Genomic DNA, 144,179 nt, shown 5'->3' on the forward strand with positions numbered 1-144,179 from the left:
ACTTGACAGGCGGTCTACCGGTAGTAAACCAAGGCCGCATGGCAAGTCTCGGTCCAATCCGGAAATGTTTAATCCCCACACACGAAAGAAAGCTAGAAATGACCACCGGAGGAGAACGAAGCGCCGGAATGCAAAACGGACAACGGGGAAAATGCTCGAATGCATAAGATGAGCACGTATGCAAATGCAATGCACATGATGACATGATATGAGATGCATGAGAACGAAAACAACACACGGAGACAAAACCCGAACCCGAGGAAATAAATATAACTTAACGCCGTAAACGGCAAGAGTTGAAGTACAAATAGGGAAAGTTACATCCGGGGTGTTACAGACACGCTCAACAAAATGCTGCTCAACAGATCCCGCATTCGAGCACAGTCATACCACACTCTGAGGAATTATACCAGGAAGGGAGGTGCGCTATTTCGGACGCATAACCTTGGAAGTAGTGTTCGGTACTCCCCACAACTACAGTTCTGAACCCTTGTTATTCCATATTGTGCCCTTCCACAGCGGATAGTAAGATTCCAAGCCTTATCGCATTATGGATACATGAAGCTCCAAATGCTAGGGCCTAATGGCGTGATCTCGCTCGCCAGCGATCCGAACACAACCCTCCTAGCTGAAAATAAGACCACATCGCTTGCCCTTGCGGCACTATCTAAGGCCCTCACAGCCGAAGAATTAACAACGCTCCACACTACAGTCAACAAGGATGACGTGTTCCTCAGTAAAAGGCCAAAATCAACATCATTTAAACCAGCAGACAAGATAGTAAAATTCCAAGTACACCCGACAGACCCGAATAAAACGACGTCCATCGGGGCACAAATGGACCCCACAGTTGATGAAGCCCTGCACGTTTTTACGCAAAAACTGGAACATATTCTCCTGGCACCTTTCGGATATGCCAGGCATCCCACGAAGGCTGGCGAAGCACAACTTGAACATCAGAAAAGGCTTCAAGCTAGTCAAACAAACACTGATATAACCCAATGTGTTGTCACTAACAAAATGTTACGAATACTAGCCGGGAAACAAAGAAGAAGTATTTTGTGCCTGCATTATGACAGCAAGTCAATACGGCAAGGGAGTCGGACTGTCCAACACTGGGTCAACAACAAGAAAAATATGTTCATAAAATAAGCTACAAAGCTCCCGCGTTACGTAGCAAAATTGCAGCGGATGAAGGGCGTGGAGCTTATACATGGCTCGACTACGTCGTCAGGAAACGTAAAGACCATGTGTGTACCTTTGACGTGGCAAAGGACATGTGCATTGATTTTAATCAGAAGCAGTCTAGCGTACTTGGTAAAAATACCTACACGTACAAGTCATTTGTTAGGAAAGCTAATGGCCTGCGTGCCTAATTGTCGTGCTAATTAGCTGGTTGTTAATTAGATTAAAATAAAGATTCGGTTAGAATATTTGGAGGAGTACTAGTCCGGTACGGTTAGTTTGTAACCGGCCAACATATTACATATGCTCTAGGGGTCATAGAATTAGGGGATCAGTTTTAGATTGTTCCGTTCTCGAACGGAGGAATAGCAAGTCAGCGTATTTCCCCGTAGAGTTTTTCTTCAAAGAGTTTAAATTATTACTTTGTGTTTTTGGCGAGAGATTGGAGACGCCGTCTCTAATTTGCTGCTGATTCTTCATGCATTATTTTATCAAGGTGTGTGTTGTTTCTGTGGTGATTGCATCTACAAGATCGCAAGCCCCACATCGTTTCAGGTGAGACAGTACCGTGAAAGATTATGGAAATTATTCACGTCATCAATTGTCTGTCGAAGGTCGCATCAAGTGGTATTCAAAGCAAGGTTGATCAAGGTACAATTTTTTTCCTGCTATTTGATTCAATTGTTTGAAAGATGGTGAACTCGTAGCATGAGAGAGCTGATCATGAGGAGGATGATGAACTTCCAGTGGATCTGGAGATAAGTGATGGTTTGCGTATCCATCTAATGTCGATCAAGGGAGCCAACAGGAAGCTTGGGACAAGGGTTGAGGAATTTTCTGCACATATTCTAGGTGTAGAGGATAGGTTGAACGAACGTTTGAATGCTAGCGATCGATAGCGCACAGATAGTCTACAGGTGGTGACCGAGAGTCTTAATCGGCTCACCGCAGCAGTTCAGCACCTTCAGGCAAGAGATGTGGCACCCCGACAGTCCCGCTCACCATGATGACATCATGACCATGGCAACGACGATGATGGTGATTTTTCTGAAGATTATGATGCCCGTGGAGGCTTACCTCATCGACCACGGTATGATGCTGGGGCTCACCGCCATGCCGGGCGGCGCCATGACTATGGCGGCAATGGTGCCCACGAGGATGATGGTTTGGGTCGAATCAAGATAATCATATCTGAGTTCTCGGGACGTTGTGCTGACCCGGAGAAATATTTGGAGTGGGAGATGCGCATAAATTAGATTTTTTTATGGACACGACTACTCCGAAGAGAAGAAGGTTCATGTAGCATCCATGGAATTTGAAGAGTATGCTCTTGTATGGTGGGATAATAGAAACCGTACTCACGAGCATCCAACGACATGGGCTGACATGAAGCGAATCACGAGGGAACATTTTGGGCCTGCTTATTACACTCACCAGCTTCACAGTAGACTTCGTCGTCTAGTGCAAGGTACAAAATCGGTTGATGAGTAGTATAAAGAGATGCAAGTTTTGATGATCCATACAACTGTGCGTGAGTCTACGGAGGCCACCATGGCATGTTTCTTTGAGGGGTTAGAAGAAAAGATTCATGATCGTGATTTAATAAAATATAATGATATTAATGAGTTACTTCATCAAGCGGATCGTGCTAAACGTTGGGTACTGGAGAAGCAAGGTTCAGAGACTCGTCCAACTTACAACAGTGGGCGACGTGGTTCTTCTCCTATTGATGGTGGGTTTAGTGCTAAACCGACTCCTTCTTATAAGTCGGGAAGCATTGACCAGAGCAAAGTGGTGGTTGCGCCAAAGGAGGTTTCTCAAGTTTCATCTAATGCGACTTCATCTCATCATCGTCATATTATTTGCCACAAGTGTGGAGGACATGGACACATGAAGCATGAATGTTCCAATCAACGAAGGGCTCTACTTGTTGATGCAGGATACATTTCAGAATCTGAAGATGAGATGCCTAAGTTAGAGGATGGAATCAAAAGATGTCATGGTTATACCATACTATGTTATCCTCAAGATGATCCTGATATGGAGAGTTTGCTAGCATATAAGGTACAGCGAGATGACAAGGTCATTTTTGAACCAGGACATCGACGGAGTATTTTTAAAACTACATGTACCATCAAGGGAGAAGTGTGCAAACTGATAATTGATGGCGGCAGTGCTAGCAACATGATTAGTAAGGATGTGGTTGAGTCTCTTTCTTTGCCAACATGGGAGCACCCGAAACCATACTATATGAAGTGTATAAATGATGTGGGCAAAGTGAAGGCAACCCATAGGGTGAAGGTGCCTTTATCTGTTGATCTGTATGTTGATAAAGTGAAATGCGATGTTATGCCACTACATGTTTGTCACCTTATTTTGGGACGTCCGTGGCAGCACAATGTAAACATGCTTCATCATGGACGAACTATAGGTACACCTTTATGCATAAGGGTGAGTTCTATGGTATACTTCCCAAGGATGCAATCAATATAAAGTGTACAGTCAAAATGTTTAAGAAGAAATCTGCAATGTATAGGTCGAAACCGAGCAAACATAGAAGTAGCTCCCAAAGGTTTCATAATAATACAGGTAATAGGTACTACCTCATCTACTACCCATCCCACAATTTAATTAGATCCTAATCATGCAATGTGAGAGGATTGATCTAATGCAATAAAACATGGGTTGTAGAAAAGGTATGATCAAAGTGTTACTTGCCTTGCTGATGATCTGCGAGACCTAGGGATTCGAAGTAACAGGCGGCGCAATCCGGGTAATCTATCGCAGACAAACAACAAGCACACAAATAAGTACTCATCTAATGCACAGGTAAAACTCGAACAAGAGAACGAACCAGAAAGTTCAACTTAAGAACTCCGGTTGCAAAGAAAGAACGAACGGAACAAAGCAACGGAAAACAAACGGCGAAAGAAAACAACTCGGTTCTAGCAAATTGAAACTAGGTCAAATTTTACCGTAGCAAAAACTTGTTTAAGTTGATTAGACGGAACGGCGGTTTCGAAATGAAACTCCAGGCGCCTGAATCACCTGATTCCGATAAACGAGCGAGAAGAAAAACTACAACGAAAATCGGATCTGAGATCGCGATCGTGGAATAAATCCAACGAAAAGAAAAGACGAACGGTTAAACGAATGGACGTTCGTTAACCGGGAATAACCGGTGATCACGTTCGTTAAGACGAATGGTCCGGCGAACGCTCGCTAAACAACTAAATCGGAAACAAAACGAAAACCGATCTAGGGTTTCGGAAAAAAAACCGAAACAAAACCGGAAAGAAAAACCGGAACGGTTTTTAAAAAAAACCGAACAAGGGGAGGGGTGGCGCGGCTACCTTCGGCGAGGGGCTCCGGCGGCGGCGGGGTGCAAGGGCGGCGGCGGCGCTAGGCGGCAGCGGCGCTAGGGCGGCGGCGGCAGGGAGGCGGCGGGGCTGGCGCGCGGCTCGGGGCGGGAGGCGGCGGTGGCTGCAGCTTGGGAGGAGAGGGGGGGGGGCTTGGGGTATATATAGGAGGGGGGGTGTTGCTTGGGGGAGGGGGCAAGAAAGAGGGGAGGCGGCGGCGGCCTGGAGTCCTGCTAGGACTCGGCCTAGGGCGGCGGCTGGGCTGCTAGCGCGCAGCGCTGGGAGGGGCGGCGGCGGCTGGGCCTGCGGACCTCTTTTTTTTAAGTAGTTCCACGCGCAGAAAAAAAACAAAGAAAAAGAAACTAAACGAACTCCAAAATTTCTAAAGTAAATTTTCTCCGACTCCTAAAAATGAGTCGAACAAAATGAACTTTCTCCGGCCTAGATGCAATTTTTGAAAACACGCATTTTTCCCTATCCAAATAAAATGCAAATAAACTCTGGAAAATCCAAAATTTGTTTTATTTATTAAATCTTCATTTTTCCTAAATTTGGGAAAGTCGTATTATTCCCTCTCTCATATTTTTGATATTGGAAAAATAATTGAAGATGAAATAAATAAAATCAAATGATCCTCTTTTCAAAATTTGAGAAAACTCAAATATGAAAATAACGAAATCTCCAACTCTCGCTGAGGGTCCTTGAGTTGCATGAAATTTCTAGGATCGACCAAAATGCAAGAAAATATGATATGCATGATGATCTAATGTATAACATTCCAAATTGAAATTTGGGATGTTACAAACCTACCCCCCTTAAGATGAATCTCGCCCTCGAGATTCGGGTTGGCTAGAAAATAGGTGAGGCTGATCCTTCAGCAAATCTTCTTCTCTCTCCCAGGTGGCTTCATCTCTGAGTGGTGGTTCCATTGAACTTTGCAAAACTTGATAACCTTGCTGCGAGTAACTCTGCTGGCATAATCGAGAATCTTGACTGGTTTCTCGTCATATGTTAAGTCGTCCTTCAACTGAATCGCTTCAAGCGGCACGGTATCTCTTAGCGGTACGTCCGCCATATCGGCGTGACATTTCTTCAGCTGAGAAACATGGAATACATCATGAACTCCTGACAGTCTTTCTGGTAATTCCAACTTATACGCGACTTCTCCCATACGTTGCAAGATCTTATATGGTCCTACGAAACGCGGTGCTAATTTTCCCTTAACTCCAAAGCGCTTAACTCCTCGAAGTGGGGATACTCGAAGATAAACTCTGTCTCCGGTTTCGTAAACTGTCTCCTTGCGTTTAGAATCTGCGTAGCTCTTCTGCCTGGACTAGGCTACCTTGAGCCTATCGCGAATCAACTTAACTTTCCGTTCAGACTCCTTAATCAAATCTGGTCCAAAGAATCGACGGTCTCCAACTTCGTCCCATGACAACGGTGTCCTGCACCTCCTTCCGTATAAAGCTTCGAAAGGTGCCATCTTCAAACTGGTTTGGTAACTGTTGTTATAAGAAAATTCCGCATACGGCAAGTTATCGTCCCAACTAGATCCATAATCTAGTGCACAAGCTCCCAGCATATCTTCCAAAATCTGATTGACTCTCTCAGTCTGTCCATCCGTCTGTGGGTGAAAAGCTGTGCTGAACTCTAGTCTGGTTCCCAGAGTTTCATGCAACTGATTCCAAAACTTTGAGGTAAATTGGGTTCCTCTATCTGATATGATACTCCTCGGAACTCCATGCAAACAAATGATCCTAGTCATGTATATCTTCGCCAACTTAGCACTGGTGTAAGTAGTCTTAACTGGAATGAAATGTGCTACCTTCGTCAAACGATCAACTACTACCCATATCGAGTCATAGCCTGCCTTTGTCCTGGGTAGTCCTGTGATAAAATCCATGCCTATCTTATCCCACTTCCATTCGGGTATCGGCAATGGTTGTAACAATCCGGCTGGCTTCTGATGTTCTGCCTTTACTCTATGACACACATCACAAACTGCTACATATGCTGCAATATCCTTCTTCATTCCGGTCCACCAGAATGTTTCCTTCAAATCCAAATACATCTTGGTATTTCCTGGGTGAATCAAATACGGTGAATCATGTGCCTCTTGCAGAATTAACTTCCTGATCTCTGGGTCATTCGGCACATAAACATGGTCCTCAAACCATTGGGTATCATGCTCATCCTCACAAAATCCCTTTGCTTTTCCTTTGCTCATTTTCTCTTTTATAGAGGCAATTTCCTTGTCAGATTTCTGAGCCTCTCTGATCTTATCCATCAATGTTGACTGAATCTCCAATGCTGCTACATAGCCTCTCGGAACTATCTCCAAACATAGCTCACGAAGGTTTTCTGCTAACTCCTGTGGTACTCCGCCCGTCATTAATGTGTTGACATGGCTCTTGCGGCTCAATGCGTCAGCTACTACATTAGCTTTTCTGGGATGGTAATGCAATCTCATATCATAATCCTTGATGAGCTCCAACCATCTCCTTTGTCTGAGGTTCAACTCCTTCTGCGTGAAAATGTACTTCAAACTCTTGTGATCCGTGTACACCTCACAATGATTTCCAATGAGGAAATGTCTCCACGTCATCAATGCATGCACTACGGCTGCTAACTCCAAATCATGCGTGGCATAATTCAACTCATGAGGCTTCAGTTGTCGTGAAGCATACAAGACAACTCTCCCTTCCTGCATAAGCACCGCTCCAAGTCCTCGACGTGAAGCGTCACAGTACACCTCATAATCCTTGGTCTGATCTGGCAATATCAACACTGGTGAGGTAACCAAGCGTTTCTTCAACTCCTGGAAACTAGCCTCACACTCCTCAGTCCATTTGAACTTAGTGTCCTTCTTTAACAATTCAGTCATAGGCTTCGCAATCTTTGAAAAGTTCTCAATAAATCTCCGGTAGTATACTGCGAGTCCAAGAAAACTCCGGATCTCTCCAACGGTCGTTGGTGCTTCCCATTCGGTTACGGTCTCAACCTTTGTGGGGTCAACTGCTATCCCTTCTCCGGATATAACATTTCCAAGGAATCCAACTTCCTTTAACCAAAACTCACATTTGCTGAATTTGGCATATAACTGATGTTCTCTTAGTTTCTCCAAACCAAACGCAAATGTTCCTTATGCTCCTCTTCATTCCTTGAGAAAATCAGAATGTCATTAATGAACACTACGACGAACTTATCCAAAAACTCCATAAATACTTTGTTCATCAGGTTCATAAAATAGGCAGGTGCGCTAGTTAATCCAAATGACATAACGGTATACTCATACAGTCCATATCTCGTGGTGAATGTTGTCTTAGGTATGTCCTGCTCTCGAATCTTCAACTGATGGTACCCTGATCGCAAATCGATCTTGGAAAACACTTTAGCTCCTTGCAAACGATCAAAAAGATCATTAATCATTGGCAGTGGGTACTTGTTCTTGATGGTTACTTCATTCAATCCACGGTAATCGACAACCATCCTTAACGATCCATCCTTCTTCTCCACTAGAAGTACGGGTGATCCCCAAGGCGAAGAACTTGGGCGAATGTAACCTTTCTCCAGTAACTCCTTAATCTGATTCTTAATTGACACCAAATCCTTTGCTGGCATTCGGTATGGTCGCTTGGATATTGGGCCTGTACCTGGCAATAACTCAATCAAAAACTCAATGTCTCTATCCGGTGGCATGCCTGGCAACTCTTCTGGAAATACATCAGGAAAATCCTGTACCACTGGTACTTCCTCCTGCACGACTCCTGTTAGGCAATTTACTTGCGTCCTTTTTGGCACATGCCGGGATACATACTTGATCCTTCTTCCTTCTGGTGTGGTAAGCAAAATTGACTTACTAGCACATTCAATGTTCCCTTCATACTTTGATAACCAATCCATGCCTAATATCACATCCAATCCTTGAGATTCCAATACTATTAGGTCTGAGGGAAACATATAGTTACCAATCCTTAATGGTAACCGATCACACCATCGTCTAGCCATATACTCCGCTCCTGGTGAGCTTACTAACATGGGTGACCTAAGGCTTGGGTTGGCAGGTTATATTTATCCACAAATCCCCTTGATATGTATGAATGCGATGCACCAGTATCAAAAAGAACAAGTGCAGTAAATGACTTAACCAGAAACTTACCAATTACTGCATCAGGCTGATCTTCAACCTCCTCCACATTAACGTGGTTCACCTGTCCCCTGTTGAAAGGGTTCGGCTTCTTCCCAGAGCTTCCATTGCCATTTCCATTCTGGCCTTCAGGACATTCATTGGCATAATGTCCGGTCTTGGAACACTTGAAACAGGTGACTTGACTCAGATCTCTCTTGGTTGGGGTTGATGGGGTGGTGCGGTTCTAGCCGTTACTTCCTCCATTCCCATTACCATTCTTGTGGCCATTATGGTTGTGCGAACTACCTCCTCCATGGGTATGCTGAAACTGAAATCCCAGTTTAGGGGTAAAACGGGGCTTCTGCTGGGCTCCAGAGTTATACTTCCCCTGTCCATACTTCCTCTTGCGGTTCTCAATCTGCTGGTGCTTCCCTTCAATCATGATGGCACGATCTACCAACTCCTGGTAGTTGTTGAAACTTGCTACCATCAACTGCATGCTTAGCTCATCATTCAGTCCTTCCATAAGCTTCTCTTGCTTAGCTGCATCCGTAGCAACGTCATCTGGGGCATAACGTGCTAACTTGCTAAAGTCGTCAACGTACTGGCCAACTGTCCTTCCTCCTTGGCGTAAGTTGCGAAACTCACACTTCTTCATGGCCATAGCTCCTGTTGAAACATGGGCAGTGCGAAAAGCTTGCTGAAACTGATCCCATGTGACAGTGTCAACTGGGTAAGTGGCTGTGAAATTCTCCCACCATGCTGCCGCGGGTCCGTCAAGCTGATGTGCGGCAAACTTCACTTTCTCACCATCTGTGCATCCTGCAGTGGTCAACTCCCTTCCTATCTTGCGGAGCCAATCATCTGCTACTATCGGCTCGGTGCTACTGGAAAACACCGGCGGATTCAGCCTAAGGAAACGGTCTAGGTGGTCAACAGGTGGTGGTGGTGGTGGTGGGTTGTTGTTGTTGTTGTTCTGCTAGTTCTGGACTAACATCTGCATCAATTGATTCTGTTGCTGGATCAACTGGGTGAGCTCTGGTGGAAATCCATTGTCACGTCTCGGAGGCATCTGAGGGTTTAGAAAAGATGAGATTTAAGAATAGATTGAGGTCTAAAAGGGAAAACACTACCCCAATGCTCATGAGCAAATGCACACAAAATCACTTCATTCAATCAAACAAGGGCATACAATCGATCTAACTATCGCAAAAGTGCTCGAACTATAATGTTTACATGGGGGAAATACTACTAATATTTGGTGGTCATCTAGAAATTTGAACCGGTGGAAGACTCCATGATATCTGCTCCAGCCTCGTCTTCAAAGTCGGGTTCACTTGGATCTGAATCGGTGTCGTCGATTATGATGTAGTTGTCCGGACATGCGACGTACATGTCTTCCTTCCCGGATGCTAACTCCCTCTTGAGTTCTTCAATCTCCTGCTTAAGATCGCCATTGTGTCTTGCTAGAACTACGATCTCCTCCATGTAGTCCTTGCGTGTAGCCTTCAGTTCTCCTTCTAACTCGATGATCCTTGCCTTCGCATTCTTCAACTCTATCATATCATTGCACATCTGATTCTCGTGGCGTCGAATGTGCTGGTTCAACTCCTGGATGAAAGCTGCAATGGATCCATCCTTCTTGGTGTTGACTAACTCCCATTGTTCATCTCGGTGTCCGCAAATCTGGTAGATAGTGTCCTTAAGGTCTTCTTGATAAACTTCTCCAATCCGTCCCATGGTGATATGAGCTGCCATGCTCTTTCCTAGACTCCAGGTTGGTGCACTGAAAGCACTATCTATGGGCTTCGTGATTGGCGCAAATGTCCTTCCCGGAACATGAGCTTGAATTTTCCAGCGCTCCTCTTCAGGCAGAGTGGCTTTGAAGGTTCCCGTGAAGCTTGGTAGTCCAATGTTCAGGTACTTGGTGACTTCCTTCAAGTGAAATCCAAAAGGTGTGCCTTCATCCGGTTGGGCGTACTTGATCTTCGCGTTCGTCATCCTAAAAGAGTGGAAAAGATGAGGAGTTAGAAAATGAGAAGAGAATAGTGGTCTATGGCTTTAACTTAGTAGTCGTGTCCTACAGTCAGCGTGTGCTCTGATACCATCTCTGTGGCGACCCGACCCGAATGGATCAAGTCTCTGTGCTCCGGGGTCATCCCTGGATCAGTAATGCTGACACCACACAGTACTTCGAAGGATTTATAGCAGAGTGGCAATCACACACTTATTACATCGATGTCTCAAAGAGAACTTATTACAATAAATATGGCTTAAGGCCATCTAATAACGATAACAGCGGAAGGCTTGGAAGATAAATGGGTCCATCAACTCCAACGGCATCACTGAGTATAGAACCACGACCTAAAAGCACCTTACTCGTCCTCTGAAAAGTCTGCAACATGAAAGTTGCAGCCCGAAAACGGGTCAGCACATGGAATATGCTGGCAAGGTAACACATAGAGAGTAATGAACAACAATGAGCTATACTATATGCATGTATGGCTGGTGGAAAGCTCTATGGTTACAGTTTTGCGTAAAGCCAGTTTTTCCCTACTGCAAAGGAATAAATTTATTTAACTATCATGGTAGTTGAACATCAAGAATGGTTGACAGCATTCCGATCCCAATTAAGTGAACAATTAAAACCCAACAATATTAATTAGAGTAACATGATGAGATTCACATGATATTCAAGTACTAGATACTCAAGTTGTCCATGACCGGGGACACGGCTAATCATGATTAGTTTGTTACACTCTGTAGAGGTTTGCGCACTTTTCCCCACAAGACTCGATCACCTCCGTTTGTTTTCTCGCACTACATGGTGTTTGAGAAGACGGATGACCGAGACACAGTCTTTCAGAAGCGCTAGCACCTTACGATCGGGTAGACCGTACCACCTATCCCCTACATCTGCTAGTCTACCACTGTAAGAGTTCGCACGACTTAGTCAACTATGCCAGAGCCCATAATGGCTTGTGGCTACACACGGAAGTTACTAGCATGATTGATCTTATGATCCCTTTGAGCCTGGGTGGCAGTCCAAAATAAAATAGGCAAGTCCTGATAGAAACCAGGTGCCTCAATCCACCCAGATGTGTGTTTAAGTTGCCACCTTAGATAAACCATTAATTAACAATACTCACATCTGTCATGGATATCACTCACCCAATCCACGTCTACTAGCATAGCATGGCATAATAAGCAAACGTAGAAGTAGCTCCCAAAGGTTTCATAATAATACAGGTAATAGGTACTACCTCATCTACTACCCATCCCACAATTTAATTAGATCCTAATAATGCAATGTGAGAGGATTGATCTAATGCAATAAAACATGGGTTGTAGAAAAGGTATGATCAAAGTGTTACTTGCCTTGCTGATGATCCGCGAGACCTAGGGATTCGAAGTAACAGGCGGCGCAATCCGGGTAATCTATCGCAGACAAACAACAAGCACACAAATAAGTACTCATCTAATGCACAGGTAAAACTCGAACAAGAGAACGAACCAGAAAGTTCAACTTAAGAACTCCGGTTGCAAAGAAAGAACGAACCGAACAAAGCAACGTAAAACAAACGGTGAAAGAAAACAACTCGGTTCTACAAAATTGAAACTAGGTCAAATTTTACCATAGCAAAAACTTGTTTAAGTTGATTAGACGGAACGGCGGTTTCGAAACGAAACTCCAGGTGCTTGAATCACCTGATTATGATAAACGAGCGAGAAGAAAAACTAGAACGAAAATCGGATCTGAGATCGCGATCGCGGAATAAATCCGACGAAAAGAAAAGACGAACGGTTAAACGAACGGTCGTTCGTTAACTGGGAATAACTGGTGATCACGTTCGTTAAGACGAACGGTCCGGCGAACGCTCGCTAAACAACTAAACCGGAAACAAAACGAAAACCGATCTAGGGTTTCGAAAAAAAACCGAAACAAAACCGGAAAGAAAAACTGGAACGGTTTTTGAAAAAAAACCGAACGAGGGGAGGGGTGGCGCGGCTACCTCCGGCGAGGGGCTCCGGCGGCGGCGGGGTGCAAGGGCGGCGGCGGCGCTAGGGCGGCGGCGGTAGGGAGGCGGCGGGGCTGGCGCGCGGCTCGGGGCGGGAGGCGGCGGTGGCTGCGGCTTGGGAGGAGAGGGGGGGGGCTTGGGGTATATATAGGAGGGGGGTGTTGCTTGGGGGAGGGGGCAAGAAAGAGGGGAGGCGGCGGCGGCCTGGAGTCCTGCTAGGACTCGGCCTAGGGCGGCGGCTGGGCTACTGGCGCGCAGCGCTGGGAGGGGCGGCGGCGGCTGGGCCTTGGCCCAGGCGGCTGGGCCTGTGGACCTTTTTTTTAAATAGTTCCGCGCGCAGAAAAAAAACAAAGAAAAAGAAACTAAACGAACTCCAAAATTTCTAAAGTAAATTTTCTCCGACTCCTAAAAATGAGTCGAACAAAATGAACTTTCTCCGGCCTAGATGCAATTTTTGAAAACACGCATTTTTCCCTATCCAAATAAAATGCAAATAAACTCCGGAAAATCCAAAATTTGTTTTATTTATTAAATCTTCATTTTTCCTAAATTTGGGAAAGTCATATTATTCCCTCTCTCATATTTTTGATATTGGAAAAATAATTGAATATGAAATAAATAAAATCAAATGATCCTCTTTTCAAAATTTGAGAAAACTTAAATATGAAAATAACGAAATCTCCAACTCTCTCTGAGGGTCCTTGAGTTGCGTGAAATTTCTAGGATCGACCAAAATGCAAGAAAATATGATATGCATGGTGATCTAATGTATAACATTCCAAATTGAAAATTTGGGATGTTACAAACTATAGGTACACCTTTATGCATAAGGGTGAGTTCTATGGTATACTTCCCAAGGATGCAATCAATATAAAGTGTACAGTCAAAATGTTTAAGAAGAAATCTGCAATGTATAGGTAGAAACTGAGGACGGTTTCTTTTGAAAGGAGAGAATATGATATAACCCCATGTGTTGTCACTAACAGAATTTTTTCTAAGGGTAGCTAGGAAACAAAGAAGAAGTATGTTGTGCCTGCATTACGATAGCAAGACAATACGGCGAGGGAGTCGAACTGTAAAACACTAGGTCAACGACAAGAAAAATATGTTCAAAAAATAAGCTACAAACTCCCGTGTTACGTAGCAAGATTACAACGGATGAAGGGCGCGGAGGTTATAAATGGCTCAGCTACGTCGTTAGGAAACGTAAAGAGCATGTGTGTACCTTTGACATGGCAAAGGACACGTGGTTTGATTTTAATTAGAAGCAGTCCATCGTACTTGGTAAAAACAACTACACATAGAAGTCATTTGTTAGGAAAGCTAATGGCCAGCGTGCCTAATTGTCGTGCTAATTTGCTGGTTGTTAATTATATTAAATTAAAGATTTGTTTAGAATATTTGGAGGAGTACTTGTCCAGTACAATTAGCTTGTAACCGGCTAACATATTATATATGCTCTAGGGGTCGTAGCATTAGGGGATCAGTTTTAGATTGTTTGGTTCTCGAATAGAGGAATGGCAAGTCAGGGTATCTCCCCGTAGCGTGTTTTTGTCAGGGAGTTTCAATTATTACTCCGTGTTTTTGGCTAGAGATTGAAGACACCATCTCTAATTTGCTGCTGATTGTTAGAGGATCGTCCACATACTTCTTTATCAAGGTGTGCGTGTTGTTTCTATGGTGATTGCATCTACAAGATTGCAAGCGCCACGTCATTTCAGGTGACAGGGTACCGTGAAAGATTGTGGAAATTATTTGCATCGTCGATTGTCTGTCGAAGGTCGCCTCAGACATTACGTCGATTGTCCGAACCCAAACGACAGGCTATGGGTGAAGAATTGGCAAAGTTATTGGAGAACAAATTCATCCATGAAATTAAGCATCCTGGGTGGCTAGCGAATCTGGTCATGGTACCCAAGAAGGACAAGTCCTGGCGGCACTACGTTGACTTCAAGGACCTAAACAAGGCCTGCCCCAAGGATCCCTTCTCCTTACCTCACATAGATCATATCATCGGCGCCACTTCCAGACACGACTCAGTATGCTTTCTCGATGCATACTCCGGATATCACCAAATAATAATGAAGGAGTCCGACCAAGCTGCAACCGCGTTCATCACCCCTACGGGCCATTCTGCTTCAACACGATGCCTTTCGGGTTAAAGAACGCGGGAGCTACATACCAACGCATGATTCAAACATGCCTACAAAACCAAATTGGCAAAACGGTTGAGGCATACGTAGATGATGTGGACATTAAAACTAAAAAAGTCGATCAACTCGTGGACGATCTTTGCTTGACCTTTGAAAATCTATGGGCTTACGATATACGTCTCTACCCAGAAAATGCGTCTTCGGAGTCCCCGCTGGCAAACTACTCGGCTTTATTATCTACCATAGAGGAATTGAGGCCAATCCGGCTAAAATCAAGGGCATGTCCCAGCTAGCAATACAAACGGAGCTCAAACACGTGTAGAAGCTAGTAGGTCGGCTTTAAGCCGTTTCATCTCCCGCCTTGGCAAAAAGGCACTGCCTCTCTATAGGCTCCTAAAGAAGACAAAAAACTTTGAGTGGACCAATGAAGCAACTGCGGCACTGGAGGAAATTAAAACACTCCTAGCAAGCAACCCTACCCTGGCCACACCAGGCATCGATGAACCTATGTTGTTGTATATATCAGCCACCAATCAAGTGGTGAGCGCGGTGCTCCTCGTTGAACGGGAATCAGAGGGCCACACGTTCCAGGTTCAAAAACTAGTCTATTATGTGTCAGAGGTCCTCACACAATGCAAATCTCAATACCCACACTACCAGAAGATAGCATATACGGTCTTTGTGGCATCTCGAAAACGACGACACTGTTTTCAAGAGTGTTAGTTGACTATTGTATCTGAGGTACACCTCAATGATATAATTAATAACATGGATGCCAGGGGCTGCATTGCCGAATGGGCCATAGAGCTCCTTCCCTTTGAGATCGTATACAAACCACGCCGAGCTATTAAATCTCAGGTGTTGGCTGATTTCTATCCGAATGGATCGAAGCCGAACTCCCCAGGGAATATAATACATATGCACACTAGATGATGTACTTCGACGACTCTAAAATGCTAGCCGGACTAGGGGGCTGTGATGATCCTAATATCCCCCACAGGAGATAATACCCAGTATGCTCTACAGATCATGTACACGGATTCCAATAACGCAGCCGAATACGAGGCATTGTTGCACGGTCTTAGGATGGCAACGTTGATGGGTGTTTGGCGTCTAGAGGTGCGAGGAGATTCGTACCTCGCCATCTCCCAGGTCAACGGCGAATTTGATGCCAAAGACCCGAAAATGGTGGCATATAGAAATGTCGTCCTCAGGATGTCAGCCCGATTCGAGGGTCTAGAATTTCATCATGTATCTAGAGACAGTAACCAAGCCGTGGATGTCCTTGCCTGCGTGGGCGCCAAGCGTGACCCAGTCCCTAAAAACAGCTTTCTAGAAAGGCTCCTCAAGCCATCCGTGGTATGACAGGGCGGGGACAGCGGCACCTCAACCAACGAGCCAACCCAGATCATCCCCCCCCCAAAATCGAGCCCGATGACTACATCATGGAGGGCTCCACACTTGAATAAACACCTTCGGCCCACGAGATCATGGCCATAATTGCCCCATGGACCGAGCCCTTGCTTGCCTACCTCCTTCGTCAAGAACTCCCCGATAATCAAATGGAGGTGCGACGCATAGTCCGGTGCTCTAAAGCATACAGGGTCCACGAGGGCGAGCTCTATAAAAAGAGCACTACCTGGGTCCTTGAGAGGTGCATCTCCGAAGAGGAGGGGTAGTAGCTTCTCACTAAGATACATGCCGGCATGGGCGGACACCATGCAGCAGCTCGGGCCCTGGTCAGTAAGGCCTTCCGAGCAGGGTTCTTCTGGCTCGCAGCTCGCAGACGCACATACGATAGTCCAACATTGCGTTGGGTGCCAGCTATTTGCAAATCAAAGCCATATGCCTCCCATAGCTCTTCGGACTATACCAATAACCTGGCCATTTGCAGTCTGGTGCTTGACATGGTCGGACCACTTAAAGGGGGGGGGGACCAAGAAAAAGAAGTACCTACTGGTTATGGTCGATAAATTCACTAAATGAATCAAAGCAAAACCGGTAACCTCTGCAGAATCTGGACCACTTGTTGACTTCATATCTAGTGTCGTACACCATTATGGTGTTCCCCACAACATAATCATCAATAATGGGTCTACCTTTACCGCACAAGTGGTTAAAGATTGGTGTGTAAGATGGGCATAAAGCTCGACCACGCTTTGGTGTACCACCCGCAAACTAATGGGTAGGTAGAGCGAGCAAATAGACTAATTATGAGCGGCATAAAACGTTGTTTAATCCACTCACTCAAAGAATCAGATTGCCACTGGGTAGAGGAGCTGGACTCCATGCTATGGGGGCTGCGCAGCACTCCTAATTGTTCAACAGGATACATCCTGTTCTTTATGGTGTACAACGCCGTAGCAGTCCTCCCATGTGATTTGATCCATGATGTACCTAGAATACGCATGTACGAAGAGAAGGAGGCCGAGCTGGATTGGCAGGACGACCTGGATGCCCTGGAAGGAGAGCGTGACATCGTGCGGGAAAGCTCCACAGTTTATCAACAACAAGTACAACGCTACTAGAATCGGGAGGTTTGGGTGAAGGCATACAACATGGGAGAGCTCGTCCTCCGCCTCCCGGAGAAGAGGAAGCACAAGATTTCACCCAAATGGGAGGGCCTCTTCATTATAGATGAAGTGCCCGCGGGAGGGGCATACCACCTTCACATCCCATCAGATAATCACCTCGAACCCAGCCCGTGGAACGCCGCTCGGCTTCGGCGTTTCTACGCCTAGTCTGGCATCGTCATCAACACTCCTCATTTTTTCTTTGTTTTTATATCTTTCTTTGTTTCACTCTTGGAGATTTAGCCTCCCGACCTACAATTCAGATAAACCGTAACACGACAGGTCACCATTGTACACATCTTCGGATGTACTACCTAGCTTTACCCCGGGGCTTCTTTTAAAGCGGCCAATTACAATATTCGTCTCAGAACCTCGTTTATGTTCTTTGAACTAATGTCCTTCCCATACCTTTCAAGCCATTATATGCACCTATTTTACTTAAGTCCTTTGCCAAGCTGGGTTGCCTGGCTCCTGTGTTTACCCCTACGTTTCCGATGTTCGTCTAGGAAGTAAAGGGAGCACATCTGCGATTGTTACGCCCGGGTAATTCAGATACGTACCTCAGCTAGTTATGTTATATTACTGTGTAACATAAGAAACATCTTCCGAATGGCTGGATTTTCTTCGAAAGATGTTTCTTACGTTACACAGTAATACAACATAACTAGCTACATGTTTTGTCTGTTCGCACCAAATGACCGGATTGCCTGGTTACCGGAAATATTCCTTGTTCATCAGGGAACATAGTACGGAACACTCCCCGATTACTAGTCAGGGAGGTAGAAGTCGATGGCCGATTACGACAACACTTTTACTGCAGATCGAGATGGCACGATGTAAAGTACATGGATACATATAATCACACACTGTCGGTGTACTAAAGTAGGGGTACCCTTAGTACCCCGAACTTGTGCACGGGCAGTCGCAGCGTCCCGGGGCAAGGCCTGCCAGGTCACCGCCAAGATTCCCCGCGGTCCCTCTGAAGACCATTCAAGAACAAAGTACTCAAGACAAGACCCCGGCAAGAGGAGCTTGCCGGGAAGAAGGCAAGACCCCGGCAAGAGGAGCTTGCCGGGAAGGCCATCAGAAGCGTTCCAAGGCCCCGGCAAGAGGCGCTTGCCGGGAAGGCCGTCCGAGGCATTCCAAGGAACTTGCAGCGGCGCGCTACGCGCCCCGACAAGGCCCGGTGAGAGACAAGCTCCCGGAAGCGACAAGTCGACGGCCGCGGCAAGGCGCTTGCCGTGGCAAGCCCCCACTCCACGCCCGCGCTCTAGCACATCCACCCACGTGTCGCTCCGGGGCCCCTCCCGAGCGCTCGTGGCAGGAGGCTGTGCAGCTAGGGGCGTGCGGTGGCACGCAGGCGCTGACAAGACAACCATCGTGGCAAGACGGTGGCGTCCCTAGCGGTCCCTTTCGGTGCTGTCTAGGCGACACAGACGGGCATTTAATGCCCTTGTCCCCTGTCGTCAGGGTTAGGTATGATAACACTGTAGCAGCTAGCTGTGCCTACTACAGCACCTAGCTGTGCCTACCCACGGCACCCTTTCCATTTTTGCCCTTGGCCCCCGTTGCTCTATGTCGGTAACCCCTTGAGTATAAAAGGAGGCCCGTGTGCAACGTAGGGGGGGTCGGCCATCTGGAGAGCTCTCGCGAGGTTCAGCAATTCCACACACTCACGCTCGCTCCCGAGCAAGAAATCAATACCAATCCACAAAGCAGGAGTAGGGTTTTACGCATCCGTGCGGCCCGAACCTGGGTAAATCGTTCGCGTGCTTCGCCTCGGTTTACTCCTCGCACGACCAACCGCCCGCTTGCTTTGCCTCGATCTGCTCTTTGCGCAACCTCCGCCCCCCGCCGAACCAAAAAGGGACCCAGTCCGCCGGTCCCATAGGTGCCCGTGGATCAGAAACCCCGGCATCTCTGGCGCGCCAGGTAGGGGGCGTCGAAGTTGTGTGAATCAGATCCGGCGTTCTTGCGGGCTAGATCTTCATCTTCTTCATCGATTTTCACCATCTTCATCAACATGCCGCCGAAGAAGAAATTTCGGAGGCGGCCGCTCCATCCGCGCCGAGCCACCCACCGCCGGAGCAAACGGATGGTGGTGCAGGCGCCGGCGGAAGGGCACGCATCGACAAGGGAACTCACGGTGCTGCCAGGTCCCAGGGCAAGGCTGCGCTGCCCATCGGCGGCATGGCCGGCTCCCACAACGACCGGGCGCCCTCCAAGACCTCGGCATCCGTGCATGCTCCGCGCCCATCTCAGGAGGCGCGGGACCGGCAGCATCATGGTACTCACGGTACCATGCACTCGCTGGATCAAGATCGAGCTGGTGGATCTCAGAGCGCCCAAGACCACCATGCACATCAACACACCCAGAACAGATAAGTTGCCAAAGCCTGAGCAACCAGATCTCTAATTTTTGAGTTATCTCCCCTGGACCGGCTCACTTTGTATGAGAAGCCTGTGCGGGGAGGAGCCAACTCGTAGCTGGCTGCGCACTTGCGTTGTTTCGAGCTCGCTCAACAACATTAGGTGAGCCGCGGCCAGTTGCTACACTGGCCGTGCCCTTGCATTGTTTCGAGCCTGCTCAACAACGTAAGTTAGCTGCGGCTAGTTGCTACACTAGCCGCGCCCTTACTTTGCTTCGAGCCCCGCTCAGCAACTTAAGTGAGCTGCAGTTAGCTGCGACGAGGTTTCTTGCTGGTAGCGGCACCGCCAGCAGCCTGCTGATGTTCCGCACTCAGCGCTCGCGGCCCTGGTGCCTGCGCCGGCAAGTTCCCTAAAAGCGTGGGGTAAAAACATACAAAGTTGACGCCGAAATGGGAAGGCCCTTACCGGGTGAAACGAGTCACTGGGCCCGGCGCCGGCCGCCCTGAGACCGAAGATAGCATCCCAGTGAGTAATTCCTGGAGCATCGAGCATCTTCGTAAGTTTTACCCGTAAGGTGCGGTTGTCGGAACCCGTTCCAGCAACCACCTCTTGTACAAAGTCTTGCCGCTGTTGCCTGTAATCCTTTGTACGAGGCCGGGCGCAGATCCCGTGCGCAGTAAAGCTCGCGTGCTCCGCGCATTTGGTCGATTTTATGCTTTCTATTCTCTGGCATATATGATCTGACATTTGTGCAGCACCAACCCCACGGCAAGCGATAACGAGCTGCTAGGCTCTATATCTTTATTTTCTCTTCTTTCTTTTCTTCCTTCTTCCAAGGAAAGAAAGGATCCCTCGCCCACAAGTTTGCCGGGGGGGAAGGGAGAAGAAAAGGGTATGGACCAGGCGTCGTTCAAGAATTTCGTCTTGCCAGGAAGCAAACGACAGAAAAGCTAAGTTGCCAAAGTTTGAGCAGCCAAATTTTTTAAATTTCAAGTTATCTCCCTTGAACGATCGCACTTTGTATGGGAAACCTGTGCGCGGAGGAGCCAACTCGTAGCCGGCTGCGCCCTTGCGTTGTTTCGAGCTCGCTCAACAACATTAGGTGAGCTGCGGCTAGTTGCTACACTAGCCGCCCCCTTGCATTGTTTTGAGCCTGCTCAACAACGTAAGTTAGCTGCGGCTAGTTGCTACACTAGTCGCGCCCTTACTTTGCTTCGAGCCCCCTCAGCAACTTAAGTGAGCTGCAGCTGGCTGCGACGAGGTTTCTTGCCGGTAGCGGCACCACCAGTTCCGCGCTCAGTGCTTGCGGACCGGATGCCTGCACCGGCAAGTTCCCTAAAAGCGTAGGGCAAAAACATACAAAGGGAGGAGTCAAGTAAAGGGAATAACATTGCAATGGCTGTCCAGAAGAAAGTTATATTACAAAATAGCTTGTCGCGGCTCTAATAAATGTTTCCTATGACATAGCTAGCAGCGACAAGGAAAGAAGGAAGCCGGCGGCCTAGTCGACGCAGTCGCCCTCGACCCTCTTGATCCCGCTCACCTTGTCCACAATGGGTGTGACAAGGGCCTTGAGCTCTTCCTGATCGATATCAGACGGCAAGGATCTGAGGACGTTGTGGAGGCGGAGGCCTGGATTGCGGAAGGCCACCTTCATCAACACCTTCTGAAGGGCTCTCGCACAGATCTCGCGTGACTCGTCGGCCAGCCGCTTCGGGATCTCATCCCGGAGCCGCTGGAGCGCCGTCGCCACGCCTTGGAAGAACATAGTGAGCTTGGCGCTAGGTTGGAGGTTCTCGTCGGAGGAGTACCCGAAGTCCTCCACCCCCAGCTGCGCCAGCTCCTTGTCGATGTCCCCGGCGGCGTTCACGAGGCTCTCTGTCCAGTGCTCCACCGTATCCCTAAAGGCGTTTTGGGTGGTGGCAGCACTCTCCAGCAACGCCTTGTCGGCATCGATCTCCTTCTTCAAGGCCGCCTCCCGCTCCTTGGCGCCGTCCAGCACCTTGGTCAAATCGACCAGCCTCGACTCGAGGGCGGCGTTGGAGTCCTTGGCGGCGCCGAGCTCTTCGCCATATGCTTTGCGGTCAGCCTCCAGCTGCACCACCTTCATCTCCAGTACCTTTTTGGCGGCCTCGGCAGCGGCGGCAGCGTCCTCCGCTTGCTTGAGGGCTCCGCCCAGCTTCTGCTCGCGCGCGGCAAGCTCCTCCTCGTGAGCGTCGAGGTTGACCTTCCGCTGCGCCTGCTCTCCCTCTTCCGCGGCTAGCTTCACGGCGGCAAGTCGCTGCAGCTCTTCGGCTTCGGCCTTCTCGAGGAGAAAGGCCTTCTTCGCCTCAGCGAGCTGCTCCCGCTCCTCTGCCAAGGATCGGACGGCTTCCCGGTGGAAACCCGCGAGCTCGTCTGCGCGCTTCTCAATGTCTGCTCCCGCCTTCGCGACAAGCGCCTCGCGGGACTCTAGCTTGGCTTGTCGCGCGCGGTAGAGCGACATCAACCTGCGCAGCAGCCGCTCCTCTTCAGGCTCGTTGCTACTGCTGCTCGGCGCGTCGACCAGCTTCAGACCCGCGGAGGCAAGCACTTCCTCGTCAAAGATCTCCCCCTCGACCGGCGCCCTGGAGCCTGATGCCCAGGGGAGGTTGATGAAGACGCCTTCGCCGGCTTTCAAGTAAACGCCCGGCTGGGGCTCCTCGGTGCTTGGCGCTGCGGCCTCGGCGGACGGGTCGGCGGTCGGTGCAGCGCCTGGCGCTCCTGCAGCTTCTGGCCCGTCAGTACGATCGCCAGATCCCTCGCCAGCCGCCGCGGCGCCAACCTTGGTGGCCTCGGCGCTGGCGGCGTCGCCACCACCGGCTGCGTCCTCAGCTGCGACCTCGATCTCCATCCGCTCCGCAGCGGATGGGTCTGATGGCCGGCAAAGGGGGGAAGAGTCAAACATGATCCAACCAAAAACTCAAAGAGACCAGAAGAAGAAGAACCCAAGGGAAGATTTGAGGCAAGGAGATTACCTGCGCTGGGCTCGGTGGCCATGGTCTCTGCCGCTGGGGGGATGCTGGTGCCGTCCCTTGGCGGAGAGCTTCCCCTTGCCGGAGAGCCACCGGGGAATTTTCCCTGGGCGGCGTAGTTGAAGCAGATGGCATGCCGGGGGCTGTCTCCGGACGCTCTTGGTGAGGCTGCTCTGCTCCTACACAAGGCGATAAGCGGATATCAGCAAAGACAAGTACCCATGCGCGCCTCACCGCGGCAAAAAGTTCACACACTTACGCTGGGGGCTGGCATGGAGGAAAGTCGCCAGGTCCAGCAAGGTTGTCTCGGGCGCGCCACCTGTTGTCGCAGTGGGCACGTCCTCGATGATGACCACCGGGGCCTTAGCTCTCTTTGCCGCTCTCTGGGCCAGAGTCCTAAAAAGGAGCAGGCTCAGGGAAAAGCAATTGAGAAGCAAGAACAACAACAAAAACCGAAGAAATGCGAGTGCAGCAAGAGAAGCTTACTCTTCTTTATCCTCCTCGTCGGAGCTCAGTGCGGAGAAGTCGAAGCCCGGCGCGCTCCTAGAGCGAGGAGGCGGAGGAGAAGCTTCCCTTGGCTGCTTAGCGGGAGCAGTGGTGGCGGTCTGAGAAGACCCCGCTCCGGCTGTCGGCACGGCACGGGAGGCGGCAGGGTCCGAAGCGGTGGTCCGGCTGGACCCCGCTCCAGTTGCCGTCGTAGCATGAGGCGCTCCCGCGGCAACGGTGTTTGCCGTGGTCGAGCGCGTCACGCGGCGTGGCGACTGTTGACCCGCTTGCCGCTCCGCCTCATCGCCAGCCTTGCGGAGACGCCTCTTGGGCGGCGTTGGGGCCTCTGATTCTGGTGGGCTGTCCGGAGGTAAGGAGGAAGAGGAGTCGACTTGCCGCGAGCTGCCCGTATCTTTGGTAGGCTCGCTCGGCTCAGCATCTTGCCCGGCAAGCCCCTCCTTGCCGGCGGACTCCCCTTGCTCGCCACAGCTCGCCACTTCTGCCACGTCTGGTGACAGCGATCCCCAGCCTATCGTCCTCCGGGGCCAGGACGCTCCAGTCGTCGCCGCGCACCACCGGGGTTTGGCGCCGGGCGGTGAAAGGCTGCGGACTCTCCTCGACAATCCAGCACCAATCAGCCCTCCACTCCTCCCACTTGCCACGGAACTCTCCCTCCAGATAGGTCTCCTTCTTGCCGGTCCTCGAGATCCAGGCGATTCCGCCGGATAGAGGCTCTCCCCTCTCTACTCGAGGAGTGAAGAAATGGCGGAAGAGGGCTACATTGGGAAGAACTCCGACAAAGTTTTCGCATAGATGCACGAAAACTGCCATTGTCAGAACGGCATTGGGGGTGAAGTCGAGGAGGTGGAATCCATAGGTGTTCATGACATCGCAGAAGAAATCAGAGAAAGGCGGGCAGAGCCCGCAGTGGAAGAACAATGCGAAGAAGGCGTATCCAGTCGGAGCCTCCTTGCAAGTGGCGGCGGGGAGTACCTTTGTGCGCGGATGCGCGCGCGTCTCCACCGACAAGAACAGAGAGTAGTCCTCCCACAGCTCTATCGCGCCGAGCCTGGGGGGGAAAACAGCCCGCGTCCTCCGCAGCGCCGCGAGCCGATGCGCCTCGGTCATCTTCACGGTCTTCCCCCTGTCGGCTTTCGGAGCCATGGCGGAAGCAGTGGAGGGGATCGACGGCGTTGGTGGTGCTGGCGACGGGGGAGGGCGGAGCGCTCCTCTCTCTCTCTGCTTTGGGGAGGCGAGAGGGCGGCGGAGATTTCCGAGATTTGGAACGGCAACGGGCGAATGGGCCAACTGCCCCCGCTTCCCCTGCTCTTAAAGGGGTAAGGGGGCGGACGTTCCGCATTTCGAGAGAAGGAATCCCCACGACCTCCCCCATGATGCCGCATTCAACGCATGCCGTCGGGGGGAGGGCGCGGTGGAGGCGGAGGAAGATTCGGCGTAACCTAGGCCGCGCGTGCCCGTGCACTGTTTTGGGCCTGGCCCAACAGCGCTCGGCACCGTGTCTGGCCCAGGCCCGGGGGCTCCTGTCGGTGTACTAAAGTAGGGGTACCCTTAGTACCCCGAACTTGTGCACGGGCAGTCGCAGCGTCCCGCGGCAAGGCCTGCCAGGTCACCGCCAAGATTCCCCGCGGTCCCTCTGAAGACCATTCAAGAACAAAGTACTCAAGACAAGACCCCGGCAAGAGGAGCTTGCCGGGAAGAAGGCAAGACCCCGGCAAGAGGAGCTTGCCGGGAAGGCCATCAGAAGCGTTCCAAGGCCCCGGCAAGAGGCGCTTGCCGGGAAGGCCGTCCGAGGCATTCCAAGGAACTTGCCGCGGCGCGCTACGCGCCTCGACAAGGCCCGGTGAGCGACAAGCTCCCGGAAGCGACAAGTCGACGGCCGCGGCAAGGCGCTTGCCGCGGCAAGCCCCCACTCCACGCCCGCGCTCCAGCACATCCACCCACGTGTCGCTCCGGGGCCCCTCCCGAGCGCTCGTGGCAGGAGGCTGTGCAGCTAGGGGCGTGCGGTGGTGCGCAGGCGCTGACAAGACAACCATCGTGGCAAGACGGTGGCGTCCCTAGTGGTCCCTTTCGGTTATGTCGAGGCGACACAGACGGGCATTTAATGCCCTTGTCCCCTGCCGTTAGGGTTAGGTATGATAACACTGTAGCAGCTAGCTGTGCCTACTACAGCACCTAGCTGTGCCTACCCACGGCACCCTTTCCATTTTTTCCCTTGGCCCCCGTTGCTCTATGTCGGTAACCCCTTGAGTATAAAAGGAGGCCCGTGTGCAACGTAGGGGGGGGGTCGGCCATCTGGAGAGCTCTCGCGAGGTTCAGCAATTCCACACACTCACGCTCACTCCCGAGCAAGAAATCAATACCAATCCACAAAGCAGGAGTAGGGTTTTACGCATCCGTGCGGCCCGAACCTGGGTAAATCGTTCGCGTGCTTCGCCTCGGTTTACTCCTCGCACGACCAACCGCCCGCTTGCTTCGCCTCGATCTGCTCTTTGCGCAACCTCCGCCCCCCGCCGAACCAAAAAGGGACCCGGTCCGCCGGTCCCATAGGTGCCCGTGGATCAGAAACCCCGGCACACACTCTACTATTTGACAATGCCATCTATCAAACTGTCCAAGGCAAAGTCTTCTTGATAAGTATTGCACAGCGGGCATTACTTGGTTATATACTAAGCTAAGAGCTATTTCCTTCCCATCTGGCCCCACGGGTGTAACTCGAGCCATATGTTTAGGATCAAGTTTGGTAAACCGGGGTTTCAGCATTACCCAGGCCTTGCATGCTCCTTACCAACAGGACGATTCCTTCCATAATTCAAAGTGCCGCCTCGCCCCCTTAAACCGGATGGCCAGCTCTGCCTCTCCGGTGGTACTTCCAGTGGCCATAATGCCTTAACCATGGTTTTCATGGCCTACAGGCTCTCTCGTGCATTTTGGTCAGATCCTTCAAAAGGTTCCCACTAAAGGAACCAGCCTCCTCTTCCAGCCATCCTGTCAAGAGACTAGCAAACAGTGGTAGCATGTTTATTCAAAATATCGTGATCATTCAGATACACGTAATTTTGAATTTGTGACTTACCGAATGTGCCACCTTTCAGCCTTTGGTTCTCCTCCAAGGCTTGTGCCAACTAAGATTTTAAACTCTTAATTTCTTCGACTTTCCATTGGTTTCCTGCCTTGAGCTCGTTCTTCTCCTCATGACTCCGTGTCAGCACTCGATTTCCAGCCTTCAGTTCCTTCCGCAATTAGCACATGGATTCGGTGGCTACAGGGGGAGCATGGTGTTAATACGCATAACACGCCATACATCTTTTTAAGCATTCTCAAGATTTTCTGCTTACCAGGAATTTCGCTGGTAGCTTTCTTGGCTGCTTCTAGTTCGGCTTAAGTGTTTGCCAACTTTGTCCGGCTCAGCTCAAGGTCTTCGAATAACTTGTTATTATGTTCCCTCGGGGCTTGCAAAATCAAGATAATACAAATCCTTAACTCGGCCGCCCCGCACAAATTAAGGCTTGGGGCCTACTACATTAGGGATGATGATCTGCTCTTAAGCTATTTGAATCTCGTACCTACACTTTGGTGGAAAAAAGACTGGTGATCCCTTCAAGCCCTATTCAGGCCACTCCAAGGTACGCGTCTGATATGTCTCCAACGTATTTATAATTTTTATTGTTTCATGCTATTATATTGTCGGTGTACAAAAAGAGGGGTATGTTTTTTTGTACCCCTATAACTGTGCACGGGCAGTCTGAGCCACGGGCACCACCACACTGAGCAAGGTAAGGGAGGTGAGCCAAGGTAAGGCCGAAGCTCAGGAGAAGAAGAACGACGCCAAGATCAAGACCACAAAGAGCAAAGGGGATGAAGCGAACCTCCCCCCCGGCAAGATCCTTGCCGGGAGGCGGTTTTAGCAAACCCGGCAAGACCCTTGCCGTGGCAGCTCGCCCCATACCTACGGAGTGAGTCACGCTTGAGTCCACTGCCCCCATGGGGCAAGGATTCGGGAGACATCCCCGTGGTGGCTTGTAGATCTTTGTGAAGACATTCAAGATCAGATACACCCTTTAGAAGATGATGATCCCTGGCGGGATCCCAGCCAAGGAGGACCACAAGGCCCCTGGCAAGAGCCTTGCCGGGGATGATAGTAGGCGCCACGGCAAGACCATTGTCGGGGCCCCGGCAAGGCCCTTACCAAGAACACCCATAGGGACACCATCAGGCCCACGCCAGTCAAACCTCCACCACCGTTCGCATGCAGCTGCCGACCCAACCAGCTGGGCAGGCACCTGCGTGGCAGCATGCAGATCTTCATGGAGACCCAGCACTGCGCCACCTCAGCTACGTGCCTGCCTACATGGCACCGCGGGCGCCGCTAGCCAGGGCGCGTGTCGACGCGAGAGGGAGCGGCGACGAACGAGACAGGGCTCTCCCCCGTCCCCGATAAAGCGAGGACACCTAGGCAAGACGCATTAAATGCGCATTGTCTTGTAATGCGAGGGATAACCTCGCATCACTGTTCCCTTTCCACCTCCTGGTGCTACTGTGGCAACCCCTTTCCTATAAAAGGAGGCCCGAGGTGACCAGGAGGAGGATTCGGCTTTTTGGAGCTCCTCACGCCCCATAGCTAGCTCAAGAACATACATATACAATCCACCAAAGCAGGAGTAGGGTTTTACGCATCCCTGCGGCCCGAACCTGGATAAACGAACCGTGTGCTATCTGTTTGATCCGCTCTTCTCATGACCCGACGCCCTGCAACCGTAGTAGGGATTCTTGTGATCCCATAGGTGTCGTTCCCACCAACATCTTTGGCACGCCAGGTAGGGGGCGCAGTTGTGAGAATCGGCTCTAGCAGTTAGCCCGGCACTCCTTCATCTTCGTGACCCTTGAAGAAGAAAGGAGGCCAGAAGATCGACGCTCGAGCGATCGCAAACAGAAGCTAAGTTGCACTGAACCCTTATTTGTGCTCCCCTTCTTATTTGAGTTTATTCCCCCCGGAGATATTTGCTTTGTATGAGAAACCTGCACGCCGGGGGGCTCTACCACGATCGGCAACGCCCTTGCCCTGTTTCTAGTCCGCTCAACAGCTCAAGCGGCTGCGTCGAGAATGGCAGAGTAGCCTTCCGCAATCTGCAACGCCCCCGATTCTGACTCGATTCAAGCTCGACAGTTCGAGCGGCCGGGTTCAGAACGGAAAGGTGGCTCGTCCGGCAGCACGCGTACCCGGCTAGCCATGGGGATCCGTCCCCAAAACGCCGCTAGGGGCTTCCGCGTCGGCAAGCCTTCCCGATCGGCATAGGGCGCGCATACGAAGATGAATTGAACGGGGAAATAACATGCATGAAAATTAAGAGTACTTCAAAGTTATATTACATCACATCATAGCTGCATTTCTAACTAAAGATAAAATTTGTCTTGGTCGGGAACCCGCAGCGGCGAAGAAGAACGGGATGCCTAATCCCGGCGCTGGCCTTCCACCCTCTTGATTTCGTCGATGCAGTCGGTGATGGGCTTGATGCGCTCCTTGAGCACCGTGAGGTCAGCACCATCCGGCAAGCTCTTCATCGCGGCTGCGAAGTCAAGATCGGGATTCCATTACGCCATCTTGGTGAGGACCTTGGTCACGACCCTCGGGCAGAGTCGCCGGGCCTCCTCGGCCAGCGTGGCCGCCCTTTTGGAGTGAAGATACGCCAAGGCTCCGAGGACGCCCTCGAAGAACAGGGTCAACTTGGTGTTGACGGTCCTGCTGCGCTCAGGGGCGTACCTCACGTGTGGCATCCCCATGGTGGCTAGTTGCGAGGTGCCCTACCGACGACCTCCTCCAGGCGGCTGATCCATCTGTTCCCGCCCGCCACATAATCCTGGTGGGAGGCGGCCTCGTTCGCCCGCAACTGCTTCTCCTCCTCCAGGCTCCTGGTCAAGGTCTCCTCCCGAGCCCTACTCTCCGACAGCATCTTCTCGAGATCCTCCAGCTTCAGCTTGAGGTCTCTGACGGAGTTTTGCACTTCGGAGAGATCCCCAGCCCTGCTCATGACCGCTCCTTGCGCCTCCACCAAGGCGCTGTTGAGCATGCTCTTCTCGTTGGACAGCTTGAGGGCCTGCTCCTTCAGCTCGTCCTGCGCCAACTCCAACTCCCTTACCTTGCCGGCATGGGCCAGAGCCTAGGCATCGAGTGCCTCCTTGTGCCTCTGCTCCAGCTCGCGAGTCCGCCGTGCGACAAGGGCCTCAAGCTCCTCATACTTGCCACGGAGCGCTGCGGCAAGGTTCGCCTCACGCGCGGCGAGGTCCTCTTCCTGGGAATTCAAGGTGACTTGACGCTGGTTCCGAGCGGCCTCGACCGCGGCAGCCAAGTTTGCCGCCTTTTCCTGGGCCTTCTCGATGTCGGCCATCTTCATGGTGAGCTCCACATCGTGCTCGGCCAATTTCTCCTGAAAGGCCCTCTGCTCCTTGCAAGCCTGGTGGAACCAGGTCTGCGTCTCGGCAACGCGTGCCTTGAAGTCCACCTCCGCGTTGTCCATCGTTGCCATCCTGGACTTGACCTTGTCCAGGCGAGCACGGTAGAGCACTTGGAGCTTCCGGAAATTGGCCCCCATGGCACGGAAAAGCTGCTCTTCTGGAGAACCGTCACCACCAATGCCCGGCTCATCAACCACCTCGAGCCCGGTGGCGGCAAGCACCTCGCCGTTGAAAACTTCCCCTTCGGCGGGCGCCCGGCTTGACGCCCCTGGGAGGTGGACGAAGAGATCGTCGCCCACCTTCAGATACGTACCAGGGCCCGAGGTTGAGAAGGAGGGAGGCTGGTCACCCACCACCTCTTCCTCGGCGGAGGCCTTGCTGGCACCACCGGCAGGTCCACCGCTGGTGCCCTCGGCAGAAGCCTCGCCGGTTGCCTTGGTGGCCCCCGCCGCGGTGTCCTCGGCAGCATCCTTGGCGGCCTCCTCAGCAATGTCCCCGGCAACGGTATCCACGTCCTCCATACCTATTGAAGGAGGGCCTGGGGAAGCAACAGGAGCAATGAAGCCAAGAAAGGAATAAGGGAAAAACAGAGACGAAGGACAAGCGGCTCACTAGTGCCAGGCTGAGAAGCAGAAGTCCCCTCTCCGCCAGCATTTGGCGCCGTGGCAGAGCCACCAGCGCCCAAGTTCCCCTCTTGCTCCATGGGTGTGGGCTCCGTGCCTGATGCCCTTGCCAGGGACGCCCCCCGTGGAGGCGTAGTCGATGGGGGTGGTGTGTTAGGAGTAGCCCTCTGTGGCTCCTCCTGCTGCCGCTCCCCTCCCGCAAACCCGGCAAGGTCAGCATCATAGCATCGAGCACTTACCACATGTCGAGTAAGAAGAGGGTGACGAACTTACGCTGGGGGCTGCGCTAGGGGCTGCTGTCCGGGCTGCTCAGCACCACCAGTGGTGTCTTTGAAGCCCGAGCCGGGGGCTGGCTGCTCGCCGAGGTCCTCGCCCTCTTCGCCCTCTGGGCCAACGTCTTTGTCTCCCTACGGAAGCAAAAATGGATCAAGACAAGCGACCCAATTCAAGGAAATGGAAATGACAGTAAGGAACGGAGAACTTACTCGTCATCCGTCTACTCCTCTTCCACCAGTTTCCTTTTCCTCTCCGGGCTGAGAGGCCCGAGATCAAAAGGGAGCTCCGCATCATCGTCCGAGTCGACGCCTGCCGGAGGAGGCGGCGGGGTTTGTGCGCGCCCGGATGAGGAAGGAGCTGTTGTCTTCTTCTTCTCAACGGCCTTCGTCAGCCTCTTGGCTGTCGTGGCCCTCGTGTGGCGCCCAGACCCCTCCAGGGTCAATTGAGGCCGCGCAGCCCTGCCGGGCCGGACCGGCTCACCTGAGCCAGCCCGCCGTGGGACTCGCCCTCTTCCCCTGGTTGGCGTCGAGCCCACCGCCGCGTCCTCCTCCTCCCCCGACGACTCGTCGGCCGCGTCTTCGACGGGCGGAGATCCAGTGTTGGCGCTGCTGACCTCCCCGGAGGCCGCCGCCCACCGGGAGAGCTCCTGTTCCTCCACCGCCGTTGCGGCCACGTCCTCCACGCCCCCGGCGCTACCGGCCTCCATGGTAAGCTGTGCCTCCCTCGCCCTAGTGGCGATGTAGTCTAGCTCTGCCTGGGTGGTGTCCATGATAAGCCACCGCTCGACGTCGGCATTGACGTACACCTCGATCAGGGTGTCGAAGAATTGCTGCACATCCTTGACCTTCGGCTCCTTCCATCTCAGGATAGGGCCATGCGCATTACAGTCCGTCATCATGGCGATGATCTCGGACCGACACGAATTGTTGCACAACGGGACCACCCCCGCTGGCAGCTTGAGAAATGGCCCTTGAGGGCCTTGCCGACCTTTGCGGCAGCCCTCGCGGCCTTTCCAGTCCGCTCGACCTCGCCATCGCGACACACATCAAGCTGGAAAGGCCGCTGGCAGAAGTGGGCATGCGCCAGCACCGTGAAGTTGTGATCGAGGCCGGGGCGGAGTCGCATAATATCAGCCGGGTTCGTGAAGAGCCAAGCTGGCCTCCCCTTGCTGTGCAACGGGGCGATCCGGCGGCGAATGAAGTCCGCCCCGATCATCTCAAGGGTGAGTCCGGCCTTGGTGAGCCAGAGAATCCTGGTGGTGGCGACGGTGAGCCTCCCATCGGCGGCATCGACATCGCTCCAATCACTGCTGCGGACCGGCGGCACTCGGCGGACCTTGCAGAATTCCAGGGGGTTTTCATCTTCAATCCAGCACCATCGGCCACGCCATTCCTCCCACCTCTCCTTCACGGCACCGTCCGGGTATGCCCCCTTGGATCTTGGGATCCAGGTGATGCAACCGGAGACGGCTCCTCCCGGCTGGATTCGAGGGAAGAAGTAATGGCGGAAGAGCGCCGTGTTGGGCTGCACCCCGGCAAAGCCTTCGCAAAGATGCGCAAAGAAAGCCATGCACGCCACCGCATTCGGAGTAAAATCCAAGAGGCGAAAGCCGAAGGTGTGCATAACGTCGTAGAAGAAATCGGAGAAAGGAGGGCATAACCCGCAAGAAAAGTAATCGACAAAGAAGGGGTACCGATTTGAGGTGGGATCAGCGCAAGCAGCAGGAATGATGCGCGTCACCGGGTGTCCCGAATCCTCTCCCCCCGTCTTCACTCCCCATAGGGGCTTGAAGGAGGCCCGGAGCTCTTGAACATCAACCGTCGAGGGGAAGAAGAAGGCGGACTTCGTCCGGTCCCCCGACAGCGCGCTCTCCGGCGGCTCCACCGTCCCGGTGCCCTTAGCCACCCCCTTGCCCTTTGTGAATTTGGGAGCCATGGCGAGCAAGAAGTTCAGAGGGCTGAGGAAGGGGGATGGCAAAGCAACGGCGGCGGGCGACAGCGAAAGCTTAGGAAGGAAGGAAGAAAGGGAGCGGTGGCTCTGAGATCGGAAAGGGCACGAGGGAAGAGGAGAAAGTGAGCAGCGCGCCCGCGGTAATTCCTTCTTATGGGGGAAAAATGCGGGCCGCCTCCTTTCACATTAACTGTGATGTGACGCATGCCCGCGGGAAGCAATCCCATGCATGCCGCCCACGTCACACACACCTCCCCACACCGCGCCACGCGCGGGAAGCATGGGAAGCGCAGCGCGTGAAGAGACTTACCGCGGTAAAAACCGCCCCGCCTGCCCGCGCACCATTTTTGGGCCTAGCCCAACGACGCGATTGCGCTTATGTGTGGCCCAGGCCCGGGGGCTCCTGTCGGTGTACAAAAAGAGGGGTACGTTTTTTTGTACCCCTATAACTGTGCACGGGCAGTCTGAGCAACGGGCACCACCACATTGAGCAAGGCAAGGGAGGTGAGCCAAGGAAAGGCCGAAGCTCAGGAGAAGCAGAACGACACCAAGATCAAGAACACAAAGAGCAAAGGGGACGAAGCGAACCTCCCCCCGGGTAAGATCCTTGTCGGGAGGCGGTTTTAGCAAACCCGGCAAGACCCTTGCCGTGGCAGCTCGCCCCATACCTACGGAGTGAGTCACCCTTGAGTCCACTGCCCCCATGGGGCAAGGATTCGGGAGACATCCCCGTGGTGGCTTGCAGATATTTGTGAAGACATTCAAGATCAGATACACCCTTTAGAAGATGATGATCCCTGGCGGGATCCCAGCCAACGAGGACCACAAGGCCCCCGGCAAGAGCTTTGCCGGGGATGAAAGCAGGCGCCACGGCAAGACCCTTGCCGGGGCCCCGGCAAGGCCCTTACCAAGAACACCCGTAGGGCCACCATCAGGCCCACGCCAGTCAAACCTCCACCGCCATTCGCATGCAGCTGCTGACCCAACCAGCTGGGCAGGCACCTGCGTGGCGGCATGCAGATCTTCGTGGAGACCCAGCACTGTGCCACCTCAGCTGCCTGCCTGCCTACATGGCACCGCGGGCACCGCTGGCCAGGGCGCGTGTGGACGCGAGAGGGAGCAGCGACGGACGAGACAGGGCTCTCCCCCGTCCCCGATAAAGCGAGGACACCTGGGCAAGACGCATTAAATGCGCCTTGTCATGTAATGTGAGGGATAACCTCACATCACTATTCCCTTTCCACCTCCTGGTGCTACTATGGCAACCCCTTTCCTATAAAAGGAGGCCCAAGGCGACCAGGAGGAGGATTCGGCTTTTTGGAGCTCCTCACGCCCCATAGCTAGCTCAAGAACATACATATACAATCCACCAAAGCAGGAGTAGGGTTTTACGCATCCCCGCGGCCCGAACCTGGATAAACGAACCGTGTGCTATCTGTTTGATCCGCTCTTCTCATGACCCCGCGCACTACAACCGTAGTAGGGATTCTTGTGATCCCATAGGTGTCGTTCCCACCGACATATATTATCTGTTTTGCATGTTTTATATGCATTAATATGCTTTTTTATATTATTTTTGGGACTAACCTAGTAACCTAGAGCCAAGTGCCTATTTCTGGTTTTTCCTTGTTTTTGAGCTTTGCAGAAAAGAAATACTAAACAGAGTCCAAACGGAATAAAATTTCACGATGATTTTTCTTGGACCAAAAGACACACACGGGACTTGGATTTCAAGTCAGAAGAGTCATGAGGTAGCGGCAAGGGTGGAGGGTGCGCCCTAGGGGGGCAACCTTGTGGGCGCCTCGGTGACCCCCTGACCTAGCTTTTCCCCCATATATTCACATATATTCCAGAACCACCAGATGCATCCACGAAAACACTTTTCCACCGCCGCAACCTTCTGTTCTCGTGAGATCCCATCTTGGGGCCTTTTTCGGCATCCTGCCGGAGGGGGATTCGGTCACGGAGGGCATCTGCATCAACCCTATTGCCCTTCCGATGAAGCGTGAGTAGTTTACCATAGATCTACGGGTCCATAGCTAGTAGCTAGATGGCTTCTTCTCTCTCTTTGATTCTCAATACCATGTTCTCCTTGATGTTCTTGGAGATCTGTCCAATGTAATCTTCTTTTGCGGTGTGTTTGTCGAGATCCGATGAATTGTGGATTTATGATCAACTTATCTATGAATATTATTTGAATCTTCTATGAATTCTTATATGCATGATTTTATATCTTTGTATTTCTCTTTGAATTATCGGTTTGGTCAATCTTGGGTGATTTCACCCAGTGACAAAGTAGGGGTAGCGAGACACGTATTGAATTGTTGCCATCGAGGATAAAAAGATTGGGTTTTCATCATATTGCTTTAGTTTATTCCTCTACATCATGTCATCTTACTTAAGGCGTTACTCCATTCTTTATGAACTTAATACTCTAGATGCATGCTGGATAGCGGTCGATGTGTGGAGTAATAGTAGTAGATGCAGGCAGGAGTCGGTCTACTTGACACAAACGTGATGCCTACAGTAGATAATCATTACCTTGGATATCGTCATAACTTTGCGCTTTTCTATCAATTGCTCGACAATATTTTGTTCACCCACCGTATTATTTGCCTTCATGAGAGAAGCCTCTAGTGAAACCTATGGTCCCCGGGTCTATTTTCCATCATATTAGTTTCCTATCTACTATTTTGCAATCATTTATTTTCAGATTTCTAAACCAAAAAAAACCAAAAAAATTTGTATCTTTTGTTTAGTTTTATCTATCTCTATAAGATCTCACCTTTGCAAGTAACTGTGAAGGGATTGACAACCCCTTTATCGCATTGGGTGCAAGTGTTTGATTGTTTGTGCAGGTGCATCTATTGGGGACTTGCGCATTTCTGCTACTAGATTGATACCTTGGTTCTTAACTGAGGGAAATACTTATCTCTACTGTGCGGCATGACCCTTTCCTCTTCAAGGGAAAAACCAATGCAAGCTCAAGAAGTAGCAGGAAGAATTTCTGGCGCTGTTGCCGGGGAGATTCGCACCAAGTAAAGATTAGTCTCCCGTCAACTTGCCAATTTATGGTGCCGTTGCCGGGGAGATCTACGTCAAGCCTACCAAGGACCCATCATAAACTCTCATCTCTTGCATTACATTATTCGCCATTCGCCTTTCATTTTCCATCCCCCACTTCTAAAATGATGTTTGAAAAGATTTTCCTTTTTATTCGCCCTTCTTTCGTTCATCTCTTCGTTTGCCTTTATGTCTTACTTGGCTTGTTTGCTTGTTTTGTGGGAATAATTGTGTATTTATTGAAAATCAGAAATCAAAAAGTTTATGGATCCTGATCCACTTGCTAATCTTTTTAAGAGACCCAATTATGATGAACCAATTTCTAGTGAGTTGTGTGCACTAGATTATCTTTATGAAGTTTTGCTTGAAATTCATGAATCTAAAAATTGTGACGAAGAAATTTATGAAGAGATTCACGATAGCTCCTTGAATAAAAAGAATGATTGCAATGATGTTTTTATAAATTCTGTTAATGTCAATTGTGCTAATATTATGCAAAACCCTAATCTTCGGGATGCTATCTTTTCTATGTCCATTACTTACTGTAATGATCATGATTGGGGTGATTCTTCTTATGATCCTAAAAGTTTATTTAAGCCTAATGATAAACATGTTTGCGATAATATTGAAAGTGGGTTTGGAAGAGTGTCAACTTTAGGAAATAATTATTCCACTACTTTGGAGTATGATCAATCTTATGATTTTTTTTGGTAAAAGTCGGTTTGGAGAAGTTATGACTTTATTTGATGATAATCCCACTATTTTGGAAGAGTGTAAACTTTGCATGCATGTGGATCATGTAGAGAAAATTTTATGTGATAGCTATATTGTTGAATTTGATTATGATCCTACTTGTAATTATTATGAGAGACGAAAATATGATTGTGGAAATCTTCATGTTACTAAATTACCACTCGTTATGTTGAGGTTGCTATTGTCTCTTTCTTCTTCTTTGCATATGCTAGGATTTCCTTGCTTTTGATAATTTTTTTTGCTTATAAGATGCCTATTCATAGTAAATATGTTAGACTTTGATGTGTTTTTCACATGCTACATGATGCTCTCTTCGTGTTTCAATTGCTATCTTTCATGTGAGCATCATCGAAATTATCGATGCCAAGCTAAAAGGCTTTAAAGAAAAGCGCTTGTTGGGGGACAACCCAATATTTTTCCTTTCTATTTTCCAATAAATAATTCATCTAACTAGCCTCTGGTTAGATGTGTTTTTGTGTTTTAATTACTGTTTTTACCAAGTAAGACCTTTGGGATAGCTTACGGTGATAGTTCATTTGATCTTGTTGGAAAAAAAAACTTTTGCGCCTAGAAAAATAATTTTCTTTTATTTACGGGAGCGTGCCTTTGATCTGATTCTTTCTGTAAAAGATTGGTATACAAATTGCATGGGTTGTCCTAATTTTTCGTAATTTTTGGAGTTACAAAAGTACTCAAAGTCTATAGATTACTACAGACTGTTCTGTTTTTTACAGATTCTATTTTCTATGTGTTGTTTGCTATTTTAAGGATTCTATGGGTAGTATCGGGGGTATGAACCATGGAAAAGTTGAAATACAGTAGATATTACATAAATATAAACAAATAATGAGTTCACAACAGTACCAAAAGTGGTAATTTTTTTCTTATACTAACAGATCTCATGAGATTTTCTGTTGAGTTTTGTGTTGTGAAGTTTTCAAGTTTTGGGTAAAGATTTGATGGACTATGGAATAAGGAATGGCAAGAGCCAAATCTTGGGGATTCCCAAGGCACACCAAGGTAATATTCAAGGACAACCAAGAGCCTAAGCTTGGGGATGCGCCGGATGGCATCCCCTCTTTGGTCATCGTCTATCAGTAAATTTACTTGAGGCTATATTTTTATTCACCACATGATATGTGTTTTTATTGGAGCGTATTGTATGATATGAGTCTTTGATTTTTAGTTTGCCACAATCATCATTGCTGTACACACCTTTTGAGAGGGACACGCATGAATCGTGATTTATTAGAATACTCTATGAGCTTCAGTTATATCTTTTGAGCTAGGAAATTTTGCTCTAGTGCTTCACTTATATCTTTTTCGAGCACGACGGTGGCTTTATTTTGTAGAAATTATTGTACTCTCATGCTTCGCTTATATTATTTTGAGAGTCTCTCTAAACAGCGTGGTAATTTGCTTTGGTTATGAATTTAGTCCTAATATGATAGGCATCCAAGAGGGATATAATAAAAACTTTCATATAAAGTGCATTGAATACTACGAGAAGTTTGATTCCTTATGATTGTTTTGAGATATAAAGATGGTGATATTAGAGTCATGCTAGTGAGTAATTGTGGATTGTAGAAATACTTCTGTTAAAGTTTGTGATTCCTGTAGCATGCACGTATGGTGAACCGTTATGTGATGAAGTCGGAGCATGATTTATTTATTGATTGTCTTCCTTATGAGTGGCGGTCGGGGATGAGCGATGGTCTTTTCCTACCAATCTATCCCCCTAGGAGCATGCACGTAGTACTTTGTTTCAATGACTAATAGATTTTTGCAATAAGTATGTGAATTCTTTATGACTATTGTTGAGTCCATGGATTATACACATCTCACCCTTCCACCGTTGCTAGCCTCTCTAGTACCACGCAACTTTCGCTGGTACCATACACCCACCTTTTACCTTCCTCAAAACAGCCACCATACCTGCCTATTATGACACGTTCCATCATTGTCATATTGCTTTGCATGATGATGTAGTTGACATAGTATTTGTGTCAAAGCCTCTATTCATAATTTTCATACATGTCACTCTTGAGTCATTGCACATCCCGGTATACCGCAGTTGGCATTCATATAGAGTCATATTTTGTTCTAAGTATCGAGTTGTAATTCTTGAGTTGTAAGTAAATAAAAGTGTGATGATCGTCATTATTAGAGCATTGTCCCATGTGAGGAAAGGATGATGGAAGCTATGACTCCCTCACAAGTTGGGATGAGTCTCCGGACATTACAAAAAATAAAAGAGGCCAAGAATCCCACCAATAAATAAAAATGAGAGAAACGAGAGAAGGGGCAATGCTACTATCCTTTTTCCACACTTGTTCTTCAAAGTAGCACCATGATCTTCATGATAGAGAGTCTCCTATGTTGTCACTTCCATATACTAGTGGGAATTTTTCATTATAGAACTTGGCTTGTATATTCCTATGATGGGCTTCCTCAAATTGCCCTAGGTCTTCGTGAGCAAGCAAGTTGGTTGCACACCCACTTAGTTTTCTTTTGAACTTTCATAAACTTATAGCTCTAGTGCATCCGTTGCATGGCAATCCCTACTCACTCACATTGATATCTATTGATGGGCATCTCCATAGCTCTAGTGCTATGTCCATGGCTCACGCTCATGTATTGCGTGAAAGTTGAAAAGGTTTGAGAACATCAAATGTATGAAACCATTGCTTGACTTGTCATAGGGGTTGTGCATGATTTAAGTACTATGTGTGATGAAGATGTAGCCAGACTATATGATTTCGTAGGGATAGCTTTCTTTGGCCATGTTATTTTGAGAAGACATGAATACTTTATTAGTATGCTTGAAATATTACTTTTTTTATGTCAATATTAATCTTTTGTTTTGAATCTTACGGATCTGAACATTCATGCCACAATAAAGAAAATTACATGGATAAATATGTTAGGTAGCATTCCACATCAAAAATTCTGTTTTTATCATTTGCCTAGTCGAGGATGAGCAGGAATTAATCTTGGGGATACTTGATACGTCTCCAACGTATCCATAATTTTTCATTGTTCCATGCTATTATATCATCTGTTTTGGATGTTTTATATGCATTAGCATGCTATTTTATATTATTTTGGGACTAACCTATTAACCTAGAGCCAGTGCCAGGTTCTATTTTTTCCTTGTTTTTGAGCTTTGCAGAAAGGAATACTAAACGGAGTCGAAACGGAATAAAACTTCACGATCACTTTTCTTGGACCAGAAGACATCCAAGGGACTTGGAGTTCAAGTCATAAGATCCACGAGGTGGCAGCAAGGGTGGAGGGTGCGCCCCTACCTTGTGGGCCCCTTAGTGACCCCCTGACCTAGATCTTCCTCCTATATATTCACATATATTCTAGAACCACCAGAAGCATCCAAAAAACACGTTTCCACTGCCACAACATTCAATTCCTGTGAGATCCCATCTTGGGGCCTTTTCCGGCATCCTGACGTAGGGGGAATCGGTCACCACTGGCAAAGCGCGGTGCTATACAAAAAAATTTTAACCCCTTTCTGCGATGGCGTTCGGAACCGTCACCTAGTGAGTGACTGCGATAGGAGGGTCCTTCCCACACGACCCAGAAACCATCGGGGATATGCCCTCCTGGCACACACGCTCGGCCAAATGAGGTCGTGTGCGGTCGACGACCGACCAAATACGGTTATAAGTATAGTAGTGCTAAAAAATATAATTTTCAAGAGAATATCGTGCGTGATTCTTCATTGATCAAACACGGTTTGTTCCTAGAAACTATGTGCACTGCCTGAGGACATCGCCCATGGTGTTTTCTCAATAACTGTTTGCAATAGGAAAACCCAATTAGTAGGCTAGTTGGCCAATTAGCAGGCTACTTTCCCTATTATTAATAATCCATTTATTAATCTAATTGACATTCATATTAAGAACATAATATATTTCATTTCCATATTAAGGAAGCAAGATTTCATAATTGAAATACATCCGAGTACAACATGATATAGCTTCAGCACTCAGCTACCCCATTACACAACCGCAGTAGCACCAAGTTTCACATGCAACATCTAGAACCTTTCGAAATTAGCATCATAGACGATACATAGATAGATGCATCTCATCTAGAAAACTGCTGAAGCGGAAGGCGAACATTGAGCCTTCATTCATGTTGAAGGTCTTTGCATCTTTAGGCCAGTGCCCGTGGATGATTGACCGTCCATCCTTCATCCTCTTCAGGAAGACTTCAATATTGAACCATGGGTGAAAACTTTCCTCGCCTCCTGACCATAGAGGTGGTTTGAGAGGTAATCATCAGTGAACTACTTTGGAAAGGCCTGAAAACAAGGATGTGCATAAATAGCTTCTCTATAGTGGAATTGGGGCAAAGGAATAAAAAAAGGCAAGGTATAATAGTTAGTACCATCTTGTAAACCTCAGTGCTTCCCATTGTTTCCCTGCAACACATATAAGGTTGTTAGTCATCAAGTTAAGTAAGGGTTCGCATGCTATCAGTAAAATATGTTGATGAAAAATAAGCACATTGCAGATTTATCAGATTAATTCAAGCCAATGGGAAACCCATTTATCCAAACCAAGCATGATTAAGAACTAGGAAACATAGCACTTGTATATGTTTCTCATGTATTAAGTGCAGCCAAATTATATTTATTCCTCACATGGTATACAATAATAGAATTCAGCCACAACAGTTGAACATCGCATTGCAGAATTGAATCAAGCAGTTAACTAAACACCACAACAAATGAACCAAACGTTAACTGAGCACCACATTCCACAATATAACATACTCCTAATAGAAGATAAGACAGTTAACCAAACCAAGCATGCTTAACAACATGGAAATATAACAATTGTATTTTTTCCCATGTATTTAGTACAACCAAATTCGATTTATTTCTCACATGGTATATAATAACAGAATGCAGCCACAACAGTTGAACATCGCATTGCATAATTGAACCAAGAAGTTAACTAAACACCACAACAAATGAACCAAACGTTAACCGAGCACCATATTGCACAATATAACATACTCCTAATAGAAGATCAGATAGTTAACCAAACCAAGCATGCTTAACAACCTGGAAATATAGCAATTGTATTTGTTTCTCATGTATTTAGTACAGCCAAATTTGATTTATTTCTCACATGGTAGACAATAAAATAATGCAGCCATAACAATTGAACATCGCATTGCAGAACTAAAACAAACAATTAACTAAACATCACAACAAGTGAACCAAACGTTAACTGAGCACCACATTGCACAATATAACATACTCCTAATAGAAGATCAGACAGTTAACAAAACCTAGCATGCTTGACAACTTTGAAAATTGCACCCTGAAGAATTGAACATCACATTGGCAGAATTGAACCAAACAGATAACTGAACACCGCATTGCACGACATATAGAACATATACACTGGAGCAGAAGATTGAATGGTAAAAGTAGATAGCACAATTCACTAGAATTTGTTAAGGAAAGGCAGTAGCTAGCAAACTAAACATGGGTCCCTATAGTGAGCTAATAAGACAAGCTACTCCCCATTGTCAGAGATATCGATGATGATTGGCTCCCTAGACACGCAAGACGGCGAGGCCTCCGCATCGTGGGTGCTCTAGTCGTAGTGGTGAGTTGCCTAAGCCGCTCCGAGCATCAACCTGCTGGCTCTTGAGATGAGGTAAGCACGTGCACGCTGAGAAAACACCTCATAGTCTTTGTCGAAGGCACCGATGGTGGCCTCGAGAAAACGCCACATGATGTCGCTTAAAGTAGCCAAACACATCGCGGTGCCGGCACGTGAGGCGTCGACGGTGGCCTCGGCGGCGAGGTGCTCTTCCAAGATCTGGGGTCAGCATGAATGTCAGCCATCGCGACCTCATCCACGCGAGCGGCCATGATTTGCTTCTCCGCTGCCAAATGCTCCTTGAGATCCTGGCTATACTACGTGCACCATGGCTTAGGGCGACACTTATTTGGTGGAGGGGTCGGTGATTTGGGTGGAAGGTGGCGCACTCATGCCGGAGGTCGGGGCATGTGGGATGTGTAAGGAGGAGGAGGATGGGGGTCGGTTGTGGATTACCTGGCTGGATAGACGAGGCCGAGCAGCGTGAAGGAGGGTCGTCGACAAGGAGGCGGCGCTGCAATCAAGGAGTGAAGGTTTCAACTTGGAAATGAGGGAGGAAATAGGGGAAATGTGGCTTTTGGTAAGGGGAAGGGGGCGGGGAGGTAGATATTTCTGCAGAAGCCGAAAATTTGGAATCGCTTCACTGAAAAAATTGGCACGCAAAATGTCATCAGACACGGTCCCTTATTTAGAGCGGGCTATGGACTGTAGCCATCGCACCTTCTTGCGTAAGCCGTATGCGTAGTATACTCCGACAGTGCTCCAAGATATTTTGTGCTGCATCTCACATGGTTGGTTATAATAAACTGTGTGGGATCTACTTGATTTTTCTTCTTGATTTGAATTACGTAATGGGGTCACAACGCTAATGGACGGTGTTTGATTTGCTAAACCTTTTATCTGAAGTGAACATGCAACTATATGTGTGTCGTAAAAGAATTGGAATTATTCAGGGTTTGTTTGGACATTTTATACATTAAATTGGTTTTCTAGCCATTTCAGGTGCACAATTCAAAATTAAACTACATGCACATGCTCCGGTGCACCAACATGGGTTGCAAAATCATATATGTGTCCATGGGTTTATGTTTATGACCCGTGCAAGAAATGGGGATGAATTTCGAACACCACGGCACCGTGGCTCTTCGGCAAACGTCGACATACTTGCTTTTATAATTCTAGTAAATACAAAAGTCGTCCAAAATTCATGAAACTTGGCATGCTATCATGGAGCGACATCAACATGTCGTGGTAAATTTTTTGTCCCATTTGGGGCAGGTTTGGGTATAAGCTTCTCATAAACCAGAGCTTCTCACAACAAGTGTGATGGTTTTGGTAGGGAATGTTTCACCTTTCTGGACAAAACGATATCAGTTGCCTCTTCTTGATTCCACATTTTTTCCTAGTGTCAACGTGGAACAACAGGAGTGTTGTGTCAATTTTTGGGACTTTTTGGGCTTCACTTGGACATTTTTTATACATTAACTGAATTTTCTATGCATCATGTGCATAATTCAAATTTGAACTACATGCACATGCTCTAATGCATATAAATTAGTTGAAAATTCAAATCTCTGTCCTTGGTTGCATGCTTAGGTCCCATGCAAGAAATAGGAATGAATGTGAAACACCCTACCACCCTCACTCGGCCGCAAACATTGAGATACCTGGTTTTTAAATTCTAGTAAATCCAAAGCTCGTTTGAATTCATGAAACTTGGCATGCTATCATTGAGCGGCATCGACATGCCTTGGTAATTTTTTTGTACGATTTGGGGCAGGTTTGGGTATAAGCTTCTCACAAACCAGAGCTTCTCACAACAAGCCTGATGGTTTCGGTAGGGAACGTTTCACCTTTCTGGATGAAACGATATCCATTGCCTCTTCTCGATTTCAATCTTTTCCTAGTGTCAACATAGAACAACAGGAGTGTTGTGTCAATTTTTGGGATTTTCGGGGTTATCTTGGACATTTTTATACATTAACTGAGTTTTCTATGCATTCATGTGCATAATTCAAACGTGAACTACAGGCACATGCTCTAATGCATGTAAATTGGTTTAAAATTCAAATGTGTGTCCTTGGTTGCATGATTAGGACCCATGCAAGAAATGGGTATGAATGTCAAACACCCTGCCACCGTCACTCGGCCACAAACATTAAGATACCTGGTTTTTAAATTCTAGTAAACCCAAAACTTGTCTGAAATTCATGAAACTTGGCATGCTATCATGGAGCGGCATCAACATAATGTGGTAAATGTTTTGTCCCATTTGGGGCAGGTTTGAGGAAATGCTTCTCACAACAAGCCTGATGGTCTCGGTAGGGAACGTCCCACCTTTGGCGACAAAACAATATCCATTGCCTCTTATTGCTTTCAAAAAATTTCTCGTGTTAACATAGAGCAATAGGAGTGTTGTGTCAATTTTTGAGATTTTCCGGTGTTCGTTTGGACATTTTTATGCATTAATTGAGTTTTTAATGCTTTTATGTGCATAATTCAAATTTGAACTACATGAACATGCTCTAATGCATATAAATTGGTTGAAAATTCAAATTTGTGTCCTTGGTTGCATCCTTAGGTCCCATGCAAGAAACGGGAATGAATGTCAAACACCCTGCCACCGTCACTCGGCCGCAAACATTGAGATACCTGGTTTTTAAATTCTAGTAAATCCAAAACACATCTGAAATTCATGAAACTTGGCATGCTATCATGGAGCACCATGAACATGCCGTGGTAAATTTTTGTCCCATTTGGGGCAGGTTAGGGTATATGCTTCTCACAAACCAGAGTTTCTCACAACAAGCATCATGGTTTCGATAGGCAACGTCCCACCTTTGGGGACAAAATGATATCCATTGCCTCTTATTGCTTTCAAAAAATTTCTCATGTCAACATAGAACAACAGGAGTGTTGTGTGAATATTTGGGATTTTTCAGGGTATGTTTGGACATTTTTATGCATTAATTGAGTTTTCGATGCATTTATGTGCATAATTCAAATTTGAACTACATGTACATGTTCCATTGCATATAAATTGGTTGAAAAATCAAGCCTTTGTCCTTAGGTGCATGCTTAGGTTCCATGCAAGAAATGAGAATGAATTTCAAACACCAGGGCACCGTTGATTGCCGGCAAAATGTTGAGATACTTTGTTTTTAAATTCTAGTAAATCCAAAACTCATCTGAAATTCATGAAACTTGGCATGCTATCATGGAATGGCACACGACATGTTGTGGTATTTTTCGTGTCCATTTTGAGAGAAGGCGCACTTGAATAACCAACGAAGGCATTTTGAAAAAATAGCTGCCACTTTAATATCTCAAACATTTGTATAATTCAAAGCGTGTGCGTTCTATTAACCATTCACGTGACGCCATGTGTCTTGGTTTTAATGGCTATAGGTTTTAATGGATGTTGATCGCAAACGTTTTAGATAGAACACGCATATGCAAAGTGAGAGCAGTATTTGTGCTTCTCTTCAACGTAAACGGTTCTTTTGGATGACCCGTGTGCAACCACTTACAAACAATTTGGTAAGATTTGCAGATGTCATATTGGGTATGTTGCCATTTGTCAAACTGGAAAGATTGACATTTGTTGGTCTAGTAATATTGCCATTTGTCAACCTTGTAACACTGTGATTTGTCAAAATACGAAGCTAAAAATCACTAGCAGTATCTAATTTTTGCAACTAAAATCCAGTAATTAAGCATAGATGGAGGCGAGGAGGCATGCTCAGCCGGGCGTGCAGCGGGCAGCGCAGTACTATTCAATTTGACAACAAGCAGCGCAGTTCCCGCTACAACTTTAATGCAGACGAGGGAGACAGTAGCGGTTCCGAAAATGTTGAACGGCCAATGATGCATCCTCCTTCAATTAGCATCGTGAATCCATGAGGGAAGTAATGGGAGTGGGGCTAGGAAAAGAGGCAGCATGATGTGAATGCAACACAGTTTGCACTCATATAAAGGCGCCCCTCCATTCTAGTGCATCTACCACATCGTACGCACCCAAGCATTTGCCTAAGCACCTACACTAAGCGCAAAAGTGCTCACTCTAAACCCATGGCAGCGTTGCGCATGAGCGGCCAGCGGCTGTGCTAGATGGTCCACGACGCCGGCCTGCGGCATGGCACTGAGGATCGTCTCCAGACGGAGTTGGCGACCGGCTGGTGGATGGCCGCCGTCGACGCCAGCTACGACTCTCAGTTGGACCTGATGATCGTTGCCACCACCAACAAGTTCACCATCGTCAAGAAGCTTGCGGACGAGATCGCCATACTCCCCCAGCCCGCACGCCCGGGCTCCTCATTGCCTGCCACCCTAATCGGCCTCCATGGTTGGAACCTCTTTCAAGCACTGGTGGCCCTACGACTGCCTGCCGGTGCCACAAAGAATGTCCACATGGAGGTCGCGCTCTCCACGAGGTGCCTCACCCTACAAGAATTTGTTGACCTACACATCCAGGTGTACGAGAAAATCGTGTACATAGGTATCTACAAGGCCAGTGAGGATGCTACGCAATTGGCCTTCTTCAACCGGCTAGAAGCCTTGAATGCCTTTGCTGAGAAGCACCTTGAAATCGCCACAAAAGCCGCCGCTCCTTAGCCGCCGGTCGGTGGCCCGGCACACTGAGTTGAGGAGGAGGAGGTCAGACATTGATGGATGCATCTTTCTTCTTGCCACATTAACCACCAATGCAATTGCATCATCGTGGCCTTAATTCTTATCGTGCTATTGCATTCTCGTTCCAGTCAATACAGACATGTGCGATCCCTTTGCTTAATTATATGCATCACTGTAACTAGTACCCGATCCGTCAATTTATAAGTTGTGCTACCAGTGTTTGGGGCCGGCGCACGACACAATAAGCACACTCACGACAACACATACAAAGAGGACATCCAGCGGTTCCAATGGCGATCCCCGTGGCTCCAATGGCGCTCCCAGCGGCCGACGATGACAATGGCGGGCAGTCCACCATGCATCACATAGTGGACACCCATGTGAGGGGGAAGGCCCTCTCGGTGTTGTATACGAACGATCCGGTCTCAGTGGAGAGTTCCATCCAAACTATGGAGTAGTTCCTTGCCAAGAACAAGTACAAGTGGTCAGCTTCAACCTCGAGTACACCATCGGTCATGCCGGGCACATTCGCGGGGGACATGGCATTGACCATTGGGCGGCAACAGCCGGTCATCCGGGTGCCCAATAAAGGATGCACAGAGGGATCCTAAAATAGCAAGGACCAGCTTCCCTACCGATAGCTCATCTAACAGAACTCCCAAGTTAATTGTGCTGAGGCTTGAGTAGTCATCAGATGGGTGACCAGATGGGAAGTGGCCTCGATGTTAAATTAACTGATGTGATGGGTCACTGTAAACATTTTATTACATTGAATGTATATAGTGCACCATCATATTAGTTGAATTAACTTTGAGGTCCTTGTTTTGTAATTTTTGACATTTTTTGTTTTTTGTGCACATGTTGATTGGCTTGAAGAAGGTCTATCTCGTTACTTATTGATAATTTTTGTTTTTTGAACACATGTTGATTGCCTTGAATGAAGGTCTATCCCATTACTTTACGACATGTTTCCAAAACATGGACCTCGAGGTCAATTCAACTAATAGGATGGAGCACTATATACATTCAAGGCAATTAAATATTTTCCAAAAAAGTGATATGATTTCTGTGAAACTTATAAGTCATGTATGTCAAATTAACCTCTGTGTACTTGTTCTCGAATTAACCTCCGGGCCTTTTTCCTGCGTATCACACACATCTTGTTAAGTTGAACCATTTATCTTCTCTTCCCTAATAAAAAATAGTTCATTCGACTGAACCGTATGTCGTATATCACACACACCTTGATCCGGCTATCCATTTCTGTTGCTTTCCCTAATAGCAAACAGTTCATCGTAGCAAACTGTATGTTCTATATCGCACACACATTGATATGGTTGCCCGTTTCTTTTGTTCTGTCTAATCTCAAACAGTTCGTCTAGATCAACCGTATGCCCTACTTCACACACGCAACTAAAATCTGAACCGTGTTTAATGCATCTGTCATCGCCAACATTTTGCACCTTTTTAACAGTTTTTTACACCGCAGTTTGCGATTATTGCATCGCACACAGTTTCGTCGAAGGGTCTCTAATCGTAGTGTTGCATTAGCAGCATCCTACAGCAGTGCACAGAGGGCATCTACATCAACCCTATTTCCCTTGCAATGAAGCGTGAGTAGTTTACCACAGACCTATGGGTCCATAGCTAGTAGCTAGATGGCTTCTTCTCTCTCTCTTTGATTCTCAATACCATGTTCTCCTTGATGTTCTTGGAGATTCTTCCGATGTAATCTTGTTTTGCGATGTGTTTGTCGAGATCCGATGAATTGTGGATTTATGACCAGCTTATCTATGAATATTATCTGAAGCTTCTCTGAATTCTTATATGCATGATTTGACATCTTTGTATTTCTCTTTGAATTATCAGTTTGGTTTGGCTAACTAGATTGGTTTTTCTTGCATTGAGAGAGGCGCTTAGCTTTGGGTTCAATCTTGCGTGATTTCACCCAGTGACAAAGTAGGGGTACCAAGACACATATTGAATTGTTGCCATCGAGGATAAGAAGATGGGGTTTTCATCATATTGCTTGAGTTTATTCCTCTACATCATGTCATCTTACTTAAGGCGTTACTCCATTCTTTATGAACTTAATACTCCAGATGCATGCTGGATAGCGGTCGATGTGTGGAGTAATACTAGTAGATGCAGGAAAGAGTCGGTCTACTTGACACGAACATGATGCCTATATTACATAATCATTGCCTTGGATATCGTCATAACTTTGTGCTTTTCTATCAATTCCCCGACAGTAATTTGTTCACCCACCATATTATTTGCCTTCATGAGAGTGTATTTTCCATCATATATGTTTCTGATCTACTATTTTGCAATCTTTTATTTTCAGATCTATAAACAAAATAAACCCAAAAATATTTTATCTTTTGTTTAGTTTTATCTGTCTCTATCAGATGTCTCCTTTGGAAGTGACCATGAAGGGTGACAACCCCTTTATCACGTTGGGTTCAAGTGTTTGATTATTTGTGTTGGTGCATCTATCGGGGACTTGCGCATTTCTCCTACCGGATTGATACCTTGGTTCTTAACTAAGGGAAGTACTTATCTCTATTTTGTTGCATCACACTTTCGTCTTCAAGGGAAAACCAACGCAAGCTCTAGAAGTAGCAGCGTCCACCGAATTAAATGCATTGAATTCTGGGTTGGTGAAGGCAGCGTGATGTAGGATTCCCTCCAGCGGCGGTGATTCATCACATTGTCGACTTCGGAATTGGTAATCGAGACATCGTTTGGATCCTTTGGAGGTATGCTTGGCGCTATATGTCCCGCATGGCCCCTACCTGCTGAAGACCTGGGATTGGAATTGTGCTTTGGTACACCCGGGGTTTCTTCGGATTGACGCGGTGATGTCTTTCTTTTGCAAAACCAAGCAAATGTCAAAAAATGGTCTGAATAACTCACTCGACGACTCCGAACATAGCACCTTTGAGCCGAGGGTGTGGTTGCCCCCCGTTCTAATGGTGGCCTTCCGTTTGGAACCCCGTTGTGGGCCAAGGACGACACATTCCGCGCAGTACGGCGACCATTGGGAGTAAAAGTTAGCGCATTTGGGATTGTGCGAGTTGAGCGCCTTGTTCGGGAAGAGGTCTTCCTTTCACTTACAGGGGAGGACGGAAGAGCCCCTGGATGGTCAGCCGTCAAGGAAACCTTGGTGCTGTGAAGGCTTTCCTAGTAGAAGACCCCGTCTTCAAAATCGATCGACGTCTCTGGATCGTCATGATACCTCGGGTCATCATCACGAGAATGATCCTACGGTTGAGGGCAGGGGCAATGGACGGACTTGACCTGATGCCTCCAACCCAGTTTAAGAGAAAGGTACATCCGATAAGAGCTCAACCGTAGCCTCCGAACTAAGGACAAAGGACTGAAGCTTACCTAGTCTGCCGGGTTGTACCCGGAGCAACCCTCCTTTGAAGAGGTCGGCTAATATTTTGGCCATAGTCGCCCGATTGTCCAACCGTTGTTGCTTTAGCGGGTTGCGTCACTGGTCCTGTTGTTCCACCATAAAGGATGCCCTCTCTTCTAAAGGGGATGTACGCATCCGGCTATGGCGACGACCATCACTTCGATCATGGTCAGTTTACTATGGGGCAGCGGCTAGATTTTGGAGGCCAAAAGGTGCACCTCTGTGCTGTCCGGTTGGGAAGGGCCCTTGGGTCACCAGTTGAACCGCTTCTTTATCGGGGCGCTTGAGTATTCGGGCAGCCCCCTCCGGATTGGTTCAGAGAGGGGAACGTCTTCAATATAAAACCACTCCGAGGTCCATTCCTTGGGATCTTTTCGTGGGGTTCTAGTGGGATACCCTGTCCCGGTTATCTGCCACACCTCGGCTCCGCCTACTTCAAATATGGACCTTCTCCGGGTATGAGGTAGGAGACATAAATATTTTCTCCATAGATCAAAATGGGCCTCGCAACTCAAGAATATCTCGCAAAGTGCCACGAAGCCAGAAATATGCAATATGGATCCTGGGATGAGGTTGTTGAGTTGGATCCCGTAGAACTCTAATGACCCCCGCAAGAAAGGGGGAATGGTAAAGTCTAGGCCTCGTAGAAGGAGGCCATGAAACATACGCTCTCTTCCTTGTTTGGAGTAGGGGAGCTCTCGACGAGTGCTTGGCCGTCGATAGAGTATAATCCGGCACAGACGGAAACGAGATCCACTGTGGGAAGATAGCCTTGCGTCTGCAGATTGCTCAGCCGAAGGCCTTAGACTGAGAAGCTCATCCAATCACCAGGGGGAGGGCTGTGAGGGCGTGAAGATGAACCTGGAATGTCGGCCATGGTGCCTAAAATTTCTCTGGCATTGGTTTTTGTGAAAAGGTAAGCATTTCTCTGGCGAGGTCAGCTGTCCCCCGTGCCTTAGATATATAAATAAGAATTTTGTCCTAAAGCTGAGAAGACGGGTCTGCGAAAATTTTCGCATTGGGACGTTCGCCTTCTAAAAAGGTGCACGACAATCAAAGTTGACCCATGCTCCAAGGTAAGCATTAACTCTGACGGTCCCACCATGATCTAATGATGTCTTCAGACTCCAGATTGTTAAAGCCAGTCAGGCTCAAGTGCGGAATTAACACGGGGCACGCTGGGTGACGAGCCTTTGACGCTAATCCGGGTTCCGGATGGTATTCGGCAAGAGAACACTGCTCTGAATGGTACGATAAAGTTTGAATAACTCACCTCGCACGCTGAAGATTTGATGATGCGAGATGGCAATCCCCAGCATTGGAGGCTAGTTCAGGGGCTACCAAGGGAGTCTTGGATTAAGGGGCCCTCGGGCCATCGGCCCATTACATGTGGGTCGGACTAATGGGCTACTATGGAGCCAAGCGACAGCACGGATCCGTGGCCGGATAGGAGATATTTGGAGTGGTGGTGTGCCCTCCAAGTCAAGATTTGGCATGATCTTTCCATCATTGTAAACGATTTGTAACATCCCAAATTTTCAATTTGGAATGTTATACATTAGATCATCTTTGCATATCATATTTTCTTTGCCTTTGGTTTGATCCTAGAAGTTCTACGCAACTCAAAGACCCTCGGAGAGAGTTGGGGACTTCGTTATTTTCATATTTGAGTTTTCTCAAATTTTGAAAAATAGGATCATTTGATTATATTTACTTTTATCTTCAATTATTTCTATTATAAAAATATGAGAGAGGGAATAAAATGACTTTCCCAGAATAAAGGAATATTGAAGATTTAATAAAAAAATCAAACAAGTTTTTATTTTGGAGTTTTTGCTAGTTTATTTGAATTTAGGAAAAATTACATGTTTTCAAAACTGCATTTTAGGGCCAAGAAAATGTTCATCTCGTTCTAAATATTTTATTTAGACGGTGAAAATTTGTTTTGGCAATTTTAGATTTTTATTTATTTTTCTAGAATTTTTTTTCTTAGTTTCGGCGGAATAGTTTAAAAAAACCCGCGCGCTCGACTGGGCCGAAGGCCCAGCCGCCACCGCCTCCATAGGCCGTCCCCTCCCCCAAGCCATGGCCGGCCCCCTTTAAATAGAAGCCGCCACCGCTGCCCTCTCCTCACCCCGCCACCGCAGCCCACCCCGCCCCCCGCAGCCGCCACAGCCGCCGCCACGCCGCCAGGAGCCGCCTCCGCCGCAGCCGTCGCTGCCACCCCGCGCCACCCCACGCCGCCCGGAGCACCGCCGGAACCTCGTCGGAGCCCGAGCCGAGGTAGCCGCCACCGCCCCGGTTTTCTGAGAAAAACCAATCCGTTTTTTAAGAAAACCCTTGTTTTATTTTTTTAGACCGGTTTATTTTTTTCTGGTTTATTTAATCCAGCGAGCGTTCGCTCTTTCGTTCGTTCTAACGAACGTGTTCACCATTTAGTTACAAATAACGAACGTCCGTTCATTAATCTGTTCGTCATTTTTCTTTTTCTCGGATTTATCCATGATTATTTCTAATCGCGATTTCTGATCCAATTTTCGTTTTAGTTTAACTTTACGCTGGTTAATCGGAATCAGGCGATTCAAGCGCCTAGAGTTTCGTCTCGAAACCCTCTTTCCGTTTAACCAACTCAAACAAGTTTTTGCTTCTGTTAAATTTGACCTAGGTCCAGATTAGTAAACGAAGCTTCTTTCTTTCGCCGTTTGACTTTCGTTGCTTTGTTCGATTTGATTCATTTTGTAAACCTGAGTTCTTAAGTTGAACTTTCTGGTTAGTTCTTTTATTTGAGTTTTACCCGTGTGTTGGGGATATCACTACTAGGCGTAAACCGACCTATCTGGGCCGGGTTAACTTCGTCAGTAGTCAAGTATGTTAAAGCCCAAGAAGGCAGATGAGGGCTCAAGGCCCATGGTCGGTTCAAGGCCTGTAGCCGTAAACCGGCGTCGGTATTTAACTTGTATTATAAGTTAGGAATAAGTAGAGACCAAACCGGACACATCTATGAGCCGGTATTGGGACTCTGTGAACCGACGGGCATCACCCGTGTATATAAGGGGACGGCCCGGCGTCGGTTCAAGGACAACAGACAACAACTCGAGACTTAGGCGAAGCTTGTTTGCTCCCTAGTCATCGAAACCCCATCAATTCCATCACAACTAGACGTAGGACCTTCATCGAAGGGGCCAAACTAGTATAAACTCTCTTGCGTCCCTGTGTCCGCTTTAACCCCTTCAAGCTAACCCGTTGCGATGGCTCCACGACTAAGTCCTTTCTCTAGGACATCTGCCGTGACAAAACCACGACACCGTGCATTAGTTGAGTACTTATTGTATGCTTGTTTGATTGCGATAGAGTACTCGGAGTGTGCCGCTTGCTACTTCGAATCTCTAGGTTTCACGGATCATCAGCAAGGCAAGTAACACTTTGATCATACCTCTTACTACCCAGTTTTTATTGCACTAGATCAATCCTCAAACATTGCATGATTAGGATCTAACTAAATTGTGGGTTTGGGAAGTAGATGAGGTAGTACCTATTACCTGTTTTATGATCAAACCCTTGGGAGTCATCTCTATGTTTGCTTATTATGCCATGCTATGCTAGTAGACGTGGATTGGGTGAGTGTATCCATGACAGATGTGAGATTGTTATATTAATGGTTTATTTAAGCTGGCAACTTAAACACACATTTGGGTGGATTGAGGCACCTGGGTATTCCAGTGATTGCCTGTTTTTCTTTATGGACCGCTACCCAGGCTCAAAGGGATAATGAGATTATTCATACTAGAATCTTCCGTGTGCAGCCACAAGCTACTCTGGGCTCTAGCATAGTTGATTAAGTCGTGCGAACTCTTACAGTGGTAGACTAGCAGATGTAGGGGAAAGTAGGTGTAACGGTCTACCCGATTGTAAGGTGCTAGCGCTTCTGAAAGACTATGTCTCGGTCATCCTTTTCTCAAACACCATGTAGTTCGAGAATCCCAACGGAGGAGATCGAGTCTGGTGGGGAAAAGTGCGCAAACCTCTACAGAGTGTATAAACTAATCATGGTTAGCCGTGTCCCCGGTTATGGACGTCTTGAGTATCTAGTACTTGGATTATCATGTGAATCTCATCATGTTACTTTAATTAATATTGTTGGAATTTAAAGATGATTCTTAATTGGGATTGAGAGGATGTCTATCTTCTCAATGTTTAACAACCACCATGATAGTTAAATAAAATTTATTCCTTTGCAGTAGGGAAAAATTGGCTTTATGCAAAAACTGTAACCATAGAGCTTTCCACTAGCCATATATGCATGTAGTATCGCCTTATTCTTTCATTACTCTCTATGTGTTACATTGCCAGCATATTCCACGTGTTGACCCGTTTTCGGGCTGCAATGTTCATGTTGTAGACTTTTTAGACGACGAGTAAGGTGCCTTTAGGTCGTGGTTCTTTACTCAGTGATGCCGTTAGAGTTTATGGACTCGCTTATCTTCCAAGCCTTCCGCTATTATCGTTATTAGATGGCCTTAAGCCATATTTATTGTAATAAGATCTCTTTTGAGACATTCAATGTAATAAGTGTGTGATTGCTACTATGTTATAAATCCTTCAAGTACTGTGCGTGTCAGCATTACTGATCCAGGGATGACACTAATGCACAGAGATCAGACTGGTTGAGGTCTGGTCGCTACAAGATGGTATCAGAGCACACTCTGACTGTAGGACATGACCACTAAGCTAAAGCCCTTGATCACTACTCACTCTTCTCATTTCTGACTCCTCATCTTTTCCACTATTTTAGGATGGCGGATGCAAGGAACAAGTTTACACAACCTGATGAAGATACACCCTTTGGACGTCACTTGAAGGAAGTCACTAGATACCTGAACATCGGAGTACCAAGCTACACCGGAACCTACAACGCCACTTTATCGAAAGAGGAGCCCTCGATGATTCAAGTTCAAGTTCCAAGAAGGACATTCATGCCAGTCACTGAGCCCATAGAGTTTTCCTTTGATGCACCAACCTGGAGTCTAGGAAAGAGCATGGAAGCTCACATCGCCATGGGACGTATTGGAAAAGTTTACCACAATGATCTCAAGGATACTATCTACCATATTTGTGGGCGTGGAGATGAGCACTGGGAGATGATCAGCACCAAGAAGGATAGATCAATCGCATCTTTTATCCAGGAGTTAAACCAGCACATTCGACGTCAAGAGAACCAGATGTGTGAAGACATGATAGATCTGAAGAAGGCGAGGACAAGAATCACGGAATTGGAGGAAGAACTCAAGGCTACACGTGAAGATTATGAGGAGGAAATCATCGTACTAGTGGAGAAGAATGATGACCTGATCAAGAAGATCGGAATATTCATGGGAGACCCTACACCAGTAGAAGAAGACGAAGTACCCAAGGAGATTCGCCCGGAAGACTACATCATCATCGACGACACCGACTCAGACCCAGACGATAGCGATGATGACTTTGTTGATGAAGCTGGAGCAGATATCATGGAGTCTGCAACCGAAGAATATTTCTAGTAGACCACCCCATCAGTAGTAGTATTCCACCATGTAAATAGAGTAATCCGAGCACTTTTGCGATAGTTAGACCTATTGTATGCCCTTGTTTGATTGAATGAAGTGAATTGTTTGCTTTTGCCTCATGTGCATATGGGCAGTGTTTTCTCTCTAGACCCCTCTCTATTCTTAAATCTCATCTTTTATAAACCCATCAGATGCCACCGAGACGTGACAATGGATTTGCATTTCCACCGGAGCTCACCCAGTTGTTCTAGCAGCAGAATACGTTGATGTAGTTGCTAGTCCAGAATCAGAACCAGGGGAACAACAACAACAACAACCCACAACCACCACCACCACCACCTGTGGATCACTTAACCCGTTTTCTTATTCTGAATCCGCCGATGTTCTCTAGTAGCACCGAGCCTATAGTAGCAGATGATTGGCTCCGCAAGATTGGAAGGGAGTTAACCACTACAGGATGTACTGATGCTGAAAAGGTGCGCTTTACCGCACATCAGTTGGATGGACCAGCAGCATCATGGTGGGAGAATTACACTGTCACCTACCCTATAGCCATGTTGACATGGGATCAGTTTCAGCAGGCTTTCCGTACTGCCCATGTTTCAGCAGGAGCTATGGCCATGAAGAAGCGTGAGTTTCACAACTTGTGCCAAGGAGGACAAACAATTGGCCAGTATGTGGATGACTTTAGTAAGATAGCACGTTATGCCCCAGATGACGTTGCTACGGATGCACCTAAGAAGGAGAAGTTTCTGGAAGGACTGAATGATGAGTTGAGCATGAAATTGATGGTAGCAAGCTTCAACAACTACCAGGAGTTGGTAGATCGTGCTCTTATGATTGAAGGGAAGCAACAACAGATTGAGAACCGCAAGAGGAAGTATGGGCAAGGGAAGTACAAATCTGGAGCTCAGCAGAAGCCACATTTTACCCCTAAACCAGGAGGACATTTTCAGCATACCCATGGAGCAGGTAGCTCGTACAATCATAATGGCCCCAAGATTGGTAATGGGAATGGAGGAAGCAACGGCCAGAACCATACCAACCCGTCAACCCAGGCTAAGAGAGACCTGAGCCAAGTCACTTGCTTTAAGTGTCAGAAGACCGGACATTATGCCAATAAATGTCCTGAAGCCCAGAATGGAAGTGGCAATGGAAGTGGCAATGGAAGCTCTGGGAAGAAGCCGTACCCTTTAAATAGGGGACAGGTGAACCACGTAAACGTGGAGGAGGTTGAAGACCAGCCGGATGCAATAATCGGTAAGTTTTTGGTTAAGTCTTTTACTGCAATTGTTCTTTTTGATACTGGTGCATCGCATTCATACATATCAAGGGGATTCGCAGATAAGTATAACCCGCCCACCAAGGTTCTTAGAACACCTATGCTAGTAAGCACTCCAGGAGCGGAGTATATGGCCAACCGAGGATGTTTTCAAGTGCCATTGAGTATAGGTAGGCATGTGTTTCCTTTGGATTTGATCATTTTGGAATCGCAAGGTTTGGATGTAATTCCGGGTATGGATTGGCTGTCGATGTATGGAGGAAACATCGATTCCAGTAAGTCAATTTTGCTTACCACCCCAGAAGGAAGAAGGATCAAGTATGTATCCTGACATGTGCCTAAGAGGACTCAAGTAAATTTCTTATCAAGAGTTGTGCAGGAGGAAGTACCAGTGGTAAAGGATTTCCCTGATGTATTTCCAGAGGAGTTGCCAGGCATGCCACCGGATAGAGACATCGAGTTTTTGATTAAGATTTTGCCAGTCACAGGGCCAATATCTAAGAGACCATACAGGATGCCCACAAAGGATTTGGAGGAGATTAAGAAGAAGATTAAAGAGTTACTGGATAAAGGATATATTCGCCCAAGTTCTTCGCCTTGGGGATCGCCAGTACTTCTAGTGGAGAAAAAGGATGGATCGTTACGGATGGTTGTTGATTATCGAGGATTGAATGAAGTAACAATCAAGAACAAGTACCCACTACCGATGATCAATGATCTGTTTGATCAATTGCATGGAGCTAAGGTATTTTCCAAGATCGATCTGCGATCAGGATACCATTAGTTGAAGATTCGAGAACATGATATACCTAAGACGACTTTTACCACAAGGTTTGGGCTGTATGAGTATACTGTTATGTCATTTGGTGTGACTAACGCACCTGCATATTTCATGAGCATGATGAACAAGGTATTCATGGAGTTTTTGGATAAGTTCGTCGTAGTGTTCATTGATGATATTCTAGTTTACTCGAAGAATGAAGAGGAACATAAAGAACATTTGTGTTCGGTACTTGAGAAGCTCAGAGAACATCAGTTATATGCCAAGTTCCGCAAATGTGAGTTTTGGTTGAAGGAAGTTGGATTCCTTGGACACGTTATATCCGGAGAAGGAATAGTAGTAGATCCCACCAAGGTTGTCACTGTGACAAATTGGGAAGCACCAACAATAGTTGGAGAGATCCGGAGTTTTCTGGGACTTGCACGATACTACCGGAGATTCATTGAGAATTTCTCAAAAGTTGCGAAGCCTATGACAGAGTTCTTAAAGAAGGATACCAAGTTCAAATGGACTGCGGAATGTCAGGCCAGTTTCCAAGAGTTGAAGAAACGTTTGGTTACATCACCAGTGTTGATTTTGCCAGATCAGAACAAGGATTATGAGGTGTATTGCGATGCTTCGCGTCGAGGACTTGGAGCAGTGCTTATGCAGGAGGGAAGAGTTGTTTCATATGCCTCACGACAGCTTAAGCCTCATGAGTTGAATTATGCCACGCGTGATTTGGAGTTAGCAGCCGTAGTGCATGCATTAAAGACTTGGAGACATTTTCTCATTGGAAACCATTGTGAAGTGTACACGGATCACAAGAGCTTGAAGTATATTTTCACGGAGAAGGAGTTGAATCTCAGGCAAGGGAGATGGTTGGAGCTCATCAAGGATAATGATATGAGATTGCATTATCATCCCAAAAAGGCTAACGTAGTAGCTGACACATTGAGCCGTAAAAGCCATGTCAACACACTAATGTCGGGAGAATTACCAAAGGAGTTAGCCGAGGACCTTCGTGAGCTATGTTTGGAGATAGTTCCGAGAGGCTATGTAGCAGCATTGGAGATTCAGGCTACTTCGATGGATAAGATCAGAGAAGCTCGGAGGACTGACAAGGAGATTGCTTCTATTAAAGAGAAAATGAGGAAAGGAAAAGCTAAAGGATTTCGTGAGGATGAGCACGATACCTTATGGTTGGAAGATCGTGTTTATGTGCCCAATGACCGAGAGATCAGGAAGTTGATTCTACAAGAGGCCCATGACTCACCATATTCGATTCATCCAGGAAATACCAAGAAGTATTTGGATTTGAAGGATACTTTCTGGTGGACCGGAATGAAGAAGGATATCGTGAAGTATGTAGCAGTTTGTGATGTGTGTCATGGAGTAAAGGCAGAGCATCAGAAGCTAGCAGGATTGTTACAGCCATTGCCAATACCCGAATGGAAGTGGGATAAGCTAGGCATGGATTTTATTACAGGATTGCCCAGAACGTGTTCAGGCTATGACTCGATTTGGGTTGTAGTCGATCGTTTGACAAAGGTAGCTCATTTCATCCCAGTAAAGACTACTTACAACAGTGTTAAGTTGGCAAAGATATACATGACCAGGATCGTATGTCTGCATGGAGTTCCGAGGAGCATTGTATCAGGTAGAGGAACCTAGTTTACCTCAAAGCTCTGGAATCAGTTGCACGAAACTTTGGGTACCAGGCTAGAGTTTAGTACAACTTTTCATCCGCAGACAGATGGACAAACCGAGAGAGTTAATCAGATTTTGGAGGATGTGCTGAGAGCTTGTGCGCTAGATTATGGATCTAGTTGGGACGATAATTTGCCATATGCAGAGTTCTCTTACAACAACAGTTATCAAATCCAGTCTGAAGATGGCCCCTTTCGAAGCCTTGTACAGAAGGAGGTGCAGGACCCCATTGTCATGGGATGAAGTTGGAGACCGCCAGTTGTTTGGACCGGATTTGATTAAGGAGTCTGAACAGAAGGTGAAATTGATTCGCAATAGGCTCAAGGTAGCCCATTCTAGGTAGAAGAGTTACGCAGATTCTAAACCCAAGGAGACAGTTTACGGAGTCGGGGACCGATTTTATCTTCGAGTATCTCCACTTCGAGGAGTTAAGCGCTTTGGAGTTAAGGGAAAGTTAGCGCCACGTTTTGTAGGACCATACAAGGTTTTGGAGCGTATGGGAGAAGTAGCCTACAAGTTGGAATTGCCCAAAGGATTGTCAGGAGTTCACGATGTGTTCCACATTTCCCAGTTGAAGAAGTGCCACACAGAAATGGCAGATATACCGCTAAGAGATACAGTGCCGCTGGACGCGATTCAGTTGGATAATGATTTGACCTATAAGGAGAAACCAGTTAAGATTCTCGAATATGCCAGCCGAGTCACCCGCAGCAAGGTTATCAAGTTTTGCAAATTTTAGTGGAGCCACCACACCGAGGATGAAGCCACCTGGGAGCGAGAGGAAGATCCGCTGAAGGACCACCCTCACCTATTTTCTAGCCAACCCGAATCTCGAGGGCGCGATTCATCTTAAGGCGGGTAGGTTTGTAACATCCCAAATTTTCAATTTGGAATGTTATACATTAGATCATCTTTGCATATCATATTTTTTTCCCTTTGGTTTGATCCTAGAAGTTCTACGCAACTCAAGGACCCTCGGAGAGAGTTGGGGAGTTCGTTATTTTCATATTTGAGTTTTCTCAAATTTTGAAAAATAGGATCATTTGATTATATTTATTTTTATCTTCAATTATTTCTATTATAAAAATATGAGAGAGGGAATAAAATGAATTTCCTAGAATAAAGGAATATTGAAGATTTAATAAAAAAATCAAATAAGTTTTCATTTTGGAGTTTTTGCTAGTTTATTTGAATTTAGGAAAAAATGCATGTTTTCAAAACTGCATTTTAGGGCCAAGAAAATGTTCATCTCATTCTAAATATTTTATTTAGATGGTGAAAATTTGTTTTGGCAATTTTAGATTTTTATTTATTTTTATAGAATTTTTTTCTTAGTTTCGACGGAATAGTTTTTAAAAAAAACCTCACGTGCCCGACTGGGCCGAAGGCCCAGCCGAGCCGGCCCAACCGTCACCGCCTCCCGAGGCCGCCCCCTCCCCCAAGCCATGGCCACCCCCCTTTAAATAGGAGCTGCTGCCGCCGCCCTCACCTCACCCCGCCAGCGCAGCCCGCCCCGCCTCCCGCAGCCGCCGCCTTGCGCCGCCCGCCGCCAGGAGCCGCCACCGCCGCATCCGTCGCCGCCACCCCGCGCCACCCCACGCCGCCCGGAGCCCGTGCCAAGGTAGCCGCCGCCGCCGCCTCGGTTTTCTAAGAAAAACCAATCCGTTTTTTTAGAAAACCCTAGTTTTCTTTTTTAGACCGGTTTATTTAATCCAGCGAGTGTTCGCTCTTTCGTTCGTTCTAACGAACGCGTTCACCATTTAGTTACAGATAACAAACATCCGTTCGTTAATCTGTTTGTCGTTTTTCTTTTTCTCGGATTTATCCGCGATTATTTCTGATCGCGATTTATGATCCGATTTTTGTTTTAGTTTAATTTTTCGCTCGTTTATCGAAATCAGGCGATTCAAGCGCCTAGAGTTTCGTCTCGAAACCCTCATTCCGTTTAACAAAATCAAACAAGTTTTTGCTTCTGTAAAATTTGACCTAGGTCCAGATTAGTAAATGAAGCTTCTTTCTTTCGCCATTTGACTTTCGTTGCTTTGTTCGATTTGATTCTTTTTGTAAACCGGAGTTCTTCAGTTGAATTTTCTGGTTAGTTCTCTTATTTGAGTTTTACCCATGCATTAGTTGAGTACTTATTGTATGCTTGTTTGATTGTGATAGAGTATCCGGAGTGCGCCGCTTGCTACTTTGAATCTCTAGGTTTCACGGATCATCATCAAGGAAAGTAACACTTTGATCATACCTCTTACTACCCAGTTTTTAATGCATTAGATCAATCCTCAAACATTGCATGATTAGGATGTAACTAAATTGTGGGTTTGGGAAGTAGATGAGGTAGTGCCTATTACTTGTTTTATTATCAAACCGTTGGGAGTTATCTCTATGTTTGCTTATTATGCCATGCTATGCTAGTAGACGTGGATTGGGTGAGTGTATCCATGACAGATGTGAGATTGTTATATTAATGGTATATTTAAGGTGGCAACTTAAGCACACATCTGGGTGGATTGAGGCACCTGGGTATTCCAGCAATTGCTTGTTTTTCTTTATGGACCGCCACCCAGGCTCAAAGGGATCATGAGATTATTCATACTAGAAACTTCCGTGTGCAGCCACAAGCTACTATGTGCTCTAGCATAGTTGATTAAGTCGTGCGAACTCTTACAATGGTAGACTAGAAGATGTAGGGGAAAGTAGGTGTAACGGTCTACCCAATCGTAAGGTGCTAGCCCTTCTGAAAGACTATGTCTCGGTCATCCGTTTCTCAAACACCATGTAGTGCGAGAATCCCAACGGAGGAGATCAAGTCTTGTGGGGAAAAGTGCGCAAACCTCTACAGAGTGTATAAACTAATCATGGTTAGCCGTGTCCCCGGTTATGGACGTCTTGAGTATCTAGTACTTGGATTATCATGTGAATCTCATCATGTTACTTTAATTAATATTGTTGGAATTTAAAGATGATGCTTAATTGGGATTGAGAGGATGTCTATCTTCTCAATGTTTAACAACCACTATGATAGTTAAATAAAATTTATTCCTTTGTAGTAGGGAAAAATTGGCTTTATGCAAAAACTGTAACCATAGAGCTTTCCACCAGCCATATATGCATGTAGTATAACCTTATTCTTTCATTACTCTCTATGTGTTACATTGCCAGCATATTCCACGTGCTGACCCATTTTCGGGCTACAACATTCATGTTGCAGACTTTTCAGACGACGAGTAAGGGGCCTTTAGGTCGTGGTTCTATACTCAGTGATGTCATTGGAGTTGATGGACTCGCTTATCTTCCAAGCCTTCCGCTGTTATCGTTATTAGATGGCCTTAAGCCATATTTATTGTAATAAGATGTCTTTTGAGACATTCGATGTAATAAGTGTGTGATTGCTATTCTGTTATAAATCCTTCAAGTACTATGCGTGTCAGCATTACTATTCCAGGGATGACACTGATGCACAGAGATCAGACTGGTTGAGGTCTGGTCGCTACAAGATCGCATGTAACCCTAACCCTAATGTTGTCTATATAAACCAAGGGCATTTAGTCTTTAGGGTGAGAGCAACATCCATCACCCCATCAACCTAGGGTTTAGCTCACCTGATCTTGTCGTAGATCGACCCTGTAACCTTATCATACACATCAAATACAATCAAAGAGCACGTAGGGTTTTAGCTCTACAATAGGGCCCGAACCTTTGTAAACACCATGTTCTTCGTCCCTTGTTCCCCATTGATCCTAGATCCACAGCTCGGGACCCCCTACTCGAGATCCGCCAGTTTTCACACTGACACCCCTCTCCTCTATCAAGGTAAATGATGAAAACATAATTTTTGATGTTGAATGCAGCCTAGCATGTCTACCATATATATCTTTTTACGATATAATTGAGAAACAATGAAGTAACTGATACCAACATGATAATATCCATGAATACAATAGCATAATCATTACCTTTTCAAAATATACGAGGCTTAAGGAATGTTATCCCTGCTCATTAAATTATGTAAGCATGGCATGACTCCGTCTTCCTCACATACAAATCAAGAGCACCTTAGTGTCAAGCCATTGGATCATACTTTTTCACGCGCTTCAGCATTTTTAGCTCCACTCAGTACATGAGAGTGAGTCATATGGATTTAGCACTATGAGTGTAATAGAATATGGTGGTAGGATATAAGGGAAGACAAAAGTGGAGATAGTTTTGCAGCAACTAGGCGGATCGATAGGCAATGGAGAGGCCTTTCAATTGATATCAATGCGAGGAGCAGTGATTGCCATGCAATAGATGCACTAGAGCTATAAGTGTATGAAATCTCAACTGAAACTAAGTGGGTGTGCATCCAACTGCTTGCTCATGAAGACCTCGGGCATTTTGAGGACACATCAAGAGACTGTCTATATGAAGAACATGGTCTAGCGTAACATAAGCAGGAGACTCTCTAAGTGAAGCACGAGTGTGGTAAAAGGATAGTATCACTTCCCCTTCTCTCTTTTTCTCTCATTTTTTTGTTGGGCTCTTTTTGGCCTTTTTTTAAGTCAGGAACTTCACCCACATTCTTTGGAGGACTCATTAGTCTCCATCCTTCCTTACCTCACTCAGACAATGTTCTAATAACGATGATCATCACAGTTTTATTTACTTACAACTCGATAAAGTTAAACAATATGACTCGATATGAATGCTCTGGCAGTGTACCAGGATGTGCAATGACCTAGCGTAACATGTATAACAATGATGAACCGTGGCCTTCCAACAAATATCATGTCAGCTATATATTATCGTCAAGAGCAATATGACGATGAACACACATGTCATGTGACGGAACAGTGGAAGTTGCATGGCAATATATCTTGGAATGGCTATGGAAATGCCATGATAGGTAAGTATGGTGGCTGTTTTGAGGAAGGATATAATGAGGCTTATGTGTGATAGAGCGTACCATATCACGGGGTTTGGAATCACTGACGAAGTTTTCATGAACTCTAGAGGTGAGAAAGGGCAATGCATGGTACTGGAGAGGCTAGTAATATGTGAATAGGTGGGAGTGCTCTATTAGTCCATGAACTCACATTAGTCATAAATAACTCATATACTTATTGTGAAAGTTCTATTAGCCCTTGTAACATCCCAAATTTTCAATTTGGAATGTTATACATAGGTCATCATATGCATATCATATTTTATTCGCATTTTGATTTTGATCCTAGAAATTCTAAGCAACTTAAGGACCCATGGAGAGAGTTTGGGATTCCATTCATTTTCATATTTGAATTTTCTCAAATTTGAAAAAAAACGATCACTTTGGTTTTAATTATTTTTTCTCTCCGAAAATATTTCCAATATAAAAAAATAAAAGAGATGAGATAATATGACTTCTCCAAAGTAAAAGAAATATTGGAGGAAAAATATTTAAATCAAATAAATACTTTAATTGGATTTTTATTGCTATTTTATTTGAATTAGAAAAATATGCATTTTTCAAAATTACATTTTTAGGCCAGAAAAATGTTCACTTCGTTCTAAATATTTTATTTGGACTGTGAAAATTGTTTTTGGCATTTTAGAATTTTTTTTAATATTTATTTAGGATTTTTGTTTCGGCAGAATTTTATTTAAAAAAAAGAGAGAGCCAGGCCGGCCCCGCCAGAGGCCGAGCCAGCCCAGCCGCCGCCTCCGAGCGCCTCGCGCTCACGCGTCTGAGTGTGCCGCGGCCCAGCTCGCGCCCCGGTCGCCCCCGACCCCGAGCCGAAGTCCTGCCGCCGCACGGCATCGCCGGCAAGCCGTCACCGCCCCGGACTCCCTTGCCCCTCCCGCAAGCACCCCCCCGGCAACTTAAATACCAGAACCCGAGCCCCCTCTCCACCTCGTCCCGTGCCTGGCCAAGCCGCCCCGCCGCCTGCAGCCGCCACCGAGCCGCGCCGCGCCGCAAACCGCCGTCGCCTCACTCCGCCGTAGCCCCGCCGCCGTTGACCGAAGCCGCCACCGGTTTTTTCGGTTTAGGTAAAAAACCGTTCGGTTTTATTTTAAAAACCCTAGATCGGTTTTTTATTTATTAGATCGGTTCGGTTTTCTCGGTTTAGCTTTTTCCGCGAACGGTCGTTCGTTAGTGTGTTTTAACGAACTTTTTCATTTGTTCGTCTCTATCAACGGACGTTCGTCCGATAGATTTTTCTTTTTCCATCTATTTTCGGCCAGGGACCTATCCGCGATTATTTTTGTCGCAGATTAGCCCCTGATCTTCAAACCCTCGCAACTTTTTAACCGTTCGTCCAAATCTAGTGAAACCAACACCAAAATCTTCATCTCGAACCCCTCTTTCTGCTTAATCAAATTGAAGATGAGTTTGACAATTTAAAATTTGGTGTCAAGCAGATTTGAATTAGAAGTTCTTTTGATCGTAGTTTCTCTTTCGTAGCTCCGATTCGATTGATTCTTTTCGCAAATCGAATCTCTTCAGTTGAACTTTCAGATTGGATCTTCTTATTTGAGTTTTACCCTTGCATCTACGCTTGAGTGCTTATGTATGCTATTGTTTGTTTGCGATAGAATTCCCGGAGTGTGAAGCATGCTACGACGAGTCTCTAGGGTTTGCGGATCGTCAGCAAGGCAAGTAACACATTGATCATACCCCTTTATTACCCAGTTTTTATGCATTAGTTCCAATCCTCCAACATTGCATGAGTAGGATGTGATTAACATGTGGGTATTGGGAAGTAGATGATGAGGTAGAACCTATTGCCTTTTTGTTATCAATCCCTGGGGAGTTAGCTCTAAGTTATGCTTATATTGCCATGCTATGCCCGTAGACGTGGATTGGTTTTGATTGTATCCAAGATAGATGTGAGATTGTTAATTAATGGTTAACTTAAGGTGGCTACTTAAATACACATCTGGGTGGATCGGTTGCGGGCACTTGGAGAATCCAGCGTTGTCCTAGGATATCCCGGAGTACCCGTGTGATCATCCTATGGTTCGCCACCTAGGATCAAAGGGATCATAAGATCATTCATGCTAGCAAGTTGTGTGTGCAGCCACAATCTATTATGTGCTCTAGCATACTTGAGTATGTTGCATGACCTCTTTCAGTGGTGGGATAGCAGATGTAGGGGAAAGTAGGTGTAACTGTCCACCCAGAGTAAAGAGTTAGTCCTTCTGAAAGACTATGTCTCGGTCATCCGTTTCTGAAACACCATGTAGTGCGAGAAATCTAGCGAAGGAGATCAAGTCTTCTGGGGAAAAGTGCACAAACCTCTGCAGATGTACAGACTAATCATGGTTAGCCGTGTCCCCAGTTATGGACATCTTGAGTATCTGGTTCTTGGATTATCATGTTGATCTCATCACTCTAAATTAATTTGTTGGGTTATTAATACTGCTTAATCGGGTTTGAGTTGGAGGAAACTTCTCAATGTTTAACAACTGCCATGATAGTTAAACAAAATATATTCCGTTACTGTAGGAAAAAATTTGCTTTTCGCAAAACATTATAACCATAGAGCCTCCACCAGCCATATATGCATGTAGTGATAGCATTTATTCTGTTCATTGCTCTGCTGTGTTATATTGCCAGCATATTCCATGTGCTGACCCATTTCGGGCTGCAACATATCATGTTGCAGACTTTTAAGACGAAGAGTAAGGTGCGCTAGGTCGTTGTCGTGCACTCAGCTATGCCATTGGAGTTGATGGACTCACTTTATCTTCCAAGCCTTCCATTGTTATCTTATTTAGATGGCCTTAAGCCATATTTATTGTAATGAGTTCTCTTTTGAGACATTCAATGTAATAAGTGTGTGATTGCACTCTGTTATAAATCCTTCAAGTACTGTGTGTGCCAGCTTTACCGATCCAGGGATGACACTTAAGCATAGAGATTTGACCGTTTGAGGTCGGATCGCTACAGCCCTTGAGGCAAAGGACTACTCTTATGCCTTGAGGGAGGAGGTTAGTAGGAGTTAACAATCGCGCGCCCCCGACTCAAACAACACGAAGGATTTCAAGAAGGAACACAAATGCTCCAACATTCCTGTCATGCCATGACCGACACTTAAATGGGTAGTTAATAATAAGCTTTAATATCAATATTACTACTAAGAAATGCTTATGAGTTAATACTCTTTCTTATTACGACATCAATATAATTAAATCACATGTTTCATATTTAGTGATCTACATGACAGTTTTTACTATATCACTCTTATATACTTATCATTCTTGAACTAGTCTTATAACCCGTGCATATTACCACTTCCTATTTAAGACTCTAAAAAAGATTTAAGTGAGGCATGTGATGAGGACATCAACACCATTGTTACACCCACAACCCCTGCTGCTATACATACTGGACCAATTACTAGAGCTCGCGCATGCCAATTGAATTATCAGGTACTTTCATTTCTTGGTAACGATTCTAATGTTAATGAGAATATGATGCTGCCTAAATTGGGTACATTTGTTTTTCTTACAAATGAAGGGCCTAGCCTAGACAAGAAAGATGAACCTTGGAGCAAGTTCAAGCATGGAGATGATGGCATGCGCAAGGGGATCAAGAACGGAGTTACAAGTGATGATTTCATGACTTTGAAGCCACCATAAGGAGTGCATGAAGCCTTGGACGAAATATACAAGATGCCACTTCATAAATTTTGTCCAGAGGCTATTCTAGGTGTTGCATCACCTTATTATTGGGCCAGGCCCATGTATTTTCGAAATACTTAAGTATAGGTTGTTTTTAGAGTCTGTATGTGTGGGGAAACAAGAGTTAGGGTTGGTTTCGTACCCCTCCTCCAAGGGCCACGAAATTCCCCCCTCTTCCTCCATATATACAGCCCTTAGGGCGTCGTTTAGACTTTGGGTTTTGTGTAGATTAAAAGTTCGCCATAGCTGCAACTTCGCGTACTTCGTTTGTGTCCAACAACCAGACCAAGACGTCACATAACCCCACCTTCATTAATAAAGCTTTCCTCTTTAATTCGCAATATCCAGATTGCAATCTCAGTTTCTTGCTTTTTCTTAGTTTGCTCGCGGGAAATAGACCCTTGTGGTCAGGTTGATCGTGCTCCGGTGTGGTCAATAACCCTTGGAATTTGGTTTAGCGATTGCTAAGGCGCGACGTCTTCGCACGTTCGTAGTCGGATCGTCAAAGTCGACTCCCACAGAAAACTGTATCTATCTCATTGAAACATCAGGACACCTTCGCCTCTATCAAGTGGTATCAGATTTCCAGGCTGCACGGTGAGATTTTACAGTTTTTTGTAGTTTAGATCGAGTCTATTCTTCATACCTACAGTCCACGAAAAAACCAAAAAAAATTAGGGTTATTTCATTATATTCGAACCAATCTAAGTCTTTGCATAATTTTTTTAGGGTTTTGCATTGTTGAATTTGCGGTTGCATCATCGTGTCTAGTTGTTGGTATTAGTGTCTAGTCCTTTAGAGTTTTGAGTTCTGTTCACAAGTTGTCACGCCGCCGCCGCACCATTGTCATCACCGCTACCACATACCACCATCGTCATCACCGCTGCTATATACCACCATCGTCATCACCGCTGCCATATACCACCATCGTCTTCACCGTTGCCATATACCACCATCGTCATCACCGCTGCCTTTACCACATATCCACCGCCATCACGATAGTCCGAGTTCCACCGGCCGACATATATCTGCCACAAGTCTGAGTATCCACCAGAATCATCTCCGCCACCAGTCCTAGTCCGAGTCCAGTATTTATTGCTTTGTTTTGGATATCCAGATCACGCCATACTCCGAGTCATGACAGAGTCGGACTCCCCAACTTCCGTGCTACCTGTAGTAGAAAAATAGTTCCAGTTTCAAAAAAAAAACTAAGTCTGGAAAATTCTAGCTAGGCAGGTTTTAGACCATTTGTAGACTTTTTTGGAAAAAATTGTTGCGGAGGAAAAAAAAGGAAAAAAAGTGCAAAAAAGTGAAAAAAGAAATAAAAAAAATCAGAGCGTGCTCCTCCCTTGTTTACATGCAGCGCCGTGATTTTGTTAGTGTTCTAGGCTCGCGTCTCTAGCACGGTCTAGCCTAGGGCCAGCACATACCGTCGTTGAGCGTTTATTCAACTTTGCATCTCTGAATTGATTATTGCTGACCCTTTTTGCTACCATATTATAAGCCTTACCAACTCCACATACATCTATGTCGTGCATTTGACTCTCCCTTGTAATCACTCTATCCAAGCTTTGAGAGTTTTGACTACAACGATTGCCGATCACCACCTGCTACTGGGTAAGAACTGGTAAGAATTGGAGATTTGGTTGACGGATTTGTGACACCCACCACCACCTTTTGTTAGTAGTGCGTCGGATCATATTCTTGTGTGTTTCTGTTGCCGCTAACCATGGCAGGATCACAAGCCGACGAGACTGACTGGGAGAACATGACGAATAGGGAGTTGCATGATAAATTTCAGCAAATGATGAGTGGACATGTGCAAAATATGCTAAACAGATTTGAAGAGCCCATGGAGAAGATAGATGGCATGGAGAAGACGTTCGAAACAAAGCTCGATAACAAGTTTAATGAATTGCTCGCGTGTCTTCCACCACCACCACTGGCTGCACCTAACGCACCTCTACAACAACAACAACAACAACAACAACAACAACAACAACAACAACGACAACAACAACAACAACGACGACGACTATCTCCACATCGTGAAATAGCCCTCCGCTGAGCGAGCCGTGTCCCTCTTGTGCCTGGCCAAACTGTTGGCGCGGCTGTTGATTCTTCTGTGGCTCCTGTTGCTGATGCGGAGGAGGAGGATTGTGTGGGAGATTACGAGGATGAGGTTGATCAAAATTAGAACTACGTGCAACCACCAGCACCACAACCACCAGGTCGTCCACATGCAAATAATGGCAATGGTAGGGCTCCCCCTCAGGTACGAGATCATGACCATCTCCCTAAAGGGTCGATATGTTCCTGATATATATCTTACTTGGGAGTTAGAAACTGAACAACGATTTACATGTTTACAATATCCTGAGGAGAGACGTGTTCCTGCTGCTGTTTGTGCTTTCACTAGCTTTGCATGTGTCTGGAGGTCTGAACATTGTAGATTATATCCTATTCCAGCTACTGGGGCTGCTTTGAAAACTGCTATGCGTACTCGTTGGGTTCCACCATATTATCAACGTGAATTACTTCAAAAATTACAGCGTTTAAGACAAGGAAAAAATTATGTAGAAGAATATTATCAGGAATTACAAAACTCGCATGATTATATGTGGTATTGTTGAGGAGAATGAAGCTATGCTTGCACATTTTATGGGTGGACTCAATAGAGAGATTCAGACAATTCTAGAGTATAAGGAGTATACTAATATCACTCGTTTATTCCATCTTGCTTGTAAAGCTTAACGTGAAGTGCAGGATCGACAGGCATTGGCGCGAACTAAATTTTCTGCAGGTCGACCCTCATCATGGATACCACGTGCATCCTCTACTTCTACTGCACCAGCCCCTCCATTAGGTGCCACCTCCAGCCGTGATACAAGAAAGTAGGCACAACCACAACTATCTGCCAAGAGCACACCTGCCGGGCCTGCGCAGAGCTCTTCTTCTTCCATGGCATCAACAGGGCACACAAGTGCTATTATTTGTCGTCGTTGTAAGGGAAGAGGACATTTTGCGAGAGAATGCAAATCTCAGCGTGTGATGATTGCTACTGAGGATGGTTGGTATGAGTCCGCTAGTGACTATGATGAGGAGACTTTGGCTCTTATTACACGTGAAGAACACGGTGGAGATGATTCTGATCATGAGACGCAATACATGGCTCCTGAAGATGCTGACAGGTATGAATGTTTAGTTGCTCAACGTGTTTTGAGTGTGCAGGTCACACAAGTTGAGCAAAATCAGAGGCATAATTTGTTCCATACAAAGGGAGTTGTGAAGGAACGTCCTGTTCACGTCATCATAGATGGAGGGAGCTGCAACAACTTGGCTAGCATGGAGATGGTGGAGAACCTATCTCTCACCACAAGACCACATCCACATCCTTACTGCATCCAATGGTTCAACAACAGCGGCAAGGTTAAGGTAACACATACTGTTCGTGTGCATTTTAGTATCTCTACATATGCTGATTATGTTGATTGTGATGTGGTACCCATGCAAGCATGTTCCTTATTACTTGGTAGACCATGGCAATTTGATAAAAATTATGTACACCATGGTAGAAATAATCAGTATACTCTTGTTCATAAGGATAGCCATACTACTTTGATTCCTATGACTCCTGAATCCATTTTGAAAGATGGTATCAATAGAGCTAATAAAGCAAAACAGGAGAAAAATAAGAGTGAAAATCAGATAAAAGTATTTGAGAACCAAATGAAACCTAATAATCAACCATCTAGTGTTGCTTCTGAAATTAAATTAAAAAGTGCATGTTTACTTGCCACAAAATCTGATATCGATGAGCTAGATTTCAGCAAATCTATTTGCCATGCTTTTGTGTGCAAAGAGGCATTATATTCATTCGAGGACGTGCTTTCCTCTTTGCCCCTGCTGTCACTAACATTTTGCAGGAGTTCGCTGACGTCTTCCCACAAGACGTGCCACCGGGATTACCACCTATTCGAGGGATTGAGCATCAAATTGACTTAATTCCCGGTGCATCGCTACCCAACCGTGCACCATACCGTACCAATCTAGAGGAGACGAAGGAGATTATGCATCAAGTACAGGAGCTTCTTGACAAAGGTTACATACGCGAATCTCTTAGTCCTTGTGTTGTTCCTATTATACTAGTGCCTAAAAAGGATGGTACATCGCGTATGTGTGTTGATTGTAGAGGCATTAAGAATATTACTATTCGTTATCGTCATCCTATTCCTTGGCTAGATGATATGCTTGATGAATTGAGTGGCTCTACAATTTTCTCCAAAGTTGATTTGCATAGTGGATACCATCAAATTCGTATGAAATTGGGAGATGAATGGAAAACAGCATTTAAAACTAAGTTTGGTTTATATGAGTGGTTAGTCATGCCTTTTGGGTTAACTAGTGCACCTAGTAATTTCATGAGACTAATGAACGAAGTTTTACGTGCTTTCATTGGATGATTTGTGGTAGTCTATTCTGATGATATATTGATTTATAGTTAATCTTTGGAGGAACATTTGGAACATTTACGTGATGTTTTTATTTCTCTACGTGATGCACGTTTGTTTGGTAACCTTGGAAAGTGCACCTTTTGCATCGACCGAGTATCTTTTCTTGGCTATGTTGTTACTCCACAGGGAATTGAAGTTGATAAAGCCAAGATTGAAGCTATTGAGAGTTGGCCGCAGCCCAAAACGGTCACACAATTGAGGAATTTCCCTGGCCTCGCTGGTTTCTATAGGCGTTTTGTGAGAGATTTCAGCACCATTGTTGCACCGCTCAACGAGCTTACAAAGAAGGATGTGCCTTTTGTTTGGGGTGCCGCACAGGAAGAAGCCTTTACCGCATTGAAAGATAAGTTGACACATGCTCCTTTACTCCAACTTCCTGATTTTAATAAGACTTTTGAGCTTGAATGTGATGCTAGTGGAATTGGATTAGGAGTGGGCCTAGTCTGAACTATTCTACTTATGATAAAGAATTATATGCTCTTATTCGGACCTTAGAAACATGGCAACACTATTTATGGCCCAAGGAATTTCTTATACATTCTGATCATGAATCTTTGAAACACATTAAAAGTCATGCAAAACTGAACCGTAGACATGCTAAGTGGGTTGAATTCATTGATACTTTCCCTTATGTCATTAAAAACAAGAAGGGTAAAGAAAATGTTATTGCTGATGCATTGTCTTGTCGTTATACTATGCTTTCACAACTTGACTTTAAAATATTTTGTTTGGAGACCATCAAAGATCAATATGTGCATGATGCTGAATTTAAAATTGTATTGCAGAATTGTAAGGAAGGGAGAACTTGGAACAAGTTCGTTCTTCATGATGGATTTGTGTTTCGTGCTAACAAGTTATGCATTCCAGCTAGCTCTGTTCGTCTTTCGTTGTTGCAGGAGGCGCATGGAGGAGAATTAATGGGACACTTTGGCATTAAGAAGACGGAGGATGTACTTGCTACACATTTCTTTTGGCCAAAGATGAGACGGGATGTTGAGCGTTTTTTTGCTCGCTGCACTACATGTCAAAAAGCTAAGTCATGAGTCAATCCTCATGGTTTATATATGCCTTTGCATGTACCTAGTGTTCCTTGGGAGGATATATCTATGGACTTTGTTTTGGGTTTACCTCGAACAAAGAAGGGGAGGGATAGCATATTTTTTTCATGGATAGGTTCTCGAAAATGGCACACTTTATACCATGTCATAAAAGCGATGATGCTGTTAATGTTGCTGATTTGTTCTTTCGTGAAATTATTCGCTTGCATGGTGTGCCAAATACTATTGTTTCAGCTCGTGATACTAAATTTCTTAGCCACTTTTGGAGATGTTTATGGGCTAAGTTGGGGACTAAACTGCTTTTTAGTACTACTTGTCACCCCCAAACTGATGGACAAACTGAAGTAGTCAATAGAACATTGTGTACTATGATTAGGGATGTTTTGAAGAATAATAAGAAAATCTGGGAAGAATGCTTGCCTCATATTGAATTTTCTTATAATCGTTCATTGCATTCTACTACTAAGATGTGCCCTTTTGAAATTGTGTATGGTTTCCTACCTCATGCACCTATTAATTTGTTGCCACTTCCATCTTCGGAGAAGGTTAATTTTGATGATAAAGAACTTGCTGAATTGATTTTAAAAATGCATGAGTTAACTAAGGAAAACATTGAGCATATGAATGCTAAATATAAAACATCTTGGAGATACGGGTAGAACAGATGTTGTCTTTGAACTTGGAGATCTTGTTTGGTTACATTTGCGTAAGGACAGATTTCCTAATTTGTGCAAATCAAAGCAAATGCCACTTGCTCATGGTCCTTTTAAGGTGTTAGAGAAAATAAATGATAATGCATATAAACTTGAGCTGCCTGCAGATTTTGGGGTTAGTCCCACTTTTAACATTGTAGATTTGAAGCATTATTTGGGTGAGGAAGATGAACTTTCGTCGAGGACGACTTCATTTGAAGAAGGGGAGGATGATGAGGACATCAATACCATTGTTACACCCAAAGCCCCTGCTGCTATACATACTGGACCAATTACTAGAGCTCACGCACGCCAATTGAATTATCACGCCAATTGAATTATTAGGTACTTTCGTTTCTTGGTAACGATTCTAATGTTCATGAGAATATGATGCTGCCTACATTGGGTACATTTGTTTTGCTTACAAATGAAGGGCCTAGCTTGGACAAGAAAGATGAACCTTGGAGCAAGTTCAAGCATGGAGATGATGGCATGCACAAGCGGATCAAGAACGGAGTTACAAGTGATGATTTCAGGACTTTGAAGCCACCATAAGGAGTGCATGAAGCCTTGGACGAAATATACAAGATGCCACTTCATAAATTTTGTCCAGAGGCTATTCTAAGTGCTGCGTCACCTTATTATTGGGCCAGGCCCATGTATTTTCGAAATACATAAGTATAGGCTGTTTTTAGAGTCCGTATGTGTGGGGAAACAAGACTTAGATTTTGTTTCGGACCCCTTCTCCAAGGGCCACGAAATTCCCCCCTCTTCCTCCATATATACAGCCCTTAGGGCGTCATTTAGACTTTGGGTTTTGTTTAGATTAAAAGTTCGCCATAGCTGCAACTTCACGTACTTCGTTTGTGTCCAATGACCAGACCAAGGCGTCACAGAGCCCCACCTTCATTAATAAAGCTTTCCTCTTTAATTCGAAATATCCAGATTGCAATCTCAGTTTCTTGCTTGTTCTTCCTTTGCTCGTAGGAAATAGACCCTCGTGGTCAGGTTGATCGTGCTCCGGCGTGGTCAATAACCCTTAGAAGTTGGTTTAGCGATTGCTAAGGCGCACGTCCTTGCACGTTCGTAGTCGGATCATCAAAGTCGACTCCCACAGAAAACGATATCTATCTCATCGAAACATCGGGACACCTTCACCTCTATCAGCATGAGAGTGGCAATCATTTCTATAAGATATATAACCACTGTCATGCTCTAAAGATATAAGTGAAGCACATGAGCAACTACATACCTCAAAAGATATAAGCGAAGCACATAGAGTATTCTAGCAAATCATGATGAATGTGTGTCTCTCTCAAAATGTGTGTCTAGCAAACAATGCTTGTGGCAAACTAACAAGCAAACAAAATAAACTATGATACAAGATACTCCAAGTAAAACTCATATCATGTGATGAATAAAAATATAGCTCTGATTAAACATACCGATGGATTGTGGACGAAAGAGGGGATGCCATCTATCACGCCCTCGATGCGGCTATAGCTCCTACGTGTCGAGGCACGACTTAGAGACATAACCGCATTGAAAGCAATGTCGCAAGTTAGGCAATCTTCACAACATCCCATGTAATATAGATAATAAAAGGGAAGATACATAGTTGGCTTACACTCTCCACGTCAATCAAGGTACATAAATAACATAACATCATCCAAACACTCATGGCTCGACTACGGCGCCAAAATAGAAGAACAACCCAACATGCGACATGGTCCCGATCGCCCCAACTGGGCACCACTACTGATCATCAGGGAAAGACACGTAGTATCGTTGAGAGTCCTCGTCGAACTCCCACTTGAGCTCAAGCGCGTCATCTGGAGCGGAATCATCAGGCCCTGCATCTGGTTTGGAAGTAATCTGTGAGCCACAGGGACTCAGCAATCTTGCACCCACGCGATCAAGACTATTTAAGCTTAATAGGTAAGGCAAGGGAAAAATGTGGAGCTGCAGCAAGTGACTAGCATATATGGTGGCTATCCTGTTCGCAAAAGTGAGCGAGAAGAGGAGGCAAAGCGCGAACGAGTAACTAGAGGACAACCTGCGCAAGCATTACTCCAATACCGTGTTCACTTCCTGGACTCCGCCGAGAAGAGACCATCACGGCAACTCACACAGTTGATTCATTTTAATTAAGTTAAGGTTCAAGTTATCTACAACCGGACATTAACAAATTCCCATTTGCCCATAACCGCGGGCACGGCTTTCGAAAGTTCAAATCCCTGCAGGGGAGTCCCAACTTAGCCCATGACAAGCTCTCACGGTCAACGAAGGAATAGACCTCCTCCCGAGACATTCCGATCAGACTCGGCATCCCGGTTCTACAAGACAACTCCGACAATGGTAAAACAAGTACTGCAACACCACCCTTTGTACCGACAAATCCCGATAGGAGCTGCACATATCTCGTTCTCAGGGCACACCGGATAAGCTAAGCCGTACGGGAGCCAACGTAACCCAAGTTGCCAAGGGACGGCCCCGCACGGTGCTCTAGGTTGGACCAACGCTCAGAGGAGCACTGGCCCGGGGGTTTAAAATAAGATGACCCTTGAGTCCGTGAAACCCAAGGGAAAAGGCTAGGTGGCAAATGGTAAAACCAAGGTTGGGCATTGCTGGAGGAGTTTTATTCAAGGTGGACTGTCAAGGGGTTCCCATTATAACCCAACCACGTAAGGAACGCAAAATCAGGGAACATAACACCGATATGACGGAAACTAGGGCGGCAAGAGTGGAACAAAAAACTAGGCGAGAGGCCGAGCCTTCCACCCTTTACCAAGTATATAGATGCATTAAGATAACAAGATAATATAATGATATCCCAACAAGTAAATAATGTTCCAACAAGGAACGGTCTCCAATCTTCACCTGCAACTAGCAACGCTATAAGAGGGGCTGAGCAAAGTGGTAACATAGCCAATCAACGGTTTGCTAGGACATGGTGGGTTAGAGGTTTGACATGGCAATTTGGGAGGCATGATAAGCAAGTGGTAGGCATCGTAGCATAGGCATAGCAAAAGGGCGAGCATCTAGCAAAGCAAAGATAGTAGTGATTTCGAGGGTATGATCATCTTGCCTGCAAAGTTGTCAGAGTTGACTGGATCCTCGAAAGCAAACTCAACGGGCTCCTCGTTAGCGAACTCGTCTCCCGGCTCTACCCAAACAAGACAAACAAGCAACAAGGACACAATAAACCACGTGCAAAGCTCAAACAACATGATGCAAACATGGTATGCTATGCGGGATGCGATATGTGATGCATATACAAGATTTGACAAGGAGTGAATGAACCTGGACTCAAGATGGAAATCCAAGTGTGCCACTGGAAAGATGAGATGAAATCGCTTGAAAACGATATAAAGATCACCGGAATCGGAGTTACGGTTTGGAAATGGCGAGCAATTCAAATGTGACACCGGTCTGCGATTTACAGCAAGTAGTCATCTAAAAGCAACAAGATGAACATGCTACGGCACCCAAACATGACAACAAAATACATGGCAGGGATCCATTCATGATGCTTAACAAAATACTAGCATTGAGCTACGGCAATTCATCAATTAACAGGTTCAAACAAGCATGGCAAAAATGCATTTGGTAAACAGATTTCAGACTTAGTGAAATTAACACTTGTCTGGAATTTCAGATCAGATAGCACTCTACGGAGCATGAAAACACTATGCTACAGGACCTGAACAAGGCAAAGTAAAGCATGTAATGGAGCTACACAAAGAGCTTAACAAAAGTCCCTTAGTTACCTTGAGCTAAAAGGGATCATAAAATACATTTGCAAGCATGTGAACATGGCAAAAACATAATGAGTTCTCAGACTTAGTGAAAACTGGAGCATGCTGAAAACATATATCAAGTAGGCATGTTTACGAGCTCGATGCACTCACTACAGAGCATGTCATGACAGTCTAAGCATACACCCATAAAGAATACACAAAATACAAGCTAGACATGGCAAGAACAAAAACATAGCATGCACGGATCAACTACAACATCCTCGGCAAAATCGCTAACAATAGACAATCTGCCCAGACTCACGAAATGACAAAATTAGAGCTCGATTGACTCAAGCTAGTGTGCTCCATAATTGCAAACAAAGACATGGATGGATAGAGCACTACAAGATTAACAAAACATCCTTACTGATCATCCTCAAAAGAGGCACGGATCACTAGGAAACAACATGAACATATGGCATAATGAGATAAACAGATCAAGGACTTAGTGGAAATGCTAAGTCCCTGAAATCAGCATAACGAATGCTCCACTTTGCAAGCTTGTGCTAGTCACCACACACATCACAAAAACACATGGGTTGCACCTCTGGATAGATGGCAAAACGTATAACAAAACACATGTAGAGCTCATGGGCATATCATGCACACAATAATTATGGCAAAAATGACAAATATCTAATTGGAGCAGCAGATCTGACAATTATCTCAAATAGCATTCTTCTAACAGCATTTCGGGCATCAATATGAACTCAAATGAAAATGATGCAATGAGATGAAATGATGTGCTCTCTGAGATGAACATTTTGATATGCTATATGCCCAAAACGGAGCTACGGATGCAAAGTTACGATGCGATGAACAATGCCAAATAAATTAGGGTTTTGGGCAAAAGTCAACCGATGCAATTTCTCAGATCTAGATCCAGCCGGGCGCGGACTTCGAGGCTCGCCGGAACTGTTCACCGGCGACGGGGGCGCGGTGGCCGGAGCTGCCGGAGTCGTCGGATTAGCTCACCGGAGCCGTATCCGGGCGAGGGGAGGCGAGGACGAGGCGGCGGCGGGTCGGTGAGGCCTCGGGGAGACGGCGGCCGGTGGCGTCGGGGTGCTGCAGGGCGGCGGTGCCTCGCCGGTGTGGCAAGGCCAGCAATGGCGTGCGGTGGCGCCGGGCACCGAGCGCGGGGACGGAGGAGGGCGCGGGGCGGCGCGGTCGATGGGCCCGGGAGGGCCTCCCGCGGGCCTGGCGGGCCCCGAGCGGCGGCGGCGATGTGGGGCTCGCGGGAGCTGACGTGGCGGCGGTGGGTGGATCCGGACGTGTCCGGCCGGACAAAAAAATGTCCGCCGGCGCGAGAGGTGGACGGTTCTAGGGTTTCGTCCGTGAATTTTGAGGAGGGGGTCTATATATAGAGGTAGAGGGAGCTAGGAGTGTCCAAATGAGGTGCGGTTTTCGGCCATGCAATCGTGATCGAACGCTCTAGATGATGGAGAAGGTTTTGGTGGGTTTTGGGCCAAATTGTAAGGGTGTTGGGCTGCAACACACACGAGGCCTTCTCGGTCCCTCGGTTAACCGTTGGAGCATCAAACGAAGTCCAAATGGTACGAAACTTGACAGGCGGTCTACCGGTAGTAAACCAAGGCCGCTTGGCAAGTCTCGCTCCAATCCGGAAATGTTCAATCCCCAGACACGAAAGAAAGGTAGAAATGACCACCGGAGGAGAACGAAGCGCCGGAATGCAAAACAGACAACGGGGAAAATGCTCGAATGCATGAGATGAACACGTATGCAAATGCAATGCACATGATGACATGATATGAGATGCATGACAACGATAACAACACACGGAGACAAAAACCTGAACCCGAGAAAATAAAATAACTTAACGTCGGAAACGACAAGAGTTGGATTACATAAAGGGAAAATCATATCCGGGGTGTTACAACACTCCACCACTATGAAAGGATCTCGTCCCGAGATCTAGGACTGAAAGAACGCCGGGTATTCAGAACGGAGGTGATCCTCACGTTCCCAGGTAGCTTCACGGTCGGAATGGTGTGACCACTTGACTTTGAGGAATTTGATTGACTTGTTGCGAGTCTTGCGTTCAGTCTCTTCAAGAATAGCAACGGGGTGCTCACGATAAGAGAGATCATCTTGGAGCTCAATGTCCTCGAAGTTGACAGTGCGGTCAGGAGTGTTGAAGCACTTTCGGAGCTGAGAGACATGGAACACGTCATGAACATTTGCAAAGTTTGAAGGAAGCTCGAGTTGATAGGCGAGATCGCCTCTCTTGCCGACGATCTTGAAAGGTCCCACATATCTAGGGGCAAGCTTCCCTTTGATACCGAAGCGACGAGTACCTTTCATAGGAGAGACGCGGAGGTAAACATGATCTCCGATCTCGAAAGCCAAATCATGGTGCTTACTATCATAGTAGCTCTTCTGGCGGGATTGGGCTGCTTTGAGGTTATCTCGAATGACTTTGCACATTTCATCTGCCTCTGTGATTAAGTCATTTCCCAGAAGCTGACGTTCACCGGTTTCAGACCAATTGAGAGGGGTACGACACTTCCTGCCATACAGAATTTCAAATGGGGCCTTGCCCGAACTTGCTTGAAAACTGTTGTTGTAGGAGAATTTAGCATATGGAAGACAATCCTCCCACTTCATGCCGAAGGAGATCACACAAGCCCAGAGCATATCTTCAAGAATGTGGTTGACACGCTCGACTTGACCGATAGTTTGAGGATGGAAAGCTGTGCTGAAGCGGATGTTGGTGCCCATGGCCTTCTGAAAAGAATCCCAAAACTTGGAGGTAAAGATGCTGCCACGGTCTGAAGATATCACTTGAGAAATACCGTGCAGAGAGACAATTCGAGAGGTATAGAGTTCCGCCAATTGAGCTGCAGTGATTGACTCTTTGATAGGCAGAAAGTGAGCCACTTTAGTGAGTTTGTCGATGACCACGAATATGGCATCATTGCCACGCTTGGACTTTGGAAACCCAGTCACGAAGTCCATCTCAATGTGGTCAAACTTACATTCTAGAATGGCAAGAGGTTGGAGGAGACCCGCTGGCCTTTGGTGTTCTGCCTTCACTCTTTTGCAGACATCACACTCATTCACGAATTGAGCAATCTCGCGCTTCATTCGAGTCCACCAATAAGCCTGCTTGAGGTCCTGATACATCTTCGTGATCCCAGGGTGGATGGAGAGGAGGGAATTGTGAGCCTCGTTCATGATCACTTTACAAAGGTCACCTTTGGGCACAACAATATGATCCTCGAAGAAGAGAGTATCCTTGTCATCAAGGCGATAGCACTTGTACTTGGGTTGACTCTTGGCAATCCCAATCTTCACCTTTTTCACCATAGCATCAAGAAGCTGGGCTTGCTGAATCTGGTCTTCCAAGGTAGGAGAGATTTGAAGGTTGGCGAGGAAACCTTGAGGAACAACTTGCAGATTAAGTTTACGGAAAGCTTCACAAAGCTCGGGTTGATAAGGCTTGAGAATCAGACTGTTGCAATAAGCCTTCCCGCTCAAAGCGTCAGCAATCACATTGGCCTTGCCTAGAGTATACTCGATACTCGGATTATACTCTTGAATCATTTTGACCCATCGAGTCTGCCTGAGGTTGAGATTAGGCTAAGTGAAGATGTACTTGAGACTCTTGTGATCAATGAAGATGTCCACTTTTCTTCCCAATAAGAGATGTCTCCAAGTCAAAAGAGCATGCACAACTGCCGCCAACTCGAGATCAAGAGTGGGGTAGTTCTTCTCGTTGGGCTTCAACTGGTGAGAGGTATAAGCCACAACTTTCTTTTCTAGCATCAACACTGCGCCAAGACCTTGGAGAGAGGCATCGCAAAAGACCCCGTACGGCTTGGATTCATTAGGCGGAGTCAGAACTGGAGCGGTGACCAATTTCTCTTTCAAAGTGTGGAAAGCAATGTCACACTCCGGAGACCAAACGTACTTGACATGCTTCTGGAGAAGATTTGAGAGAGGCTTCACGATCTTAGAAAAGTTTTCAACAAATCTTCGACAATAGCTTGCGAGACCGAGGAAGCTACGGAGTTGCTTCACGTTCTGAGGTGGTTCCCAATTCACAATTGCAGACACCTTCTCAGGATTCACCACAATGCCCTTGGCAGAGATGATATGACCAAGATAAAGAACCTCATCGCGCCAAAATTCACACTTGGAGAACTTGGCGTAGAACTGGTGTTCCCTCAGCGTATCGAGTACCAAACGCAAGTGCTTGGCATGATCTTCCTTGTTCTTCGAAAAGACTAGGATGTCGTCGAGATAGACCAAAACGAAGTCATTGGTGTAGGCGTTGAAGATGAAGTTCATCATGTGAGAGAAAGTCGGAGGAGCGTTGACGAGGCCAAAATACATGACAGTGTATTCATATGAACCAAAGCTTGTCCTGAAAGCCGTCTTGGGAATATCTTGCTCACGGATTCGAATCTGATGATAACCCATACGGAGATCAAGCTTGGAGAATACTTGGGCACCTTTGAGTTGTTCGAACAGCTTGTTGATGTTGGGAATTGGGTATTTGTTCTTGATGGTCTTCTTGTTCAATGGACGATAGTCAACACAAAGTCGGTCCGTTCCATCCTTCTTCTTCACAAAAAGAACACCACAACCCCACGGAGAAGAATTAGGCTAGATGAGACCCATTCTCTCTTGAATATCGAGTTGCTTCTTCAGCTCCTTCAATTCTTCAGGTCCGAGCTTGTAAGGACGCTTGCACACTGGTTCCGTGCCGGGCTCAAGATCAATGATGAATTCAACTGGCCGGTGCGGAGGCATTCCTGGAAGCTCTCCTGGAAAGACGTCTTGATATTCGCAAATGACTGGAATTTGCGAGATAGCATCCAGTTCACCCTTCTCATTGAGAGAGAACAGACGGATGGTATCGTCATTCGCGGAAATACAATTACATCCTCAGACGAATGAGTCAATTGAATCTGCCTGGCTGCACAATCAAGTTGAGCCTTGTGCTTAGAAAGCCAATCCATCCCGAGAATAAGATCAATATCTGAGTTACCAAGAACCATTGGAGAAGCCAGAAACTTGAAATCACCCATCATGATAGAAACATCCGGGACTATTGAAGTAGCCCTCGTAGACCTAGACGGAGAAACCACTCCCATAGGTTTACCCAACATTTGCGAAACGAAGTCATGCTTGGAAACAAATGATCTTGACATGAAACAATGCGATGCACCAGTGTCAAAAAGAACTTTTGCGGGAAAAGAGTTAACTGGAAAGTTACCCATGATGACATCTGACGAGTCCTCTGCCTGAGCTGCATTCAGCAAGTTGACCTTGGCGTGCTTGGGGTTATGCTTGACCATAGCTGTACTTGCCGATCTCACAGGAGGAGGAGGAGGAAGACGCCTCTGATTGAAGCACTTGTTGGCATAGTGACCCTTCTGTTGGCACTTGTTGCATGTGACCTCTGAAAGTAGACGGTGGTACGGAGCACTCGATCTTGGAGCTTGAGACGGAGTCTTGTTCTAAAAGCCAGGGTTGGGTGGGTGGGAAGATCCACTGCCACCTTTGCTCTTCTGCTAATACGGCTGACGGAATGGAGGAGGAGGAAGCCAATACTTCTGCCGCTTGGCCACTTGAGTAGAGGAAGACAGAGTAGTGTCTTTGACTCACTTCTTGGAAGCATCACACCTCAGTTGAGCGGCCTCTTGGTTCAATGCCATGTTGTAGAACTCATCGTACCTCAAGGGCTCAAAGAGAACAAGAGCTAGCTGGATTTCTTCTCTGAGACCACCCCTGAACTGGTATATCATGCTCTTCTCATCAGGGACGTCCTGCTTAGCAAAGCGGGCAAGCTTCTGGAACAACTTGTTGTAGTCATAGACAGACAAAGAGCCTTGCTTCAGGTTGCGGAATTCCTCACGCTTGCTTTCAACCACGCTCTGAGGAATATGATGAGCCTTGAAGTCTTGACGGAATTCATCCCAGGTAATCACACGTCCACCTCTGGAATCCTTGTACTGCTGGAACCATTCTGCAGCTTGGTCTTTGAGTTGGAAGGAAGCGAACTTAACGAAGTCCTCAGGTTTGACGTTACTGTACTCAAAATGCATGCACAGATCCACGAGCCAATCGTCAGCATCAGTTGCCTCAACACAATTGCTGAAAGTCTTTGGCCCGTTAGCAAGGAACTGGTTGAGTGTAGCAAAGTGATTCTGATTGTTGCCTTGGTTGCCTTGGTTCGCTTGATTGCGCTCTTGAAGAATTTGCATGATCAACTGTGTGTTTGCATTGGTTGCGGCCATCACAGCTTGCCATGCCTCCGGAGGAGGTGCCGGTGGTGGCGGATCCTGGTTCTGATTCTGATTGGTGCTCTTAGCGGGAGCCATCCTGAAGAGGGTGACATCCATTAGCACAATGACAGATAAAATGAAGCCGAATCAAACGGGATGAAATTGCAACATATAGTCTTCATATCTGAACAAAATGAACGAATGCATTCCTCTTGAAATGGTCACATATCCATAAATTGAGAAGCCACTTAGAATTTAGGTAGAGGAATAAAACCACAAGGTACAGATCAAGAACGAATACGTGGTAAGAAATCCCAATCTCGAACCAAATATCCGTGCAGGAAGAACTAGAGCTACAAGCATTCCCACCTATGAAACTCCCGAACCTTTCCGGTTATGCAATCAGGTGTTGGGGATACAGGGGAAGCATAATATCTCACCCAAATCTAGCAAATCCTACATCCAGCTGTATCCATCCTTCAACACATAACCAAGAAAAACTTCAGAAACCATCTACCTCAACCTTCGAAAAGCATCCGTTATACAAGTTATGGCGATACTCCCGAACTCCCGCCCAGTACTAGGTGGCGTCGAGGTTATCTCACCAACGAACTGCATAAAAGAGATTTTCGATATCGGCGTACTAAACTCAGGTATTCCAGAATTGCAACGATAAAATTGTGACGACAACACCTCGGAGCTCAACTCCCCGGGGCACTGCCACAACCCCTAAAGACAGGAGGCACCAAGAACAATGTTCTCGTCACAAAACCATCAGAACGATTCCAAGATACCCGCGTGATCCTAAAAAAAATTTAGTGAAATTTGAGAAGAGAAGAGTCAAAACTCTACGTCAGGATGCGTTACCAGAGTGATGAGGAGACTGGGAAGTAAAAAGAATTCCTAAACTCTCCGATATATAATTCCTAAATGACTCAAAACATTTTCTTTCTAGACTCAAACTCGGCCGGTAAAAACGATCAAGCAATGGGGGCTCCTAAGGTCGGGGAAGGCTCTGATTACCAACTTGTCACGCCCTCGATGCGGCTATAGCTCCTACGTGTCGAGGCACGACTTAGAGACATAACCGCATTGAAAGGAATGTCGCAAGTTAGATTTGGTTTCGTACCCCTTCTCCAAGGGCCACGAAATTCCCCCCTCTTCCTCCATATATACAGCCCTTAGGGCGTCGTTTAGACTTTGGGTTTTGTTTAGATTAAAAGTTTGCCATAGCTGCAACTTCACGTACTTCGTTTGTGTCCAATGACCAGACCAAGGCGTCACAGAACCCCACCTTCATTAATAAAGCTTTCCTCTTTAATTCGAGATATCCAGATTGCAATCTCAGTTTCTTGCTTGTTCTTCCTTTGCTCGCAGGAAATAGACCCTCGTGGTCAGGTTGATCGTGCTCCGGCGTGGTCAATAACCCTCGGAAGTTGGTTTAGCGATTGCTAAGTCGCGACGTCTTTGCATGTTCGTAGTCAGATCATCAAAGTCGACTCCCACAGAAAACGATATCTATCTCATCGAAACATCGGGACACCTTCGCCTCTATCAGCATGAGAGTGGCAATCATTTCTATAAGATATATAACCACTGTCATGCTCTAAAGATATAAGTGAAGCACATGAGCAACTACATACCTCAAAAGATATAAGCGAAGCACATAGAGTATTCTAACAAATCATGATGAATGTGTGTCTCTCTCAAAAGGTGTGTCCAGCAAACAATGCTTCTGGCAAACTAACAAGCAAACAAAATAGACTATGATACAAGATACTCGAAGTAAAACTCATATCATGTGATGAATAAAAATATAGCTCGGATTAAACATACCGATGGACTGTGGATGAAAGAGGGGATGCCATCTGTCACGCCCTCGATGCGGCTATAGCTCCTACGTGTCGAGGCACGACTTAGAGACATAACCGCATTGAAAGCAATGTCGCAAGTTAGGCAATCTTCACAACATCCCATGTAATATAGATAATAAAAGGGAAGATACATAGTTGGCTTACACTCGCCACGTCAATCAAGGTACATAAATAACATAACATCATCCAAATACTCATGGCCCGACTACGGTGCCAAAATAGAGGAACAACCCAACATGCGACATGGTCCCGATCGCCCCAACTGGGCACCACTACTGATCATCAGGGAAAGACACGTAGTATCGTTGAGAGTCCTCGTCGAACTCCCGCTTGAGCTCAAGTGCGTCATCTGGAGCGGAATCATCAGGCCCTGCATCTGGTTTGGAAGTAATCTGTGAGCCACAGGGACTCAGCAATCTCGCACCCTCGCGATCAAGAGTATTTAAGCTTAATAGGTAAGGCAAGGGAAAATATGTGGAGCTGCAGCAAGCAACTAGCATATATGATGGCTATCCTGTTCGCAAAAGTGAGCGAGAAGAGGAGGCAAAGCGCGAACGAGTAACTAGAGGACAACCTATGCAAGCATTACTCCAATACCGTGTTCACTTCCTGGACTCCGCCGAGAAGAGACCATCACGGCAACTCACACAGTTGATTCATTTTAATTAAGTTAAGGTTCAAGTTATCTACAATCGGACATTAACAAATTCCCATTTGCCCATAACCGCGGGCACGGCTTTCGAAAGTTCAAATCCCTGCAGGGGAGTCCCAACTTAGCCCATGACAAGCTCTCACGGTCAACGAAGGAATAGACCTCCTCCCGAGACATTCCGTTCAGACTCGGCATCCCGGTTCTACAAGACAACTCCGACAATGGTAAAACAAGTACTGCAACACCACCCGTTGTATCGACAAATCCCGATAGGAGCTGCACATATCTCGTTCTCAGGGCACACCGGATAAGCTAAGCCGTACGGGAGCCAACGTAACCCAAGTTGCCAAGGGACGGCCCCGCACGGTGCTCTAGGTTGGACCAACGCTTAGAGGAGCACTGGCCCGGGGGTTTAAAATAAGATGACCCTTGAGTCCGCGAAACCCAAGGGAAAAGGCTAGGTGGCAAATGGTAAAACCAAGGTTGGGCATTGCTGGAGGAGTTTTATTCAAGGTGGACTGTCAAGGGGTTCCCATTATAACCCAACCGCGTAAGGAACGCAAAATCAGGGAACATAACACCGATATGACGGAAACTAGGGCGGCAAGAGTGGAACAAAAAACTAGGCGAGAGGCCGAGCCTTCCACCCTTTACCAAGTATATAGATGCATTAAGATAACAAGATAATATAATGATATCCCAACAAGTAAATAATGTTCCAACAAGGAACGGTCTGCAATCTTCACTTGCAACTAGCAACGCTATAAGAGGGGCTGAGCAAAGCGGTAACATAGCCAATCAACGGTTTGCTAGGACATGGTGGGTTAGAGGTTTGACATGGCAATTTGGGAGGCATGATAAGCAAGTGGTAGGCATCGTAGCATAGGCATAGCAAAAGAGCGAGCATCTAGCAAAACAAAGATAGTAGTGATTTCGAGGGTATGATCATCTTGCCTGCAAAGTTGTCAGAGTTGACTGGATCCTCGAAAGCAAACTCAACGGGCTCCTCGTTAGCGAACTCGTCTCCCGGCTCTACCCAAATAAGACAAACAAGCAACAAGGACACAATCAACCACGTGAAAAGCTCAAACAACATGATGCAAACATGGTATGCTATGCCGGATGCGATATGTGATGCATATGCAATATTTGACAAGGAGTGAATGAACCTGGCCTCAGCATGGAAATCCAAGTGTGCCACTGGAAAGATGAGATGAAATCGCTTGAAAACGATATAAAGATCACCGGAATCGGAGTTATGATCTGGAAATGGCAAGCAATTCAAATATGACACCGGTCTGCGATTTACAGCAAGTAGTCATCTAAAAGAAACAAGATGAACATGCTACAGCACCCAAACATGACAACAAAATACATGGTAGGGATCCATTCATGATGCTTAACAAAAGACTAGCACTGAGATACGACCAATTCATCCATTAACAGGTTCAAACAAGCATGGCAAAACTGCATTTGGTAAACAGATTTCAGACTTAGTGAAATTAACACTTGTCTGGAATTTCAGATCAGATAGCACTCTTCGGAGCATGAAAACACTATGCTACATGACCTGAACATGGCAAAGTAAAGAATGGAATGGAGCTACACAAAGAGCTTAACAAAAGTCCCTTAGTTACCTTGAGCCAAAAGGGATCAGAAAATACATTTGCAAGCATGTGAACATGGCAAAAACATAATCAGTTCTCAAACTTAGTGAAAACTTGAGCATGCTGAAAACAGATATCAAGTAGGCATGTTTACGAGCTCGATGCACTCACTACAGAGCATGTCATGACAATCTAAGCATACACCCATCAAGAATACACAAAATACAAGCTAGACATGGCAAGAACAAAAACATAGCATGCACGGATCAACTACAACATCCTCGGCAAAATCGCTAACAAGTAGACAATCTGCCCAGATTCACGAAATGACAAAAGTAGAGCTCGATTGACTCAAGCTAGGGTGCTCCATAATTGCAAACAAAGACATGGATGGATAGAGCACTACAAGATTAACAAAACATCCTTACTGATCATCCTCGAAAGAGGCACGGATCACTAGGAAACAGCATGAACATATGGCATAATGAGATAAACAGATCAAGGACTTAGTGGAAATGCTAAGTCCCTGAAATCAGCATAACGAATGCTCCACTTTGCAAGCTTGTGCTAGTCACCACACACATCACAAATATACATGGGTTGCACCTCTGGATAGATGGAAAAACATATAACAAAACACATGTAGAGCTCATGGGCATATCATGCACACAATAATCATGACAAAAATGACAAATATCTAATTGGAGCAGCAGATCTGACAATTATCTCAAATAGCATTCTTCTAACAGCATTTCGGGCATCAAGATGAACTCAAATGAAAATGATGCAATGAGATGAAATGATGTGCTCTCTGAGGTGAACATTTTGATATGCTATATGCCCAAAACGGAGCTACTGATGCAAAGTTACGATGCGATGAACAATGCCAAATAAATTAGGGTTTCGGGCAAAAGTCAACCCAGGCAATTTCTCAGATCTAGATCTAGCCGGGCGCGGACTTTGAGGCTCGCTGGAACTATTCACCAGCGACGGGGGCGCGGTGGTCGGAGCTGCCGGAGTCATCGGATTAGCTCACCGGAGCCGTATCCGGGCGAGGGGAGGCGAGGACGAGGCGGCGGCGGGTCGGCGAGGCCTCGGGGAGACGGCGGCCGGTGGCGTCGGGGTGCTGCAGGGCGGCGGTGCCTCGCCGGTGCGGCAAGGCCGGCAATGGCGCGCGGCGGCGCCAGGTACCAAGCGCGGGGACGGAGGAGGGCGCGGGGCGGTACGATAGATGGGCCCGGGAGGGCCTCCCGCAGGCCTGGCGGGCCCCGAGCGGCGACGGCGATGTGGGGCTCGCGGGAGCTGACGTGGCGGCGGCGGGTGGATCCGGACGTGTCCGACCGGACAAAAAAATGTCCGCCGGCGCGAGAGGTGGGTGGTTCTAGGGTTTCGTCCGTGAATTTTGAGGAGGGGGTCTATATATAGAGGTAGAGGCAGCTAGGAGTGTCCAAATGAGGTGCGGTTTTCGGCCACGCGATCATGATCGAACGCTCTAGATGATGGAGAAGGTTTTGGTGGGTTTTGGGCCAAATTGGAAGGGTGTTGGGCTGCAACACACACGAGGCCTTCTCGGTCCCTCGGTTAACCGTTGGAGCATCAAACGAAGTACAAATGGTACGAAACTTGACAGGCGGACTACCGGTAGTAAACCAAGGCCGCTTGGCAAGTCTCGGTCCAATCCGGAAATGTTCAGTCCCCACACACGAAACAAAGGTAGAAATGACCACCGGAGGAGAACGAAGCGCCGGAATGCAAAACGGACAACGGGGAAAATGCTCGAATGCATGAGATGAACACGTATGCAAATGCAATGCACATGATGACATGATATGAGATGCATGACAACGATAACAACACACGGAGATAAAAACATGAACCCGAGAAAATAAAATAACTTAACACCGCAAACGGCAAGAGTTGGATTACATAAAGGGAAAATCATATCCGGGGTGTTACAACACTCCACCACTACGAAAGGATCTCGTCCCGAGATCTAGGACTGAAAGAACGCCGGGTATTCAGAACGGAGGTGATCCTCGCGTTCCCAGGTAGCTTCACGGTCGGAATGGTGTGACCACTTGACTTTGAGGAATGTGATTGACTTGTTGCGAGTCTTGCGTTCAGTCTCTTCAAGAATAGCAACGGGGTGCTCACGATAAGAGAGATCTTCTTGGAGCTCAATGTCCTCGAAGTTGACGGTGCGGTCAGGAGTCTTGAAGCACTTTCGGAGCTGAGATACATGGAACACGTCATGAACATTTGCAAAGTTTGAAGGAAGCTCAAGTTGATAGGCGAGATCACCTCTCTTGCCGACGATCTTGAAAGGTCCCACGTATCTAGGGGCAAGCTTCCCTTTGATACCGAAGCCACGAGTACCTTTCATAGGAGAGACGCGGAGGTAAACATGATCTCCGATCTCAAAAGACAAATCACGGTGCTTACTATCATAGTAGCTCTTCTGGCGGGATTGGGCTGCTTTGAGGTTATCTTGAATGACTTTGCACATTTTCTCTGCCTCTGTGATTAAGTCATTTCCCAGAAGCTGACGTTCACCGGTTTCAGACCAATTGAGAGGGGTACGACACTTCCTGCCATACAGAATTTCAAATGGGGCCTTGCCCGAACTTGCTTTGAAACTGTTGTTGTAGGAGAATTCAGCATATGGAAGACAATCCTCCCACTTCATGCCGAAGGAGATCACACAAGCCCGGAGCATATCTTCAAGAATGTGGTTGACACGCTCGACTTGACCGCTAGTTTGAGGATGGAAAGCTGTGTTGAAGTGGATGTTGGTGCCCATGGCCTTCTGAAAAGAATCCCAAAACTTGGAGGTAAAGATGCTGCCACGGTCTGTAGATATCACTTGAGGAATACCGTGCAGAGAGACAATTCGAGAGGTATAGAGTTCCGCCAATTGAGCTGCAGTGATTGACTCTTTGATAGGTAGAAAGTGAACCACTTTGGTGAGTTTGTTGATGACCACGCATATGGCATCATTGCCACGCTTGGACTTTGGAAACCCAGTCACGAAGTCCATCTCAATGTGGTCAAACTTACATTCTGGAATGGCAAGAGGTTAGAGGAGACCCGCTGGCCTTTGGTGTTCTGCCTTCACTCTTTTGCAGACATCACACTCATTCACAAATTGAGCAATCTCGCGCTTCATTCGAGTCCACCAATAAGCCTGCTTGAGGTTCTGATACATCTTCGTGCTCCCAGGGTGGATGGAGAGGAGAGAATTGTGAGCCACATTCATGATCACTTTACAAAGGTCACCTGTGGGCACAACAATACGATCCTCGAAGAAGAGAGTATCCTTGTCATCAAGGCGGTAGCACTTGTACTTGGGTTGACTCTTGGCAATTCCAATCTTTACCTTTTTCACCATAGCATCAAGAAGCTGGGCTTGGCGAATCTGGTCTTCCAAGGTAGGAGAGATTTGAAGGTTGGCAAGGAAACATTGAGGAACAACTTGTAGATTAAGTTTACGGAAAGCTTCACAAAGCTCGGGTTGATAAGGCTTGAGAATCAGACTGTTGCAATAAGCCTTCCCGCTCAAAGCGTCAGCAATCTCATTGGCCTTGCCTGGAGTATACTCGATACTCGGATTATACTCTTGAATCATTTTGACCCATCGAGTCTGCCTGAGGTTGAGATTAGGCTGAGTGAAGATGTACTTGAGACTCTTGTGATTAGTGAAGATGTCCACTTTTCTTCCCAATAAGAGATGTCTCCAAGTCAAAAGAGCATACACAACTGCCGCCAACTTGAGATCATTAGTGGGGTAGTTCTTCTCGTTGGGCTTCAACTGGCGAGAGGTATAAGCCACAACTTTCTATTCTTGCATCAACACTGCACCAAGACCTTGGAGAGAGGCATCGCAAAAGACCTCGTACGGCTTGGATTCATCAGGCGGAGTCAGAACTGGAGCGGTGACCAATTTCTCTTTCAAAGTGTTGAAAGCAATGTCACACTCCGGAGACCAAACGTACATGACGTGCTTCTGGAGAAGATTTGAGAGAGGCTTCGCGATCTTAGAAAAGTTTTCAACGAATCTTCGACAGTAGCTTGCGAGACCGAGGAAGCTACGGAGTTGCTTCACGTTTTGAGGTGGTTCCCAATTCACAATTGCAGACACCTTCTCAGGATTCACCGCAATGCCCTTGGCAGAGATGATATGACCAAGATAAAGAACCTCATCGAGCCAAAATTCGCACTTGGAGAACTTGGCGTAGAACTGGTGTTCCCTCAGCTTATCGAGTACCAAACGCAAGTGCTTGGCATGATCTTCCTTGTTCTTCGAAAAGACTAGGATGTCGTCGAGATAGACCGAAACGAAGTCATTGGTGTAGGCGTTGAAGATGAAGTTCATCATGCGAGAGAAAGTTGGAGGAGCGTCGACGAGGCCAAAAGACATGACAGTGTATTCATATGAACCGAAGCTTGTCCTGAAAGCCGTCTTGGGAATATCTTGCTCACGGATTCGAATCTGATGATAACCCATACGGAGATCAAGCTTAGAGAATACTTGGGCACCTTTGAGTTGTTCAAACAGCTTGTTGATGTTGGGAAGTGGGTATTTGTTCTTGATGGTCTTCTTGTTCAATGGACGGTAGTCAACACAAAGTCGGTCCGTTCCATCCTTCTTCTTCACAAAAAGAACACCACAACCCCATGGAGAAGAATTAGGCTGGATGAGACCCATTCTCTCTTGAATATCGAGTTGCTTCTTCAGCTCCTTCAACTCTTCAGGTCCGAGCTTGTAAGGACGCTTGCACACTGGTTCCGTGCCGGGCTCAAGATCAATGATGAATTCAACTGGCCGGTGCGGAGGCATTCCTAGAAGCTCTTCTGGAAAGACGTCTTGATATTCGCAAACGACAGGAATTTGCGAGATAGCATCCAGTTCACCCTTCTCATTGAGAGAGAACAGACGATTGGTATTGTCATTCGCGGCAAAGTCAATTACATCCTCAGACGAATGAGTCAATTGAATCTGCCTGGCTGCACAATCAAGCTGAGCCTTGTGCTTAGAAAGCCAATCCATCCCGAGAATAAGATCAATATCCGAGTTACCAAGAACCATTGGAGAAGCCAGAAACTTGAAATCACCCATCATGATAGAAACATCCGGACTATTGAAGTAGCCCTCGTAGACTTAGCCGGAGAAACCACTCCCATAGCTTTACCCAACATTTGCGAAATGAAGTCATGCTTGGAAACAAATGATGTTGACATGAAACAATGCGATGCACCAGTGTCAAAAAGAACTTTTGTGGGAAAAGAGTTAACTGGAAAGTTACCCATGATGACATCTGACGAGTCCTCTGCCTGAGCTGCATTCAGCAAGTTGACCTTGGTGTGCTTGGGGTTATGCTTGACCATAGCTGTACTTGCCGATCTCACAGGAGGAGGAGGAGGAAGACGATTCTGACTGAAGCACTTGTTGGCATAGTGACCCTTCTGTTGGCACTTGTTGCACGTGACCTCTGAAAGCGGACGGTGGTACGGAGCACTCGATCTTGGAGCTTGAGACAAAGTCTTGTTCTAAAAGCTAGGGTTGGGTGGGTGGGAAGATCCACTGCCACCTTTGCTCTTCTGCTGATACGGCTGACGGAACGGAGGAGGAGGAAGCCAATACTTCTGCTGCTTGGCCACTTGAGTAGAGGAAGACGGAGTAGTGTCTCTGACTCGCTTCTTGGAAGCATCACACCTCAGTTGAGCGGCCTCTTGCTTCAATGCCATGTTGTAGAACTCATCATACCTCAAGGGCTCAAAGAGACAAGAGCTAGCTGGATTTCTTCTCTGAGATCACCCCTGAACTGGTATATCATGCTCTTCTCATCAGGGACGTCCTGCTTAGCAAAGCGGGCGAGCTTCTGGAACAACTTGTTGTAGTCATAGACAGACAAAGAGCCTTGCTTCAGGTTGCGGAATTCCTCACGCTTGCTTTCAACCACGCTCTGAGGAATATGATGAGCTTTGAAGTCTTGATGGAATTCATCCCAGGTAATCACACGTCCACCTCTGGAATCCTTGTACTGCTGGAACCATTCTGCAGCTTGGTCTTTGAGTTGGAAGGAAGCGAACTTAACGAAGTCATCAGGTCTGACGTTACTGCACTCGAAATGCTTGCACAGATCCACGAGCCAATCGTCAGCATCAGTTGCCCCAACACAATTGCTGAAAGTCTTTGGCCCGTTAGCAAGGAACTGATTGAGTGTAGCAAAGTGATTCTGATTGTTGCCTTGGTTGCCTTGGTTCGCTTGATTGCGCTCTTGAAGAATTTGCATGATCAACTGTGTGTTTGCATTGGTTGCGGCCATCACAGCTTGCCATGCCTCCGGAGGAGGTGGCGGTGGTGGCGGATCCTGGTTCTGATTCTGATTGGTGCTCTTAGCGGGAGCCATCCTGAAGATGGTGACATCCATTAGCACATTGACAGATAAAATGAAGCTGAATCAAACGGGATGAAATTGCAACATATAGTCTTCACATCCGAACAAAATGAACGAATGCATTCCTCTTGAAATGGTCGCATATCCATAAATTGAGAAGCCACTTAGAATTTAGGTAGAGGAATAAAACCACAAGGTACGGATCAAGAACGAATACGCGGTAAGAAATCCCAATCTCGAACCAAATATCCATGGAGGAAGAACTAGAGCTACAAGAATTCCCACCTATGAAACTCCTGAACCTTTCCGGTTATGCAATCAGGTGTTGGGGATACAGGGGAAGCATAATATCTCACCCAAATCTAGCAAATCCTACATCCAGCTGTATCCATCCTTCAACACATAACCAAGAAAAACTTCGGAAACCATCTACCTCAACCTTCGAAAAGCATCTGTTATACAAGTTATGGCGATACTCCCGAACTCCCGCCCAGTACTGGGTGGCGTCGAGGTTATCTCACCAACGAACTGCATAAAAGAGATTTTTCTTATCGGCGTACTAAACTCAGGTATTCAAGAACTGCAACGATAAAATTGTGACGACAACACCTCAAAGCTCAACTCCCCGGGCCACTGCCACAACCCCTAAAGACAGGAGGCACCAAGAACAATGTTCTCGTCACAAAACCATCAGAACGATTCCAAGATACCCGCATGATCCTAAAAAAAATTTAGTGAAATTTGAGAAGAGAAGAGTCAAAACTCTACGTCAGGATGCCTTACCAGAGCGATGAGGAGACTGGGAAGTAAAAAGAATTCCTAAACTCTCCGATATATAATTCCTAAATGACTCAAAACATTTTTTTTCTAGACTCAAACTCGGCCGGTAAAAATGATCAAGCAATGGGGGCTCCTAAGGTCGGGGAAGGCTCTGATTACCAACTTGTCACGCCCTCGATGCGGCTATAGCTCCTACGTGTCAAGGCACGACTTAGAGACATAACCGCATTGAAAGCAATGTCGCAAGTTAGGCAATCTTCACAACATCCCATGTAATATAGATAATAAAAGGGAAGATACATAGTTGTCTTACACTCGCCACGTCAATCAAGGTACATAAATAACATAACATCATCCAAACACTCATGGACCGACTACGGCGCCAAAATAGAAGAACAACCCAACATGCGACATGGTCCCGATCGCCCCAACTGGGCACCACTACTGATCATCAGGGAAAGACACGTAGTATCGTTGAGAGTCCTCGTCGAACTCCCACTTGAGCTCAAGCGCGTCATCTGGAGCGGAATCATCAGGCCCTGCATCTGGTTTGGAAGTAATCTGTGAGCCACAGGGACTCAGCAATCTCGCACCCTCGCGATCAAGACTATTTAAGCTTAATAGGTAAGGCAAGGGAAAATATGTGGAGCTGCAGCAAGCGACTAGCATATATGGTGCCTATCCTGTTTGCAAAAGTGAGCGAGAAGAGGAGGCAAAGCGCGAACGAGTAACTAGAGGACAACCTGCGCAAGCATTACTCCAATACCGTGTTCACTTCCCGGACTCCACCGAGAAGAGACCATCACGGCAACTCACATAGTTGATTCATTTTAATTAAGTTAAGGTTCAAGTTATCTACAACTAGACATTAACAAATTCCCATTTGCCCATAATCGCGGGCACGGCTTTCGAAAGTTCAAATCCCTGCAGGGGAGTCCCAACTTAGCCCATGACAAGCTCTCACGGTCAACGATGGAATAGACCTCCTCCTGAGACATTCCGATCAGACTCGGCATCCCGGTTCTACAAGACAACTCCGACAATGGTAAAACAAGTCCTGCAACACCACCCGCTGTACCGACAAATCCCGATAGGAGCTGCACATATCTCGTTCTCAGGGCACACCGGATAAGCTAAGCGTACGGGAGCCAACGTAACCCAAGTTTCCAAGGGACAGGCCCACACGGTGCTCTAGGTTGGACCAACGCTCAGAGGAGCACTGGCCTGGGGGTTTAAAATAAGATGACCCTTGAGTCCGTGAAACCCAAGGGAAAAGGCTAGGTGGCAAATGGTAAAACCAAGGTTGGGCATTGCTGGAGGATTTTTATTCAAGGCGGACTGTCAAGGGGTTCCCATTATAACCCAACCGCGTAAGGAACGCAAAATCAAGGAACATAACACCGATATGACGGAAACTAGGGCGGCAAGAGTCGAACAAAAAACTAGCCAAGAGGCCGAGCCTTCCACCCTTTACCAAGTATGTAGATGCATTAAGATAATGATATCCCAACAAGTAAATAATGTTCCAACAAGGAACGGTCTCCAATCTTCACCTGCAACTAGCAACGCTATAAGAGGGGCTGAGATAAGCGGTAACATAGCCAATCAACGGTTTGCTAGGACATGGTGGGTTAGAGGTTTGACATGGAAATTTTGGAGGCATGATAAGCAAGTGGAAGGCATCGTAGCATAGGCATAGCAAAAGAGCGAGCATCTAGCAAAGCAAAAGATAGTAGTGATTTCGAGGGTATGATCATCTTGCCTGCAAAGTTGTCAGAGTTGACTGGATCCTCGAAAGCAAACTCAACGGGCTCCTCGTTAGCAAACTCGTCTCCCGGCTCTACCCAAACAAGACAAACAAGCAACAAGGACACAATCAACCACATGCAAAGCTCAAACAACATGATGCAAACATGGTATGCTATGCGGGATGCGATATGTGATGCATATGCAAGATTTGACAAGGAGTGAATGAACCTGGCCTCAACATGGAAATCCAAGAGTGCCACTGGAAAGATGAGATGAAATTGCTTGAAAACGATATAAAGATCACCGGAATCGGAGTTATGGTTTGGAAATGGCAAGCAATTCAAATATGACACCGGTCTGCGATTTACATCAAGTAGTCAGCTAAAAGCAACAACATGAACATGCTACAGCACCCAAACATGACAACAAAATACATGGCAGGGATCCATTCATGATGCTTAACAAAATACTAGCACTGAGCTACGGCCAATTCATCCATTAAGAGGTTCAAACAAGCATGGCAAAAATGCATTTGGTAAATAGATTTCAGACTTAGTGAAATTAACACTTGTCTGGAATTTCAGATCAGATAGCACTCTTCGGAGCATGAAAACACTATGCTACAGGACCTGAACATGGCAAAGTAAAGCATGGAATGGAGCTACACAAAGAGCTTAACAAAAGTCCCTTAGTTACCTTGAGCCAAAAGGGATCAGAAAATACATTTGCAAGCATGTGAACATGGCAAAAACATAATCTGTTCTCAGACTTAGTGAAAACTGGAGCATGCTAAAAACAGATATCAAGTAGGCATGTTTACGAGCTCGATGCACTCACTACAGAGCATGTCATGACAATCTAAGCATACACCCATTAATAATACACAAAATACAAGCTAGACATGGCAAGAGCAAAAACATAGCATGCACGGATCAACTACAAGACCCTTGGCAAAATCGCTAACAAGTAGACAATCTGCCCAGATTCACGAAATGACAAAAGTAGAGCTCGATTGACTCTAGCTAGGTTGCTCCATAATTTCAAATAAAGACATGGATGGATAGATCACTACAAGATTAACAAAACATCCTTACTGATCATCCTCAAAAGAGGCACGAATCACTAGGAAACAGCATGAACATATGGCATAATGAGATAAACAGATCAAGGACTTGGTGGAAATGCTAAGTCCCTGAAATCAGCATAACGAATGCTCCACTTTGCAAGCTTGTGCTAGTCACCACACACATCACAAAAATACATGGGTTGCACCTCTGGATAGATGGCAAAACGTATAACAAAACACATGTAGAGCTCATGGGCATATCATGCACACAATAATTATGGCAAAAATGGCAAATATCTAATTGGAGCATGCTAAAAACAGATATCAAGTAGGCATGTTTACGAGCTCGATGCACTCACTACAGAGCATGTCATGACAATCTAAGCATACACCCATTAATAATACACAAAATACAAGCTAGACATGGCAAGAGCAAAAACATAGCATGCACGGATCAACTACAAGACCCTTGGCAAAATCGCTAACAAGTAGACAATCTGCCCAGATTCACGAAATGACAAAAGTAGAGCTCGATTGACTCTAGCTAGGTTGCTCCATAATTTCAAATAAAGACATGGATGGATAGATCACTACAAGATTAACAAAACATCCTTACTGATCATCCTCAAAAGAGGCACGAATCACTAGGAAACAGCATGAACATATGGCGTAATGAGATAAACAGATCAAGGACTTGGTGGAAATGCTAAGTCCCTGAAATCAGCATAACGAATGCTCCACTTTGCAAGCTTGTGCTAGTCACCACACACATCACAAAAATACATGGGTTGCACCTCTGGATAGATGGCAAAACGTATAACAAAACACATGTAGAGCTTATGGGCATATCATGCACACAATAATTATGGCAAAAATGGCAAATATCTAATTGGAGCAGCAGATGTGGGGCTCGCGGGAGCTGACGTGGCGGCGGCGGGTCGATCCGGACGTGTCCCGCCGGACAAAAAAAATGTCCGCCGGCGCGAGAGGTGGGTGGTTATAGGGTTTCATCCGTGAATTTTGAGGAGGGGGTGTATATATAGAGGTAGAGGGAGCTAGGAGTGTCCAAATAAGGTGCGGTTTTCGGCCACGCGATCGTGATCGAACGCTCTAGATGATGGAGAAGGTTTTGGTGGGTTTTGGGACAAATTGGAAGGGTGTTGGGCTGCAACACACACGAGGCCTTCTCTGTCCCTTGGTTAACTGTTGGAGCATCAAACGAAGTCCAAATGGTACGAAACTTGACAGGCGGTCTACCGGTAGTAAAACAAGGCCGCTTGGCAAGTCTCGGTCCAATCCGGAAATGTTCAATCCCCACAAACGAAAGAAAGGTAGAAATGACCACCGGAGGAGAACGAAGCGCCAGAATGCAAAACGGACAACGGGGAAAATGCTCGAATGCATGAGATGAACACGTATGCAAATGCAATGCACAGGATGACATGATATGAGATGCATGACAGCGATAACAACACACGGAGACAAAAACCCGAACCCGAGAAAATAAAATAACTTAATGCCGGAAACGGCAAGAGTTGGATTACATAAAGGGCATCTCCAAGCTTAGACACTGGGGTCTCCCTTGTATATTACCTTGGGGTGCCTTGGGTATCCCCAAGCTTACGGTCTTTCCACTCATTAGTCCATTCTCTATCGCAAACTCACCCAAAACTTGAAAATTTCAGCACAAAAAACTCAACAAAACCTCGTGAGATCCATTATTATAATCGATAAATCATAAACTTTAGTGACTATTGTAACCCATTCATAATTATTCTTGCATAATACCTACTGTATTCTAACTTATTCATGACTAATGTTATAATAGCCCGAGACCGATTCTTTCCAGGATTGTTATTATATTGTTTGCTATTTTTTTTGCGTTGCATCATGTCATCATGCCATTAAATTTTGCAACCCAATTAAAACTGAAATAAGTAAATTTCATAGATCTTTTGATCTATTTAAATTGAGAAAATTCACATGGTGATTTCTCCTTATAACATATCCTCCCAATATTTTAGGAAGCTATAACAAATATTCCATTAGTTTGGAATCACTCATGAACACACTTACAATTTAAATCCCATGCCTTTTCTACTTCGTGTTTGTTCTCCATACTTTCCCCAAAATTCTTTTCCCATTTATCGAGGCTCCCCTAAAATTCTCGACATTTTTGGACTTCGAAACCTTGTCCTAGTTCAAACCATTTGAATTAAATTCAAATGAGTTAAGATTTAAATCTTGAATTCGTGCCAACTTCTATTTTCTTGGAACAAGCGCATTTTTGTGAGTCCGGGAATTTAACCCCCCATGCCAAAAAATCTTTCTCTAACCCTCTTCCTTCCTCTTCTTTTCTCCCCTTACTGTTTTTTTTGTAAATGGAAATAAGCATGGAAGTAAGAGAGAGGGAGTATCCCAGGTAGTCACTAAGCCCATCTAGCACAGCACCGGTGCCCTTAACCATAGCATCGATCCCCATATCGATCTCTCCCTCTCGTCCCCGTGCCCAGCGGCACACATGCACGTCGCTACAGGGGAAGCGCCTGATCCCCTTACCATGGGCTGGCCTCCCATGGCTGCAGTGTGCCCTTGCCTTGCTACTCTGCAACTGATCCTCCTGACCCACCTCAGCGACCGTGCCATGGCACGAGTCTCTGGCCGCTGTGCAATGCCCTGCCTCCAACAGCGCACGCCATCCTCTACTTCATCTTCATCGAAGGCTTCCTGGATGTGGGTTCATGACCTTGAGGTTAAGTATAGGGCCCTCCTCAGCAAATGGTTGTTTAGATTATTGACGGAAGATGGTGTATGGGAAACCCTCCTAAGGAGAAAATATGTGGGTTCCAAGGCAGTATCGCAAGTATACTGGAAGCCTGGGGATTCTCATTTTTGGGCGCACTACTAGCAAAAGGGCTATAGATGGGATTGACACTAATGGCGCACCAGACAAGCGGTGCGCCATTAGTATATACTAATGGCGCACCACCTTCTGATACGCCATTAGAGTTGAAACTACTAATGGCGCACCTGGCCCAGGGTGCGCCATTAGTATCAAATTTTTTTTGAACTAGTGCGCCTGGCCAAACATACTAATGGTGCATCCAGACACAGTGCGCCATTACTAGTTGTAACTAGTAATGGCACACCTGTTGGAAAGTGCGCCACTAATGTTGTTTTTTTATTATATTTTTTATTCCTTTTTTTGCAAAACTACTAATGGCGCACTGTACCACCGTGCGCCATTACTAGTTTAAACTAGTAATGGCGCACTTTGGGACAGTGCGCCATTAGTATGTTTTTTTTTGCAAAACTACTAATGGCGCACCACCGGAAGGTGCGCCATTCGTAACCTGGATTACTAATGGCGCATTTAGAGTTGGTGCGCCATTAGTAAGTGGGCAGCAACAAGATATTTTGGACAACCTCTCCTACCCACACTCACTTTCTCCCCACTTCATTCTCTCCACCTCCTCCTTGTCTCAGGTGCCTCCTCTTTTTCACCTCATTTCCACCATAGATTCATTCAATTTAAGTGGTTCAATTACCTTGTTTTGATAGGTAAGTAAGGGGGGAAACTATATTTATGTTGTTCTCCCTACAACAATGTGCACATGCACTTTTTATGGCCTAGCTAGATCTATGTATGTTCGTGGTGTTGCATATGTTTGTGGTGTTGCATATGTGTTTGTGTTTGGAGGTGTACCGGTATTTGAAATGCGATAGTTGCCAATATTTTGCCGGAATGTTGATTCATTTCCGTTTCGGCGAGAATTTTGGCATTAAGCATTCTTTTTGGTCCTATTTTTAGGGAAAGTCATGCCAAATTTTTTCTTGGTTCTAAAATATCGTTTTGCTCTACCCCGCAGGCGACCATGGTCCGCATGATGACCGAAGGCATCGTGAATAGGTTTTTGAGGTCCGCGAAGGCCGAGATGCTTCAAAAGAACGAGACGGAGATAAGATGTCCGTGTCGAAGATGCAAGCTGAAGAGCCTTATTGCGGACCCGGAATCCGGGCAGGTGCGGGACCACCTGCTCTTGCGTGGTTTCATGGATGGCTATCGGTGGAAAGGTGATGAAGATGACTACGAAGTCGTCCATGGGTGCCGGGCAAGAAATGAGGAAGGGCAGCAAGACAACCACCGCGGCTCAGGCGGGCGAGAAGACGAAAAATCCCCAGGAGATGATCACGACGGTGATGCTGTACACGGTCATCATGTAGAAGATGCAGGACATGATGATGAGGAAGATGCCGGAGCACACGATGGGCATGATCATGAAGATGATGATGCCGGCGGAGCAGACGACGTTGGACCATCGATGGGCTGGGTGCAGGACCCTCATATTCAAGAGCTGCTTCTCAAGCAGACGGATAACGCAAGAGATGCCGCCCGAGAGAAAGCCAAGATGGATCAACTTGAGTTAGACACGGTTACTCCATTGTATGAAGGATGCAGGCCCGAGGATACCCGCCTGAAAGTAACGCTCATGGCTCTGGAGATGAAGGTAAAACACAAAATGACCGACGCATGCTTCGACGAGAACATGTCATTCTGGCACGAACGTCTTCCCAAGGGGAACAAGTGCCCAACCAGTTTGGAGGAGGCGAAGAAAATCGTGTGTCCTCTGGATTTACCGCACGTGAAATACCATGTGTGCATGAACAATTACATCATTTATCGGGACGAGCACGCGGAGTCTACCATATGTCCGGTGTGCGGCGTCACTCGATACAAGAAGAGGAAGAAAGCTCCTCGAAAAGTGGTGTGGTACTTTCCGATCACTCCTCGTCTGCAGCGGTATTTCGCGGACCCTAAGGTAGCAAAGCTCCTGCGTTGGCACGCGGATAGGGAGGAGAAGAAGCGAGAAGATGACGCAAATGATCCGGAGATAGATAAAAAAGACAAGATGCTGAGTCACCCTAAGGATGCGAGCCAGTGGCAAGCGTTAAACTTCGAAGACCCAGAATTTGGGAACGATCCAAGGAACATCGTGCTGGGCGCGAGTACCGATGGAGTCAATCCGTTTGGCAGCCAGAGAAGCACACATAGCACCTGGCCTGTGTTTGTGTGGATGTACAACCTTCCCCCCTGGTTGTGCATGAAGAGGAAGTACATTCACATGAGTATACTAATTGAAGGACCGAAACAACTAGGGAACGACATCAATCTGTATCTGGGGTTGCTGAAAGAGGAGCTTGACACACTGTGGAAAACGCCAGCCAATACGTGGGACGCCGCAGAGAAAGAATATTTCCCTATGAGAGCCGCGCTGCTCACGACGGTGCATGACTATCTCGGTTACGGATATGTCCCGGGGCAGGTGGTCCACGGATTTTCTGGATGCGTCAGGTGCATGGATGACACAACGTATCACCAGCTAGATAGAGATCCCGGGTCTTCGAAAACCGTGTAAATGGGACATCGAAGGTGGCTTCGCGACGATGACCCGTGGAGAAAACGCAAGGATCTGTTCGATGGTGAAACTGAAACCCGAGGACGCCCGCATACGAGGAGCGGCGAGGAAATAGACGAGCTGTTGAAAAATTGGAAAGACTGCCCGCTGCCGGGAAAGAAGCAAAAGGCGCTAGAGCCGGGAAAGAAGCGAAAGGCGCCAGAGCCGCTGCTGAAGGTATGGAAAACGAGGTCTGTTTTCTGGGACTTGCCGTACTGGAAGATCCACCGTGTGCCTCACAGCCTTGATGTCATGCATATCACGAAGAACGTGTGCGAGAGTCTGCTTGGTACCCTGCTCAACATGCTAGAGAGGACCAAAGATGGGCCGAAAGCAAGGGCAGACTTGAAATCAATGGGCATCAGGCAGGAGCTTCACGCTATATATGATGATCATGATGATGATGATGATGATGAGGCGAAGCAGGACACGGAAAGTCGTCGCAAAGGCAAGAAGGCCAAGAAGACCGGAAATGACTACCCTCCCGCGTGCTTCACTCTAAGTCAGGAGGAGATCGAGCAGTTTTTCACCTGCCTCGTAGGAGTAAAACTTCCTTACGGTTACGCGGGGAAGATAAGCAGATACCTAGACCCAGCGAAGCTGAAGTTCAGCGGGATGAAGTCTCACGACTATCACGTGCTGATGACGCAGATACTTCCAGTTGCAATCCGTGGGATCATGGACGCGCACGTCCGTGAAATCCTATTTGGCCTATGCAACTTTTTCGATGTCATCTCTCGGAAGTCTGTTGGCGTGAGGCAACTCAGAAGGCTACAGGAAGAGATCGTGGTGATACTATGCGAGCTTGAGATGTACTTCCCGCCCGCATTCTTCGACGTTATGGTGCATCTGCTGGTCCATATCGTGGACGATATCATCCAACTCGGGCCGACGTTCCTGCGCAGCATGATGCCGTTCGAAAGGATGAATGGTGTCATCAAAGGATATGTTCGCAACATGTCACGTCCAGAGGGAAGCATAGCCAGGGGCTTTCTGACCGAAGAGTGCATCTCCTACTGCACGAATTATCTAGGCATCGAGAACCCCGTTGGTCTGCCCGTCAACAGGCACCTCGGCGGGCTCGCTGGATGGGGTCACCGTGAGGGTCGTCGCGAAATGCATGTCGACTTCAAGGGTCGACTCGCCGACTTTGAAAGAGCAAACCTAGTCGCGCTACAACACATAGACGTGGTCGATCCTTGGGTGGTACAGCACAAAACCTTTATTAAGAAGACGTACAATGACCGAGGCCAACAGAGGATGGACGGAGATATACTCAAAGAGCACAACTCATGTTTCACGCGTTGGTTCAAGCAGAAGCTTCTGTCGTACCCTTTACATGAGGATTCTTCCGCGGAAGAACAACTCATATTCGCCTTGTCACAGGGCGCCGAGCACAACCTGATGACCTATGAGGCGTACGATATCAACGGCTACACATTCTACACCGAGGCCAAGGACATGAAGAGCGATGGTTATCAGAACTCCGGGGTAACGATGGAATCCTACACCGGTAACGACAAGTACAGATACTACAGAAGGATCGAGGAGATCTGGGAGCTGAGCTACGCTGGAGAGAAGGTCCCGATGTTCCGTGTCAGATGGGCCAAGAGCGTCCTAAAAGAAGACCGGTATTTCACCACCATGGTTATACCCGAAGCCAAATCCAAGACCGTGGGTGCAAACGTCACCGCGAAAAATGAGCCATGGGTACTGGCTTCCCAAGTGGACCAATGTTTCTTCATTACCGACCCGTCAAAGCCCAGTCGTGTTGTCGTGATGAGAGGCAAAAGGAAGATCATCGGAATGGATGGAGTAGCCAATGAGCAAGACTTCGACAAGTACGGCGACCCGAGGATCGAACATGACGACGATGATGAAGTAGCAGCATACACCACAAGAAGAAGCAGGACCACCCTACCTAAAGGACGTCCGTTCCACAAAAGAACTCCATTTGCGAAAAAGAAGGGCAAGAAGATTGTGAACAGATAGCTAGCTAAGATCGATTGTATTTAAATCGTAGCCTTCATTTCTCGATTGTATTTCATGGGCACTTTTTGAACTATCATGAATATTTTTAAATTTCATGGACACTCGATCTCGATCCCCCTCCATCTCGATCGCTATCCCACCTCGCCAGATCCGGTCCCCCTCGCCGCCGAGCACCCCCCGGTCCACCGGCTGCCGCCGCCGACCCACTACACCCTCGATTCCCCTACTCAACCGCCGCCGCCGACACCCCGCACCCCTCCCCTACTGAACCGCCGCCGCCGACCCCCCGCACCCCGCGCACCCTCCCCCGCTCCACCGCCATTACTGTTTGATGATATTTTTTAAAAAATTATTACTGTCTTATAAAAAAATATTACTGTTACTGTCTTATAAAAAAATATTACTGCTATGATTTAAACAAGTTTAAAAAATTATTACTGTCTTATAAAAAAAATACTAATGGCGCACCACGGTGAGGTGCGCCATTAGTATGGATGTACTTATGGCGCACCGAGGGGTGGTGCGCCATTAGTATTGTGCCATTGCTATAAGAAAAAAAAAGTACTAATGGCGCACCACGGTGAGGTGCGCCATTAGTATGGATGTACTTATGGCGCACCGAGGGGTGGTGCGCCATTAGTATTGTGCCCGATCCCCCCTTCCCTCTCCCCCTTCGCCCGATCCCCCCTTCCCTCTCCCCCTCGCCAGTTCCCTCTCCCTCCCTCCACCGCGCCCCCGCCACCTCCCTCTCCCCTTCCTCCCCCTCATCGCCGGCGGCCCAGACGCCACCCCATCCACCTCGTCGGGCTCCTCCTCCCGCTCCGCAGTCCCCACGCCCCCACAGTCGTCTCCTTTGCCACCCCGCTCCTCCCTCCCACAGCGGCTAGGGTTCGAGCCTTCGAGGGAGGATCCGCGCTGCCGCCAGGGCGATCCTGCCTCGCCGGCCCGGTCAGCATCGCTGGCCCCTTCCTCTTAGCATCGCCAGCGCTAGGCCCTGCCTGGCCGCCTCCTGCCGGCCCTCCCCCCCGTCGTTGCTGCTCTGCTTCGACAAGCCCCCGGCCCTCCCGTCGCCCCTGCTTCGACCAGCCGCCCACATCTCCTTCGAGAACAGGTGCCTCTCATCTCCCTGTTCCCCACCCCTCTGTTTGTTAGCCGGATGGGTGGATGTTGCTGTTGCATATTGAATAGATGGACGAATGGATTTGTTTTTCTACTGTGATTGATAGCTCGTGTTAGTACGTCTCAGATTTTTGCTGCTGTGAACTATCAATGGTACTAAATTAGTGCCCTTTTGCTGCTTGCTGCTTGCTGCTTAGTGCTAGTTGATAATTTGGTAATGCTACCGATTCTTAGAAATCGATGGATGTACTTTTTCCAGTTTGATACTGCTACTAATTTGATGCTTGCTATTTTAGGCCGCTGCTTGGTATGTGCTCTGTATGCAAGTCATGCTTTTATTCAGTTTTTTCTTCAGTTTTGGCCACTAGTGATCTTTCGTTCGATCAAACTGAGAGTGGTTTCGTGCGCGTTAGTTCAGCGGATCTCTTAGTTGAGTTCTGATTTAAGAGCCCGTGAGTGGAAAGTGGAATTGAACAATCTAGACCTGAAACTGAGGCAGTTTTACACGAGTTTGTTTGTTGGTCTTTTAACCCTATCATTTCTCTTGTAGCCAGCATGTGTGTGCGCATAAACTTGTTTAGCTAGAAATATCCCCCAATTTGGCCATTACATGTGTAACTTAACTTAGCTTGTCAGAGCATGCTTCCTCGCGAAGAAGGGGGTCATGCTGAAAATTGAAAAATATTGTGAGACATTGGTTGGACTTTGAATTGGTATACAGAGAAGGGAGTGCCTGCTTGTATATATTTTACTGTTGCTACCATGCCAGACTAACAAACTTCCCAATATTGTGCCCTTCTGTACTGTTATTGAGAACAGTTCATGGTTACTAACGTAATTCATTGTTTCGCTGCAGTGGGCATACAAGTTGTTATAAAGCCAGAATATCGGATAACCCCTCCTGTAAGTTATATGATTTATTATACAATCACTACTTTCCTGTTCTCTTATGCAAGAGCTGTCAATCTACTTTGCTACCAAAAAAGTTGTATTAATGAGTAATGACTGAGTTCAGTTTTCATTCTCCAGTGTTAAGAGTGTTGCTCCAAAAAAATGCAGTTTCGTAGTTAAATGGGTGCCTTTAACTTCTGTGCATTGGCTAGACATCAACATACTACCATAAGTGTTTTGTTTTCTGTTGCCAGTTATTCTCCTTGGGATTGTGAGAAATAGTACTCCTTGGAGTAGTGAATAAATTGTGATGCATTCAAGCAAGACATTTTAGCTAATAACTAATTGTTCTAAATGTCTATTTCTATCCTCATTTAGTGCTTGGTATGTCTCCTGTTCTGGATCATGGACTTTGTGCCATGCCCACATTGGTTTTCTGTTTGGCCTCAATTTGGCCTGACAAATGATGGTCTACTAGCTGGTCTACTAGCTGGCAAGATGCTTGGTATATATATGTTGTGTTCAGTTTTGGCAGGATTTCAGAACTGTTAGGCAAAGGTCATGTCTCCGATCATCGTGTCGTGATGATTTTGCAGGTACCCCGGGAGGCCCTTGAGTTTGCTGGAATGTCGATTAACTTCCGTTCCGGCAAATTCGGGTACTCCATATGTCCTATTTTTAGCAAAGGTCATGCTGAAATTTTCCGTGAATTTTAGCATGACTTTGCTAAAAATAGGACATATGGGGTACTTGTGACTAATGCATGGGCCGGGGTATCTTAGTAGTTAATTAAGTAGGATCAATTGCCCCTTTATTCTAGCTGCATTAAACCATAGGCGGCAATAGAGCCAAGTGATTAGGCCCAACTTAGAATTCTCCTCGGTGTCGACAAACCCTAAATGATGAGACCATGATCTTGTTCCTTGACAATAACCAACTTTTTGACCAAACGTTGTTCCTATTTAGAGAGAAACATGGCCAACAACGATGAGGCCGGGGGTTCGGGCGTCAAGGCATTCTGGGAGCTGTCCCAGGAGATGGAGGAACAACCTCACTTGTATGAGGACGCCGCCTTCCCCACCGATCCTAAGACCACTGATGGTACCGCCGAGGATGACCCCACTGATGCCACCACTGATGGTGCCGCCGAGGATGCCACCATTGATGATGGCGGCGCACGCACAGATGACAGCCAACCGAAGAGGCAACGGAAGGACCGGCGCCCGACCGTGCTCCGCACCCTCAAGGAGGAAGTTACTGAAGTGGACTCCAACGGGAATCCAACAGCACCTGAACGAATAATCAAGGGGTACTCGCTTCAGCTAGGGTGCATTCTCCGGAGCACCGTCTCGATCAACACCGAGAACCTCAGGCATCCTGACCAAGGGAATTTGCGCAACCTCCTCTTCACGAAGCTGCATGAACGATACAAGTTCCCCGCTGAATTTGAAAACACAAGCCTCAAAGGGAATAAAGTGAACAGTGCTTCCCTCACGAAGATGAGCACGGCCCTGTCTACCTGGAAAAGCAATGTGAAGAGAATGATCGAGAAAGGTGAGAGTTATGAGAAGATCAAGGAGAAAAATCCTTCGATCACCGAAGATGACTACAACGACTTCAAGATCAATTGCTCGAGCACCGCAAGCTCCGAATCAAGTAAGTGGGGGAAAGAAATGCGGGAGCTGAACTTAGGAGAACACACACTCGGTCCCGGCGGTTACAGAGTGGTGCAGCCTATATGGGACAAGGAGGAGGCGGACCGTGCCGAGCAAGGCCTACCGCCCCTCTTCGATAAATACGGTGACAAGCAGACCAGGAACTTTGTCAGGGCCCGGTACAAGAAGGACCCGAAAACAAAGGAGCTTACCATGGATCCGAAGACCAGGGCGCTTGAGCTTGTTCTGGTAAGGAATACACCCCCGCGTAATTAGCTCCATATGGTTGCATTCTAATTAATGAAGCCAAATTCCTAAATGGTTCACATTCCTTCCGCAGGCGACTGAAAGCAGTAGCGCGGGGTCGACTAAGAGCAACCCTTGGGACACCACTCTAAATAGGGCGTTGAATGTAATGAAGAACAAGGATAAGCTCAGTAAGCCGACGTCAACTGGTCGTGTGGCCGGCAAAGGCTTGTCGACAAAATGGTCGTCATACTATAACACTGGTGGGCGAAAGGAGAAAAAGACCAGCTCGGAAAGCCAGGCACGCAAGGTTCCAGAACTCAGGGCACAGGTGGCGCGGATTCCAGAGATTGTCCAAGAGCAAGTGCAACAACAACTCGGAGCGACGATCACCGCCATTGTGCCTACCTTGATCCAGGGGATTAGTGCATGGATTGCGGGCGGCCAACAGGGGCCGCCCCCGATTCCTAGCTTCACGGCCAGCAACTCACAGAACGCGATGGCGGGGCCATTGGTGTCTCCGGCGGAGGCGGCATTGGTGTCTCCGACGTCGGCACGGGAGCTTAATGCACCCGGGTGTACGCCGGCCGGCACCTCTGCAGCAAGCGGCCCCTCCGTCAACTACACGCCCGCCGTTGGCGGTGCCTCGACATTAGCCGAGCTCGACGCCATCATCATGGTAACTAATTAAGCCTCTCTCGGCCGAGGACTTCATCTCCTTGCCTTTGACTGGGCATCCCTGACGCCCTACATGTTTTCGCAGGGCGCCGCCGATGTTCCATGCACTCTCTTGCACTTCGTGAACAACGAGTTGGTCGATGTCGCCAAGGGCAAAATCGTTCAACCAGGCAACCCCTTGTTCCACGGTACCCAGATGCCACCCAACTTGTTTAGGGTTCAACTAGTTCGGGTGCTGCCAGGCTGCGACGAGTTTTTACCTCCGATTCGACCTGTCGGGGCCGACGATGATGACGTGATGACCCTCAGCGCCTGCCTGAGCTGGGCCCTGCTTTGGCCTAAGAGCCAGATTCGTTTGGGGGCGGGGGACACCACCCCAGAGACAACACCGCCAGTCGTGCCGGCGCCAAGTCGGCCCCATGGCAAGACCACCACAACGGTGCTGGACATCCCTATGCCACTGGATCCAAACATGCATATGGCACAGGATCAGAACGATGACGACGACGATACATTTGCCAACGTCGATCAATACTTTGCCGATCATGGGTACGGTGGCGACTTCATGGGGCCTCCTTCTCAAGAACCCAACCCAACAAAAGACGTGCGCGATCTAGCTGGTACCGCGGAGAAGCCAAGTTGCAATAGGCGTCGTCTGCCGTTTAGCTCTCAGGAGACGCCTCCAGCTGCCGACTTCACCGAGCCTCAGATAGGCGAGGTGCGAAATATTATCAGCCCCAACACACTCAAGAAGGCGGTCTGTGAGCAGAACTCGGTCCCATTACAGGAGAAGAAGAAGGCACGCAAAAGAAAGACTAACAAGGGTGCGGGCCAACCGGCACCGAGTATGATCCGTGCTCAGGACGGGCCACCTTCACCTGAGGATATCTCGAGGAGGGTGCATGTGGCGGGTAGGCCGATGCTACCGAGAAATATGCTCGATGCTGCAACCGGTGCTATGCGGAGTCTGCATGACAGTGTTCTTTCTTTGGAGAAGCGGCGTCTCGGAGAGAAGGATGTGGCATACCCGGTTTTCGCGGCCAAGGTGCCAGAGGGCAAGGTCTTTGTGGATAACTCCATCGGGGGTACGATCGTCCTACGGTTTGATGACATCCATGCTATGTTGAACCTTCATCCGCTGCACTACACCTTCGTTCGGCTATTTTCGCTGAGTATGGAGATGCGGATCATTCGCGACAAGACCCCGGACATCGTGATAGTCGACCCCTTCTACATGCGTGCCAAGATCTTGGGCAGCGCTGGGGACCGGCAAGTCGCGAGTTCTTACCTCGAAGGCGTCATTCTGGCAAACCAAGATATGGATAACTTCCTCATGCCTTACTTTCCCGAGTAAGTCCTCCCCTCAACCGCCCCGTAACATATGAATTCTTAGATTTCGATCGTTTTTCTTTTAACATTCCGTGTTTTCTGCAGTGACACACGTTGCACGCTCATCCTCCTAAGCCCCAAATATTCCATGGCCACGTATTTCGACCCGGACCGTCAGTCGAACGTAGACTACACAAATGTCAAGAAGGTTCTTGATGATGTTCTCCCCGGCTACGTCAAATCTGGAGGCACCTTCACCAGGCCTATTCGTATGTACGGCAAGCACGTGTTCTCCCACAATACGACGTTCTGCTGCGTCAAGCAGCCGCCTGGCGGTCAGAAGGGTGCCTACTACGCCATCCATCACATGTGGGCGATCGTATGGGACCATTATCAACTTCTGCTACCGAGTAGACTCAAAGATTGGGCCGCGAGCGTGTCGGCAATCCAGGACGCGGACATCAGACAAGAATTCTTTCGCATCCAGTCGGAGTTTGCGGAAATCATCCATCAAGATGTCCTTCATACCTCGGGGCAGTTCTACCTCAGAAATCAACCGTCCAACAGTGACATCGACACAATCTTACAAATGCAGGCTGACAATGCCCGTTGTTTCATGACTCCCACGATAGACGGCGGCTTCATCCACGCTCCGGTCCCTTGAGTCGAGTCGAAAGCACTGATGCTGTGTCTAGTTCTGAAACATCGATCGGCTCATGTTGTAATTAAACTTTAATGAACTTGTAGTATGTCTCTTTGGTTTCAAGAGTCATTCAACTTAGATGTAATCAATGCTATTAATGTCTTGCTTTTCTCTTCCGATCGTTCTGTTGCATACTTATATATTGCTTATGTATTGTTTGTGAATTGGTACTAACGTTTCGTTTGGCTACTGCATAGCGATGCCGTGGTATGTCGTGTACAAGGGCAAGGTTCCCGGAGTCTACAACGACTGGGAGGAGTGTCGGAGACAGGTTCACCGATTCAGCGGTAACAGTTACAAAGGGTACACCACTAGGGCCGAGGCCGAATCTAGATACGCTCGCTATCTAGCGGGAGAGGGGAGGGAGCGTTGGAGGAACCGGATAAAGACGAGTTTCATCGTGATGATGCTCATCGTGATGACCGCAGCTCTCTTCTATGTGATGGTAGTTTAGATGATCGATATCGACTTGTAATGTGAAGACAAACTCGCGGTCTCGAGACTTGTAATATAATGTTCTATTTTTGTTCCGTCTTTTCAATTCGGAGACTAATATGATGAATTGTATTCGGAGACTAAAATGATGAATTGTATTCAGAGACTAATCTTCTATTGTATTCGATGAATCTGTTGTTGATATGTGCTGTCTATATTTTGTCCAATTATACATTTTGTAACCTGTGCAAAAAACAAAAAATAAAAAAATAAAAAAAAACCTAATATTCATACTAATGGCGCATCACATCACAGTGCGCCATTAGTATGCCAAAGGATACTAATGGCGCATCATTAGGCAGTGCGCCATTAGTATGCCGAAGTTACTAATGGCGCATCCTGTGGTTGTGCGCCATTAGTATGCCAAAGCGCCATTAGTATTCTGGGAGGATAAGTGGTTAGATAATGCTATACTCCAGGAACAATATCCGACTCTATACAACATTGTGCGTCACAAGGGTGATACCACCGCCACAATTCTGGGAACATTTCCGCCAAATGTGACATTCAAAGAGATTTAATTGGAACCAGACTCCAATCGTGGAACATCCTGCTCCATCAGTTGTCCATGGTGCATTTGTCACATGGGTTCGATGTATTTCATTGGAATCTACATGGGAATGGAAAATCCTCAGTAGAATCTATGTATAGAGCTTTACTTCAGTCTGATGTGCCAGTAGATAATAATAAGAAGATCTGGAAGATGAAGATACCTCTCAAGAGTAAAATCTTTGCATGGTATCTTCGTTGCGGAGTCATTGTTACTAAAGATAACCTTATAAGAGGAATTGGTATGGAAGTACGCAGTGTGTATTTTGTCAATATGATGAGACAATAAAACATTTGTTCTTCCAATGCAAATTGGCTCGTTCTTTATGGTCAGTCATCCAAATAGCTTCTGGCTTGTACCCTCCTAGTAGTGTTGCTAATATACTTGGCAACTGGTTACACGGGATAGATCATAGGTTTAGAACGCTTCTCAGGGTAGGAGCGCTTGCCGTTATTTGGTCACTTTGGCTATGCAGAAATGATAAGGTTTTTAATGACAAAAGTACTTCTCTTATGCAGGTTATCTACAGATGTACCGGGACTCTTCAGTTATGGTCCTCTCTACAACGCGTGGAGAATCGAGACCTGTTTATGGAGGCGTGTACATGATTGAAGACTATGGCGAGGGATTCTTTTACCCAACATGGGTGGCAGCATGATCTTAGGATTGGGCCCCCTCCGGTTTAGGCATTATGGAGACTCTACATGTTTCTTTGTATTTCGCCTCTTTTTATTTTTGGTTTTGGTGAGAGGACTTTGTTTGTTTTGCTGTGTGCATCTTAGTTATGCATAGGCCAGCTGTAATGCTTAAACCTTTTAAAAAATAAAGCGCTCTTTATCGAAAAATCGAAGGCTTCCTCCACGACGCCCTTGCTGTTGTCGCCTTGCTCTGCGCCGATTGCGAGCCGATGCTGACGAGCGACACCTACGACTGCCCTCCGTTCCTCCTTCCTCCCCTCCCGCTTGTCTTGTTGGCCCTTCTCCTCCCGTAGCCCCGAGCCTCGAGCTCCATCCATGGCGCCGCTCCTTGTAGCCGCCACTCACTTGGACCACAACCATGCCAAGGCCTCGTGATATCTTCTCTATTGAGGTGTTGCCCTGGAGCTCCACCTCCCAAGCCCATTGTTGCCTCCATCGAAGGTTGCCAAGGCCATCTGTTTAGCCCCAACGACCTCTAGATCATGTGCACGCCCCGCATCGTTGACCGTCCATCTTGCATGGCTGCACCTTTGTTGGCCTTACCTGTTGCATCGCCAAGGCCCCGGCAACTAATGGGAACCGAGGCCTGGTTGGTTGTGCTTTGTGTTGGATCACGCCAAGACCATCTTCGATGACTACACGCCAAGTGCCTCTACAAATGTGTTAGACTACCGTTTCCCCAAGACCATGGATTCGTCAAGTGTGCAACTATGGTCGCCTTGGATCCATGAACATCTACACCACATCGAACTCGAGCCGCCCCAAAATGCACGCTTCAAAGGTATAATCACAGAGATGACTGCCCGTTGACGTATGCCTTGTGTGTATGAGATGCACCCTATGTGTTGCACCATATGCGAATTGTTCTTGCACGTCCCTTGTTTGCCTATGCCGACGACCCATTATACTTGGGCCGGACTAGTGGAGTCATACTATGACATGAGATCTATGAAGCAACGGAGTGCCCTCCAAGTTAGGAAGGCGTAGGATCTCTTTGATTCCTAATTGTAATCTATCTTCAGTAAACCTAACCCTATCGGTGTCTATATAAAACGAGGGTTGTAGTCATTAGAGGGAGAGCTATCTTCATCCCTCATAGCCTAGGGTTTAGCTCATGCTGATCTCGAGGTAGATCTACTCGGTAAACCATGATATACAATCAATATAATCAAGTAGGATGTAGGGTTTTACATCTTCGAGAGGGCCCGAACATGGGTAAACACTGTGTTCATTGTCCCTTGTTACCCATCGATCCTAGATCCACAGCTTGGGACACCCTACCCAAGGTCTGCTGGTTTTGACACCGACATTGGTGCTTTCATTGAGAGTTCCGCTGTGGGATTGTCAGAAGAATCGATGGCTGAATCGGTCGCTGGAGACCACACACGGGCCGAGGGCTTCCCCGCCCCTTGTCACCTCCTCGTCTTCGGCGGCATAATAGCGCCCGTCGATCCCACTAGTCTCCTCAACCAGATCGAAGGCTTCATCCCCGTTGAAAGGTTTGTTGGATCAGGGGCTTCGACCCTAGGACTAGCGGATTTACAAAAATCTGGCATCTCTCAAAACACTAGAGGAAACAGATAATTTGTCGTCTGTGGATCACAGACGGCAAAGACTTTGCTGTCTGGAAGCAGAGGGCAAAGTCGGACAGCAAAGATAAGTCAGCAAAGAATACTTTGCTGTCTCCTGTTTGTCGGGATGACGGCTAAGAGTTTGCCGTCAGTCAATAGGGTTTACCGTCAACGGACTAGCCAGATGGCAAAAATATGCCAACAGACGGAGCGGCCATGCTAACGGATGGCGTCAAGTACTTTGTCGTCAGCTAGGATATGTCTTTGCCATCATCCTTATATACCCACATGGCAAAGTAAATATTTTTTGTATATTCTAAAAAATTAAACAACAATACAGATGTAGAAGCCGTAGATGGACGAAGGCGTAGGGAAATCTTTCACAGCTATGACGAACGAACGGATTTTTACAAGACAAAAGTACTCTATTTACATACTACTACATATATCCATCATCACAGTATAGTTACACAATATAATGTTCTACATTTACAGGACGGACGAACGAACGAACGAACCGGCACAAAAAAAGTATTACAAAACGGCTATCACAGCTATGTCATCGATCCATGGGATCAATCCGCGTGCTGTGTTTTCTCTTTGCCATCTGTGATTTTTTTTTACAGACGGCAAAGAGCTCTCTTTGCCGTCTATAAATAAAATTGCAGACGGCAAAGACGCCTGTCTGCAATTTAATTTATAGAAGGCAAAGAGAGCCCTTTGCTATCTATAAAAAAATCCCAGACGGCAAAAAGTCTTCGCCATCTGTGGTTTTTTAAAGACGGCAAAGTATGTATTTGCTGTCAGTTGTTCTTTGCCGTCAGCTGCTGTCGGCAAAATTTGTCTTTGCCATCTAGCCCGACGAAATGCTGACAGCAAAAAACAGTACTGACGGACCGCTGCAAAGATCTCCCGCCAAATCACCAGAGTGCTCAGCACCCCCATGTAGCCAACCAGCAGACCACCTGGTGACTCTTCTTCGTGCGATACGAATCTCTGTTATCAGGCCTATAGCCTATGATCGGATCGGGCTTAAACTCGACAACCAAAAGATCGACACCCCTCTGGTCACACACCTCATCGCCACAGTTGAAGAGGCCCAGGAGGGGCCACAACATTGCAAGCTAAAGATGGTGTACAATCGAATCTCTAGTTCAGAGTCAGACACCAGCCCAGACGTACGTGCGGACACAACTGCCAGCTCAAGTCCCGTCCTCGAGCCTATCCAGCTGCACACCAGTTCGGATCCGAACCCTATGCGATCGGAATCAGACATGACTCAACCGCCCATCAAGGATAGTCCATACCCGTAGCAGGGGGGATTACCAAAATTTTCCCGCCCGCCCACCACGCAGAATATAATACGGACTCAAGAAACCGAGACATATGGGACCTCATGTACGTCAAGCAGCTGCCAAATGAGACAGTCCACCACTATTGGGCTAGATTTCTCCTGGTAAAGAACAGGATGGCACCTTGTCGTGATGAAGAAATAATTAAAGCCTTCTAGTTTAACTATAGGTACGAAGGCCTCTCAAAGGCCCTCACGCGTCGCCGAATTCAAAGCTTTACCAAACTGTCAGACATGGTACGCTAATATTGTGCCATGGAGAACACATGGAGGGTGCAATAGCTGAACATGGGGCCTTAGCCTACCGCGCATCACGAAAGGACCTGCCTTAAATAGGATTACACAAACTAGTCACCGTAGTGCGCGCCTAAGGAAAGGAAAACTAGGCCCAGATCGGTGTTAGACGAATTGCTGGATAACCATGCCCGATACATTTGGTCTTGCTAGACGCTAACCCAACCCACAGACTGCGAGCTTGTTGGGTGGTAAGACAAGTGGCCAAACATGGCGAGCCAATCCTGGGCCTTACACCCCCAGATAAATAGCCCTCGCCTACACCACAGGTCCATAGTGTCCTCATAGTGTATGAGACTTTTGCTTGAAATAATAGAAGGAAAAAGACTCTTCAGGAGCTCAGCCAAATATATCAGGTGATGGCCGCACAACCATGGGATGCCACGCCTATCACCTTCAACGAGAAGGACAAGCCTAGCCCCCACAACAACCGCACACCAGCCGCACTAGTCCTCGACGCCATTGTCAACGGTTTCCAGCTAACTGAAGTGCTGATGGACGGAGGCAGCGGCCTCAACTTCATTTATGAGGACACTCTAGACAAGATGCAGTTCAACAGGTCTCGCATCGAACGCAATCATACTACGTTCCGAGCTATCATACCAGGAAGGGAAGCACATTGCTCGGGACGCGTGACACTTGATGTTGTGTTTGGAACACCCGACAACTACAGATCCGAACCCCTGCTATTTCACATTGTGCCTTTTCGTAGTAGATACCACGCCATTCTAGGACGTGAGGCATTTTCAAGATTTCAGGCTATACCACATTACGGGTACATGAAACTCAAGGGGCCCAACAGGGTGATCTCTCTTCAAAGCAACCCGAGCAAAGCCTTGCGAGCCGAACATAAAACGGTGTCAATCGCCCTAGAGGCACTTCCCGAAGACCTCGCAGCCGAAGAGTTGACAGCGCTACGTACTCCAGTCGACAGGGACAATGTGGTTCTCAGTAAAAGACAAAAGCCCACATCATTCAAGCCAGCGAATGAAATAGTCAAATTTCAAGTGCACCCCAATAAAATGGCATCCATAGGAGCACGGCCAGACCCTGTAGTGGACGAGGTGCTAAGGACATTCCTGCGTTAAAATTGGGAAATATTTGCCTGGCACCCATCAGATATGCCAGGAATACCACGAAGACTAGCAGAGCACAACCTCAACATTTTGAAATGCTTCAAGCCAGTGAAACAAACCGTGCACCAATTTTCCGAACCCAAACGACAGGCCATGGGCGAAGAGTTTGAAAAACTGCTAGAGGCCGGATTCATCCGTGAGATCAAGCACCCCGAGTGGTTAGCAAATCCGGTTATGGTACCCAAGAAGGATAAGTCCTGGCGGCTTTGCGTCGACTTCATAGACCTCAACAAGGCTTGCCCCAAGGATTCATTCCCTCTGCCAAGCATAGACCAGATCATCGACGCCACCGCCGGACATGACTCGTTATGCTTCCTCGTTGCATACTCCGGATACCATCAGATTAAGATGAAGGAGTCCGATCTGGTAGCAACCGCATTCATCACCCCCTACGCCCCCTTCTCCTTCAACACCATGTTGTTCAGACTAAAAAACGCGGGAGCCACATACCAGCGCATGATTCAAACATGCCTTGAAAACCAAATTGGCAAAAGGGTTGAAGCATACGTGGACGATGTGGTTGTCAAAACCAAAAAACATCGAGCAACTAAAAGACAACCTACATCAAACCTTCAACAACCTGCGAGCCTATGACATACGGCTCAACCTAGAGAAATGTGTCTTCGGAGTACCTGCCGAAAAGCTACTCAGATTCATAGTTTCCCATAGAGGAATTGAAGCCAATCCGGCAAAAATTAGAGCATTGTTTTAGCTCGCAATACCAACGGAGCTTAAGCATGTCCAGAAGCTGGCGGGATGCGTGGTTGTAACACCCACGATGCGGCTATATCTCCCATGTGTCGGAGCACGACTTAGAGGCATAACCGCATTGTAGGCATGTCGCAAGAGGGGTAATCTTTACACATCCCATGTACAGAACAAGAAAGAGGTACAGAGTTGGCTTACAATCACCACTTCACACAATACATAAATATAGCATTACATCATCCAGATACAATCAAGGTCTGACTATGGAACCAAAATAAAGACAACCCCAAATGCATAAGATCCCCTATCGCCCCAATTGGGCTCCACTACTGATCGTCTGGAAAGGAAACGTAGTAACGTCCTGAGTCCTCATCAAACTCCCACTTGAGTTCAGTCGCATCTCCTGGAATGGCATCATCGGCACCTGCATCTAGTTTTGGAAGTAATCTGTGAGTCACGGGGACTCAGCAATCTCACACCCTCGCGATCAAGACTATTTAAGCTTATGGGTAGGGAAAAGGTATGAGGTGGAGCTCCAGCAAGCACTAGCATATATGGTGGCTAACTTACACAAATGAGAGCAAGAAGAGAAGGCAAAGCACGTTCGAGAAATCTATGATCAAGAAGTGATCCTAGAACTGCTTATGTTCAAGCATAACACAAGACCGTGTTCTCTTCCCGGACTCCATCGAAAAGAGACCATCACGGCCACACAAGCAGCTGATGCATTTTAATTAAGTCAAGTGTCAAGTTCTCTACAACCGGACATTAACAAATTTCCATCTGCCCATAACTGCGGGCACGGCTTTCGAAAGTTCAAAACTCTGCAGGGGTGTCCCAACTTAGCCCATCACAAGCTCTCATGGTCAACGAAGGATATTTCTTCTCCAAGGACAACACGATCAGACTCGGAATCCCGGTTAGAACACATCTCGACAATGGTAAAACAAGACCAGCAAAGACACCCGAATGTGCCGACAAATCTCGATAGGAGCTGCATATATCTCGTTCTCAGGGCACACCAGATTGTCCAAGGTTCCGGTAGGCCAACCCAGAGTTTCCCCTAGTGGCCACCGGCTGCTGACAGGTTGGACCAACACTCAGAGGAGCACTGACCCGGGGGTTTAAAATAAAGATGACCCTTGGGTCCGCGGAACCTAAGGGAAAAAAGGTTAGGTGGCAAATGGTAAAACTAAGGTTGGGCTTTGCTGGAGGAGTTTTATTCAAGGCGAACTGTCAAGGGGTTCCCATTATAACCCAACCGCGTAAGGAATGCAAAATCAAGGAACATAACACCGGTATGACGGAAACTAGGGCGGGAAGAGTGGAACAAAACACCAGGCATAAGGCCGAGCCTTCCACCCTTTACAAAGTATATAGGTGCATTAAAGTAAACAAGATATAATAGTGATATCCCAACAATAATCATCTTTCAACAAGGAACAAACTCCAATCTTCACTTGCAACTAGCAACGCTATAAGAGGGGCTGAGCAAAGCGGTAACATAGCCAAACAACGGTTTGCTAGGACAAGGTGGGTTAGAGACTTGACATGGCAATATGGGAGGCATGATAAAGCATCTGGTAGGTATCAAGGCATAGGCATAGCAATAGAGCGAGCAACTAGCAAGCAAAGAGAGAAGTGATTTCGAGAGTATGGTCATCTTGCCTGCAAAGTTCTCTAAGTTGACGTAAGCTTGATCCTCGTAAGCGTACTCAATGGGTTCCTCGATCACGTACTCGTCTCCCAGCTCTACCCAAAGCAAGAACACAAGCAAAGGGAACCACAATCAACCACGGTGCAATACGCAAGCAACATGACGCAAAACATGGCATGATATGGGGGATGTAAATTGCAATGTATATGCGTGCTTCGGAAAGGAAATATTGAACCAGGCCTCAACTTGCCAAACAATGTGCGCCGCTAGAAAGATGAGTTGATTTCAGTCGAAATCGGTATGAAGATCACCGGAAACGGATGTACGGTTTGCAAATGGCAAGCAAGACAATAATGGCACAAATCTGCGATTAACAGCATGATGCCACCTAGAATGCAACAAGAAACTAAGCTACTGCACTGTAACATAGCAACAAAGAACATGGCAGTGATCCACTCAAGATGCTTTACAAAAGATGAACACCGAGCTACGGCTAATTCATACAATAGCAGGCTCAATCAAGCATGGAAAAAGTGCAAAAGATAATAGGTTCACAGACTTAGAGCAAGTTATCAACATGCTAAAGGATCATATCATGGCACGATGTACGGATTTAACATCACGAAGGAATGCTTAGAGAAAGTTATCAATGTGCTAAAGGATCATATCATGGCAAAGCAAGGCATGTCATGAAACTACTCAAAGCATATAACAAAAGTCCCTTACTGACCAAAAGCCAAAAAGGGTCATAAGATATAATGGCGCCCATGTAAACATAGCAAGTTTCGTTAGCAGATTCAGACTTAGCAGAAAACTGGACATGGCAAAAACAGAGTTACGTAGGCATGTTTGCGAGCTCGATGCACTCACCACAAGGCTTTGCATGACAAGCTAAGCATACACCCAGCAATAAGACATGTTCAAGAAGCTAACCATGGCAATAAAAATCTCATAGCATGCATGGATCAACTATAACAACCTCGGCAAAATTGATTAACACATAAACAATCTGACAGGAACATTTTATAGCAAAATTAGAGCAAGATTGAGTCATTCTAGGGTACTCCATAATTGCAAACAAAGACATGGATGGATATAACATAACAATATCTCAAAATCATCCTTACTAAACATGCTCAAAAGAGGCATGGATCACTCTGTAGCAACATGAATACATGGCATAAAAATAACATCAGGGAAATGACTTAGAAGAATTCTAAGTCCCTGAAATCAACAACATCACGAGGGCTAATTTGCATGCTTGTGCTAGTCACCACATTGATCACAAAAACACATGGCATACACCCCTGTAAATATGGCATGGCATAGCCCAAAACACATGTAGCGCTCCAGTTCATAGGAGGCAGACATTAAACATGGAAAAAATGACAAAAGCTCATAATCTGTTAAGAAACAGAAACTAACATTTTATAGCACTCTTGCAACAGAATTTTAGGCATCAAGATGGAATCAAACAAGCATGGTTCAATGGAATGAAATGAAGAGCACATCCAGACGAACAATTTGATATATCACACGCGCAAAACAGAGCTACGGATGATGAGATATGATGCGATGAACATGCCTAGAAAATATATGCAGGAAAAGACTTAGTGAGAAAAAGGGGTCAACCCTAGATATTTTGGATTCGATCCAGATCTGGCGCACGCTTCCTGATGTTCACCGGAGACTTCGCCGGAGCTGGGGAAGGAGGGGCCCGAGTGAGGGAGCCGGTGGCCGGAGTCGCCGGTCGCCGGACGGCGAGGAGAGGCCGGACCCAGGGCGGCGGAGACCGGATCCGGTGGAGGCGGCGTCGGTGGAGGCGGGTGGCGAGGCGGTGGCCGGTGGCCGGTGGCGGGCGTTGGCGGAGCAGAGACGGCCGGCGGGTGGTGGCGGAGACGGCCAGCGACTCAGGTGGCGGAGGGAGGAAGGCGCGAGGCGGCGGGGTCCCGCCCGGGGCGGCGGCACCCGATCTGGGCCGGGAGGGCCTCCCGCGGCCCTGCGGGTTTCGGCGGTGGCGGCGGTGAAATGGGGCGCGGCCCAGTGATGTGGTGCGCAGCGATTGGGCGAGGGGACGGTGGCGGACGTGTCCGGCGCACGGAGGAAGGGGGAGACTAGGGTTTAGACCGGGATTTTTTTGGAGAGGTGCACATATATATAGGTAGAGGGAGCTAGGAGTGTCCACATGAGATGCGGTTTTCGGCCACGCGATCGTGATCGAATGGCCGAGAGGATGGAGGGTGTTTAGCTAGGTTTTGGGCCACTTTGGAGGGGTGTTGGGCTGCAACACACACGAGGCCTTTACTGTTCCTTGGTTAACCGTGGAGTATCGAACGAAGTCCAAATGGCACGAAACTTGACATGCGGTCTACCGGTAGTATACCAAGGCCGCTTGGCAAGTCTCGGTCCAATCTAAGAACGTTTAACACCTGCACACGAAAAGAGGCAAAAGGGGATGCCGGAGGACATAGGAGTGCCGGAATGCAAAACGGACAACGTGGAAAATGCTAGGATGCACGAGACGAACACATATGCAAATGCGATGCACATGATGACATGATATGAGATGCATGACATGGTCAAAATGCAAAACAAAGACAAAACCCAACCACGAGGGAATAACATAATTTAGTGCCGAAAATGGCAAGAGTTGGAATACAAATATGGCAAGTTACACATGGGGCGTTACAACACTCCACCACTACGAAAGGACTGGAAAAACTCCGGATATTCATAACGGAGGTGGTCCTCGCGTTCCCAGGTGGCTTCACGGTCGGAATGATGTGACCGGTCTTGTTGTGAGTCTTGCAATCAGTTTCTTCAAGAATAGCAATGGGATGCTCATGATAAGACAGGTCTTCTTGGAGATCAATCTCTTCAAAGTTGATGGTGCGGTCAGGAGTCTTGAAACACTTGCGAAGCTGAGACACGTGAAACATGTCATGCAGATTTGCAAAGTTGGACGGAAGCTCAAGTTGATAGGCGAGATCGCCTCTTTTTCTAATGATCTTGAAAGGACCCACGTATCTAGGGGCAAGCTTCCCTTTGATACCTCAGCGACGAGTACCTTTCATTGGAGAGACACGGAGGTAGACATGGTCTCCGATCTCGAAAGCCAAGTCATGATGCTTGCTATCATAGTAACTCTTCTGGCGTGATTGCGCGGCTTTGAGATTTTCATGAATGACTTTGCACATTACTTCAGCCTCAGTGATCAAGTCATTGCCAAGAAGTTGGCGCTCACCAGTCTCTGACCAGTTAAGAGGAGTACGTCACTTTCTGCCATAGTGAATCTCGAATGGGGCCTTGCCCAAACTCGCTTGGAAGCTGTTGTTGTAGGAGAACTCGGCATATGGAAGACAATCTTACCACTTCATACCGAAAGAAATGACACATGCCCTGAGCATATCTTCAAGAATTTGATTGACTCGCTCGACTTGGCCACTAGTTTGAGGATGAAAGGCTGTGCTGAAGCGAATGCTGGTGCCCATAGCCTTGTGAAAGGAGTCCCAGAACTTAGAGGTAAAGATGCTTCCACGATCTGAAGATATCAACTGCGGAATACCGTGCAAAGAGACAATCCTGGAGGTATATAGCTCTGCCAACTAAGCTGCTGTGATAGGTTCTTTGATAGGAAGAAAATGAGCCACTTTAGTGAGCTTGTTGATGACAACGAAGATAGCATCATTGCCACGCTTGGACTTGGGAAATCTAGTCATGAAGTCCATCTCAATATGGTCAAACTTCCATTCTGGAATGGCAAGAGGTTGGAGGAGACCAGCTGGTCGTTGGTGTTCTGCTTTCACTCTTCTGCAGACATCACATTCATTAACGAACTAAGCAATCTCGCGCTTCATTCGAGTCCACAAATACGACTGCTTGAGGTCATGGTACATCTTTGTACTTCCAGGATGAATAGAAAGGAGTGAATTGTGAGCTTCGTTCATAATGACTTTACGAAGGTCACCCTTAGGAACAACAATGCGATCCTTGAAGAATAGAGTATGTTTGTCATCAAGGAGATAACACTTGTACTTGGGTTGGCTCTTGGCAATCCCAATCTTCACCTTTTTCACCATAGCATCAAGAAGTTGAACCTCGCGAATCTGATCTTCCAAAGTAGGAGAGACTTGGAGGTTGGCAAGGAATCCATGAGGAACAACTTGAAGATTAAGTTTGCGGAAAGCTTCACAAAGATCTGGTTGGAAGTGCTTGAGAAGCAAACTGTTGTAGTAAGCCTTCCTGCTCAAAGCATCAGCAATGACATTGGCCTTGCCCGGAGTATATTCAATACTTGGATTATACTCTTGAATCATTTCGACCCAGCGAGTCTGCCTGAGGTTGAGGTTGGGCCGAGTAAAGATGTACTTGAGACTCTTATGATAAGTGAAGAAGTCCACTTTTCTTCCCAACAAGAGATGTCTCCATGTTAAAAGAGCATGGACAACTGCCGCAAACTCGAGGTAATGAGTGGGGTATTTCTTTTCGTTGGGCTTCAACTGGCAAGAGGTTTAGGAGACAACTTTCTTCTCTTGCATTAACACATCACCGAGACCTTGAAGGGAAGCATCACAGAAAACCTCGAATGGTTTGGATTCATCAGGAGGAGTCAGAACTGGAGCTGTGACTAACTTCTCTTTGAGGGTGTTGAAAGCGATGTCACATTCAGGCGTCCAGACATACTTCACATGCTTCTGGAGGAGGTTGGAAAGAGGCTTCACGATCTTAGAGAAATTCTCATTGAACCTTCGACAATAGCTTGCGAGCCCAAGGAAACTGCGGAGTTGCTTCACATACTAAGGTGGTTCCCAATTCACAATTGCAGACACCTTCTCAGGATTAAAAGCTATGCCCTTGGCGGAGATGATATGCCCAAGGTAGAGAACCTCATCGAGCCAAAACTCGCACTTTGAAAACTTCGCATAGAACTGATGTTCTCTGAGTTTCTCCAGCACCAATCTCAATTGCTTGGCATGATCCTCCTTGTTCTTGGAAAAGACCAAACTGTCATCGAGATAGACCAGGACGAAGTCATTTGTGTAAGGGTTGAAGATGAAGTTCATCATGCAGGAGAACGTTGGAGGAGCATTGACAAGGCCAAAACACATGACAGTGTATGCATAAGAACCATAGCTTGTTATGATTGCTGTCTTGGGGATATCTTGTTCACGAATGCGAATCTGATGATAGCCCATACGGAGGTCAAGCTTGGAGAATACTTGAGCACCTTTGAGTTGTTCGAAAAGCTCATTGATCTTGGGAAGTGGGTACTTGTTCTTTATGGTCCTCTTGTTCAATGGACGGTAGTCGACGCAGAGTCAGTCCGTGCCATCCTTCTTCTTGACAAAAAGAACACCACAACCCCATGGAGAAGAACTTGGTCGGATGACACCCATACGCTCTTGAATATCGAGTTGTTTCTTCAGCTCCTTCAACTCTTCTGGTCCAAGCTTGTAAGGACGTTTGCAAACAGGTTCCACGCCAGGCTCGAGATCGATGAAGAATTCAACTGGCCGGTGAGGAGGCATTCCCGGAAGCTCTTCTGGAAAGACATCTTGATATTCACAAACGACTGGAATCTGAGAGATGGCATTCAACTCGCCCTTCTCATTGAGAGAAAATAGTCGAATGGTATCATCACGAGTGGCAAAGACAATCACATCCTCAGACGAGTGTGTCAATTGAATCTGCCTGGCAGCACAATCAAGTTGAGCCTTGTGCTTAGAAAGCCAGTCCATGCCGAGAATTAGATCAATATCCGAGTTACCAAGGACCATTGGAGAAGACAGAAACTTATAGTCGCCCATCTTGATAATAACATCCGGAACCATGGAGTTAGCGTTCATGCGTTTACCCGGCGAGACAACTGCTAACAGACTAGGCAAAACTTGGAAAGCCAACTCATGCTTAGATGCAAATGGTCTTGAGATGACAGAATGCGATGCACCAATGTCAAAAAGAACTTTTGCAAGAATATCTTTAATAGGAAGGTTATCCATGATAACTTCTGAAGAGTCCTCTGCCTGAGTTGTGTTCATCAAGTTGACCTTTGCAAACTTGGGATTATGCTTGACCACTTCAATGCTAGCAGATCTCACAGGAGGAGGAGGCGGAAGACGCCTCTGGTTGAAGCATTTGTTTGCATAGTGACCCTTCTGCTGACACTTGTTGCATGTAACCTGTGAGAGCGGCCAGTGATATAGAGCACTTGACCTTGGAGCATGAGACGAAGTTTTGTTCTGAAAGCCTGGGTTGGGTGCGTGGCAAGATCCAATGCCACCTTTGCTCTTTTTATGATAAGGCTGACGGAATGGAGGAGGAGGATGCAACCAGTACTTTTGCTGCTTAGCTACCACTTGAGTTGAAGAAGAAGAAGAAGGAGTAGCATCCTGACTCTCTTCTTGGAAGCATCGCACTTGACCTGAGCAGCTTCTTGTTTCAGTGCCATGTGGTAGAACTCATCATACTTTTTCGGCTCAAAAAGCACTAGGGCTACTTGCAGATCTTCTCTGAGGCCACCTCTGAACTTATAAATCATGCTCTTCTCGTCAGGGACGTCTTGCTTGGCGAAGCGAGCAAGCTTCTAGAACATGATGTTGTATTGGTAAACAGACAAGCTGCCTTGCTTCAGATTGCGGAACTCCTCCCTCTTACTCTCAACAAAACTCTGAGGAATGTGGTAATCACACGACCTCCTCTGGAATCTTTGTATTGTTGATACCACTCAGCAGCTTGGTCTTTGAGTTGGAACGAAGCAAACTTGACAAAGTCCTCAGGCCTGACATTGCTGCACTCAAAATGTTTGCAGATATCCACGAGCCAATCATCAACGTCTGTGACCTCGACATAGTTATTGAATGTCTTTGGCTGGTTTGCGAGGAACTAGCTGAGGGTAGCAAACTGAGTTTGATTGTTGCCATTGCCTTGATTTCCTTGGTTGCGCTCTTGCAAGAGTTGCATAATCAGCTGCGTGTTGGCGTTGGTAGCGGCCATCACAACTTGCCATGCCTTCGGAGGTGGAGGTGGTGGCGGTGGTTCCGGATTCTGACGCGTTGGAGGAGAAATCCTGAAGAGGGTGACATCCGTTATCATCTTGAAAGACATATTCAAGTTGAATCAAATGGATCGAAATTGCAACATATAGCCTTAACATTCGAACAAGAATGAACGAATTAATTCCAAATTAAATGGTCACAATTCCATAAATTGAGAAGCCACTTAGATAGAGATAGATGAATCAAGCAACAAGGTACGGATATGAACAAATACTTGGGAAGGATTACCCAATCACAAACCAAATATCTGCGGAAGAAATACTGGAGCTACATGAATTCCCACCTATGAAACTACCGAAACTTTTTGGTTATGCAATCAGGTGTTGGGGATACAGGGGAAGCATAATATCTCACCCAAAACTAGCAAATCCTACATCCAGCTGTATCCATCCTTCAACACATAACCAAGAAACATTCGGAAATCATTTACCTCAACCTTCGAAAAGCATCCGTTATACGAGTTATGGCAATACTCCCGAACTCCCGCCCCAGTACTAGGTGGCGTCGAGGTTATCTCACCAACAACTGCATAAAAGAGATTTTCGATGTCGGCGAAACTCAAGTATTCCAGAACTGCAACGATAAAATTGTGATGACAACACCTCGGAGCTCAACTCCCTGGGACACTGCCACAACCCCTAAATGTCAGGAGGTACCAAGAACAATGTTCTCGTCACAAAACCATCGGAACGATTCCAAGATACCCGTGTGATCCTAAAAAAATTAGTGAAATTTGAGAAGAGAAGAGTCAAAACTCTAGTCAGGAAGCCTCACCAGAGCGACGAAGGGACTGACGAGTAAAAAGAATCCTACTCTCCGATATATATAATCCTAAAAGACTCAAAACATTTTTTCTAGACTCAACAACGCCAGCGATTCGATCAAGCAGGGGGCTCCTAAGTCGGGGAAGGCTCTGATACCAACTTGTAACACCCACGATGTGGCTATATCTCCCACGTGTTGGAGCACGACTTAGAGGCATAACCGCATTGTAGGCATGTCACAAGAGGGGTAATCTTTACACATCCCATGTACTGAACAAGAAAGAGGTACATAGTTGGATTACAATCGCCACTTTACACAATACATAAATATAGCATTACATCATCCAGATACAATCAAGGTCCGACTATGGAACCAAAATAAAAACAACCCCAAATGCATAAGACCCCCGATCGCCCCAACTGGGCTCCACTACTGATCGTCTGGAAAGGAAATGTAGTAACGTCCTGAGTCCTCATCGAACTCCCAATTGAGTTCAGTCACATCTCCTGGAATGGTATCATCGACAACTGCATCTGGTTTTGGAAGTAATCTATGAGTCATGGGGACTCAGCAATCTCACACCCTCACGATCAAGACTATTTAAGCTTATGGGTAGGGAAAAGGTATGAGGTGGAGCTGCAGCAAGCACTAGCATATATGGTGGCTAACATACACAAATGAGAGTGAGAAGAGAAGGCAAAGCACGTTCGAGAAATCTATGAACAAGAAGTGATCCTAGAACTTCTTATGTTCAAGCATAACACGAGACCGTGTTCTCTTCCAGGACTCCGCCGAAAAGAGACCATCACGGCCACACACGCGGTTGATGCATTTTAATTAAGTCAAGTGTCAAGTTCTCTACAACCGGACATTAACAAATTCCCATCTGCCCATTACCACGGGCACGGCTTTAGAAAGTTCAAAACCCTGCAGGGGTGTCCCAACTTAGCCCATCACATGCTCTCACGGTCAACGAGGGATATTCCTTCTCCGCCAGGACGACCCGATCAGACTCGGAATCCCGGTTACAAGACATCTTGACAATGGTAAAACAAGACCAACAAAGCCACCCGAATGTGCCGACAAATCACGGTAGGAGCTGCACATATCTCGTTCTCAGGGCACACCGGATTGTCCAAGGTTCCGGTAGGCCAACCCAGAGTTACCCCTGGTGGCCACCGGCTGCTGACAGGTTGGACCAACACTCATAGGAGCACTGGCCCGAGGGTTTAAAATAAAGATGACCCTTGAGTCCGAGGAACCCAAGGGAAAAATGGCTAGCTGGCAAATGGTAAAACCAAGGTTGGGCTCTGCTGCAGGAGTTTTATTCAAGGCGAACTGTCAAGGGGTTCCCATTATAACCCAACCGCGTAAGGAACGCAAAATCAAGGAACATAACACTGGTATGATGGAAACTAGGACGACAAGAATGGAACAAAACACCAGGCATAAGGTCGAGCCTTCCACCCTTTACCAAGTAGATAGGTGCATTAAAGTAAACAAGATATAATAGTGATATCCCAACAATAATCATGTTCCAACAAGGAACAAACTCCAATCTTCACCTGCAACTAGCAACGCTATAAGAGGGGCTGAGCAAAGCGGTAACATAGCCAAACAACGGTTTGCTAGGACAAGGTGGGTTAGAAACTTGACATGGCAATATGGGAGGCATGATAAAGCATGTGGTAGGTATCGAGGCATAGGCATAGCAATAGAGCGAGCAACTAGCAAGCAAAGATAGAAGTGATTTCGAGGGTATGGTCATCTTGCCTGCAAAGTTCTCCGAGTTGACATAAGCTTGATCAACGTAAGCGTACTCAACCGGTTCCTCGATCACGTACTCTTCTCCCGGCTCTACCCAAAGCAAGAACACAAGCAAAGGGAACCATAATCAACCACGGTGCAATCCGCAAGCAACATGATGCAAAACATGGCATGATATGCAGGATGTCAATTGGAATGTATATGCGTGCTTCGGAAAGGAAAGATTGAACCAGGCCTCAACTTGGAAAACCAAGTGCACCGCTCGAAATATGAGTTGATTTCGGTTGAAATCAATATGAAGATCACCGGAAACGGATGCATGGTTTGCAAATGGCAAGCAAAACAATAATGGCACAACTCTGCGATTAACAGCACAATGCCACCTAGAATGCAACAAGAAACTAAGCTACTGCACTCTAACATAACAACAAAGCACATGGCAGTGATCCACTCAAGATGCTTGACAAAATATGAACACTGAGCTATGTCTAATTCACACAATAGCAGGCTCAAACAAGCATGGCAAAAGTGCAAAAGATAACAGGTTCATAGACTTAGTGGAAATAACAACATCTCAGGATTTAACATCACGAAGCAATGTTTAGAGCAAGTTATCGACATGCTAAAGGATCATATCATGGCAAAGCAAGGCATGGCATGAAACTACTCAAAGCATATAACAAAAGTACCTTACTAAGCAAAAGCCAAAAAGGATCAGAAGATATAATGGCACCCATGTAAACATAGCAAGTTGCGTTAACAGATTCAGACTTAGCAGAAAACTGGACATGGCAAAACAGAGTTACGTAGGCATGTTTGTGAGCTCGATGCACTCACCACAAGGCTTTGCATGACAAACTAAGCAAACACCCAGCAAGAAGACATGTTCAAGAAGCTAACCATGGAAAGAACAATCTCATAGCATGCATGGATCAACTATAACAACCTCGACAAAATTGATTAACACGTAAACAATCTGCCAGGAACATTTTATAGCAAAAGTAGAGCAAGATTGAGTCATGCTAGGTTAATCCATAATTCCAAAAAAGACATGGATGGATATAACATAACAATATATCAAAATCATCCTTAATGAACATGCTCAAAAGAGGAATGGATCACTCTGTAGCAACATGAATACATGGCATAAAAATAACATCAGGGAAATGACTTAGAAGAATTCTAAGTCCCTGAAATCAGCAACATCCCAAGGGCTACTTTGCATGCTTGTGCTAGTCACCACATTGATCACAAAAATACATGGCATACACCCCTGTAAAGATGGCATGGCATAGCCCAAAACACATGTAGGGCTCAAGTTCGTAGGAGGCACACATTAAACATGGCAAAAATGACAAAAGCTCATAATCTGTTAAGAAATAGAAACTAACATTTTATAGCACTCTTGCAACAGCACTTTAGGCATCAAGGTGGACTCAAACAAGCATGGTGCAATGGAATGTAATGAAGAGCACATCGAGACGAACAATTTGATATATCACACACGCAAAACAGAGCTACGGATGATGAGATATGATGCGATGAACATGCCTAGAAAATATATGCAGGAAAAGACTTAGTGAGAAAAAGGGGTCAACCCTAGATATTTTGGATCCGATCCAGATCTGGCGCATGCTTCTCGATGTTCACCGACGACTTCACCGGAGCTGGGGAAGGAGGGGCCCGAGGGAGGGAGCCGGTGGCCGGAGTCGCCGGTCGCCGGACTGCGAGGAGAGACCAGACCCGGGGCGGTGGAGGCCGGATCCGATGGAGGCGGCGTCGGTGGAGGCGGGCGGTGAGACAGCGGTCGGTGGTGGCGAGGTCGGAGGCGGGCGTCGGTGGAGCGGAGGCGGCCGGCGGGTGGCGGCGGAGACGGCCGGCGACTCGGGCGGCGGAGGGAGGAAGGCGCGAGGTGGCGACGCCCGATCCGGGCCGGGAGGGCCTCCCGCGGGCCCTGCGGGCTTCAGCGGCGGCGGCGGTGAAGTGGGGCCCGGCCCGGTGACGTGGCGCGCAGCGGTTGGGCGAGGGGACGGCAGCGGACGTGTCCGGCGCCGGATGACATGTCCGGCGCGTGGAGGAAGGGGGAGACTAGGGTTTAGACCGGGAATTTTTGGAGAGGTGCACATATATATAGGTAGAGGGATCTAGGAGTGTCCAAATGAGGTGCGGTTTTCGGCCACGCGATCGTGATCGAACGGCCAAGAGGATGGAGGGTGTTTAGCTGGGTTTTGGGCCAGTTTGGAGGGGTGTTGGGCTGCAACACACACAAGGCCTTTACGGTTCCTCGGTTAACCGTTGGAGTATTAAACTAAGTCCAAACGGCACGAAACTTGACAGGCGGTCTACCGGTAGTATACCAAGACCTCTTGGCAAGTCTTGGTCCAATCCGAGAACGTTTAACACCCGCACACGAAAAGAGGCAAAAAGGGGACGCCGGAGGACGTAGGAGTGCCGGAATGCAAAACGCACAACGGGGAAAATGCTCGGACACATGAGACGAACACGTATGCAAATGCGATGCACATGATGACATGATATAAGATGCATGACATGGTCAAAATCCAAAACAAAGACAAAACCCAACCGTAAGGGAATAACATAATTTAGTGCCAAAAAAGGCAAGTGTTGGAATACAAATATGGCAAGTTACATACGGGGCGTTACAGTGGTCGCCTTGAGCCGCTTCATATCCCGGCTCGGAGAAAAGGCATTGCCACTATACAAACTGCTTAAGAAGCCAAGAACTTCCAATGGACAGATTAAGAAACCACGACACTTGAAGAGATTAAGACACTCCTCGCCAGCAATCCTATCCTGGCCGCACCAGGCATTGGCGAACCTATGCTACTATACATTTCTGTGGTGTTCCTACCTGCTTGCTGATGTGTGGTTATTGGTGTGCTCTCGGCCGGCTCCAGATGAAGTAGATTCTTCAGCCACAGTAGCACCCAACCCTTGTAGTTTCCAAGCCGCGGCGGGGTCTCATTGTTCTCTCCCCCTAGCCGTACTAGAGGAGGCAAATCCTCGTGCCCCAATTTCACACTCAACAAGGTAACCCTGAAGTGCCCACTAGGCATCGGCTGGCCATGGAACGTGAGTTCAAAGGGCTTCGTTTTCACCGCCTTTCCCACGTCCACCTTTTGGCCTTTGATCAAGTAGAGTACGGTGCACAGGGTTTTGTCGGCTTGCAAACACATGTCTACAGAGTAAAACATCCGAAAGGCAATGAAGACGGAATATTCTAGATATATGTTGGTGCAACATGTAATTACCGTGAGGGCGTCGATGTCGGTGTCAAAACGGGCGGATCTCAGGTAGGGGGTCCCGAACTGTGCGTTTAAGGCGGATGGTAACAGGAGGCAGGGGACATGATGTTTAACCAGGTTTGGGCCCTCTTGATGGAGGTAGTACCCTACATCCTGCTTGATTGTTCTTGATGATATGAGTATTACAAGAGTTGATCTACCATGAGATCGTAGAGGCTAAACCCTAGAAGCTAGCCTATGGTATGATTGTATGTTGTCCTACGGACTAAACCCTCTGGTTTATATAGACACCGGAGGGGGCTAGGGTTACACAGAGTCGGTTACACGGGAGGAGATCTACATATCCGTATTGCCTAGCTTGCCTTCCACGCCAAGGAAAGTCCCATCCAGACACGAGACGAAGTCTTCAATCTTGTATCTTCATAGTCCAACAGTTCGACCAAAGGATATAGTCTGGCTGTCCGGAGACCCCTTAATCCAGGACTCCCTCAGTAGCCCCTGAACCAGGCTTCAATGACGATGAGTCTGGCGCGCAGTTTTGTCTTCGGCATTGCAAGGCGTGTTCCTCCTCCGAATACTCCATAGAAGATTTTGAACCCAGGGATATTGTCCAGCTCTGCAAAACAATTTCCACATACCACCATAGAGAGAATAATATTTCCACAAATCTAATCTACTGACGCGTTTTGACAGCACGACGTTATGTCATGGCCCGCTCATTATCCGAGCCGTTTTTCCCATCCAACACTACACATATTGCGAGGCGGTTTCCTTGACATGTCTTCTCGAAGCAGAGATTGTGTCCCCCTTATTATGGGATTCTCATCAATACGGACGTGGGTAACCCACTCGTGCCCGTTGGTATGACTCCTCGATTTTAGGCGAGTCCAAAACGGCCGCGAGGAGGACGCTTGACATTCACCCTCTTTATAAAGAGGCCAAGACCTATTCTTTTTTCCTCTCGTGCTCAATAGAATCCTTCCCCCGCCTTGAATTCCAACACCGCAGGCTCAGGTCAGGCGCCTCGGACCTTCAACCATGTCCGGATCCAACCTCCAAGGTCGGTGGATGCCTTCCTCTGTCACAGAGGAGGACATCAAGAAGCTGAGAGAGGCCAGATATCTGACCACCGAAATTTCGCACAGGCTGACCACCCAAGGGCAGGTCATCCCCACTCCCGAACCCAACGAGAGTGTTCTGTTCATTTCTCACTTCCTCCGAGGACTAGGCCTCGCTCTGGATCCCTTTGTTAGGAGGCTCATGTTCTATTATGGGTTGGATTTCCATGATCTGGCCCCGGATTCCCTCCTTCACATCTCGTCGTTCATCGTCGTATGTGAGGCCTTCCTTCGCATTACCCCTCACTTCGGCATGTGGCTCAAGACCTTCAATGTGAAGCCGAAGATGATCGAGGGGCGACACGTAGAGTGCGGAGGTGCCGTAATAAGCAAAAGCGATGATGCCCCATGGCCAGAGGGTTCCTTCCTAGAGGATGTCCAGTTTGTGGCAGCGGGAGTGGTTTTATATCACAGCTCCCCAAAGTGCCAAGTGGGTAGCCGCCCCTGCCTTTCGCTCGGGCCCCCCACCACAACTGACGTCATGGATCAGCAGGGGGCTGAGATGGGGTCCAACAAAGGATGTGCCGATATTGCAGAGCCGCATCCGAGATCTCTTTGAGTGAAACTTCAGCCTGGTTATGATTACTCATTTAATGCGAGATGGCTACTCATTTAAATCTGAGAATAATGGTTGTTCTATTTATAGGAGAGACATGTTTTATGGTCATGCCCCGCTGGTCAATGGTTTATTCTTATTTAATCTCGAATGTGATGTTACACATATTCATAGTGTGAATGCCAAAAGGTGTAAGGTTGATAGTGATAGTCCCACATACTTGTGGCACTGCCGCCTTGGTCACATTGGTGTCAAATGCATGAAGAAAGTCCATGCAGATGGACTTTTGGATTCTCTTGATTATGAATCATTTGACACATGCGAACCATGCCTCGTGGTCAAATGACCAAGACTCCGTTCTCCAGAACAATGGAGCGAGCAACCAACTTATTGGAATTCATACATACTGATGTGTGCGGTCCAATGAGTGTAGAGGCTCGCGGTGGCTGTCGTTATATTCTCACCCTCACTGATGACTTGAGTAGATATGTGTATGTATACTTAATGAAACACAAGTCTAAGACCTTTGAAAAGTTCAAGGAATTTCAGAGTGAGGTTGAGAATCAACGTGACAGGAAAATCATGTTCTTACGATCAGATCATGGGGGAGAATATTTGAGTCACGAATTTGGCACACACTTAAGGAAATGTGGAATAGTTTTACAACTCACGCCGCCTGGAACACCACAGCGTAATGGTGTGTCCGAACGTCGTAATCGCACCCTATTGGATATGGTGCGATCTATGATGTCTCTTACCGATCTACCGCTATCATTTTGGGGTTATGTTATAGAGACTGCCGCATTCACTTTAAATAGGGCTCCGTCGAAATCCGTTGAGACAACACCGTATGAATTGTGGTTTCGTAAGAAACATAAGCCGTTGTTTCTGAAAGTTTGGGGATGCGATGCTTATGTCAAGAAACATCAACCTGAAAAGCTCGAACCCAAATCGGGAAAATGCGTCTTCATATGATATCCTAAAGAAACTATTGGGTATACCTTCTACCTCAGATCCAAAGGCAAGATGTTTGTTGCCAAGAATGGATCCTTTCTAAGAAAGAGTTTCTCTCGAAAGATGTAAGTGGGAGGAAAGTAGAACTTGATGAAGTATTGCCTCTTGAACCGGAGAGTGGCGCAACTCAACAAAATGTTTCTGAGGTGCCTGCACCAACTAAAGAGGAAGTTAATGATGATGATCATGAAACTTCAGATCAAGTTTCTACTGAACTTCGTAGGTCCACAAGGACATGTTCCGCACCAGAGTGGTACGGCAACCCTGTCCTGCCAATCATGTTGTTAGACAATGGTGAACCTTCGAACTATGAAGAAGCAATGGCGGGCCCAGATTCCGACAAATGGCTGGAAGCCATGAAATCCGAGATAGGATCCACGTATGAAAACTAAGTATGGACTTTGACTGACTTGCCCGATGATCGGCAAGCCATAGAAAATAAATGGATCTTTAAGAAGAAGACAGATGCGGATGGTAATGTGACCATCTATAAGGCTCGGCTTGTCACTAAGGGTTACCGACAAGTTCAAGGGGTTGACTACGATGAGACTTTCTCATCCGTAGCGAAGCTGAAGTCCGTCCGAATCATGTTAGCAATTGCCGCATTCTATGATTATGAGAATGGACGTCAAAACGGCATTCCTTAACGGTTTCCTTAAGGAAGAATTGTATATGATGCAGCCGGAAGGTTTTGTCGATCCTAAGAATGCTGACAAAGTGTGAAAGCTCCAACGCTCAATCTATGGGCTGGTGCAAGCATCTCGGAGTTGGAACATTCGATTTGATGAGATGATCAAAGCTTTTGGGTTTGCGCAGACTTATGGAGAAGGCTGTGTTTACAAGAAAGTGAGTGGGAGCTCTGTAGCATTTCTCATATTACATGTGGATGACATACTATTGGTGGGAAATGATATATAATTCTTGGAAAGCATAAAGGACTACTTGAACAAGTGTTTTTCAATGAAGGACCTTGGAGAAGCTGCTTATATATTAGGAATCAAGATCTATAGAGATATATCAAGACACCTCATTGGTCATTCACAAAGTATGTACCTTGACAAGATATTGAAGAAGTTCAATATGGATCAGTCCAAGAAGGGGTTCTTGCCTGTATTGCAAGGTATGAGATTGAGCACGGCTCAATGCCCGACCACGGTAGAAGATAGAGAAAAGATGAGTGTCGTCCCCTATGCCTCGGCCATAGGGTCTATCATGTATGCCATGCTGTGTACCAGACCTAATGTAAACCTTGCCGTAAGTTTGGTAGGAAGGTACCAAAGTAATCCCGGCATGGAACACCGGACAGCGGTCAAGAATATCCTGAAGTACCTGAAGAGGACTAAGGATATGTTTCACATTTATGGAGGTGATGAAGAGCTCGTCGTAAAGGGTTACATCGATGCTAGCTTCGACACAGATCTGGATGACTCTAAGTCACAAACCAGATACGTGTATATTTTGAATGGTGGGGCAGTCAGCTAGTGCAGTTGCAAGAAAAGCGTCGTGGCGAGATCTACATGTGAAGCGGAGTACATGGCAGCCTCGGAGGCAGCACAAGAAGCAATCTGGATAAAGGAGTTCATTACCGACCTAGGAGTTATTCCCAATGCGTCGGGCTCGATGACTCTCTTCTGTGACAACACTGGAGCTATTGACCCTACCAAGGAGCCCAGGTTTCACAGGAAGACCAGGCATATCAAGCGTCGCTTCAACTCCATTCGTGAAAATGTTCAAAATGGAGACATAGATATTTGTAAAGTGCATACGGACCTGAATGTCGCAGATCAGTTGACTAAACCTCTTCCTCGAGCAAAACATGATCAACACCAGAACTCTATGGGTGTTCGATTCATCACAATGTAACTAGATTATTGACTCTAGTGCAAGTGGGAGACTGTTGGAAATATGCCCTAGAGGCAATAATAAAATGGTTATTATTATATTTCCTTGTTCATGATAATTGTCTATTGTTCATGCTATAATTGTGTTATCCGGAAATCGTAATACATTTGTGAATACATAGGCCACAACATGTCCCTAGTGAGCCTCTAGTTTACTAGCTCGTTGATCAATAGATGGTTACGGTTTCCTGACCATGGACATTGGATGTCATTGATAACAGCATCACATCATTAGGAGAATGATGTGATGGACCAGACCCAATCCTAAGCATCGCGCAAGATCGTGTAGTTCATCTGCTAAAGCTCTTCTAATGTCAAGTATCTTTTCCTTAGACCATGAGATTGTGCAACTCCCGGATACTGTAAGAATACTTTGGGTGTGCCAAATGTCACAACGTAACTGGGTGACTATAAAGGTGCACTACGGGTATCTCCGAAAGTGTTTGTTGGGTTGGCGTGAATCGAGATTGGGATTTGTCACTCTGTATGACGGAGAGGTATCTCTGGGTCCTAATGAGCTCAATGTGACTAAGGGTTGGTCACGGGATGATGTGTTACGTAACGAGTAAAGTGACTTGCCGGTAACGAGATTGAATGAGGTATTGGGATACCGATGATCGAATCTCGGGCAAGTAACGTACCGATTGACATCGTGGTTCATCCAATGAGATCATCATGGAACATGTGGGAGCCAACATGGGTATCCAGATCCCGCTGTTGGTTATTGGCCAGAGAGTTGTCTCGGTCATGTCTGCATGGTTCCCGAACCCGTAGGGTCTACACACTTAAGGTTCGATGACGCTAGGGTTATTAGGAAGACTTGTATGTGATTACCGAATGTTGTTCGGAGTCTCGGATGAGATCCCGGACATCACGAGGAGTTCCGGAATGGTCCGGAGGTGAAGATTTATCTATAGGAAGTTGTCATACGGTCACCGGAAAGTTTCTGGGGCATATCGGTATTGGTACCGGGGCCACCGGAGGGGTTTCGGGGGTCCACCGGGAGGGGCCACCTCTCTCTGAGGGCCTCATGGGCCATAGAGGAAAAGGAACCAGCCCCAAGTGGGATGGGTGCATCCCCCCTTGGGCCCATGCGCCTAGAGTTGGGGGGAAACCCTAGAGGGGGCGCCCCCCTTGCTTGGGGGCAAGCCACCCCCTTGGCCGCCGCCCCCCCTCTAGATCTCATCTAGAGGGGGCCGACCCCCTTCCTCCATCCCCTATAAATAGAGGGGCAAGGGGAGGGCTGCACACCACATCAAAGGCGCAACCCCTCCCCTCCCCAAGACCTCTCCTCCTCCGTTAAGACCTTGGCGAAGCCCTGCCGAAGTACTGCCGCTCCACCACCACCACGTCGTCGTGCTGCTGTTGTAGCTTTCTTCCTCAACCTCTCCCTCCTCCTTGCTAGATCAAGGCGTGGGAGACGTCTCCGTTCCATACGTGTGTTGAACCCGGAGGTGTTGTCCGTTCGGCGCTAGGATCATCGGTGATTTGGATCACGACGAGTACGACTCCATCAACCCCGTTCTCTTGAACGCTTCCGCTTGTGATCTACAAGGGTATGTAGATGCACTCCTCTCGCTCTCGTTGCTAGATGACTCCTTAGATTGATCTTGGTGATGCGTAGAAAATTTTAAATTTCTGTTATGATCCCCAACAACTCGTCTAACCGTGTCCGTGGTCTTGACGACCTATCATTTTGTCTGTTTGGTGAGGCCGTCTAGTGCTCGGCTGTTAAAGCCGCTGCACACTCTTCCGCGCGTAGAAAACGCTAAGTATTTCCGCTAACTGTGATGGTGCCACATGGACCGGGCATCTTATGCTTGAGAGAAGCATAATGTGGTATTGCATTAAAACGAGTGAAAGTCGTTCTTCCGAGTAGTGCTTGATAGCCACTTCGGAATGGAGCGATATAGAAAGTTAACCTTTCGCTTCGGAAGTTATCGGGAGAACCGAATACAACCTCTAGCAATAGAGAGACCATACAGAGGGCCCCTTGGCCTGGTATTACTCCCTTGAAGGTAGTATTACTGTGGCTTATTTGTGTTGGGTCTATCCCCATTTTGTGGATTGTGTCCTGATATATCATATTTCGACCACGGCCGCCGTCTATGAGGACTCGTGTGAGATGGTATCCGTTTATTATTGGGTCTAACACCAAGGCAGCCAATCCTTCGTGCCGGATGCTTGTCGCGTGATCCCCACGGTCAAAAGTGATCGGGCAGGCCAACCAGGGGTGGAACCTAGGGGTGATGGGCTCTATGGCGCGTGTGTCTCGGAGTGCATGTTTGCTTCTCCTCTTTGTCACATGGATCATGTTTACTGTTTTAACCTCTAGTGGGAATTTTTTCTGTCCTCTAGTGCTTTGCTGGCGAGGTTCGTCCTCGTCTTCGCTTGGTGTCTCCTCCCCTTTGTGTTCGGCGTTTAGCTTACCGGCCTGCTTAAAGACCCAACATTCTCTGTGGGTGTGATTTGCAGGTTTATCGGGGGTGCCATGAATCTGACATAGTTTGTCAAGAATCTTGTTTAGGCCAGACGGTCCGTCTCTGCTGCCTTTGAAAGGCTTTTTCCGCTGACTTGGTCAAGAGCCCTTGAATCCGGCATTTACCGCCGTATTATCTAGGCCATCTTCTTTATTTCGATGCTTGTTTTTATTGTGTCATGGTTTTCCATTGCCATCTCTGACTTCGGATGTGCTTGGGTCGCTGGTGCTACTGCGGGCTAACCAGCTATCTTCACCCGCGCAAAAGCGGGTCATGAGGCTTGTTAGGGCTGCCATTGTTCTCGGTTTTTCCTCGCCGAGGTGTCTGGTGAGCCATTCGTCTCGGACGCTGTGTTTAAAAGCTGCTAAGGCTTCGGCGTCCGGACAGTCGACGATTTGGTTCTTCTTGGTGAGAAACCTGTTCCAAAGCTTTCGGCGGACTCTCCGGACTATTGAATTATATGACTTAAATCATCTGCATCCGGAGGTCGGACGTAGGTCCCTTGAAAATTAGCCCGAAAAGCATCCTCGAGCTCCTCCCAACTTCCAATTGAGTTTTCGGGGAGGCTTTTCAGCCAGTGCCGAGCTAGTACTTTAAGCTTGATGGGCAAGTATTTAATGGCATGGAGATCGTCTCCGCAAGCTATATGGATATGGAGGATAAAGTCCTCAATCCAGACCACAGGGTCTGTGGTCCCGTCGCACGCCTCTATGTTCACTGGTTTGAATCCTTCTGGGAATTCATGGTCCAGCACCTCATCGGTGTAACATAGGGGGTGTGCGGCACCCCTGTATTGGGATGTGCTATGGTGTTCGGACAGTTGTAGTATTTGGTTTTGATTTTGTGCCGGAGCGCGCTTCCAAGATCCATAGATGGATCCGGTCATACCGGATTTTTGGCGCAAGTCCTCACGTAGATCGTGTGTTGACTTATGTGCTACTTTGTTAGCCGCTCTATTGCGGTCACAAGGTGGTGGATCCGGCCGGTTGGCCGTTTCATTTTTTGGCTGTGTGGGCCCTCAGGCCTCATCGTCGAATTCAGGTAATAGCTTGCGCTTTGGATAGCTCTTTGTGTGGTAACTTCCACCATACTTTGCTTCATTGTCGAGCACTTTGTTCCACCTGCTATTGAGCGTATTTTGTGCGGCCTTAAGCCTTTGCTTCTGCTTCTTCAGACTCCTCGCTGTGGCAATAAGCCTTCTGCGGAGGTTCTCTTGCTCCAAGTGCGTTTCTGGGATGATGTGTGCATCTTCGTCCGGACTGTTTTCCTCCCAAGAGGGGGTTTGATGAGGTTTATCCTCAGCGTCGCCGCGTTCGGACGTTGGATCCGTTCTATGTCCGCCGCTTGCAGTTTCATCGTGCTCTGCCGCCAGGGTAATGTGGTCGTCGTTTCCTCTGGAGTCGACTGGAGTGTTATTTTCTCTTGCGCTGTTATCGCTGTTTTTGCTATGGCGGGACTTAGAGCGGCGCCGCTGACGTTGGCGCTTGGGTTGCTTCTTGGAGGGGCCATCCTCCACTGTCTCTTCGCCATTGCCTTCTTTGGGTGTATCCACCATATACATGTCATGTGATGAAGTGGCTGTCCGGCGCCCTGTGGGCGCTGGTTTCTGTTCGTCTCGTCCATCTTCGTCCATGCCGTTGATGTTTTCGGAGTCGAAGTTGAGCATGTCGGTTAAATCGTCGACAGTGGATACTAAGTGGGTGGTGGGTGGGTAGCGGATTTCTTCGTTGTCCGCAACCCATTCTAGCCGGACATAGTTCGGCCAATGTTCTCCTAACAAGGAGAGAGACCTTAATGAATTTAGCACATCGCCGAAAGGCGAGTGCTGAAAGATATCCGCGGAGGTGAACTCCATGATCGGCACCCAGTCGGGTTCGATAGGCACGGTTGCAGGCGGCTCGGAGCCACTTGGCCGGAGATGAATCCAGTGGTTCGGTGACACGGCTCTCGTAAGGGGTGAAGTCAGTATCCGGCTCTATCGCCACTGAGGTGCGGACTCCATGGCGGTGTCTATCCCTCTGTCCTTGGTTGGCGCGTTTTGCTCCGGATTGAAAGCCGGAGTAGTTGCAGATGCGATCTCCCGAACACTGTCCGACGGCAGAGTTACGTCGTGCTCGTCGTGACTATGTGGCGCACCTGACACAGGCTCGAATCCGTCGAAGATCAAGTCTCCGCGGATGTCAGCAGTGTAGTTTAAGTGTCCGATTCTGACCTGATGGCCAGGGGCGTAGCTCTTGATCTGCTCCAGATGGCCAAGCGAATTGGCCCGCAGTGCGAAGCCGCCGAATACAAAGATCTGTCCAGGGAGGAAAACCTCACCCTGGGTCGCATCGCTACCGATGATCGAAAGAGCCATCAAGCCTTACGGTGACGACACAGTGGAACTCTCAATGAAAGCACCAATATCGGTTTCAAAACCGGCGGATCTCGGGTAGGGGGTCCCGAACTATGCGTCTAAGGCGGATGTAACAGGAGGCAGGGGACACGATGTTTACCCAGGTTCGGGCCCTCTTGATGGAGGTAATACCCTATATCCTGCATGACTATTCTTGATGATATGAGTATTACAAGAGTTGATCTACCACGAGATCGTAGAGGCTAAACCCTAGGAGCTAGCCAATGGTATGATTCTATGTTGTCCTATGGACTAAACCGTCCGGTTTATATAGACACTGGAGGGGGCTAAGGTTACACAAAGTCGGTTACAAGGGAGGAGATCTACATATTTGTCTTGCCTAGCTTGCCTTCCATGCCAAGGAAAGTCCCATGCGAACACGAGACGAAGTCTTCAATCTTGTATCTTCATAGTCCAACAGTCCAGCAAAAGGATATAGTCCGGCTGTCCGGAGACCCCCTAATCTAGGACTCCCTTAGTCGAGCTCAGCCAACGACGAAGGCCTACCTAGCGTGCCAGAGACTGAGAACAGACTGCTATGAGCGGGTGCGGGAGCAGGCGCGGTTGCATCAGCAGGTGATGGTGCGCTTGTGTTGTTCACTGAGTTGCTCCCGACGAGGCTGGGAATGCGGAAATCATCTACTATCTTGTCTGGATTTTACTTTGTCCAGTTGATGATAGCCGGGATCAAGTTAGTAGCGAAATCATTTCCGCAGGTATCTACAGCTATAGTGACAGCCTGCTGTAGCAACTCATTTTTCTCCTCAACTCCTTTTTCGCATCCTTGACTTCATTTTTCTCGAACGCATGCTTCACCTTCTCATCGATGACCGCTTGAGTAAACTTCTTT

This window comes from Triticum urartu, chromosome 3A, assembly GCF_056163025.1.
Source record: "Triticum urartu cultivar PI428250 chromosome 3A, HENAU_Tu73, whole genome shotgun sequence".
Taxonomy (NCBI): domain Eukaryota; kingdom Viridiplantae; phylum Streptophyta; class Magnoliopsida; order Poales; family Poaceae; genus Triticum; species Triticum urartu.